General features: G+C 46.4%; 1 protein-coding gene across 1 annotated transcript; it reads right to left on the bottom strand.

The window, feature by feature from the left end:
- Window positions 1-960: 960 nt before the first annotated feature.
- Window positions 961-93,710, bottom strand: MOB3C (MOB kinase activator 3C). The gene is made up of 5 exons (XM_030206087.1): window positions 93,703-93,710; window positions 93,658-93,672; window positions 72,398-72,936; window positions 24,100-24,302; window positions 961-1,954 (listed from the first exon to the last, which is right to left on the bottom strand). Exons 3-5 carry the CDS (start codon window positions 72,813-72,815, stop codon window positions 1,925-1,927), a joined length of 651 nt encoding a protein of 216 aa, XP_030061947.1. The 5' UTR covers window positions 72,816-72,936; window positions 93,658-93,672; window positions 93,703-93,710; the 3' UTR covers window positions 961-1,924.
- Window positions 93,711-127,944: the final 34,234 nt, after the last annotated feature.

Here is a 127,944-nt window from a genome sequence, read left to right on the forward strand (position 1 = left end):
AGTCCCTGCTCGACAGAGCTTACAATTTAATTAGGAAAGACAAACAGGACAAATAAGAGATAAAGGAATTATTAAGGTGGGAATGATAAAATACGGGTACTGAACAAGTGAGTAATGGTTAGGAGTTAAAAGCAGACCAAAAAGGTGGACTTTTAGCCTAGATTTGAAGACGGCCAGAGACGGAGCTTGATGTACCGGCTCAGGAAGTCTATTCCAGGCATATGGTGCAGCAAGATACGTCTTGCCCCATCCTTGGCCACCTTTAAATCTAGACTGAAAGCCCACCTCTTTAACATTGCTTTTGACTCGTAACCACTTGTAACCACTCGCCTCCACCTACCCTCCTCTCTTCCTTCCCGTTCACATTAATTGATTTGATTTGCTTACTTTATTTTTTGTCTATTAGATTGTAAGCTCTTTGAGCAGGGACTGTCTTTCTTCTATGTTTGTGCAGCGCTGCGTACGCCTTGTAGCGCTACAGAAATGCTAAATAGTAGTAGTAGTAGTAGTAGAGTTAGCGGTGGAGGAGAAGGGTGCAGCTAAGAGAGATTTACCCAGTGAACAGAGTTCCCAGGGAGGAATGTAGGGAGAGATGAGAGTGGAGAGATACTGAGGAGCTGCAGAGCGAATGCACTTATAGGTCAATACGAGGAGTTTGTTTGTGGAGTGTTCTGGTGAGACTCGGTATATGTTGCCCCACTCCACCCCTGTGGTATCCTGGATCGGAATAGTGGGAATGTCTAAGTAGAAGCAGCTTTCTTTTGTCTTCTCATAAATAAATTAGAAATAAGGTCAGAGAATGTGGTAAAGGCGGTTAGCTTAGTGGAGTTTTAAAAAGATTTGGACGGCTTCCTAAAAAAAAAAAGTCCATAGACCATTATTAAAATGGACTTGGGGAAAATCCACTGCTCATTTCTAAGACAAGCAGCATAAAATGTATTTGTGACCTGGATTGGCCACTGTTGGAAACAGGATGCTGGGCTTGATGGACCTTTGGTCTGTCCCAGTATGGCAACACTTATGTAAGGAAGATCCCCGAGGTTCTATTTGTTTCTGGTGCCAACTAAATCGTTTAATTTCTTTATCATCACAGCTATTTAACAGGGATATGAGAATGGGGCTTCATTTGTTTCAGGGCACGATGATCCAGATCTGGTTTTAGCCCAAGCACACATCATTCTCTTTTCCTTTAGGAGAAATCAGAACTACAAGTCCCCAGCATTCAATGAGAGGCTACAGTCAGGAGTGGCTCAGCCCACCCTGAAAAAAAAAATGGAGCTAGCTGGCGACCCCTACTTCAACATGTCAGTGACTGAGACTCACAAGGATCAGCAGGGAACAACCAGAGGAAAAGAAATACACCAGCAGCCCAAGGGCGGGATTTATCACAGCTTCTTCAGAGGTGGGAGAGAGGAGCGGTTCATCTTGGAACTGGCTCTCATACTCCCCATCGGAATTTAACAAGTAAAAACGTCCTTGGATCAGAAGAGTTCTGTGTATCTGTCCAATGGAACTATGCACTTGGATCTTGGACGTTCAACAAAAATGTTAGAAATAAAGATGAAGAGCTTAACAAATAATAATTTATCCACATGATAGCTGCAGAAGTCCAGTCTCGAGAAGCAGGCACTCTTAGGTCAGTACAAAGATACACCACCTGTTCAGGTACAGATATGGCCCCAGACCTTATGAACCAGTAGTACGTCTTGTGTTGGAACACAACTGCGCCACTGAAGATGACAGAACAATGAGGTTCAGAGGGTGATCCAGTTTATCAATACCTCAGAAGAAACCACCCCGTGTTTAATCTTTCCAGTCAATTTCTCGGAATTCTGTTCAGCAGAGTGACTTTGGAGCTGGGGTGGTGACCGTCCAACGTCCCCCGTCTTTCAAGGTCTTCGACAGGAACCTCTTGGTGTGGGCATCAGTGGCAGATTTTTTCAGTCATCTCCCGCTGGAGGGGGGGGGGGGGGGGGAAGAAGAAGAGTACTGAAGTTAATTACAGAGCAGCTCAGCGAGATCTGCATTCACAAGGATATTGCCAAGGTCGACACTCGCAGCGGCAGGATGTCTGCCAACACAGTTCTCCCGAAATGGGGAGAGAAACTTGGCTCCTGTGTAGCAGGGTTTCTTTCTCTCTCAGGAAACAGCTGTCTGCAGTTCAAGGCCAAATGCAAAGACATGCAACTTGGAACTTATCTGCAGGCCTTGGAAGGGTTACTAAAATTATTTAGAACTACAACTTACTCCCTTTCCCCAGTGAACTTGGACCCACTTGCAAAACTACGTGAGATGTGTTCCAGCATGACTGCTGGACGGCGGCTTCGCAATCCTTTTAATGGAGGGGTCTGGGACCTTCCTTAGACTCCTCTAGGCCTTCCAGCAAAATTAAAACCCCTCACCACATTCGCAGACCACAAATGGTTTTCTTCCTTTTTAACTCTCCCCTATCTAGCCCAGCCTTGAGAGCAACAGACCTATAAGAGAGAGAGAAGGATCATGGTTATTTTCAGAACCACCCTCCCCCCATAATGAAAAAAAAAAACTTCATATAAACATAAATATTAATAATAAAAGGAAGAAAAATCCTCAGAAACCTATGGTGCAATTTTCTCCTCCTTTCTATTATTATTTATGGTTATGTGAAGTTTTTTTCATTTTTTGGGTTTTTTTTTTGTTTTGTTTTGTTACATTTGTACCCTGCGCTTTCCCACTCATGGCAGGCTCAATGCGGCTTACATGGGGCAATGGAGGGTTAAGTGACTTGCCCAGAGTCACACTAATGTGGCCGCGCAGGCTTCTGCTTCTGTGAGTCTGACGTCCTGCACGTACGTGCAGGACGTCAGACTCACAGAAACAGAAGCCTGCGCAGCCTTCTACATGGAATGTTGCTAGTGGAATAGCAACATTCCATGTAGAATCTCCAATAGTAGCAACATTCCATGTAGAATCTCCAATAGTATCTATTTTATTTTTGTTACATTTGTACCCTGCGCTTTCCCACTCATGGCAGGCTCAATGCGGCTTACATGGGGCAATGGAGGGTTAAGTGACTTGCCCAGAGTCACAAGGAGCTGCCTGTGCCGGGAATTGAACTCAGTTCCTCAGTTCCCCAGGACCAAAGTCCACCACCCTAACCACTAGGCCACTCCTTTACGTTTCTCATCAGTTTTTGGATATAAGGAGTACCTTCAAAGGCCAACACGTTTTCTCTTACAGGTACTACTATTTCACAATGGCTGGGATTAAACCCCCCCCCCCCCCCAAAAAAAAGGAGGGAGCAGAGGAGGCGGGGCACAGGGCGGAGGATGTCGGGAGGCGGGGCTGGGAAAGAGACAGGAAGGGAGGGGGGCCAGGGCAGCCTTAAAAGTTAGTTTGATTTTTATTTTGGTTTTGAAGTGGGGGGGGGGGGAAGCGGGGAGCAGCGGCGAATTTGGGCGGGGCGGGGGCAAGGCCATCCGTGAAGGACGCTCCTGATGAGCGCCTTTGTCCCCTCCCGATCCATGCAACCTGTTTGTTTGTTTTTTGGTAGTTTTGACATTTGTGGCATGCGCAGAGCAGCCAGCATAACACTTGGCTACTCTGCGCATGTGTTAGGGGCCGATTACAGACAGGGATTACACAGGTTTGATGCATTGTACTTTACAGTACCGCACCAAACAAGTGCTTTTTTTGGTGCATCCTTCGGTTTTTTTTTTAATTCATTAGGGACTTTAACGTTTTAAGTTTTTTAACATTTGGTTGATGCATCTGGCCCTAAGTCCCCAAAAAGGGAGGACACATGCCCCGCCCCACCCCCACCCCACCACACACCCACCCCACTTCACACCCCACCCTGCCCCTTTCATACACCTCATCACCCCCCCCCCCCCGTCACCCCCCTCCACTTACCTTACTACTGCCCTGGTGGTCTAGTGACCTCTTTGGGCAGGAAAGAGCCCCCTCTTTCCTGCCCGGAGCGCTGCCCTGCATGCATCCTTCTAAAATGGCCACCGAGAGTTGAAGTCTCGTGAGGTCACTTCAACTCTCGGCGGCCATTTTGAATCGGCGCTGAGATCAGCAACAGGAAGGAAGCATGCAGGGCAGTGCTCCAGGCAGGAAAGAGGGGGCTCTTTCCTGCCCCGAAGGCGGAAGAGGTCACTAGACCACCAGGGCAGTAGTAAGTAAGGGGAGGGGAGGCTAGCAATCTGCCCATCTACTACTACTATTACTACTACTATTTAACATTTCTAAAGCGCTACTAGGGTTACGCAGCGCTGTACAATTTAACATAGAAGGACAGTCCCTGCTCAAAGAGCTTACAATCTAATGGACAAATGTAAAGTCAGTCAAGTGGGGGCAGTCAAATTGGGGCAGTCTAGATTCCCTGAAAGGTACAAAGGTTAGGTGCCGAAAGCAATATTGAAGAGGTGGGCTTTGAGCAAGGATTTGAAGATGGGTAGGGAGGGGGCTTGGCGTAAGTGCTCAGGAAGTTTATTTCAGGCATAGGGTGAGGCGAGGCAGAATGGGCGGCGCCTGGAGTTGGCGGTGGTGGAGAAGGGTACTGAGAGGAGGGATTTGTCCTGTGACAGGTTATAGATGGTGCATCTATAGATGCACCATCACGTCATGGTACGTACTCTTATGGCAGTTGGTATTTTTTCAGGTCATTATACATTGAGCAACGCCTATATTTCCCTCATACACCCATCTCTTCTACAAATCCATGCTGGAAAGCATTTCCAAAAGTCATACCTGTGCCTGCTTTGCTTACTTGTTCTAACAGGACATTGGCACTGGGGGAGAGGTTGGGTCACTAAGACTAGTGACAATATACTGGACTCAAAGGTCATGCCCTCCCTTCCCCTCCTCACACAGCTGATAGGTGGAGGAAAAGGAGAGTGGGATCAGAGGCGGGGAACTGTCTGCTGCCTACTGGAACAACGCCAGTGTTAAGACCTGATCCCCACCAGCCTCCCTTCAACAAAATCAGCCAGTTGGCGATCCTACCTGAATGCCGAAAACGCCTGCAATGGTTATTAAAAAGAGTAAATCAGCAAGACAGCAAATGTGACCTGTCACAGATTAAGGCAGAAGGTTCATCAACTGATCAACAAACTTCCTCTGAAGCATATAACATGACAGCAATTAATAAGCAGCAGAACATAAAAAGAACATTAACTAGAGATATAATGTACAAAGTCGATCTTCTCAGCTAATTGCTTGCTGGAATAGGAGACGATAAGGATGCCAGGCAGAGATGGTTCATGTTCACTGAGCCGTAGGGCAGTGTGACCGGGGAGGACATACTGCTCACACTTGCCTGCTACCTAAATGCTCCCCAAGGCATCTTTCCTCCTTGATAAACTGCAGCAGACCATGGGGTAAGAGGAAGGGCAAGCCCCAAGTCTTAATCTTCATGGATTTGTTCTGCACAGGATATAGGAAACCTGTGCAGAAGGAATGGATCCTTAGAAGCTTAGTCGAGATCGGGTGGCAGAGCCGGTGGTGGGAGGCGGGGCTGGTGGTTGGGAAGCGGGGATAGCGCTGGGCAGACTTATACGGTCTGTGCCAGAGCCGGTGGTGGGAGGCGGGACTGGTGGTTGGGAGGCGGGGATAGCGCTGGGCAGACTTATACGGTCTGTGCCAGAGCTGGTGGTGGGAGGCAGGGGTAGTGCTGGGCAGACTTATACAGTCTGTGCCAGAGCTGGTGGTGGGAGGCAGGGGTAGTGCTGGGCAGACTTATACGGTCTGTGCCAGAGCCGGTGGTGGGAGGCAGGGATACTGCTAGGCAGACTTATACGTCTGTGCCAGAGCCGGTGGTGGGAGGTGGGGATAGTGCTGGGCAGACTTATACGGTCTGTGCCAGAGCCGGTGGTGGGAGGCGGGGATAGTGCTAGGCAGACTTATACGGTCTGTGCCAGAGCCGGTGGTGGGAGGCAGGGATAGTGCTAGGCAGACTTATACGGTCTGTGCCAGAGCCGGTGGTGGGAGGCGGGGCTGGTGGTTGGGAGGCGGGGATAGTGCTGGGCAGACTTATACGGTCTGTGCCAGAGCCGGTGGTGGGAGGCAGGGGTAGTGCTGGGCAGACTTATATGGTCTGTACCAGAGCCGGTGGTGGGAAGCGGGGCTGGTGGTTGGGAGGCGGGGATAGTGCTGGGCAGACTTATAAGGTCTGTGCCAGAGCCGGTGGTGGGAGGTAGGGATAGTGCTAGGCAGACTTATACGGTCTGTGCCAGAGCCGGTGGTGGGAGGTAGGGATAGTGCTAGGCAGACTTATACGGTCTGTGCCAAAGCCAGTGGTGGGAGACAGGGCTGGTGGTTGGGAGACGGGGATAGTGCTGGGCAGACTTATACAGTCTGTGCCAGAGCCGGTGGTGGGAGGCGGGACTGGTGGTTGGGAGGCGGGGATAGCGCTGGGCAGACTTATACGGTCTGTGCCAGAGCTGGTGGTGGGAGGCAGGGGTAGTGCTGGGCAAACTTATACTGTCTGTACCAGAGCCGGTGGTGGGAGGCGGGGCTGGTGGTTGGGAGTCGGGGATAGTGCTGGGCAGACTTCTATGGTCTGTGCCCTGAAGAGCACAGGTACAAATCAAAGTAGGGTATACACAAAAGTAGCACATATGAATTATCTTGTTGGACAGACTGGATGGACCGTGCAGGTCTTTTTCTGCCGTCATCTACTATGTTACTATGTCCTGTCACAGTTCTAGCCCTACTGCTCACTTTGTTGTTTCTTCAGCAGTGGAACTGGGGTTGAGCTTTTCATGCGTTGCCAAGTTGCTGCGGATCACAAAGAAAGCCCTGAAGGTGAAGCATAACTTCTTCTGCAGCCGCTGGCTGGAGCATGGGAGAATCCTCTTCTGCCTAGGGTCCATTTTCTATCTGCACAGGACACTTCTGTGCTGTCCAGCCTCTCTGTGATGGAAGTGGAGCCCCCACTGGAAACAGAGGAAAGGTGGAGTCTTATGGCACTCTGTGGACCAGGAAGAGGACTGTAATGTCCCTCGAAAGTTCACTGTTGAACCACTGATGGTGGATCTTAAAGCGGTGATGGCAATTTGGCCAGGGCAGTGGGCCAGTGAACTACAGAGTTTGTCCTTTTGGTGAACCTGCCTCACTGTTGGGACCAGGTTCAGGTGAGTGGGCTAACGTGCTAGTGATTCCACAAACAATTATTCTGGGTGCAGTTTCAAAACTGGAACAGACAAGTTGCACGAGAGCTGAGGTGGTGTGCAATTTGTTTCAGAAGACAGAATGCAAAATTGTCCAAGCTATGGGTTTAGAGGCACGCTCAGGGAACCTTTTGGGGGACTTGAGGGCAGGCGTCTGCCCTTCAAAATGCGAATAATGTGATTGTTAACAAAGAACCTTATTCTCCATCTTAAGACTGAATATTTGGAAGTTTGCGTTTCTCCTGTGTAATTATTTAAATGATTCTTACTGAAAAGTTCTTCAAAGGCCCAAAGCGGCCATTCTCCATTTCTGGTATATATTTTATTTACCATCTCCATCTTGAACTCAGAAACAAGTTCTACCAGAGGAAGGTTTACAGAAAGACCTGAATTTACTGAAAGAACTGAAGAGAAAGTCTTTAGATGCCACAACGTTGAGGAGAAGTCAGAGCTTAGCTGAGGCCTAAGACAGTGCAAGAAGAATTCAACGGGGCAGACTAGATGGCTCGTCTGTAGGGTTGAACATTTAGGACTAGATACCCCCCCCCCTTCAGATCTGTGCACCTCTTTATAGACCAGGGGCGTAGCCAGACTTCGGCGGGAGTGGGGTCCAAGGTGAGGGGGCACATTTTAGCCCCCACCGCCATTGCCGACCCCCCTGCCGCCACTGCCAACCCCCCACCATTGCTGACCCCCGCCGCCACCACCACCACTAACTTTGACACCCCCCCCCCGCCGCCGACCCTCTCGACCCCCCTCCCACCTCCGTTGCCTACCTTTGCTGGCGGAGGAACCCAACCCTTGCCAGCCGAGGTCCTCTTCTTCCCGCGAAACGGCTTCGTTCAGTTTCTGAGTGACGTCCTGCAGGACGTCACTCAGAAACTGAACAAAGCCGTTTCGTGGGAAGAAGAGGACCTTGGCTGGCGGGGGTTGGGGTCCCCCACCAGCAAAGGTAGACGGTGGGTTGATGGTGGGGGGGGGGGTCGAGAGGGACGGCGGCAGGGGGGTCTAGGGCCAAATCTACGGGGGCCCCTGTTATATAAACGCCCCTGTTATAGACTATGCCTAAAAGATGCGTAAGCAAATTCTAATTGCCAATAATTGCTTGCTATTATTAGTGCCGATTGGCTCATTATTCAATTAAGTTGCACGTACAAACTGAATGTGCATCCAAATTGGCGCACGCAACCCACAACGCCATATACATTACGAGTTAATGACGTAATTAACGAATTAAAATTTTAACTTGCATTAAAATAAATTAATGCAATGAAAGGCCCCATCCACACCCTGCCAAGCCCACTGTCTCCTCAGATCTACATCACCCTTCCGTCCCTGGCTCCCACTCCCCAACCATCCAGCCTTGTCCATCTCTCTCTCTCTCTTTCCTCCCCCTGTCTCCTCCGCACCATCCTTGCTCCCTCCTTTAGACCTGCTGCTTCATCGAGTCTACAAGGCGGTTGCAGGAGAAGCAGCAGCGGGAAAAGAAACGACGTCAGAGGGGGCAGGGAACTGGTGGAGCCAACAGCCGTGCGGCTGCTCCCCGCACCCCTTTGCAGCGTGCACCCAGAGCAGACTGACCCCACCGCCCTGTCCTGGTACACCACTGCTAAGCGGGCTGCTGCTGGCTCTGCCAGTTCCATCCCTCTGAAGCAATAGTTACATCAGAGGGATTTTAAAAGTCCCTCCCTCCCTTCGAATTTTAAAAGTCGGGGTTACGGCGGCAACAGCAGTGAAAAGCATGCAGGCTCGGAGCTTCAGCCCTTCCCTTCTCTCTCTCTCAGGAAAGGGCTGAAGCGCCAAGCCTGCATGCTTTTCACTGCTGCTGCCGCCGTAACCCTGACAAGATAAAATGACTTTTAAAATTCGGAGGGAGGGGGGCCCTGGAACTCGAGGGAAGGGGAGGGAGAGAGGGAGGGCCTGGAACTCAGAGAGAGGGGGACCTGGAACTCGAAGGGAGGGAGGGAGGGAGGGAAGGGGAGGGGGGCCTGGAACTCGAAAGGAGGGAGGGAGGAGGCCTGGAACTCAAAGGGAGGGGAGGGAGGGGAGCCTGGAACTCAAAGGAGGGGGGAATGCATCACCTGTAAAAAAAAAAAAAATTCAGCACCCCCAATCATTTTTGAAAAGTTGGCTCCTATGATGCTGGATGGTAGTGGAAGGAAGGAAGAGATGGGACGATGCTGGATTTGGTGTGGGTGGGGAGAGAAAAGGATCGGGCAATACTGGATGGTGGGGGGAAGAAAAGAAAGAGAGACCTAGGGGCGATGGTTGATGGTGAGGGGAAAAGAAAAAGAGATGTATTGCTTGGGAGGGAAAGAAAGACTGAAAGCACAAAGCTGTTCTTTGCTATGTGAAGCTATGCTTAGCAAAGGGGAGAACACTGGAATCTGGGAAGGCGGCAGGAGACACGTGTTAAAGTCAGGGAAAGGGAAGGAAAAGAGAGAGCGATGGGCCAATGCTGGATGGAGAGGGGAGAGAGAGACAGAGGAGCAATGTTGAATGGGGAAGAGAGTAGAAAATTTAGAGACAAAGATGCTGAGTGGTGAAGGGGAAAATGAGAAAGAGATGGGGCAATGCTGGATGGTAGAGGAGAGAGAGATAAAGTGATACTGTATGGTGAGGGGAAAAGAAAGAAAAGGGGCAATGCTGGAAGAGGAGGAGAGTGAGAGAGAGACAAAAGGGTTTTATTATGGAATATATGTACATTTTATCTTACTACTACTACTTATCATTTCTATAGCGCTACAAGGCATACGCAGCGCAATACACCATACATGAAAAGACAGTCCCTGCTCAAAGAGCTCACAATCTAAATATGGAATGTTGCTAGTGGAATAGCAACATTCCATGTAGAATCTCAAATAGTAGCAACAGAATCTCAAATAGTAGCAACATTCCATGTAGAATCTCAAATAGTAGCAACATTCCAGAATCTCAAATAGTAGCAACATTCCATGTTCCACTGCACTAACCACTAGGCTACTCCTCCACTAGCAATATTCTATGTAGAAGCCTGCCCTTGCAGATCAGCAACGCGGCCGAGCAGGCTTCTGTTTCTGTGAGTCTGATGTCCTGCACGTACGTGCAGGATGTCAGACTCACAGAAACAGAAGCCTGCGCGGCCACGTTGCTGATTTGCAAGGGCAGGCTTCTACATTACTACTACTTATCACTTCTATAGCGCTACAAGGCATATGCAGCGCTGTACACCATACACAAAAAGACAGTCCCTACTCAAAGAGCTTACAATCTAGATAAGACAGGCAGACAGACAGAACAATTAAGGGTAAGGGAATAAAGAGGTGAGGTTAAAGGACAGGGCAAGTGAATGGTGGTTAGGAGTCAAAAGCAGTGGTAAAGAGCTGGGCTTTAAGTCTGGACTTGAAAACGGCCAAAGACGGGGCAAGACGCACAGGCTCAGGAAGTCTATTCCAGGCGTGAGGTGCAGCAAGACAAAAGGAACGGAGTCTAGAATTAGCAGTAGAGGAGAAGGGAACGGATAAGAGAGATTTAACTACAGAACGGAGTATTCGAGGGGGAACGTAGGAGGAGACAAGAGTGGAGAGGTACTGGGGAGCGGCAGAGTGAATACACTTATAGGTCAATAAGAGAAGCTTGAACTGAATACAGAAACGGATAGGGAGCCAGTGAAGTGAATTAAGGAGGGGGCTAATGTGAGCATAGCGACTTTGGCGGAAAATGAGTCGCGCAGCAGAGTTTTGGACTGATTGAAGAGGAGAGAGATGGCTAAGAGGGAGGCCGGTGAGAAGTAGGTTACAATAATCAAGACGAGAGGTGATAAGAGTGTGGGCAAGGGTTCTGGTAGAGTGCTCAGAGACGAAGGGACGGATTTTGTTAATGTTATGGAGAAAGAAACGAATGGGCATGAATGGAAATTGCGGAGAGGTAGACTTAGGAGTTTATGTTTGAAGTTTATGTTTCAAAAACATACATAGTAACACACAATAAATGACGGCAGATAAAGACCCGTAAGGTCCATCCAGACTGCCCAACTAGGTGGCCAAAGCCATGCCTGCCACTCTGCACGGGCCCCAGTCATCCATACTTAAACACTGTCTCCATCATGCCAACCATATAGGCAGCCAAACATGATGCAGTCTTGGTTATAACCACACATCAACCCCCAGTATTGCAGACAGTACCAGTTAAGATGTCTTCCCCTTCCCCTGAACTTCACAGAACTCTTGCCGGCAGCACGTGACAATAAAATGATCTACAACACTGGAGTTAAAGAACCTCATTCGTCTTTTGCTATTTAAGGGACACCGACCATAGAAATTTGCCTGGCATCAGCCTTAGTTCCCCCATGCTGGATTTGGCTAATCTTCTTTCAGGCTCTGGCATTTGCTGGACACAGACCGTAGAAGTCTGTCCACCTTCGGCCTCAGTTCCCCACTACTCTTGCCTAACACCAAATCTCAACAGCCATGTTGTATTTCCACCCTCTTTCTATTTATACATCTCCTGTGTCTATCCCACAAATGTTTGAATTTGCTCATTATTTTTGACTCTACCACCTCCCTCTCCTGATGTTACTCCTAAGTCTACCTCTCCGCAACTTCCATTCATGTCCTCCAGTATAGTTCATAAAAGTTAATGACCTATGTGCTCAGTTTTGAGGGTTTGTTTTTCCTGAGTAAATGGTAACCTCACTATAAGAGTTTCGTGAACTGTGAGAGAAAAAGATCCATTTCTCCCCTAGTGTTTAATAGAGCACGGGCGTTTTTGCTCAAAAATTGAAACATTCTTTTGAGAAGCTCTATGATTGAGAAACTAGTCCACCCTTAGAGGCGTAATACACTTCGGTGGTGCCTCGCTTGGGTGACTTTATACTCTTGAGAACTTCCCTATGACCTATCAGATCTTTCAATTAGTAATTCAGAACCGTATTGGGTTAATCCTCTCACTATTTCATCTCCTTTATTGACTACACTCTGGTTTCTATACCATTTGTTACGATCTTTACCAGAGATCGATTTGGGAACATTTTGTTTCGTTAGTATTCTAGAAGGAGCAGGCTCTCACTATGCGGCATTGAGGAACCTAAAAGGAGGACCCAATTAAAGAACCACCTCCGTAATACATCTGTTTGCTGCTTTACTATCTAATATAATAATTCGCACCTCCAACGTTCTGAAGCTGACTCCGTGGCAGTGAAGCCGTGTAGTGTTTGTAGGGTTCGTAATCACCCCACCCTCGAGGGAACTCTGTATAGTTGCCAGGGAAACAAACGCGACATCAGAAGGAGAAGGGACCAACCACAGGCAATCGCACTCGCTCTCACTGCCCCGCCCTCAGAGGGAAGGGAAGGCTGCATATAATATTCACCCACCGGAAGTTCGTTCCCTCCCTCCAAGTTCCAGGGTCGTCGTTCATCCCCCCTCCCTCCCAGTTCCAGCATCCCCCCTCCCTCCCAATTCCAGGGTCCCCCCTCCCTCCCAATTCCATGGTCGTCGTCCCTCCCTCCCTCCCTTCCAGTTCCAGGCCCCCTCCCTCCGAATTTTAAAAGTGATCCTGACTTACCTCAAGCGGTAAAAAGCGTGCAGGCTCGGCACTTACTTCAGTTTTTCCGCCCTTCTCTGTCTCTCAGCTCTGGTCCTGCCCTTGCGGAAACAGGAAATGAAGGCAGGACCAGAGCTGAGAGACAGAGAAGGGAAAACTGAAGGAAGTGCCGAGCCTGCACGCTTTTTACAGCTGCTGCCAGCTGCCGTAACCCCGACGACGTAAGTCAGGATGACTTTTAAAATTCGGAGGGAGGGGGCCTGGAACTGGAAGGAAGGGAGGGAGGGAGGGACGACGACCATGGAACTCAGAAGGAGGGAGAGAGGGGGGGACCCTGGAAATGGGAGGGAGAGGGGGGGACGCTGGAACTTCCCTTAAAAACATTAATGGCAGAAGGTGATTACCTTGCTAGCGCCCGTTTCATTTCAATGAGAAAAGGCCTTTTTCTACTAGTGGCTTAATATTTTCAGCCTGCTTTATGTACCACTCGTATAGGGTTTCACATCTGAATTGCTATCAAGGGCTGCTTCAGTATGTTTGGCCCGTTCTAACAGGCTGAAAGAACAACTGATGCTAACGACACTGTTTCATAAGGCAATTCAATATCAGAAGATCTTTGGCTCTTTATTCCCTGTTCTTGGAGTTGCATTATGGAACTCTTTACCTATTGCCATCAGAACAGATAATAGCTACCTTAGGCTTTAACAGGCTAAAAACCTTTTATCTTCCCAAAGACTGTTTCATAACAATCCATTATGACTCCTATCATCTATCGTACTTTCCTATAATGTTCTTTTGTCTCATGCATACACTCTTAACAGTTTCTGCTTTTGTCGTGTCTAGAACGTAAACCGTACTGAACCCTAGCCAGGGGATCTAAGCGGTATGCCAGAATTGATTTGAATTGAATTGTGTCACTTGCTGCCCAGCTCACCTGCGGCAGTATTTCAGTGAGGTTTTTAATTAGTCATATACTAAAAAAAAGTGGAATATTAAATATATTCTAAACTAATTAGTAATTAGAAAGAAAGTCATTAGAAACATTGATACCAGTGTATGGGAAAGCGTCATCTGTGGACACAAAAAGCAATCTGCTCGTTCACCCTTGCTCATACCGTTTCAAAAGGCAAATGACGATAGAAAGTGGTGGAATGATGGGTATTTCACGTTTGATGTCCATAAGTGATGCCTTTCCATTTCTGTAAAGACTTTCTTACTAATTAGTTTAGAATTTTAATATTATACTGTACTTCGTTAGTGAGCTTTCTTTGCATTCTGTTTTTGTTGGTTTTGCTTATAATTAGAGAACAGGATGCTCGTTATGCAAATTAAACTGGCAATTTATGAATGTCTAGCCTCCCTCAGGGATTGCAATCTCACAGTACTAAAGGGAAGGGTTAATTGGGAGGGCACCGAATTACTCTCGCTTCAGGTTCCAGAGACAAACACACAACACCGGCGTATAAATTATTGCATATTTTCAACACCATTAAGGGAGCAATTCTGTAAAGTCCAAACTCAAAGCTCACCTCTTTACCACTGCTTTTGACTCCTAACTCACTTGCCCTGTCCTTTATCCTCGCCTCTTTATTCCCTTACCCTTAATTGTTCTGTCTGTTTACCTGTCTTATCTAGATTGTCTTTTGTGTATGATGTACAGTGCTGCGTATGCCTTGCAGCACTGTAGAAATGATAAGTAGTAGTAGTTAGTAGTAGTAAAGTGGAGGCTAACATTTACACACCAATTGAATATGTAAATGATTAGCACAGGGATGGGGCAACCTTGGTCCTCGAGGACCGCAACCCAGTCGGGTTTTCAGGATTTCCCCAATGAAAATGCATGAGATGTATTTGCATACAATGGAGGCAGGGCATGCAAAACAGATCTCATGTATATCCATTGGGGAAATCCTGAAAACCTGACTGGGTTGTGGTCCTCGAGGACCGAGATTGCCCACTCCAGGATACGCATGATGGCATGCATGTGCACATGTCGAACGTGCACCTAAGTTCTATTCTACAAGTTGCATGTGTAAGTGGAAGCTCCGCAAACGTCCCACCCATATGAACAATAGAAAATGTAGAAGGAAAATGTCCTCCACGAATGCAAATGAGCCAAAAGGCCAAAGAAGAAGTGTGACAGACCAATCTGCCGATTTTAAGCAGTACATTTTATTCTAGGCGATGGATTGAAGAACAGTGGAACAGGATCAAACCATCAGCAGTTTTATTGATAGTCAAGGAAAGGTGTGTTCGTCTTGTGACCCCTGATGCAGGCATTTGTTTAAGCCAAAACACAGCTGTGTCAGGTCTTGATTGAATGCTAGCAATAAAGGGAAAGGGAACTGGGACTTGATATACCGCCTTTCTGAGGTTTTTTGCAACTACATTCAAAGCTGTTTACATATATTCAGGTACTTATTTTGTACCAGGGGCAATGGAGGGTTAAGTGACTTGCCCAGAGTCACAAGGAGCTGCAGTGGGAATCGAACTCAGTTCCCCAGGATCAAAGTCCACTGCACTAACCACTAGGCTACTCCTCCACTCATTCAACCAATAAGAGCCAACCTCATCAGTGATGTCACAATGGCTTGATTGCCCGATACTTGGCTCACTTCTGATATTGTGATGTCATAAAGGGGGAAAGGGAACTGGGACTTGATATACCGCCTTTCTGAGGTTTTTTGCAACTACATTCAAAGCTGTTTACATATATTCAGGTACTTATTTTGTACCAGGGGCAATGGAGGGTTAAGTGACTTGCCCAGAGTCACAAGGAGCTGCAGTGGGAATCAAACCCAGTTCCCCAGAATCAGAGTCCGCTGCACTAACCACTAGGCTACTCCTCCACTAGCAACATTCCATATAGAAGCCTGCCCTTGCAGATCAGCAATGCGGCCGTGCAGGCTTCTGTTTCTGTGAGTCTGACGTCCTGCACGTATGTGCAGGACGTCAGACTCACAGAAACAGAAGCCTGCGCGACTGCACGGGCAGGCTTCTAAATGGAATGTTGCTAGTGGAATAGCAACATTAACATTCCATGTAGAATCTCAAATAGAGAAAGGGAACTGGGACTTGATATACCACCTTTCTGAGGTTTTTGCAACTACATTCAAAGCAGTTTACATACATTCAGGTACTTATTTTATACCAGGGCCAATGGAGGGTTAAGTGACTTGCCCAGAGTCACAAGGAGCTGCAGTGGGAATCGAACTCAGTCCCCCAGGATCAAAGTCCACTGCACTAACCACTAGGCTACTCCTCCACTCCAATAGAGTTTCCTGGTTCCCATATTCTACTTTTTGTGTGGACTCCACTTCTTTTTTTGATCTTGCCACCCATATGAACACCTCCTTTGTATTTACATACTATGGGAGAGATTCTAAATTTGGCGCCTTAAAAAAATTGGCGTATAAATCAATGCCATATTCTATAAGCAGCGCCTAGATTTAGGTGCGGTATATATAATATGAATAGGTAATATATCAGTGCCTATCTCAGACAGCCTAAAAATTCTTGGAGTTACAATTGACCGTCATCTCACACTGGAGAGCCAAGTGAAAGCCACAACAAAGAAAATGTTCCACTCAATGTGGAAGCTCAAACGAGTAAAACCATTTTCCCCCGAGGGAAATATTTCGTAACTAGACTACTGCACTGGAATCTACACGGGATGCAAAGAACAAATCCTAAAGAAACTCCAAACTGCTCAAAACACAGCAGCCAGGCTTATATTTGGAAAAACGAGATTCGAAAGCGCCAAACCCTTACGAGAAAAACTGCACTGGCTGCCAATCAAAGAACGCATTGCATTCAAAATCTGCACCATGGTTCATAAAATCATCTACGGAGATGCCCCGGGATACATGACGGACCTCATAGACCTACCAACCAGAAACGCTTCAAGATTAACACGAATATACCTAAATCTCCACCACCCAAGCTGCAAAGGACTCAAATACAAAACAACCTATTCATCCAGCTTTTCCTATGGAAATGCATTACCAAGCACTGTGAAAACAACGAACAACCACCTAAATTTCCGGAAATGACTAAAACCTGTTCAAAAAGGCATACCCTAACGATCCAACTTAAATGCCTTAACCCTGCAACACAACGAAACCAAAGCTCGTATTGGACATAACTTCTCTTCCCCCTTACGATTTCTTAACCTATCTGCAACACATGAACCGTACTCTACTACATCATCACTCTGTATTTGTTCATATCGATATTGGCGATCGCCTGTACGGTACTATGAAAGCCACATTGAGACTGCAAATAGGTGGGAAAATGTGGGATACAAATGTGACAAATAAATAAAATGTACGTGCCTCCGTTTATACCAACAAAAATGTGGCGTAAATCTCAGCACGTAGATTTAGACGCACTGGGCCATATTCTGCAACTATGTTTGCAAATTGCAGAATGCCCACGAGATGCCCATGCCCCCACCCATAACCACGTTTCTTTTTGCCAACGCGTGTTAGAACTTAGGCAAACTGCGTTACAGAATGCGCTTAGCGAGTTGTGTGCGTAAATTTTAATTATTGTCAATTAGTGCTCATTATTGCTTAAGAGCTGTTGCGCATTGTTATAGAATACACTTGGATTTTGGCGCCGATCTCTAGGCGCACTCTAAAGAATACGGGGGTATGCCACTTACGTTTACCATCACAGTATAGCGCTTAGTCACTCTGCTGCCACTTTTGCGCATTAAGTGTACACTTACCCATGAAAGTGACAGGATTCTTAACATTTACACCAGGGTGGGCAATCACAATCCTCAAGGGCCACAATCCAGTCTTATCTTTCCTTTCTGAGCACACTACCAGAACCCTCATCCATACTCATATCACCTCTCGCTTAGACTATTGCAACTTGCTTCTTACAGGTCTCCCACTTAGCCATCTCTCTCCTCTTCAATCTGTTCAAAATTCTGCTGCATGACTAATATTCCGCCAGTGTCGTTATGCTCATATTAGCCCTCTCCTCAAGTCACTTCACTGGCTTCCTATCCGTTTCTACATACAGTTCAAACTCCTCTTATTGACCTATAAGTGCATTCACTCTGCAGCTCCTCAGTACCTCTCCACTCTCATCTCTCCCTACATTTCTCCCCGGGAACTCTGTTCACTGGGTAAATCTCTCTTATCTGCACCCTTCTCCTCCACTGCTAACTCCAGACTCTGTTCCTTTTATCTTGCTGCACCATATGCCTGGAATAGACTTCCTGAGCCGGTACGTCAAGCTCCGTCTCTGACCATCTTTAAATCTAAGCCAAAAGCCCACCTTTTTGATGCTGCTTTTAACTCCTAACCCTTGTTCACTTGTTCAGAACCCTTATTTTATCATCCTCACTTTAATATTCCCTTATCTCTTGTTTGTCCTGTTTGTCTGTCCTAATTAGATTGTAAGCTCTGTGGAGCAGGGACTGTCTCTTCATGTTCAAGTGTACAGCGCTGCGTACATCTAGTAGCGCTATAGAAATGATGAGTAGTAGTAGTAGTCTTTGGGATTCTGGAATCTTGCTACTCTTTGGGATTCTGCAAGGAATCTTGCTACTCTTTGTCCTTATCCCTTATTTGTCCTGTTTGTCTGTCCTAATTAGATTGTAAGCTCAGTCGAGCAGGGACTGTGTCTTCATGTTCAAGTGTACAGCGCTGCTTACATCTAGTAGCACTATAGAAATTATAAGTACTACTACTACCTCTTAACATTTCTAAAGCGCTACTAGGGTTACGCAGCGCTGTACAATTTAACATAGAGGGACGGTCCCTGCTCAAGGAGCTTACAATCTAAGAGACAGGTGAACAGACAGTCCAATAGGGGCGGTCAAATTGGGGCAGTCTGGATTTAGTGAACGGTAAGAGTTAGGTGCCGAATGCAGCATTGAAGAGGTGGGTTTTAAGCAAAGACTTGAAGATGGGCAGGGAGGGGGCTTGGCGTAAGGGCTCAGGAAGGTTGTTCCAAGCATAGGGTGAGGCGAGGCAGAATGAGCGGAGCCTGGAGTTGGCGGTGTTGGAGAAGGGTACAGAGAGGAGGGATTTGTCCTGTGAACGGAGGTTTCGGGGGGGAACGTAAATGGAGATGAGGGTAGAAAGGTAGTGAGGGGCAGCAGACTGAGTGCATTTGTAGGTAAGAAGGAGAAGCTTGAATTGAATGCGGTATCTGATTGGAAGCCAGTGAAGTGACCTGAGGAGAGGGGTGATATGTTTAAATCGGTTTTGGCAGAATATGAGACGTGCCGCAGAGTTCTGAACAGATTGAAGGGGGGATAGTACTAGTCTTTGGGATTCTGGAATCTTGCTACTCTTTGGGATTCCGGAATCTTGCTACTTTTTGGGATTCTGCACAGAAGCTTGCTACTGTGGGATTCCGGAATCTTGCTACTCTTTGTCCTTATCCTTTGTCCTGTTTGTCTGTCCTAATTAGATTGTAAGCTCTGTCGAGCAGGGACTGTCTCTTCATGTTCAAGTGTACAGCGCTGCGTACGTCTAGTAGCGCTATAGAAATGATGAGTAGTAGTAGTAGTCTTTGGGATTCCGGAATCTTGCTATTCTTTGGGATTCTGCACAGAATCTTGCTACTGTGGGATTCCGGAATCTTGCTACTCTTTGTCCTTATCCCTTATTTGTCCTGTTTGTCTGTCCTAATTAGATTGTAAGCTCAGTCGAGAATGGACTGTCTCTTCATGTTCAAGTGTAGAGCGCTGCGTACATCTAGTAGCGCTATAGAAATGATGAGGAGTAGTAGTAGTTTTTGGGATTACGGAATCTTGCTACTCTTTGGGATTCTGCACAGAATCTTGCTACTGTGGGATTCCGGAATCTTGCTACTCTTTGGGATTCTGGAATCTTGCTACTCTTTGTCCTTATCCCTTACTTGTCCTGTTTGTCTGTCCTAATTAGATTGTAAGCTCAGTTGAACAGGGACTGTCTCTTCATGTTCAAGTGTACAGCGCTGCATACGTCTAGTAGCACTATAGAAATTATAAGTAGTAGTAGTAGTCTTTGGGATTCCGGAATCTTGCTATTCTTTGGGATTCTGCATGGAATCTTGCTACTCTTTGTCCTTATCCCTTGTACTGTTTGTCTGTCCTAATTAGATTGTAAGCTCTGTGGAGCAGGGACTGTCTCTTCATGTTCAAGTGTACAGCGCTGCGTACGTCTAGTAGCGCTATAGAAATGATGAATAGTAGTAGTAGTTTTCAAGACTCCCGCATTGAATATGCATGAGTTTAATTTGCATGTACTGCTTTCACTGGATACAACTAGGTTTCAGGCATATTCATTCTGGAAATCTTGAAACCTGACCGGGGTGTGGCACTCGAGATCCGTGGTTGCCCAACCCTGATTTACATGCTGAAGTGACAGGTAACTACAGGTGCCCCGTTACACAATTGCCCTCATCTACGGTAAATGGTGCTGAATATTCCTATAATGTGGGTCAGTGTCACCATCACCATCCATTTAATTTAGGCTGAGGGTCAGATTCTACATAAGGCGCCTAAAATATCTGCGTGGAAAACAATTCTGGCCAAGCATTTTCTATAAGCGGCACTTGGGCGCGGTATACAGAATACGCTTAGTTGATATCCTAGCGCCTAAATCTACGCGCCTTCATTTACACTAATGAAAACATGGCGTAAATCCCAGCGCGTAGATTTAGGCTCAGAGGGCCACATTCTATAACAACGCATGCAAAGTTTGGAACACTACTACTACTTGACATTTCTAAAGCGCTACTAGGGTTACGCAGCGCTGTACAATTTAACATAGAAGGCCAGACCCTGCTCAAAGGAGCTTACAATCTAAAAAGTTTGCAAAGTTTGGAACACCCAAGAAAAGCCCATTTCCCCGCCCACAACCATGCCCCTTTTAAACTGCGCACATTAGAATTCAGGCGCAGTATGTTACTGAATACACTTAGCAAGTTATGCATGTAAATTCTAATTACTACCAATTAGTGCTCATTATTTATTTAGCACATTTATACCCCACCTTTTCCCACATGTGCGCAGGCTCAAAGTGGCGTACAATGTACTGATAAGGCTATTGCCAGACCAGTGGTAATTCAAATACAAATAAATTAGAAGGGAGAGAAGGGACAGGGTAAAAAGAGATAAAGAGAAGGGGAAAAAAACGTGGATCCAGTTCTTGCCTATTTTCTCCATCCATGTGCAGTTTTTCTCCTCTTTTCCCTTTTCCTCATCTCCGTCAGAATGCAGCTCCTTCCTCTCTCTTCCCTCTCATCCATCCTTGTCCAGCATTTCTCCTCTCTCCTCCCCTCCATCCATGTTCATCTCACTTCCTCTCTTCCCTCTCATCCATCCTTGTCCAGCATTTCTCCTCTCTCTTCCCTCCCCTCCATCCATGTTCATCTCACTTCCTCTCTCTTCCCTCTCATCCATCCTTGTCCAGCATTTCTCCTCTCTCTTCCCTCCCCTCCATCCATGTTCATCTCACTTCCTCTCTCTTCCCTCTCATCCATCCTTGTCCAGCATTTCTCCTCTCTCTTCCCTCCCCTCCATCCTTGTCCAGCATTTCTCCTCTCTCTTCCCTCCCCTCCATCCATGTTCATCTCACTTCCTCTCTCTTCCCTCTCATCCATCCTTGTCCAGCATTTCTCCTCTCTCTTCCCTCCCCTCCATCCATGTTCATCTCACTTCCTCTCTCTTCCCTCTCATCCATCCTTGTCCAGCATTTCTCCTCTCTCTTCCCTCCCCTCCATCCATGTTCATCTCACTTCCTCTCTCTTCCCTCTCATCCATCCTTGTCCAGCATTTCTCCTCTCTCTTCCCTCCCCTCCATCCATGTTCATCTCACTTCCTCTCTCTTCCCTCTCATCCATCCTTGTCCACCATTTCTCCTCTCTCTTCCCTCCCCTCCATCCATGTTCATCTCACTTCCTCTCTCTTCCCTCTCATCCATCCTTGTCCAGCATTTCTCCTCTCTCTTCCCTCCCCTCCATCCATGTTCATCTCACTTCCTCTCTCTTCCCTCTCATCCATCCTTGTCCAGCATTTCTCCTCTCTCTTCCCTCCCCTCCATCCATGTTCATCTCACTTCCTCTCTCTTCCCTCCCCTCCATCCATGTTCATCTCACTTCCTCTCTCTTCCCTCTCATCCATCCTTGTCCAGCATTTCTCCTCTCTCTTCCCTCCCCTCCATCCATGTTCATCTCACTTCCTCTCTCTTCCCTCTCCTCCATCCTTGTCCAGCATTTCTCCTCTCTCTTCCCTCCCCTCCATCCATGTTCATCTCACTTCCTCTCTCTTCCCTCTCATCCATCCTTGTCCAGCATTTCTCCTCTCTCTTCCCTCCCCTCCATCCATGTTCATCTCACTTCCTCTCTCTTCCCTCTCATCCATCCTTGTCCAGCATTTCTCCTCTCTCTTCCCTCCCCTCCATCCATGTTCATCTCACTTCCTCTCTCTTCCCTCTCATCCATCCTTGTCCAGCATTTCTCCTCTCTCTTCCCTCCCCTCCATCCATGTTCATCTCACTTCCTCTCTCTTCCCTCCCCTCCATCCAACCATTATTGCTTGTTAAGTGCTGTTATTAACACTGATCAGCTTAAGCCAATTAAGTTACACGCATTGTTATGGAATACGCTTAGATTTTGGCGCAGAACCGTGGCGTGGTATACAGTGGCGTAGCTAGGTGCCCCCCCCCCAATTTCATCTGGGCCCCTGGTTTTGCTGGCGGGGGTCCTCACTGAAAGGAGCGTTCAGGACGTCAGGAGGAAGAGAGAGCAGGGCAGGGAACGTGGCTGCGCCGGAGACTGGTGCTGGATAAGGCTTCAGCTAGTGGGGGTTGGAGACCCCCACTAGCCAAGGTATTTGCTGTTGAGTGGTGCGGCAGGGCAGCGGGGGGAGCAGCGAGGCTGTGGGGGGAGTAGCGAGGCTGTGGGGGGAGTAGCGAGGCAGCAGGGGGAGCAGTGAGGCGGCAGGGGGGCAGACTAAAATGTGTCCCCCTCCACCTCGGGCTCTGGCCCTCTCCCACCGCAAGGTCCGGCTATGCCCCTGGTGCTATATAGAATCCAGCAGTAAGTGTATAAATTATCTATATAGCAGCTGAATATTACCATTATGCTGATCTCCCTCCGCTATAGAGACAGTGGCTAAAAATTCAGATAAGGAAGCCATAAGGTTTTAGCCACTGGTTGACGTACAACTTCCTTTAAAAACAGACATGGATCTTTTCTTTCCCTGACATAAACATAACCCGGGAATGCTTCCTTGCACACAACTTTGGAAACTTCTGCATACTGTTAACCCAGGTTAAAGAGACCCATTTGCAGCTGAGCCTTATTACCTATTTAAATGGCGTTCTTTCCCATCAGCAGGAAGAGGATTTAACAAAACCGAAGGCCAGTGGCTGCCTACACACATTCAGCTCCCATTCACACAGCGTGGGCAGGAGTCCCTAGCCATGGTTGCATTTTCCTGTTATTGTATCTTCAAGGCAACCAGGAGGAACTGGTTTTAAAAACTCTCCCTCCCCCTCTCTCCTCCTATTCAGTTTCTATAATATGCCCGACAATGTAGGTTTCATGTAGGAGGTGACCTTCATACCTACACCTCCTTTTTTGATTACACTAAAACTCTCCCACAAGTTCAACTGCGTCTGCAAACTGTCATTAACCCCCAAATTCTATATATGGTGCTCAAAATTATTCATGCAAATTTAGGCATGTGACCAATTTGTGCATGCAATTTAATGAGCCAATTAGCGCCAATAATTGGGCGCTAACAATCGATTATCGTTGTTAATTGGCAACAATTTGGATTTAAGCACGCATCTCGCTAGGCGCTATTCTATAAAGATGCAAGTGTAAATTCTTCAGCATGTAACTGAAAAGGGGGCGTGGCCACATGAGGGGTATGGGCAGGTCAGAGGCCTTCATTACCCTGTTATCTTAGCTTTCATATTTGGCTAATCCAATAATAATGAAGATAATGTCATGGCAAACTGTGTTCTCTGTCGCCATCTGCTGGTTAGGAAGCATAAACCCACATATCTCAACTGTCCTACCATTACTCAAGGAATGGAATGGGATGGGGCTACCCCCAACAACCACCATACTATGGGGCGTGGCCAGGATTTGGCCCCCCCCCCCCTTACCAGCCATGGCAGGCGACAGGTGCTGCCCAACACACAGTGGCCTCGGGCAAACCAGACCCTAGTCACGAGGACACTAAACCGGCTTGAGCTGAATTACAGAAAAAGTCACAGATATCAGTATATCAAATCTAAACATAAACAAAAATGCATCCCCCTGTCCACATGGCCTTGTAGTTCTACCTTTTCTAAGAAAAGCAACACTACATCTCCATGCGGGCAGTAGGGACAAACCTAGAATGGCTCAACAGTCCCAAATGAACTGCGGAATATACTGGCATCTCATATCTTCTTACCAAAGGCTCTAGCTCTCGGTGGCTGATGAGACTGAACTCTGTGATGAAATAATAGAAATGTTTGTAGCAGGTGTTCACATGAGCTTCAGCCCCCACATTGATGATACCATCAAAATGATGAATGTACACGTGAACGAAGACCCGGAAAAGCCTGGTGAGGATCTTCGTGCACACCTGTTGGAAGTTCTTAGGAAACGGGACTCCTGCAAAATAAAAGCCAAAATCAATTCCCACAATCTGAAAAATTGCTGGGCACCAGCCATGCAAGTCAGAAAGGTTAAAAGGTTGTCTAAGAGCAAGAGAAAACAACAGTTTCCGGGATGTTGTTCTCTACCTTGATTTCAAGGGGATGAATTCAAAACAACATATATTTATAACCTATTTCGTGAGTTCAATCAAGGAAACCCAGCTTAAGACTGTTTACAATGGTCTACCACAGTTGTTCATTCTCTAAATTTCTCACATGGCCTTCAAGAATGTTAATGAGTGGGAATAACCTGATTCATTGACCACTACTGCCAAGAGCCGAATATACTCTAAATGCAGCTGTAAACAGATATCTGGCAGAGAGACAAGTTACAAGCCTGAATCTAAAGCACCCAGTGCTTGATAAACCCACTTTATCTATTCTGCATGACAATCAAGCCTTGCAGCCTAGTCATACCCTTGAAAATCTCAAAGAAGGACATATTTTACAATACAATGAGCAAGACTGGATTTTTCTAAATGTGGGTGTTAGCAGCAGAACAAAACTATCAAACATATAAACGGGAAGTGACCGACTCACCTGCAAATGCGCAGTACAGACTTCCCTCTCTGTCCCGCCCTCGCGTCAAGACGTCATGACGTCAGAGGGCAGAACAGAGAGGGAAACGGAGTCGGACTGTCGGCCGCCGCTCCCGCCCCCCTCCGTATCGGGCCCCCTGCACTGACCTGACAGCGCCTCTCACCTCCATGTGGAAGCGCTGCAGGCAGCAGCAGAGCGATCTGCTGCTGCCTGTAGCGCTTTCACACGGAGGTGAGAGGCGCTGTCAGGTCAGTGCAGGGGGCCCGGCACGGAGGGAGGAGGGAGGGAGCGGCGGTGAGGAGGGTAGCTGGACATGGGGGGAGGGCAGGGGGGAGAGGGCTTGGTGGCTGGACATGGTGTGAGAGCAGGGCAGAGAGAAGGGTTGCTGGACATGGGGCGAGGGGGGAGGCCAAGGGAAAGAGGAGGGTTGCTGGATATGGGGGGGGGGGGAGGATCGGTGGACGGGGTGAGGCCAGGGGAGAGAGGAGGGCTGCAATACTAGCCCGTTTTTACGGGCTTAACGGCTAGTTAATTTACATAACAAGTAACGATAATCATAAGAAAATCAAATTTTTAACAATTCATCTAAAAGAAGGCATGTTTTTGTTATGAGAGGTCATTATTTGGTATTGCACAATGAGTGTTGCAAAATGACAGAAACATGCAATTTTCATAAGAAAAGTCACTCAGGAAGCCATCAAGGGAGCACAAGCCTTTGTACTTCATTCCATAAATGAACGCCATGGTTAGAGTCATAAGTACTTAAGTATTGCCATACTGGGAAAGACAAAAGGTCCATTGAGCCCAGCATCCTGTTACCAACAGTGGCCAATCCAGGTCACAAATACCCAGCAAGATCGATCTGCTGCTGCCTGCAGCGCTTTCACACGGAGGTGAGAGGCGCTGTCAGGTCAGTGCAGGGCGCCCGGCACGGAGGGGGGGAGGGAGCGGCGGCGAGGAGGGTTGCTGGAAATCTCGCCCGTTTTAACGGGCTCAACGGCTAGTAAAATAAATAAATAAAGTTTGTATGCAGTGTTATAGAATACGCCTGAACTGCGCCTAAATTACATGTGGACATTTACACCAGTTTTTATTTGGCACAAATAAGTACATAAGTATTGCCATAAAGACCAAAGGTCCATCAAGCCCAGCATCCTGTTTCCAACAGTGGCCAATCCAGGTCACAAATACCTGGCAAGATCCCAACCACAAAACATTTTATACTGCTTATCCCAGAAATAGTGGGGTTTCCCCAAGTCCATTTAATAATGGTATATGGACTTTTCCTTTAGGAAGCCATCCAAACCTTTTTTAAAGTCCGCTAAGCTACCCGCCTTTACCACAGTCTCTGGCAAATGGCCGTGACTAAATTTAGTCGCAGGAATGGCAGCTAAGCGTATTCTATAAACTGCATCTAACTTTACGCAGAGTTTACAGAATATCGCTAAGTGCATTTTTTTCGGCATCGATTTTTTTCGGCATTATATAGAGAGTTTGATCCTTAATGTGCAGGATAAAGACTTAGCAAGAACACTAAAAATAGCTGATACATACATAGTAACATAGTAGATGACAGCAGAAAAAGACCTGCATGGTCCATCCAGTCTGCCCAACAAGATAAACTCATATGTGTATACCTGACCTTGATTTGTACCTGCCTTTTTCAGGGCACAGACCGTACAAGTCTGCCCAGTAGTATTTCTCGCCTCCCAACCACCAGTCCCACCTCCCATCACTGGCTCTGGCACAGACCGTATAAGTCTGCCCTCCACTATCCTCGCCTCCCAACCACCAACCCCTCTTCCCTACTGATTTAGCAAAAGTAAAAATTTGTATAATACAGGACATGCATACTTGCTAAAAATGATCATACATGCATATGCGAAATATCCAACTAAAGCAACAATGAGTTTATTAGCCACCCTCACCCTATTCCCTAGACAGCACTAAATTAACTGAAGTCTTTGGCCCGATAAATTTAACATAATTTTGGCACCTAGTACTAAGCACTTAAAAAGAAAGGGGAAGTGGATGTTGATGACTGAATAAAAAAATACTTAACCATAAAAAGAAGGGGAAAGATTGTGCCATCAGGGCATCCTCACTGGAAAGCCCTGGTTCCAGGTAGTAAACTGGATTCTGGGTTCCCGATTCTTCCATCCAAACAATAAGCAGAAACGGTCTCCTTAGCACCCAGACTTATATAGGAGTGGAGGAGTGGCCTAGTGTTTAGAGCACCGGTCTTGCGATCCAGAGGTGGCCGGTTCAAATCCCACTGCTGCTCCTTGTGATCTTGGGCAAGTCACTTAACCCTCCATTGCCTCGGGTACAAACTTAGATTGTGAGCCCTCCTGGGACAGAGAAATATCCAGTGTACCTGAATGTAACTCACCTTGAGCTACTACTGAAAAGGTGTGAGCAAAATCTAAATAAATATATGGAATGTTGCTACTATTGAAGATTCTACATGGAATGTTGCCAGTTTTTGAGATTCTGGAATGTTGCTACTATTGGAGATTCTACATGGAATGTTGCTAGTGGAGGAGTGGCCTAGTGGTTAGAGCACCGGTCTTGCGATCCAGAGGTGGCCGGTTCAAATCCCACTGCTGCTCCTTGTGATCTTGGGCAAGTCACTTAACCCTCCATTGCCTCAAGTACAAACTTAGATTGTGAGCCCTCCTGAGACAGAGAAATATCCAGAGTCCCTGAATGTAACTCACCTTGAGATTCTACTGAAAAAGGTGTGAGCAAAATCTAAATAAATAATAAATATGCCTTCTGAGATCCCCTTCCCTTCTTCTCCCCAAAATGGGCATCGGGCGCCTCACTCACCCAAAGTTTCCTCCCCAAGGGGGACCCCAAAGGCTCTCCCCGACAGGAGGGAATCCATACACCTGCTGGCACTGCTGTAAAATTCAAAATGAAGCCCTTCACAGCCTGTCATGCCAATACATGATGAAAGGAGGCATGTCAAAGGCCATTTGTGCTTGTTGGGGGTGGAAGGAAAGATGGGGACCTCTGGAAGCTACTTGTGGTTCTGAGCAGCAGGTTAAGTGGCCCTGAATACCCCAAACTTGGGTATTCAGAGGGAGAGATGAAGAACTGTCTTCTTCATATCGCTCAACCCTTGCATTTAGCTGGTTAATGAAGGAGTTAATGCAGAGAATATATCCTTTAAAAGCTAATCGGCTCTGCTTAGCACAACCCTTTTCATGTTTGGGTGCTCTGCATCTTATTAGGACACTAATACGAAATATCAAAATGCCAGTCCCCTAAGAGAAAAATTACATTGGCTTCCAATGAGAGAACACATTGCGTTCAAGGTCTGCACTCTGTTCATAAGATCATACACAGTGAAGCTCCGGGATATATGTCAGGCCTTCCAACCAGGAATTCTACTAAATTATCACGTACGTTCCTGAATCTCCACTACCCCAACTGCAAAGGACTAAAATATAAATCAACAAATGCATCCAGTTTCTCTTATATAAGCACGCAAATACGGAATGAATTACCAAAATCAATAAAAACAACACACGACATAAATAATTTCCGAAAATGACTGAAAACTAACTTATTCAATAAGGCATACCACAAAGATCCATCCTAAATAGCAGTCGAGCGGGTCATTGGCAGGGGGGGACCTGTGCCAAATCTACAGGGGCCAGGCCCCCGTGGCCCAATGTAGCTACGCCCCTGCACCACACTAGTGTATGCCCCCTCACCTCGGGCTCTGGACCCCCCTCCCGCCAAAGTCTGGCTACGCCCCTGGTGTGGTGCTGAATAAAAGTTGCTTTTATTGATCCCTGGCTGTAAAGATCTTTTTTGTCCACCCCTACTTCCTGGTTTGCTGTTTGGATTATACATAGGTTTTGTTTCATGTAAAACTGTACCACACTTTAGTAAAAAAAAAAAAAGAGGCCTCATTCCTTGCAGCTTTCTGTGATTACGTCCTTTTAACTGATAACAGATTGGTCATACCTACTCCTTCGGCACCTAACCTATTCAGGAAATCTAGACTGCCCCAATTTGATTGCCCCTATTTGACTGACAGTACATTTGTCCTTTAGATTGTAAGCTCCTTGAGCAGGGACCGTCCTTCTATGTTAAACTGTACAGCGCTGCGTAACCCTAGTAGCGCTTTAGAAATGTTAAGTAGTAGTAGTAAAGCCAGATAGGAATCAACTTGAAATTCAGCTTTTTACCTTTTGGCAACAGCTTTGTGGAACTCACTTCCCCAACCAGTCCAGTTGGAAGTGTCCCACACCCTTTTTCACACTGCACTAAAAAACGTATTTTTTCCAGCTAGCACTCTGCACCATCTGACCCTGAGTGTTTAACCATTTTTAGTGAACCTGTACGGCGAGAAATACAGAGATCTATAGTTAATATGTTCATTTAGTTCGTCTGTCAGGAATTTGATCACGTTACTTTTACTTTGAATGAATGGTTTATTTGATTGTGTTATGTTTTATGTATCTTGTATGAATGTGTATGGATGACATCTGTCCTGTGATTTTATGGCGTTCTTTCATAATTGTAAACCGTTCTGACTTGCATGGCAAATTAAGATACGGTATAGGAAATGTAATAAACGATAAACTATTAAAATGACCCCCTCACCAGTTAATCCTGCTATAAAACACTTGGACTTGATCTTCCAAGTCCTGTTTTCTCTGCATTTCATATCTTCTGTCTTGGCTAGACTGTAAGCTCATGGGACAGGGACTGTCTGTACAGCACTGTGATTAATGTTTATTTTTCTGCTTCATTCTCTAAAAATTACTGCATACAACTACGACAAGACTCCCTCAGCATTAAATACTGAGATCCTCTCACCAACTGAGCTGGCAGACAGGTCCTGAACACGCTCGTGTCTCATCAGAATATTACCACATACATTGTCAGTCTCTAAGTAATGATTCCGGAGCAGGAAAATCACACATGACTCTGAGGATTAACCATCGTTATTATGAGACGGGGGCCTGAACTCAAGAGTTCTCCAGTTTCACGAATGTAAAGACTTCGGCAGCTGTTCCAGGATGGATGAACTTGTGCTCTGTGACCTCCCCCTTTCTGCAAACTATATTTCAGAGCAACCAGCAGCTTCCGTTAAGAGCATGACAGATGATGGACAACACAGGTGGTGTTTAAAGTGAGAGGCTTGAAGTCTGACAGTGAGTAACATGCAAAGAGTATTAATTAGCAGCAGAGTCATCGCATTTCGCAGATCTGCCTCGTGGCTATCAAACTGCTTTGTCAGAAAGCCCACGGTTCCTCTTTGTTTTAGTTTAAGGAAGAGTTGGGCCCAGATGCATCAACCATACGTAAAAAAAAATCTAAAACATTAAAGTCCTTAACGAATTTGAAAAAACGAAGCATGCAGCAAAAAAACAAGTCGCACATGTTCGGAGAGGTATTGAAAAGTACAATGTATCAAAGATTTGTAATCCCCGTCGGTAATCGGCCCCTAAAGCATGTGCAGAGCAGCCAAGCGTTATGCTGGCTGCTCTGCGCATGTGCAAACGTCCAAAACAGCAACAACAAAAAAAACACGTGGCTCCCCGCTTCCCTGTGCCTAAAATAAAAAATGAAACAAACATAAAAAGGATCGGGAGGGGGCAAAGGCGCGCATCAGGAGCATCCTGTATGGACGGCCTTGCCCCTCCCCCGCCCGAGGTTGCCGCTGCTCCCCGCTTCTCCCTGCATATGAAATAAAAGCTCAATACAAATCAAAACTTTTGCAGCGCCGGGCCCCCCTCCCTTCCTGTCTCTCTTCTTTCTCACAACACTGCTCCGCCTCTGTGCCCCACCCCCCTGAGTTCATCGCCGCCGCACCCCCCTTCCACCGACCCCCCCCCCCGCCTTAATGGCCGGTGCAGCGCCTCTCACCTGTGTGTGAAGGCGCTGCACGGGTTGGAACAGATGATCGTCCATCGCTTCTGCCTCCACCGACGTCTCTCTCCTTCTTCCTGTGCCAGCCCACCTCTGACGTAAGCTACCTACGTAGTTAACTTACGTCAGAGGTGGGCGGGCACAGGAGCAGTGTTGTGAGAAAGAAGAAGAGAGACAGGAAGGGAGGGGGGCCCGGCGCTGCAAAAGTTTTGTATTGAGCTTTTATTTCATATGCAGGGAGAAGCAGGGAGCAGCGGCAACTTCAGGCGGGGGGCGGGGGGGGGCAAGGCCATCCATACAGGACGCTGCTGATGAGCGCCTTTGCCCCCTCCCGATCCTTTTTTAATTTTAGTTTCGTTTTTTATTTTAGGCACAGGGAAGCGGGGAGCCACTTTTCTTTTTAAACATGCCAGCAATTTTGTTTTTCATGGTGCAGGGGGCAGCGGGGAGATGACAGCTCAGGCCTTAACGACAGGTCTGAGCTCACGTTAAATTTCTGACGGTAAGTGATTCGTTGCTATCGTCGGTATGGTTAGTGCATTCCGAATTGTCAACATTTCAATGGTAGTTTCTCGTTTGCATTCCGGTTTCGTCAGCTGCTAGCTTCGTCGGAAAATGGCCTTTGATGCATGCTACGGTTGAAAATTTCTTCGTTAAGGGTCAGTAAAGGGTCTTTAAAAGGGTCGTTAAGGTTTAGTGCATCTGGGCCTTGGTGTCTAAAGCAGTGTTTTTTCAAGACAGTCCTAGAGTACCACAATAACTACAGATGAGATGGATTTGCAAGGATGTACCCTATAACTGACAAGAGATGCACTGCCCTAGAACACCTGTTCTTAACCTTTTTTGGTTCCCACACCCCTTTAACGATTAATGAAACCCTTGCACTCTCTTCCTAAACCACATGTCCACTAGTGACTACTAAAACGTTCAAAATAGGGTAGGGTTTAATAAATCGCTAGAATATAAATAATTAAATAAATCCCATTGATTGAGGATAGGCACAAACCTGAGATGTACACCTCAAAGATATCCTAAGTTGTTGATTTATTTTGAATTATTTAATGTGATAAGAAGGAAAAAGGCCTCAAAGAGCTCAAGGATACTTTATATCTAAAGAGCTGACTGGATCGGTAAGATCCTCTCTTCATCTTCGGCCATAAAAAAAACCCTTCAAATTGGGGTAATATCTGCCTCTCTTCATTCAAGAGCTCTTTAGATTATAAAGTATCCATGAGCTCTTTGGGGCCTTTTTCCTCCTTATCACATGAAATAATTAAAAATAAATCAACAACTTAGGATATCTTCAAGGTGTACATCTCAGGTTTGTGCCTATCCTCTATCGATGGGATTTATTTAATTATTTATAGACTAGTGACTACTGACAGATACATTAACAGTGCTAACTGCTAACAGGTTGCTGAAATTAATAGTACCAAAAAAATCACAATGCTACATAAATTGTACATAATACTGTACATAATGTTGTTGAATAATGTACAGTGGGGGAAATAAGTATTTGATCCCTTGCTGATTTTGTAAGTTTGCCCACTGACAAAGACATGAGCAGCCCATAATTGAAGGGTAGGTTATTGGTAACAGTGAGAGATAGCACATCACAAATTAAATCCGGAAAATCACATTGTGGAAAGTATATGAATTTATTTGCATTCTGCAGAGGGAAATAAGTATTTGATCCCCCACCAACCAGTAAGAGATCTGGCCCCTACAGACCAGGTAGATGCTCCAAATCAACTCGTTACCTGCATGACAGACAGCTGTCGGCAATGGTCACCTGTATGAAAGACACCTGTCCACAGACTCAGTGAATCAGTCAGACTCTAACCTCTACAAAATGGCCAAGAGCAAGGAGCTGTCTAAGGATGTCAGGGACAAGATCATACACCTGCACAAGGCTGGAATGGGCTACAAAACCATCAGTAAGACGCTGGGCGAGAAGGAGACAACTGTTGGTGCCATAGTAAGAAAATGGAAGAAGTACAAAATGACTGTCAATCGACAAAGATCTGGGGCTCCACGCAAAATCTCACCTCGTGGGGTATCCTTGATCATGAGGAAGGTTAGAAATCAGCCTACAACTACAAGGGGGGAACTTGTCAATGATCTCAAGGCAGCTGGGACCACTGTCACCACGAAAACCATTGGTAACACATTACGACATAACGGATTGCAATCCTGCAGTGCCCGCAAGGTCCCCCTGCTCCGGAAGGCACATGTGACGGCCCGTCTGAAGTTTGCCAGTGAACACCTGGATGATGCCGAGAGTGATTGGGAGAAGGTGCTGTGGTCAGATGAGACAAAAATTGAGCTCTTTGGCATGAACTCAACTCGCCGTGTTTGGAGGAAGAGAAATGCTGCCTATGACCCAAAGAACACCGTCCCCACTGTCAAGCATGGAGGTGGAAATGTTATGTTTTGGGGGTGTTTCTCTGCTAAGGGCACAGGACTACTTCACCGCATCAATGGGAGAATGGATGGGGCCATGTACCGTACAATTCTGAGTGACAACCTCCTTCCCTCCGCCAGGGCCTTAAAAATGGGTCGTGGCTGGGTCTTCCAGCACGACAATGACCCAAAACATACAGCCAAGGCAACAAAGGAGTGGCTCAGGAAGAAGCACATTAGGGTCATGGAGTGGCCTAGCCAGTCACCAGACCTTAATCCCATTGAAAACTTATGGAGGGAGCTGAAGCTGCGAGTTGCCAAGCGACAGCCCAGAACTCTTAATGATTTAGAGATGATCTGCAAAGAGGAGTGGACCAAAATTCCTCCTGACATGTGTGCAAACCTCATCATCAACTACAGAAGACGTCTGACCGCTGTGCTTGCCAACAAGGGTTTTGCCACCAAGTATTAGGTCTTGTTTGCCAGAGGGATTAAATACTTATTTCCCTCTGCAGAATGCAAATAAATTCATATACTTTCCACAATGTGATTTTCCGGATTTAATTTGTGATGTGCTATCTCTCACTGTTACCAATAACCTACCCTTCAATTATGGGCTGCTCATGTCTTTGTCAGTGGGCAAACTTACAAAATCAGCAAGGGATCAAATACTTATTTCCCCCACTGTACCTGTGTGAATACGAAGTGAAGTTTTCAGCATGAGGAAGTTACTTGGGCAAATTCCTTTGAAAACTGTCCTAATGACGGCCTACACTCTGTCTAGAAAGTTTCAACAAATTGCCTCAGATTTCAAAGACTCTTCTCCACACCTTGTCTGACCTCTTCCCACACCCCTTGGGAGTGTAGGCACCTTATTCAAAAAGTCGAAATACGAATGAGCTACTCCACTACTCGAAACACTACATTGGCTGCCAACCAAGGCAAGACCTACTGTTCAAAGCTAGTAGCCTCATTTTCAAGATACTATTCGGAATGGCACCTGAATACATGCAAGACATGCTTGAACTATCTCCAAGAAATGCAAGCCTGGAAACCGGAAGTTATCTTTTCCACCTACCCAACTGCAGAAACATAACTTAAAAAACCATCTACACAGCAAGATTTAACTACCTGGGTTCCAAATGGTGGAACTCAGTACCAAAGGCTACAAGAAGCATCACCAACTACCTTCAGTTCAGAAAAGAACTGAAAACCGACCTCTTCAAAAAATTCTATAGCTGACCACGTAAGCTACAGACAACCTTTTTACGGCCTAAATGTGGAACACGACTGAAATTTTATCTAACTTTTGTAATTTCACCCAACTGTAAATTGTAAGCTACTTGGAACAGAAACTACCGTATTTTTCGGACTATAAGACGCACTTTTTTCCCCCAAAATTTGGGAGGAAAATGGGGGGTGCGTCTTATAGTCTGAAGGTAGCGTTTTTTGACCTCCGTTCCGTACTTACAGGATTCCATGTTCCCTGGTGGTCTAGTGACGTCGGGGCAGGAAAGAGCCCCCTCTTTCCTGCCCATCACGCTGCTCTCCGTGCTTCTCAATGCTTTCCGACGGTCTCGGCGAGATTCAAAATGGCCGCCGAGCATTGAGAAGCACGGAGAGCAGCGCGATGGGCAGGAAAGAGGGGGCTCTTTCCTGCCCCGACGTCACTAGACCACCAGGGAACACGGAATCCTGCAAGTACGGGACGGAGGTCCAAAACCCGGACAAGACGCACCGGAGCACCTAGGTTTTAGAGGAGGGAAAGAGGAAAATTTTTTTTTTCCTATTTCCCTCCTCTAAAACCTAGGTGCGTCTTATGGTCCGGTGCGTCTTATAGTCCGAAAAATACGGTAGTTTTTGGATAACAATGGGATGGATGCATAAATAAATAGGTCAGAACACTCAACTAAGACTCAGCAAAGTTCCTGGGATGCAAATTCAAATCTCCATTGAATCTTGGTGTGTCACGATCGTGCCCATGTTTCAGGCTCTCAGTCATCTCGCCCCCTGGTGGCCAGACCTAGTGGCTGCATTGGATTGTCTGTGTGCTGTTTCCCGTTCCAGACTTCAGCCCTGTCCAGTCCGGATCTTCCGGCCTGCCAGACTTGCTTAGCTTGTTTGAGCCTGCACAGCACCTGTAGCTGCCTGGTGATTGCTGCAGCTGTATCTCAGCTGCTGCTGGGCTTATTAGCCATTTGGAAACTCTCTGCTTGGCCTTTGCATCGCCTAAGGCCCTGGTTTGTTGGTGCTTGTTGCACTTCTGCCTAGCTTGGTTTTTATTCTAGTTCCTTGTCTGATGCTAGTTAGTCTGTGTGTAGTTTAGCTTAGGGTTATTGTTTGTTTCCTAGACTTCTTCCTTGTCTGTCTTTTGTGTTTAGTTTCTGTTTGTCTGTGTTTCTTGCTCAGTGGCTGCTTGGCAGTTTTCAGTTCTGTCTCGTGTTTGTCAGCGTTTGTTCCCTGTTTTAGTGGCTGCTTGCAGCTTCCAGTTCCTACCCTGTCCTGTAAGTCCTGTCGGCCGCCTGCAGCCAAGGGCTGAACTCCTGGGGAAGGGCGGCTAGTGCAGGTGAAGTCTTGCTGTTCCTATCTGAGTTCTGCCTTGTTCCTGGTGTGGGGTGGTTTTGCCTGCCACTGCCGCTCCTCGGCAGTGGCCCAAGGGCTCACTAACCTAGTTCCTGCTTTGGAAACGTGACATGGTGTGAATTTCTGTAGGACCATTTTTCTTCCCTGGGCCTCGGGTCTCTCTCAATGACTCAGTATCCCCTACATATATAGTACGTATATCGCTTTTAATGTAACCACAGAAAGGCAGTATATCAAATCTCATCCCCTTTCTCTAATATTAATAATAAATCTGTCTTTTTTCATACAATCTAGACATCAGAAATACAAAGTTATTTACCCCCAGAAGTGACTGTATGAAACTGTAAAATGCATCCCATTATTCTTTATGTAATATATACAAGCTTTACATACTATAGATTGCTTAAAGTCTTTAGTCTTACTGTTCCATAAGTGAAAGCATGGAAAAAAAAACCTGTATAAATCTCCAATTATGATTATCATGAGTAACACTTGGATGAGAAAACACCTCTTCTTTCCCCATCATCAATTACACACCTGTCTGCTACTTCCTAGTATGAAAAACCAAGGTCACAGCATGAGCTCATTTGCAGTCATAATTAGAACTCCTGGAGGCTACCCACGTGATGCATAAAACCGGATTTCAGTCTCAGCATGGAAATGGGATTTTGGGAGAGGAGATTCTTTCAAACTGAGTTTAAGGTGCACACCTTCTAATCAAAAGTTCAAATAAAGTCAAAATAACATATGAAAAAAAAAAAAAGGTAGGTGAAACACAATGGTTCTGAATAAGAAAGAAAAAAGGTAACATTGAAACTTATCTGTTAATTCCTTTACTTGGGTCCTGCCAGACCAGGCCAGACAAGTGGGTTATAGCCCCTTGCCAGCAAATGGACCATTCCTACCCCTACAAAAAATATCTCTCTAATAACCTGAAGCAGCAAGGAGACCATTTGGCTAAGAAGTGAGTTCATCTTTTCAGAAAATTTTAAAATAAGAATGATTGAATATTTTGACACCCAACAAACAGGACTTAAGGATCTGGGTTTTCTAACCCATTATAAACCATAAAGCTGTATTTCTCTGTTTATCACCCTCCTCTCACCTACCAACACCCATCCTGTTAGAATATCAATGAAATGCTTTGATGTCCCCATGCACACCCCCACCCTCCCACTCTGTCAGACTGTCAAAGTAATGCTTTGATGTTTCTCTTATATATACTATCTGCTACCACATTTGCTTATTTCCGATTTGACGAAGAAGGGCGACCTTCGAAAGCTAATCAAGAAATGTATTAAGTTATGTCCAATAAAAAAGGTATCATCTTATTTTCTTTTCCATGTTTTATTTTGTTTGATTTCTATTGATAACCAGACAATTTTAAAAACAAATGAGACACCCCCTACAGAGGAAGAAGGATGTCCTCCATCCAAGTTTGTAAGGCTCTCCTGGGAAAAACCAGAAGATCCTTTCTGACCATAATAACCATGCCCTGTCCCAGCTAGATCACTTTGAAAAGGTGGGGGGGGGGGGGGGGGGGGGGGCATTGCATCTGAGAAGAGAAATCAGGATAATCTCTAGTTTAAGGAGTAACAGCTCCCCCTTCCCACCAGCATCTGCAGCTTACAGAAGGTCTGCTAGGTTATCTCATTTTTCTCTTTCCCAAGCAACTTTAGCAAGAATGGCTTCCCAGTGAAAAGACTGCCATGTAGAGAAGACGACAGAGCAGTGGAGGAAGCGTGGGGGTAAAAGCAAAGGGGGTAAAAGCAGGATCTGACCCTCCCGATTCAGCCTGCTGCTCTCTGCCTCTGCTCAACCAAAGAGTTGACATATGCAAAAGTCCTGGGAGACCACTTATCAGCACCTGGTGCACGAGAGGCAGGTGAAAGCTGAACCCTGAGGGGGCACATGCCAGTCTCTGCCTTACCAGAGGCAACCAAAGAAGTCAAACCCTGGAAGCCTGTTGAACTAGAGGCCGGAGCCTGGAGCCCTAGGCGCATATTTACAGCACATACCCTACAGGGGGCAGCCGAATGCTGAACCATGGGAGCCTGTTCAACTGGAGACTTAAGCTCCAGCAACCAGCAACTGCTCTACCATAGGCAGCCAGAGCTGCCTAACTGTATACTTGAGCCCTGGGAACAAGCTTATCAGTGCTGTTCTACAAGAAGCAACTGAAGGCCAAACCCTTGCAGACTGATCAACCTAAACTTTGAAGCCCTGCAAGCATACTTGCTTGTCCCTGTTCAACCAAGCCAGTCAACAGCCAAATCTTGGGAGCCTATTCAATTGAAGGCTAGAGCCCTGGAAGCACATTGACAGGTACCTCCTCTACTAAAGCAACAGAAGGCCTAGTTCTTTGCTCCTGCTCAACCATAATCCAGACTCTGGAATTATATTTATCAGTACCTGCTGTACTAGGAGAATCAGCCTAAAGACTATTGCCTTGGGATCCTGTTCTAAAACCAGGTCTTAGACTGTTGCCCTGGGAACTGGAGATTTTGCTATACAAGGGGAGTCAGCCCTCAAACTGTTGCCTCAGGAGCTTGCTCAAGTAGGGAAATCAGCCCTCAGACCATTGTCTGGAACCTAGAATCCTGTTCTACCAAGGGAATCAGCCCTCAGACTTTTGCTCAGGAGCTGAATATGAATCTTGCTCCACCAGAGGAGGATGGCCCATAGACCACTGCCCTATAACCCAGCAATCTTACTGCACTAGACCATATGTCTGCACCATCTGCTGGAGACAGAAAAAAACAGAAGGGAACACTGGCCTCTATAAGAAAACTGAAGTCAGCTCTGAACTTTTTTTTTTTTTGTCTGTCTCCATCTGCTGGCAGGGAGATATAACCTATTTTTGTCTGGACTGATCTGGCATGGACAATAAGGAATTAGAAATAAAACCATGAGAAAAGACAGAATTAGGGAACAAACATATACATACATGTGTGTGCATGGAGTGTGTATTTTGCTTCATTTATCCTTGAGTTACCTACTATTACTGAAGAATCTATTTTCTCTTCCAAGGGAGAGATATCTCTAACGTGCTTAAATTCTCTTTGCTGCTTTATGATTTAAATAGTGTAGTATATTTTGCTGTCTTTTCACTGAAAAGCAATTTAGCACTGCTAAGGTACTAATTAATCAAAGCTGTATTCGCACTCTGTACCTGTGAGGGGAAAAACAATCAATCAATTAGGGCCTTAAATGTGTTTTTAACTTCTTCCCTGCTCCACCTTGCACTTCTGCAGGAGAGAGATAAAGCCATAATCCACTGTTTACGAAAGTGTAGACCACAGAGGAGAAAGGCACACAAATGCAGCCCTGGGTTATTTTCTATGTTCAAGTTCCCAATGACTTCGGCAGTCCCTTCCTTTCCCCACTTCTCACCTTTTAGACAAGTCTTGGCAGATACCAGCAAGAGATCACTTGCCCACATGCTGGTCAGACATTTAAGTGAAGCTCTATATTTATTTATTTGGATTTTGCTCACACCTTTTTCAGTAGTAGCTCAAGGTGAGTTACACTCAGGTACTCTGGATATTTCTCTGTCCCAGGAGGGCTCACAATCTAAGTTTGTACCTGAGGCAACGGAGGGTTAAGTGACACTTGCCCAAGATCACAAGAAGCAGCAGTGGGATTTGAACTGGCCACCTCTGGATTTCAAGACTGGTGCTCTAACCACTAGGCCACTCCTCCACTCCTATATAAGTCTAATATATTCACAGACACATGGGCTAATTTTATGAAGCTTGCTCCATGTGTTAAGCCTGTTCTACATATGGAAATGGCCTTTTATAAATTTGTTCAACCACATGCACGTGGAAGAAACAGCATGGAAAGCGTGCACCTATATTTAATGTGATCTGTGACCAGGTATTCCCAAGGTCTAATTTGGGTGAAACGGAAGTGGAGTTGCACAAAGCACAAACGACATGGAACCATTCACAACTTCTTCGGAGCAGGTGTGAAATTTGCACTTCTGCATTCCAGCGCTATTGAGGCTAAATTTGGGAACCTGTTCAACATGGCCACCTATGTTGCCTTTATTAAATACCCACAATGAATATTCACGAGAGAGCTCTGCAGTACTGCCTCCACGGCATGCAAATATATCTCATGAATATTCATTGTGGATATCCTGAAAACCTGACTGGTCCTGGGGTGCCTCCAGGACCAGGTTTGGGAACCACTGAAATAGACATTTATTTATTCATTACATTTGTACCCTGCGCTTTCCCGTTCATCGCAGGCTCTATGCGGCTTATATAGCAACAAGAGAAGACAATCGGTAGTATCAAAATCAACAAAGGAGGTATGTGATAGGACAAATGAACAAGGAGTAAATGGGATAGAAGAGGTATGAGAGAAGGATAGAGATAGGTAAGGAGGTGGAGCGATAAAGGAGAAGTTGAGGAACAGCATGGAGGGTAAGAAGGTTGGTAGGAGATATTATCTGAGTCATTGTTGTTAATGATTAGATGAACCGGAAAATAGATGGGTTGCTTATGTTTGCTTATGATAGGTCAAGTCGTACATAATGACAGATAAGGATCACTATAATCTCGCAGACCTTACTTCTTTCTTCGACTATAAACCTGCTTTGCCACCACTGAGCATCCTCTGAGCTTCTTCCAAGCTTTCTTGAATTTTGTTGCTATTTTTAACTCAAGCATTCATCGCGCTTCCTGCCACGAAACACTTCCTTCCATTTCTCCTTAGTCTTCCCCGTTGAACCTAATGTCATGACCCCCGGCTCTCCACTGGAAACTGACGTTTCCGCATTATTTGTGCCTTTGAGGTATCTGAAGGTGTTCGTCATATTTTCCCTTTTCTCCTTCCTTACAGGGTATGTATATTGGGGCTGATATTCAAAACATTTGGGCGGTTAACTTTAAGACCTATCTAGGCAAGTCATTGATTTTGAATGTCCCACCCCACAAACTCACTGTCCGGTCTGATCAGAAGAAGCAATGTCCTGTAGCATCGCCAGTGGCTTCACTCAACTTTAACTAGTTTTGTTTTGTGGAGTACTGGCGTTATCAAGGCCTTAATCTGTACCATTTTGCTAGTCCTCCCCTGTGTAGACTTTCAGAGATGCAGTCTCCAGAAATGGCAGAAACACGTAAAATATGTCTTGTATTCTGTTTAGTAACACTGCTTTATATTATGTAACCCCTTGCCAATCTGGGGACCCTCCCAGCAGCTACTTTTCGGCTGTGTGGCAAATCAGTGACACAACATCAGGGAAACAACCAGGGGCGTAGCCAGACAGCCAATCTTGGGTGGGCCTGAGCCGAAAATGGATGGGCACGGAATCCAGCCCCTTCTGGCCCCCCTCAACTCTGCTCTCCCCCCTACCCTCAAACACAAAATATTAAATACCCGAGTTGGTGCAGATTCTCAAACTGCACCAGCTGAAGATTTCCTCCTCCCAGGGCAGCCAGTGCTCTTCCAAACAGCAGAAGCAAGACGCCGCTACCAGGTCTCCGTACATGCTCAGTGCTTCCGCCTGGTGAAAACTGAGCATGTGCAGAGGGGCTGGTGTGTGGCAGAGCACTGGCTGCCTAACAAGGAGGAAATCTTTAGCTGGTGGGGTTTGAGGATTCCCACCAGCCACACATCAAGAGAGCCGCAATTTTGGGTGGGCCTGGGTGCAAATTGAGGCCCACCTGTAGCTACGCCACTGGAAACAACATTGAGACTTACAGGTTAAATTTTTGGGAATTTAAGGTTCTAAGTCAGGACGAGTAAAACTCGGAGGCCATTGGCACCAACATCCACTCTCTCCATACCTTCTCCCCTTCCCAATAAATAGGATCAGGCCAGGTTTTGTGCCGAACCAAGGATTTACTAAGCATCTCAAAGGGTTGTGGAATAAATTCAAATAATAACCGAGTAGAAAAGATGTCACAGCCTCTTCTATCATTCTTCAACTCTACCATACAAGGGGGGGGGGGGGACCCGTCCTCTCGTCCCTTTTTCTCAAAATACCTTCTAGAGATGGTCCGAACTCAGATGCGGTTGTAGGTGCAGTTCCTTCTGGTTGCCTTGCCCGCCTTACCTAAGTCGGCAAGATAATGAGCGGAGTAGAGCGGACAGATGTGAAGCGTTTGTTTACATTTTCAAACAACAACAAAACCAGGGGACACAAGATGAAGCTAGAATATGGTAGATTTAAAACAAATAGGAAGTTTTTCTTTACTCAGCGTGTAGTTGGACTCTGGAACTTGTTGCCGGAAAATGTGGTGGCAGCGGCTGGCCTTACGGAGTTTAAGGGGGGTTTGGACAGATTCCTGAGGGAAAAGTCCATTGAACATTATTAATTTGGGGGGGGGGGGGGGGGGGGTTGCCGGGTTCATGAAGCCTGGATTGGCCACTGTCGGAGACAGGATGCTGGGCTTGATGGACCCTTGGTCTTTTCCCAGTATGGCGGTATGTACTTATCCCGCTGTGTTCTCTCCTCCTCTTCGAGTATCAGTGGTTCTCTGCTCTTCTTTCATGTTTCAGAAGACGCTTGCTTTCTTTCTTACCCAGGGGACATCTGCCGTGTCCTCCCCTTCTTTCCCAGAATCAGCGTCTCTCTGGTGCGCTCTAGAGTTCCACAGATGCTTTCTTTCTTTCTTTCTTACACAGGGGACATACACTGTGGCCTCTCCTTTTTCTAGATCAGTGGTTTCCTTTGCTCTTTAGGGTTCCAGCGATGCTTTGCTTTCTTTCTTACCCAGAGACTGGAGATCTCAGTTCAGATTCCAGTGGACTAATGGCACACTCAGAGGCAGCCTCATTCTCAGTGTGAACCCCTACCCCAGGGGAAGCCTGCTTTGATGGGAGCAGCTGTATTGCTTGATGGATGGATAAATAGATGGTCTCGTCATTTCCCTATGCTATCCATTTTGAAACTTCTTATCCCGGGCACATTCTTGGACTCCGTGTGAATGCCATGGTATGATGAAATGCTGCTCGTCACTACAGAATAAAAGCTCTGGTTTCCTATTTAAGCAGATGTTATTCAGCTTTACACATCTATCATTGCTGATTTCTTCCTTAAACTGCCTGGCAGGGCCTATTACATAAGTAATGCCACACTGGGAAAAGACCAAGGGTCCATCGAGCCCAGCATCCTGTCCACGACAGCGGCCAATCCAGGCCAAGGGCACCTGGCAAGCTTCCCAAACGTACAAACATTCTATACATGTTATTCCTGGAATTGTGGATTTTTCCCAAGTCCATTTAGTAGTGGTTTATGGACTTGTCCTTTAGGAAACCGTCTAAACCCTTTTTAAACTCTGCTAAGCTAACCGCCTTCACCACTTTCTCCGGCAACGAATTCCAGAATTTAATTACGCGTTGGGTGAAGAAAACTTTTCTCCGATTTGTTTTAAATTTACTACACTGTAGTTTAATCGCATGCCCCCTAGTACTAGTATTTTTGGAAAGCGTGAACAGACGCTTTACATCCACCTGTTCCACTCCACTCATTATTTTATATACCTCTATCATGTCTCCCCTCAGCCATCTCTTCTCCAAGCTGAAAAGCTGTAGCCTCCTTAGTCTTTCTTCATAGGGAAGTCGTCCCATCCCCGCTATCATTTTAGTCGCCCTTCGCTGCACCTTTTCCAATTCCACTATATCTTTCTTGAGATGCGGCGACCAGAATTGAACACAATACTCAAGGTGCGGTTGCACCATGGAGCGATACAACGGTATTATAACATCCTCACACCTGTTTTCCATACCTTTCCTAATAATACCCAACATTCTATTCGCTTTCCGAGCCGCAGCAGCACACTGAGCAGAAGGTTTCAGTGTATTATCGACAACGACACCCAGATCCCTTTCTTGGTCCGTAACTTCTAGCGTGGAACCTTGCATGACGTAGCTATAATTCGGGTTCTTTTTTCCCACATGCATCACCTTGCACTTGCTCACATTAAACGTCTGGATACTGAGGCTGAAATGTAATTTTCTTAATATCATCATGACTAAGGGGAAGATACATTGTTTTACCGTCTTCTAATCTCAAGACCTGTAAACAATGTTGCGGACTCTGGGATCTCTATGAACAGTATTTATGAGATATCCTTCCACGCATTGAACCTAGGAACTGAATTAGCTTATTTTGCTCTTTCGAAAACCAGACTACGTTGTGACTTTCAAGGACAAACACTGTCCATTTCTACTTGACATCAACTCTAAGACAGAGGCTTGAAAGAAAGTTTCTTTTTGCAGGTTACAAATGATCACTATTCATGAATGGTTATTGAATGTGTTTCCAGAAGAATGCGCTTTGTGATCCCAATGTATTAATATTATCGCTTATAGAGAACTACGAGGCATACACAGCACTTTACAGACAGACGTACTAGTCAGTCCCTGCTGCTTGAAACTTATCATATCATCAGACAGATGGACAAGAAACACAGACAATGCACACGAAGTTTGATAATTTAAAAAGATATAAGTGGTTGGCTCCAATGCCAATTGCATAGGTCTTATTAAAACTATATATATATATATATATATATATATATATATATAATATTAAGGCCAATTATACACAATTTTATGCATAAAACTTGCAGCCATGAGTTGTATATACAGAAGTTGTGAATTAACCAGGAAGTATGGTTAGAGGCAGGCTACAGGCCAGCCGAAAAGTTACATGGAGAGCAAAAATCAGCAGCAAAAATTTAGCCTAAAAGCAGATGTACTTATGCCTTAAATCAGTGATACAGTCTCCATGTTATATTGGGGAGGGCACTGTCCCAGTGCCCCATGGCACTTTTCCCACCACATTTGTACATAAGGAGTGCAGGTGCAGTTTGGAGCTCAGGAAAAGGAGAATACATGGAGCGGTTTCCGTGAGGGTGGGACACAGGGAGGGAAGGCCAGAAGAGAGGCGATCTGTGACTGCTGCTTCGAATGCAGGGGGCCCGGAGCCGAGGAGGAAGGCAGGTGAGACCAGGAACTGCAGCACCGGCGGCCTGACCCCGGAGCCGGGCCCCCCTTGGAGGCCCAGGGAATTTTGCCCCCTCTGCCTCCCCCCTCTCAACAGCCCTGACACTGAGGCCCTGGACGCCTGGAAGCAGGGACCCTCTCCCCCCACCCCCAGCCCTATAGTAGAAAGTGCTGAGATGGAGTCGCCTGCTTGCTAATGGACAAATTCAAGGTACTGGAAAGGCAGCTGGGAGAAGCCCCCTAAAGAGCCAGGCTGTGTAATGAGAGCTGGGCTGCCAGTCAGTCACTAATGACAGGGGCAGACTGCTGAAGAAAAGTGGTTTGGAATATTGAAAGTGTAATTAGGCAAGCCTTGTGGAAAACAGTGCAAGGTTCAAAGACTTTGAATACTGAATTCTATTTGTTGAAACTGAGATTGGTGTTTCTATTGTTTGCTGGATTTGTCGGAGCACTGGCTGAAATAAAAGCAGAAAACCTGGACCGGATCACTTTGTGGCCTTGACTTGGAACAGGTGGGGGAACTACAAGGCCGGGGGATCCTTTTACAAAGAGGTGGTAGGGCTACTGTGTGTGTAGCTCGCGCCACATCAACACTACCGCCGGGGGTAGCATGGCCACCTGGCAGTAATTTCGAAATTGACGCGCAGTGTTTCCCGTGGTAGAAAATACTTTTCTATTTTCTACCACTGGGGGTGTTCTCGGTGGTAATTAGCAGCGTGCGCTGCTTGAGTACTGCCTTTGCTGCGCATGAGCCCTTACCGCTAGGCAGTGGCATAGCTACGTGGGGCCACAGGGGCCTGAGCCCCCATAAATTTGGCCTTGGACCCCCCTGATGATGACCCTCTCGACCCCCCTCCTGCCTCCAACCCTGCCCCGCTGCCGCCGTCGGCTACCTTTGCTGGCGGGGGACCCCAACCCCTGCCAGCCGAGGTCCTCCTCTTCCAGCGCAAGGCTTTGTTCTGTTTCTGTGAGTCTGATGTCAGACTCAAAGAAACAAAATGAAGCCTTGCAGATCAGCCAGCGGCCGTGTTGTACGTGGACGTCAGACTCACAGAAACAGAACAAAGCCTTGCGCCAGAAGAGGACCTCGGCTGGCGGGGGTTGGGGTCCCCCGCCAGCAAAGGTAGGCGGCGGTGGGGGTGGGTTGGCGGTGGGAGGGGGGTCAAGAGGGTCGGCGGTGGGGGGGGGGTCAAAGTTGGTGGTGGCTGCGGCAGCGGGGGGGGGGGCAAAAATGTGCCCCCTCACCTCAGGCTCTGGATCCCCCTCCCGCCGAAGTAAATAGCCTCACGCTACTTTTAACTTTAGCACACGGCCATTTACTGCCACATTAAAAAAAAGCCTTTTTTTCCCAGCCGTGGTAAAAATGGCCCAGCACACACCCAAAACACACACCCACACTACCACATGCAACTTTTTACCGCAGCTTAGTAAAAGGACCTCAGGGAACGGTGTACAGCAGCCCAGAGAGCTAGAGGAGTACAGGACCCAGGGTCAGTGATGTTCCTGGGTCGGCTGCCACCAGGGCCGGATCGCCGATGTGCACCCCCCCCCCCCGGCGCAATGACACCCCCCTCCCCCAGGAAGTAACCTGTTCCGGGGCAGAGGGAGCAGGGAAACAGCAGAGTCGAGAGCCGCGCGGCTGCTCTCTGCACCCTTCCAGCGGCGTGCACCCGGGGCGGACCGCCCCACCGCCCCACCCTTGCTACGCCGCTGCCCAGGGTTATCACAGTGTAAATGTACATTCAGTGGCACTAATTAAACCTACAGTACCACTGAATACATTGGGCTAAGGTAAAGCATCAGCGCCTGTGCTTTATTTTACCCAGCAAACTTTGTTGCAGAATATCAAGCCCAAAGGTCTTTAAGTTAAACGAGTGGAGCCAAATACAAGGAGTGAGCTGCGGTTACAGGGCCAGGACTGTGCAAGAAATCCAACTGGAAACCAACATAATGTATCCAATTGGGTTAATCAGTAGGAAAACAATAATTTGCTCTATGGATTATCTATAGAAGAAAAGAACAATGGGGTGGGTGATAGAAGGGGTAGGGTGGGAGGGTCTCTAAGTCAAATATGGAGTGGAGGAGTGGCCTAGTGGTTAGGGTGGTGGACTTTGGTCCTGGGGAACTGAGTTTGATTCCCACTTCAGGCACAGGCAGCTCCTTGTGACTCTGGGCAAGTCACTTAACCCTCCATTGCCCCATGTAAGCCGCATTGAGCCTGCCATGAGTGGGAAAGCGCAGGGTACAAATGTAACAAAAATAAAATAGATACTATTGGAGATTCTACATGGAATGTTGCTTCTATTGGACATTCTACATGGAATGTTGTTACTATTGGACATTCTACATGGAATGTTGCTATTCCACTAGCAACATTCCATGTAGAAGGCTGTGCAGGCTTCTGTTTCTGTGAGTCTGACGTCCTGCACGTACGTGCAGGACGTCAGACTCACAGAAGCAGAAGCCTGTGCGGCCACATTGGTGATCTGCAAGGGCCAACTTCTACATGGAATGTTGCTAGTGGAATAGCAACATTCCATGTAGAATCTCAAATAGTAGCAACAGTGAGGAGTGGCCTAGTGGTTAGGGTGGTGGACTTTGGTCCTGAGGAACTGAGTTGATTCCCACTTCAGGCACAGGCAGCTCCTTGTGACTCTGGGCAAGTCACTTAACCCTCCATTGCCCCATGTAAGCCGCATTGAGCCTGCCATGAGTGGGAAAGCACAGGGTACAAATGTAACAAAAATAAAGTAGATACTATTGGAGATTCTACATGGAATGTTGCTACTATTGGACATTCTACATGGAATGTTGCTATTCCACTAGCAACATTCCATGTAGAAGGCTGTGCAGGCTTCTGTTTCTGTGAGTCTGACGTCCTGCACGTACGTGCAGGACGTCAGACTCACAGAAGCAGAAGCCTGCGCGGCCATATTGGTGATCTACAAGGGCCGACTTCTACATGGAATGTTGCTAGTGGAATAGGAACATTCCATGTAGAATCTCAAATAGTAGCAACAGTGGAGGAGTGGCCTAGTGGTTAGGGTGGTGGACTTTGGTCCTGGGGAACTGAGGAACTGAGTTCGATTCCCACTTCAGGCACAGGCAGCTCCTTGTGACTCTGGGCAAGTCACTTAACCCTCCATTGCCCCATGTAAGCCGCATTGAGCCTGCCATGAGTGGGAAAGCGCAGGGTACAAATGTAACAAAAATAAAATAGATACTATTGGAGATTCTACATGGAATGTTGCTACTATTGGAGATTCTACATGGAATGTTGCTAGTGGAATAGCAACATTCCATGTAGAATCTCAAATAGTAGCAACAGTGGAGGAGTGGCCTAGTGGTTAGGATGGTGGACTCTGGTCCTGGGGAACTGAGTTCGATTCCCACTTCAGGCACAGGCAGCTCCTTGTGACTCTGGGCAAGTCACTTAACCCTCCATTGCCCCATGTAAGCCGCATTGAGCCTGCCATGAGTGGGAAAGCGCAGGGTACAAATGTAACAAAAATAAAATAGATACTATTGGAGATTCTACATGGAATGTTGCTACTATTGGAGGTTCTACATGGAATGTTGCTACTATTGGAGATTCTACATGGAATGTTGCTATTCCACTAGCAATATTCCATGTAGAAGGCTGCACAGGCTTCTGTTTCTGCGAGTCTGACGTTCTGCACGTACGTGTAGGACGTCAGACTCACAGAAGCCTGCGCGGCCACATTGGTGATCTGCAAGGGCCGACTGCTAGTGGAATAGCAACATTCCATGTAGAATCTCAAATAGTAGCAACAGTGGAGGAGTGGCCTAGTGGTTAGGGTGGTGGACTTTGGTCCTGGGGAACTGAGGAACTGAGTTCGATTCCCGGCACAGGCAGCTCCTTGTGACTCTGGGCAAGTCACTTAACCCTCCATTGCCCCATGTAAGCTGCATTGAGCCTGTCATGAGTGAGAAAGCACGAGGTACAAATGTAACAAAAAAAAAAATGTCACCAGCAATGTTTTCTTTACTGATTCCTGATACCAAAATTAGAATTTAAACAAGGAACACTGGAGGAATGGCAACACATTTATTTCTTCCCTGCTGTAGCCATATTTGTAATCTTCTACTATTGCATTAATAACTGAGACAAAAGTCCGAAATGAGGAGGGGATGCAGCCTAGAAGGAAAACCCTGCATAGTTGCAAATGAGGGCTCATGATACCCACAGCCTAGATCCAACTGAGCTGAACTTCCAAAAGGAGCAGGAGGAAAAAGCCAACCAAAAAATAAATCAAAAAATTTAAAAGATGAAAAATAGAGGCGAGTAAAATATGGAAACCGACAGAGGAAAACTGGAGACAAGAAGGACAGTTCGATAGCAACAACTGAAAATGCATACATTATTCCAGAAATCTAAAAAATGCCGAGACGATGTACAAAAGGCCCACTGCTCCCTACGGACCACTGAAATAACTCAAAAGCATGAACAGAGCATGAGAAGCAAGGAAAAGAAATTCTACAGCTAGAGATCATGACATGAGGTTTAAAAAGGAAAGACTGAAGCAATACACACGAAAGGGCGAGGGAAGCATGAAATGATGTGGTGGATTGAAAAACAAAAATCTTAAAAAGCCTGGGACATTCACAAAGGATCCTTAGTAGCAGGAAAGCACGTTATCAAGTGGGGTCTGTGGTGCTGCACAGAGAAAACAGCTAGATCATCAGATGGTCCTGGAGAGCTTTATCCACCGTCACATTTCAGGCTCCGTTTCATACAATTCTTCACACTGGGCCTGGACTTTGCAAACAATTTTCACCGTGCTCTTCTGGTGGGAAGGAAGGATCTTTCCTAAATCAGGCCCAGTCTGTTGCACACAGGGCTTTTTTTGAGGGGGGGGTACTTGGGGGTACTGAGTACCGGCACCTTTCCCATTGGCTGCTAAAATTGATCCATGGTCCCCAAGTTTTAATGAAAGAGCTCAGGCTCTACACACCAATTCTGCCTTGTCATAGATTATGTGACTGGTTGCAGGGGGCCTGGCTATTGTGGGGTGGGTTCCTCAGTGATCACCTCACCCCTGAAGGGTGGCCTTAGCATTTGAGTACCGGCACCTCTTTTGCTAGAACAAACGCACTGGATAAAGTGACCCACGTGTGGGTGATCAGGCCATTGTGACATCACTGATGAGGTTGGCTGTTAGCCATTGGTGGAATGAGGCATTATGACATCACATTATCAAAAGTGAGCCAAGTATAGAATAATCAAGCTAATTACAAGTTAACAGTAAAATAACATGTCTTAACAATAGCTCATGTTGATAAGCCCCCTAAATGAAAGAAAAAAGAGAAATCACTGCTACATGTGATAAAAGCAGGGCTTTTTTTGAGGGGGTACTTGGGGGTACTGAGTACCGGCATCTTTTCCATTATCTGCTAAAATTGACCCATGGACCCCAAGTTTTAATGAAAGAGCTCAGGCTCAAGACACCAATTCTGCCTTGTCATAAGGTTCTGTGACTGGTTGCAGGGGGCCTGGCTATTGTGGGGAGGGTCCCTCAGTGATCACCCCACCCTTGAAGGGTGGCCTGGCATTTGAGCACCGGCACCTTCTTTGCTAGAAAAGATGCACTGGTTGCACATCACTCTATGAGATGTAGCCCTTCAAATTTCACAGGTGTCGTGGCTCTTTAACCCTGATCCGTGTTCTCTACCTCTTGGTCTTGGTTGCGTTGCTAAGCGAACGGCAGCCCTGCTTCCATATCAGAAGGAAACCTTCTTTTTAAAGATATCAAAAGACCGAAACAGCCTAGCAACCACCAAGATAAATCATTTAGAGCTGCCATTCACAGCTCTCTCTCTCTCTGTCTCCTTGAGGTTCAATGAACCAACACAATAGTAAGAGAGATTGGGAAAAAAGCTGTCAGTGGAACACAATGCCAGTCTCAATGCCAGAGTGCTGTGAAAACTGTCCAGGATCGTGGCTGCTTAACAAACTCGAAGGGTTTATTTTCTATAAAATCTACAAAACAACAACTTGCTCATTGCTTTTTTCCGCTCCTCTGCTCTCTGCTTGCTCCCCACTCTCCTTTCTTTTCTATGGTCAAACTTGCCAGGGTTGCGGTTAAGCCGCCGAATTGGGCGGCTTTTCGGAAACGGCTGCAGGGAATTCTCTAATCGCGTGGGTTGCGGGGATTTGGGCGGGTTTTCGAGCGGCCGCGGTGCGGGATTGGCTGGGTTTTCGCGGCCGCCGATTGGCCGGTTTTCCTGCTGCCGGGGCTTCTATTGGTCCAATTTGATCCAATAGAAGCCTTTCAGGGGCGGGGTTCGGTGACGCGGGGGTTGGCTGCGGGCGGTTTTTGGGCAGGTTTATGGCTGGTTTTGGGCTGGGAAAATTTTTCCCAGCTGGCAACCTTGTCTATGGTAATATTTTATATTTCTCAGCTATCTCTTACACGGGTATTTATATTTCATTTTTCTCTCTTTCTCTGATCTGCCTTTTTAAACAGGGTGATATGATACAGATGTTCAAATATTTGAAAGGTATAAATCCGCAAACAAACCTTTTCCGGAGAAGTGAAGGCGGTAGAACAAGAGGACATGAAATGAGATTGAAGGGGGGCAGACTCAAGAAAAATGTCAGGAAGTATTTTTTCACGGAGAGAGTGGTGGATGCTTGGAATGCCCTCCCGCGGGAGGTGGTGGAGATGAAAACGGTAACGGAATTCAAACATGCGTGGGATAAACATAAAGGAATCCTGTTCGGAAGGGAGGGATCCTCAGAAGCTTAGCTGAGATTGGATGGTGGAGCCGGTGGGGGGAGGCGGGGCTGGTGGTTGGGGGGTGGGCCTTGTTCTGGGCAGACTTCTACGGTCTGTGCCCTGAAAATGGCAGAAACAAATCAAGGTCAGGTATACACATAAAGTAGCACATATGAGTTTAAACTGTCGGGCAGACTAGATGGACCATGCAGGTCTTTTTCTGCCGTCATCTACTATGTTACTATGTTATCTCTCACTAGATTTCATTCCTCCCCCCACCAGCCTATTCACCTTTCAATCTTCCATTTCCTACTCCTTTCTTAGTCCTCCCAATCCCCACGTCTCATTCCTTCCCCAACCTCCCATTCCCCTATCTTTGACCCACTTTCTAGCGACTCATTCCATCCCCTCCCCAGCCCCATGTACGATCCTCCGCCTCTCATTACCCAGTTCCTTCCCCGTCACTCATCCGCTCTCCAAGTTCCATTTTTACCCTGCTTTCCAGGCCCCCCCCCCCCCCCCGTTCTGACTTTTATCTCTCATTTCTACCCTCTATCACCACCTTCAAAGACCTGTCCCTTCTTTTGTGTCTTGCCTCCCAACCTCTCCCTGAGCACTACAGGTCCTTCAAATCCTCCCTCCCTCCCTACATTTTTCTGCACTACCTCACTGCCCTACTCAAACCAGAATTTTAAAAACACACAGCTGTATTAAAATAAAATAAAGCACAGCAGATGTTTAAAGTGCACAACCCAGTATAAAGTGCTGTGATAAAAAAGAAAGGAGAAACAGGGGTGATATGATACAGACGTTCAAATATTTGAAAAGTATTAATCCGCAAACGAACCTTTTCCGGAGGTGCGAAGGCGGTAGAACGAGAGGACATGAAATGAGATTGAAGGGGGGCAGACTCAAGAAAAATGTCAGGAAGTATTTTTTCACGGAGAGAGTGGTGGATGCTTGGAATGCCCTCCCGCGGGAGGTGGTGGAAATGAAAACGGTAACGGAATTCAAACATGCGTGGGATAAGCATAAAGGAATCCTGTTCAGAAGGAATGGATCCTAAGGAGCTTAGCCGAGATTGGGTGGCAGAGCCAGCCGGTGGTGGGAAGCGAGGATAGTGCTGGGCAGACTTATACGGTCTGTGCCAGAGCTGGTGGTGGGAGGCGGGGCTGGTGGTAGGGAGGAGGGGCTGGTGGTTGGGAGGCGGGGATAGTGCTGGGCAGACTTATACGGTCTGTGCCCTGAAGAGCACAGGTACAAATCAAAGTAGGGTATACACAAAAAGTAGCACATATGAGTTTATCTTGTTGGGCAGACTGGATGGACCATGCAGGTCTTTTTCTGCCGTCATTTACTATGTTACTATGTGATAAAAAGCTGGAACAAATTGCACAATTGTTGAATGGTTAACTCAGATTTCTCTTCCCAACAGTTCTAACTAATCTTCAAATCAGTGATTGATTTGAAGTGTGTACATCACAATTACCCATTAAACTTTTGAAACTTCAAAAAGGCCACTTGAGACCAAGAATATTTATCAGATAAGTATTCCCTTCTAAAATTAATCCTTCAAGCTTTTGTCTTTTACCCTTTTGTAACTGAAATTTCCTTTAAAAGGCTTATCCTCTGTGGTTCAATTTTAACTATCAGGTTTCAGATGAACCAGGATGTAGCAGGACTACAGACCCTTCCCCAGGTAAGTGTTTGGACTCTTCCCCAGCAATAGCCAAGTCTGGCTCACCAATCTATTACATTTCTTTGAAGGGGTGAACAAACGTGGATAAAAGCGAGCCGGTTGATATTGTGTATCTGGATTTTCAAAAGGCGTTTGACAAAGTACCTCATGACAGACTCCAGAAGAAATTGGAGAGTCATGGGATAGGAGGTAATGTCCTATATATGGTTAAAGGATAGAAAACAGAGTGTAGGGTTAAACGGTCAGTATACTCAATGGAGAAGGGTCGATAGTGGTGTTCCCCAGGGGTCTGTGCTGAGGCTCAGAGGACAAAACGGCAGCGCTATCCCTCCTCCTCACAAGCTGGCCCCATGACTGCTCTCATTCCAGAACTCACGGCCGCGGTAGCTGTGGTGTTGGACTCCAGATTCACACAACTCTCGGAGCAGATCACCAGTATTACACAGCTGACCTCGGAATTAACGCGCCGCACTGGGGAGCTGGAGTGTCACATCTCAGAGGTGGAGAATATAAGGCAGGCATATGTGGTGGACCTCTCCCACTTGGAGGCTTTAGTGGAGGCCCAACAGATGAAGCTGGAGGACTTGGAAAATCGGGCCCGCTGCAACAACCCAATATTTGTGGGGTTCCCCAAATCCCTGTCAGATTCCTCCATTCTATCTACTCTGGAAACATGGCTAGTTTCGCACTTCCCAAAGGCAGGGGAATCGCCGATTCCCCAGTTGAATCGCCAATTCAACTGGAGCGGGCCCACCAGGTAGGGCTGAACAGATCAGACGCCACAAAACCAGGTATAGTGGTGGTGAAATTCCACTGCTCCGCCCAGAAAACTGCGGTTCTTCGGATCTACAAATCCCGCAAAGCGGAGGTAACCTTTGAAGGCAAACCCATCAGCATCTTCCAGGATTACTCCGCTGCTCTGTTGATGAAACACAGGAAATTCTCGTGAGTATGCACCACGCTGACAGCCAAGCAGTTCAGGTTTTCTCTACAATACCCGGCGACCCTTCGAGTTTTACACGCAGGGCAGAAGCACTCACTCCAAGCTCCTGAGAAGGCCCCTGACTGGTTAAACACTTTGCCTGTTTCCTGAGCCATTCTCAAAGTGGGGACATGGCGATCTACACTTTGAGCCAAGGTGGCATGTGGACTCTTACATTTATCTACTTCCTCTGCCTCACGGTAGAGAAATGGGTGCTTCTTCTTTGCCTGGATGAGAGGGGTCAGGGCTGGGAAGTGTGGATGGAAGCATGAAGTCACACCGGGGATTGCGAGTTGTGGGGGGGGGGGGGGGGGGGGAGAGTACGTACGGACGAGTGTATGTGGTGCTACAGTGCACAAGGTTTGGACAGAGTACCCACGTGTACTATTTGGGGCGAGATTTGTCATTGCTTAGTTGGCCTTTGGTGGGGAGGGGCTCCTCATGCATATACATGACTAGATGCCTTTCCTGGACTTCTGAGGGAGAGGCAATTGCTGTTACTAAGGGTTGAGGGAGGGGGGTGGGGTGGGGGGGTAAGGGCAAGGTGGTGGGTTCAAGGGGTTTGTACCGTTGGTTATTGTTATGATCTTGTGCTTGTTCTCTCCACTCCTGGGTAAAGATTTATGGGAACACAGGACGTGCTTTGCAATTTCAGTCTCTGAGGGGGGATACCTGAGTGGGCTCTGCAGGGTGAGGCTGGGCGCCCAGGAGCCATGGTGCGGTTTTCTTTCTAGTGTGACCAGAGTATGGTCAATTGATCATGGCTGATCTGGGGGTGCCTGCATCACCTCCTGGAACTTATCGGGGATAAGTTCCATAATTAAGCGGTTCCACGATTAAGCATACTAAAATATTATCTGTACTGAAACAACAAAGTTTCTATTGCATGTCTACAAGAGATCAAGTTTTCTGACACAGAACACGCCAAGTTTCGCCTACAATGGGTGGGTGACTGCTTTTTCTCTTCCTCTGGGAGCAAACGGGGAGGCGTGGCAGTGCTGATTCGCAGGGGGCTGCCATGCCAGATTAAACTGATGGCCAAGGATACCTCATGCCTACGTATTACTGCGTTTGAATTTCTTGGTATATAGTCCGAATGGCTCGGATTCCCGATTTTTTTCTCAGGTCATGCAATTGAGTCAGGCTGGGCCCTTCTTCTGTCCATGTAGTATTCATGGCTTTATGTGTGCCAGCATGGCACCTTATAAGGATATGATGACGACCATCTTTTCACTTGTCTATGCTGTATTCATGTTTTACATGCAGAAGGTGAAGCTTGCAAAGAACTCTGTTGAAGAATGACACAAGAAAAGAACTTTCAAAAATGTTAAAATCTTAATATCTCAGAACTAAAAAAACAACAACTCAGAATTAAAGAAGTCGTCATGATTGTGTTAACTGCCATCTACATTACTGAGAGGAATACAGTGCACTCCATTTAAGTGCATGTCGGATAAGCGTATGCTCTGTTTAACTGTATGCCGTACTTCGGTCCCGTTTTTGGCACCATCAATTTCTATGGGGACAAACTTCAGTTTAACGCACCACTGATAAGTGCAAGATTCACTTATATGCATGGTTCAAGACCGCTCCTCTGCATGAAAGACTCCGCATAAATGCGCGCATGGAATATGGAAGCCAATTGGCGCATGACAACCAACGAGATTTCAAATTTACTGTCTCTTTAACTGCCACAGGCAGAATAAGTGAAAGAATGTTGTTAGGACGTACACCAGGGTCATCGTCGCAGCGGAACTGCAAGACTAACACTGGCTGAACGAATAGAAGTTCTTAAAAAATTAGAAAACAAAGTCAAGCATATATTGCTAAAGAATATGGTGTCAATCCCAGTCAATTTTCACGTGTCTTGAAGCAGAAAGACCAGCAAAACAATACAAATCCACAACGGAAACGAAAACGGGTGGGAAAAGCTGAGGAGGTAGAAGATGCTCTTCTTCGGTGGTTTTCTCGAGTCAGGAGCAGACAGTTTCCTGTCAGTGGTCCACTGCTTAAGGAGAAAGCTGCTTATGGCGTGAAAGTCTTGGACTAACTGAATTCAAAGCCACTGTTGAATGGTTGGAAAGATGGAAGGAGAGGAACAGCATAAAATTCAAGAAACAGCATGGTGAGAAACAAGACGTTGATGACTTTGGTGCTGAAAATTGGGTTGTTTCAGTTCTTCCTACCATCTTGAAGGAGTTTGCACCTCGTGACATTTTCAGTGCTGACGAAAATGGTCTCTACTGGCGAGCGATTCCTGATGGAACACTTGCAATCAAACATGCTGAAACTACTGGAGGTAAAATGTCGAAGGACCGACTGACAATCCTCCTTTGCTGTAATATTGTTGCAAACGCGTCAGATGAAGAGGTTATTGACATCTCAGCCGGTGTTACTGAAGAGGAGTTCCATCGCTACATAGCTGTTGATTACGATCTACAAACAGCTGAAGACAGCACTGATGTTGAGATATGCGCCTACACGCAGGCAACAACGGCTGATGAAGGAACAGATGAAGAAATGAGCAGCAAGGCACATGTTGACGAAATTTAACAACCTCCTCTTGTCACTTTTGCAAGAGCGCTGGAGAGTCAACATCATGTGGGCCTATCTGGAGGCCACTGGATGTCAGTGCTATAACAGTTTTTACCATCTGGCAGACGTAGTCTATGGAACTCACAGACCCAAGAGTGTACAGAGGACTATAACTGATTACTTCAAGCCAGCCTAATGTCAGTTAACTGAGACTGTATACTGTACGTATAATAATAAACAGTACTGTACATATGTTTATCAGATGTCAAGCTTCTTTGGGTCACAACGGTTAAGTGCACGCTCTGGTTAACTGCATGCATTTTTCCCTTCTCCACTACTGCCAACTCCAGACTTCGCGCCTTCTGTCTCGCTGCACCCTACGCCTGGAATAAACTTCCTGAGCCCCTACGTCTTGCCCCATCCTTGGCCACCTTTAAATCTAGACTGAAAGCCCACCTCTTTAACATTGCTTTTGACTCGTAACCACTTGTAACCACTCGCCTCCACCTACCCTCCTCTCCTCCTTCCTGTACACATTAATTGATTCGATTTGCTTACTTTATTTTTTGTCTATTAGATTGTAAGCTCTTTGAGCAGGGACTGTCTTTCTTCTATGTTTGTGCAGCGCTGCGTACGCCTTGTAGCGCTATAGAAAAGCTAAATAGTAGTAGTAGTAGTAGTCTTTGGTCCCAGACCCTTGCACTTAAGCAGATTGCACTGTATATCAGCTCTCAAAAGCAGGTAGTACTTACAACCTGGATTGGTCATTGTGGGAAACAGGATTCTGGGCTAGAGGGAGCCTTCATCTGATCCAGTAGGGCAACTCTTACATTCTTAAATACACGTTTCTATGAAAAGTAATTTCTGCACCCCCTCGCTCACTTCATAACCTTCTTGTCATCCGGCACTAGACCTAAATATGCACCTCCAAGACTGCTTTGTTCTACTAATAGAGACAAACTTGCATTGCCACCCCATCACTAATCCGTCTTGACTGCGCCCAGGCCTCAGAATTCAGCTACATTGGACCCAAACTCTGGAACACACTTTCACCACACCTCCACCTCGAATCCTCGTTCCCCAAGTACAAAGTTGCTCTAAAAACTTATCTTTTTAAAATCAAGCTTTCCCTAAAGCCAAACCCTTATTCTACCTTCCCGCTTCTCCATCTTCTTTTCCTCTCATCTCTCTGTTTTTATTTTGTAAATCGCATAAAAACCAGCAATGATTTTTGCGGTGTATCAAGAAAGCATGAATAAATCCATAAAATAAGGTGGCGCCATCTTTGAGGGGATATGATCAGCGCATTCTAAAATCCAAAGGGTAGCGAGAATGCAAGGAAGTTCTAGAATAAGAGGTCATAGTATGAAGATGAGAGACCGTAATAGAAAGACATAATTACTTCACGGAGAGGTTGGTGGACGCGTGGAACAACCTCCAGCGGAAGGTGGTGGAGACCAAAGCAACAACGGAATTCAAGAAAGCCTGAGTTACACACAGTGGTGAAGTGAGGGATACGAGCAGACTGTCAAGCGGGGTCTACGGTATTGCAGGAGGTTGGAAAACTGGCCAGACTGGATGGAGTTGGAGGACTTCATTTGTCATCTCATTCTCTCTTCTGGTTTTATGATCTAAGCTTCTGCAGAGCCAGCATAAGCAAAGCACACTGCACAAAGAATCTCCCTGTGGCAATAGAACGCTATATACTGTAAGCTGCTTCAGACAATTTCTTCCAGCATGAGAAAAAAAAAGGCTGCAAGCCAAGTATCTCTAGATATTCAAAGTTGGAGAATTCTGCAAGAGAACTTTCTGTGCAAAACAGCTGCTCAAAGGCAACCTCCAGCCCCGGACCCAGAATCCAGTTCTGCTGGATTTATTTATTTATTACATTTGTATCCCGCTCTTTCCCACATACAGCAGGTCCAGTGCGGCTTACATAGTAAAAGAAAGCATCTTACATGGTAAAGAATACAGTAAAAAGAAGGAAATGTGGGAACAGTATTATAAATTGTGATGATCATAACGACTTACATTATGAAAGGCATTACGAAGGACATGTGAAAAGAACGTAATGAACTAGAATAGGGAAGGTAGACAAGGATATGATAGGTGGAAGGGAAGGAGAATGGGAGGGAAATGGTAAAGGATGGAAGGAAGGATTGAGTATAAGGGATTAGTGAAAAAGGTCAAATGTAACATTGGGGTCAAAGTGAGCGTCGATATCTTAGCAGCACTGCCAGTTTTCTCTTATAAACCCTCTGCAAAGTTCTCATCCACAGGTTGCACAGCTGTATCAGCTCCGAAATCTTCACCCCTAAGGCTTCGAGCAAGCATGACGGAGACTACAGTGTACTTCCAGCAAAATTAATTCAGTAAATCAAAACCTACTGCATCTTCCTGAACTCTCTGCCAAATGGCTCAGCTGATTCGTTTTTAGGAACAAACACATTTACTTCATTTATTAGTATAGGTTTTCCTCTTTTTCTAATACGCGGAATATATTTGTCCTGTACTTCTACTAGGATGGTGTTTTTGAACAGCATCCACGCCTGATTCAAGTTTTTGACCCTTTCAGCCGCTCCCCTTCAGTCTTTTTTTCACCGTTCTCCTCATTTTATCGTAGTCTCCTTTTCAAAAGTTAAACGCTAGTGTATTTGATTTCCTGAGTTCACCTACTTCGTAGCCAATATCAAAACTGATCATATTATGATCACTGTTATCAAGCGGCCCTCGCACCAGATCATGAGCTCCGCTAACGATTAAGTCTAGTACTTTCCCTTCTCTTGTCGGCTCCTGAACCAGCTGTTCCATGAAGCCGTCCTTGATTTCGTCAAGAAATTTCACCTCCCTTGCGTGTACCGATGTTTCATTAACCCGGCCTACATCCGGATAATGGAAGTCACCCATTAATATTACATTGCCCTTTTTATTCGCTTCCCTAATTTCCCTTGTCATTGCTGCGCCCGTCTGCTCGTCTTGGCCAGGGCACGGGATTTCAGCCAATGGCGTTCGGCAGAGCGGGCACAGGAACGTAGGCAGCGGATTCTAGAGGTCAGCCAAGGCTGGGGTTTGGTACGTTTTATAGAACGGGGAATGGGAGGAGCGAGAGTATCCAGAGCAGAGGAGAGAATAGTATTAGAGGAAGAGACGGCCTCATTGACAGACTTGGATATCATAGTGGTAGAGAAGAGGTTTGAAACACTGGAGGACATTGAGGCATATTTTCAAAGCACTTTGGGAGGCTAAGTTCCATAGGTTTCTATGGAACTTTGGGAGGCTAAGTGCTTTGAAAATGAGCCTCAGAGTAGAAGGGTCAATAGCCTGAAGATTCCTAAATGTGTTGGTTAAGATGGGACGGGACTGGGGAGGAGTGTGTTTAAGTGTGAAAGTTATCAGATGATGGTCAGAGTTTAAGGTATGATGTGATACTACATACGTATACTTTACATTCTATAATGCATCCTTGGTGTATTTTTTATTCATGAAAAGGACGCATTCTTCTGTTTGCCATTAGCTGTTGTTACGCCTTCCTACAGCTTCATAAACACGTAAAGCTATCTTTATCTGCTGACTTAGGGGAAGATGCACCAACAAATCGTTAGAGCCCTTCCCTTACCAATTCCCTTAAGGAATCGGTAAGGGAAGGGCATGCATCAAGGAACAGGAATGCAAATGAGCTGCTCATTGTAGCTTTATTTATTGCATTTGTATCCCACCTTTTCCCACCTATTTGCAGGCTCAAAGTGGCTTACAGAGTGTGGTTATGACATAGTCATTTCATGATAACAAGTACAATTATTACTGTTTAAAGATTAGGTAAGGGAGAATAGACTCACTTGCATTCTCTATTCCATCGGTAAACAGTCGCCCGTGGAACATGCGCAGAGCAGCCAAGCGTTATGCTGGCTGCTCTGCGCATGCCAAGAACGTCCTTTATGGACATGCTTCACTTTAAAAAAACAAAAAACTTTAAAAACCTGTACCTCGGACAGCAAGAGAGGGCTAAGCAGTTCCCCTTTCACAGGCTCCCTCCCTCAGTGTGTGATCGGGATCCAAGAAGAAGGCACAGCTCCCTTCCTCCAGGTCTATCTCAGCCAATCACAGCGCATTTAGCTCAGCTAAACGCGGTGTGATTGGCTCAGGGACTTCCAGGTCTCAGCTCAGGCGACCCTCAGGGGGAGGAATGCTGGCTTCGGCCTAAACCCTGGTAAGCCTTTCCTCAGCTGAGAGGTGCCCACCTCTACCACCGGCTGCCTTTCAGGTGCTGTGGAGGACTTGCAGCTCATCTGCATATCCTTACAGCCTTCTCCGGGGTGACACCCAGGTCCACCCCGATCCACTCAGGGCCTCCGCCCTTTTCTCTTTGTCTCTAATCTTTTTCCAGTTGCTAAAGTACCTTAATCATTTATGGCCCCTTTTCACATTCTCTTCCTAGCTCTGTCCCTTCCTAATCTTTTCCCTCACCCCCTACCTCTCTCCGCTACAGGAACTCACGTCCCATCCATTGACTTTATTACCTCACCTTCTCTCCTACCCTCTTCCTCCCTCTTGGCTTTTAATCTCCGTCTCTTTCTTCCCTCCATTTTGCCTTCCCCATTCCACCTAAATACCTCTCGCCTTCGACGCCTTCGTGGCCACACCTCTCCTACTCTCCTCCGCTCTCTTTTACTCCTTCTCTTACTCTCAGCTGGTGACATCAATCCCAATCCTGGCCCTCCTCACCAACTATTATCCAAACTCTACAGATCTCACCGTGACCTCTCTAACCTCATCTCTATTCCTCTACTCCCCTCCTCTTCTCTGCCCTTCTCTTGCGCCCTATGGAATGCCCGCTCTATCTGTAACAAACTCCCCTATATCCAGGACCTCTTTATCTCGCGTCACCTCCATCTGCTCGCCATAACAGAAACCTGGCTCTGCCCTGATGACTCTGCTTCAGTCGCAGCCCTGTGCCACGGCGGTTATCTATTTTCACATACTCCTCGCCCTGCTGGCCGTGGGGGCGGTGTTGGACTACTTCTCTCTCCCTCCTCCAGATTTCAACCCCTTCTTCCACCTCAATCTCACTGTTTTTCCTCCTTTGAAGTCCACTCTATCCGCCTTTTCTCTCCTCTGTCTCTTCGAATAGCGGTCATTTATCGTCCCCCTGATAAGTCCCTTTCATCCTTTCTCAGTGACTGACGCCTGGCTTGCCTTCTTCCATGATCCTTCCTCCCCCTCTCTCATCCTTGGTGACTTTAATATTCCTGCTAATGATCCTTCCAACTCTTATATTTCCAAGTTACTCGCTTTAACGTCGTCCTTTAATCTCCAACTATGCTCCACCTCCCCCACTCATCAAAATGGTCACTGTCTTGATCTCATCTTCTCCTCCAACTGTTCACCTTCTAGTTTCCTTGCCTCTGATCTTCCCCTCTCTGATCACCATCTTGTAACTTTCACACTTAAATCTCCTCCCTCCCAGTCCCGTCCTATCCTATCTAATTTATCTAGGAATCTTCACGATATTGACCCTTCATCTCTATCCTCCCATGTTTCAAACCTCCTCTCTACTGTGGCACCATCCACGTCTGTCAACGAGGCTGTTTCTTCTTACAACCATACTCTATCCTCTGCCTTAGACACTCTTGCACCTTTGATGACCCGCCCTGTAAGGCGTACAAAACCCCAACCTTGGCTGAATTCTAATATCCGCTACCTACGTTCCTGTACCCGCTCCGCCGAACGCCTCTGGCGGAAATCTCGGGCCCTTGCTGATTTCTTACACTTTAAGTTCATGCTGACCTCCTTCCAATCTGCTCTTTTACGCGCCAAACAGGATTATTATATCCAACTGACCAACTCTCTTGGCTCTAATCCTCGACTTCTCTTCACCACATTGAACTCTCTCCTCAAGGTGCCCCCTCCCCCAACTCCCCCTTCATTATCTCCTCAGACCCTTGCTGAATTCTTTCACAACAAGGTTCAAAAGATAAACCTTGCTTTCTCTACCTCACCAGCTCTCCCTCCACTAGTCCGTTCCCCTCTCTCTCCTTCCCCTCATTCCCTTTCCTCCTTTCCTGAAGTTACTATTGAGGAAACTACACTTCTCCTTTCTTCCTCAAAATGTACCACCTGTTCCTCTGATCCCATTCCCACCCACCTTCTTAATGCCATCTCTCCTACTCTTATTCCTTTTATCTGTCACATTCTCAACCTCTCACTTTCCACTGCAACTGTCCCTGCTGCCTTTAAACATGCTGTGGTCACACCTCTCCTTAAGAAGCCTTCACTTGACCCTACTTGTCCCTCTAATTACCGACCCATCTCCCTCCTTCCTTTTCTCTCCAAATTACTTGAGCGTGCTGTTCACCACCGCTGCCTTGATTTTCTCTCCTCACATGCTATGCTTGACCCATTACAATCTGGTTTTCGCCCTCTCCACTCAACCGAAACTGCGCTTACTAAAGTCTCCAATGACCTATTACTGGCTAAATCCAGAGGTCAATATTCCATCCTCATTCTTCTTGATCTTTCCGCTGCTTTTGACACTGTCGATCACAACATACTTCTCGATACCCTGTCCTCACTTGGATTCCAGGGCTCTGTCCTTTCCTGGTTCTCTTCCTACCTCTCCCTCCGCACCTTTAGTGTTCACTCTGGTGGATCCTCTTCTACTTCTATCCCTCTGCCTGTCGGCGTACCTCAGGGTTCTGTTCTTGGTCCCCTCCTCTTTTCTATCTACACTTCTTCCCTTGGTTCATTAATCTCATCCCATGGCTTTTCCTACCATCTCTATGCTGATGACTCCCAAATCTACCTTTCTACCCCTGATATCTCACCTTGCATCCAAACCAAAGTTTCAGCGTGCTTGTCTGACATTGCTGCCTGGATGTCTCAACGCCACCTGAAATTAAATATGACCAAAACCGAGCTTCTCATTTTCCCCCCCAAACCCACCTCCCCGCTCCCCCCGTTTTCTATTTCTGTCGATGGCTCTCTCATTCTCCCTGTCTCCTCAGCTCGAAACCTTGGGGTCATCTTTGACTCTTCTCTCTCCTTCTCTGCTCATATCCAGCAGACCGCCAAGACCTGTCGTTTCTTTCTTTACAACATCCGTAAAATCCGCCCCTTTCTTTCCGAGCACTCTACCAAAACCCTCATCCACACCCTTGTCACCTCTCGTTTAGACTACTGCAATCTGCTTCTTGCTGGCCTCCCACTTAGTCACCTCTCCCCTCTCCAGTCGGTTCAAAACTCTGCTGCCCGTCTCATCTTCCGCCAGGGTCGCTTTACTCATACTACCCCTCTCCTCAAGACCCTTCACTGGCTCCCTATCCGTTTTCGCATCCTGTTCAAACTTCTTCTACTAACCTATAAATGTATTCACTCTGCTGCTCCCCAGTATCTCTCCACACTCGTCCTTCCCTACACCCCTTCCCGTGCACTCCGCTCCATGGATAAATCCTTCTTATCTGTTCCCTTCTCCACTACTGCCAACTCCAGACTTCGCGCCTTCTGTCTCGCTGCACCCTACGCCTGGAATAAACTTCCTGAGCCCCTACGTCTTGCCCCATCCTTGGCCACCTTTAAATCTAGACTGAAAACCCACCTTTTTAACATTGCTTTTGACTCGTAACCACTTGTAACCACTCGCCTCCACCTACCCTCCTCTCTTCCTTCCCATTCACATTAATTGATTTGATTTGCTTACTTTATTTATTTTTTGTCTATTAGATTGTAAGCTCTTTGAGCAGGGACCGTCTTTCTTCTATGTTTGTACAGCGCTGCGTATGCCTTGTAGCGCTATAGAAATGCTAAATAGTAGTAGTAAATAGTAGTAGTAGTAGCTGAATGAAGCACTGCCAAAAAAGATGTTTTTATTATTGCAAGGGGGGGGGGGAATGACGGCCAAAATGGTTCAATTTGCTCTGCAGCTCCATCTGACCCTGGGCAGGTCACTTAACCGTCCGTTGCCCCAGATACAACAGTAGTACAATGTACTACTTAAGATTGCAAGCCCCAGTACCTGTAAAAGTGGTATATAAATGCTTGAATGAATTTTTGTAAGAGGTGAATCAGATTTGTACCAGACTATGGGTACAATCTACCATACTACAAGCCCTGTATCTACTAGAGCTGAACCAGTCTCAGTCTCAGCTCACAGCTGATAATGTACACAAACTGCCAGCCTTTGATAAGAGAAAAAAAAAATGAGCTGGGTTTAGAGCCCTGGTGAGAAATGACTCTGAGAACAGTCACATGTACAGACAAGACCCCTTATCAGTATCCACCAGCTTTGCTTTCTGAGGCTTACTACTTCCCCCGCCTGCTGGTCGAGATGGAGCAATCCTGGGACTGCAAGTCTCTTTCACAGGTCAGGTCTGGTTAGCAGGGGTGTAGCCAGACGACAGATTTTGGGTGGGCCTGGGCAAGAAGTGGGTGGGCACCAAGTGTTCTCCCTCCCACCCCCCCCCCCCCCCGCCACGAAAAAAATCTCTCAGCTTCTTTCCACCTTGGCAGTCTGCAGCAGGCTTACGCTGAAAACTGAGCATGTGCAGGTGCCAGTATCATGGAGAGTAGCGTTTTCGTTACCTCAGGGGAAAGTCTTCAGCTGGCGGAGCTTGGGATCCCCACCAGCTACTGCTAAACATGTGCTACTGATGGGTGGGCCTGAGCCCTAAATGGGTAGGGCCCTGGCCCACCCAGGCCCACCTGTGGCTACGCCACTGCTGGTTAGGGTAAGTAGGGCAGAGCCATCTTCTTCCCAGGTGCTGACTGCAGGACACCTGCTGTAGTACCAACTCCTCCACCTTCCACAGTATAAAGACAGGGTCAAAGGACAAAGCATTAGTGCAGCTTTAACCTGCTTTTACTGTGGACTTTACTGGCCAAGCAACGCTCAAATGGTTTCAGTGCGGGTATTAACTTGCGATGAAAACATTACTACAGAATGCATTAAAATGCATGTTAAATGCAATCATTTGGTATTCCACAGCCATGCTGGGAAAAAAAAAAGCAAACCTTTGTAACACGCATTGTGCGTGGAAAGCTTTATCAGGACAGCGTAAAAGTGTTGGATGAGAGCAGCGTTGGTCCAAAAGCACCACTTTTCTCCCTCCAACCCAACTACCCTAACCTGGACTGCTTGGTGCACTGGCTCTGACCCTATGCCTACACACTCTCGTGCCCAGCATAACAATGCCCCCCCTTCTCCTGACCTGACCCAACACCCTTCCTTCCTCTAATATTTAAAAAAAAAAAAACTGACCTTATGGTCTAGTCTCCGGTCCCCCTACAAACCCAACCCCCCCTTCCCATTATATTAAAAATAATGCCCTGGTGGTCTAGTAGCCCCTCAACTCCCCTCCCCCCTCATAAATTCCTAGGTAGTCTTGTAATCCCTTCCCTTCCCCCCCCCAAGTCCCCCCCAAAATCCCTGATAGTCTAGTGGCATCTCCACCCAGCCTAGTGCCCCTAACCTAGTACCTCAGACAACGCAGGAGTGAAGCCCGCCCACGGGCTGGGGCCTACCATATGAGAGGCATCCCACTATACTACAAGGCCTTTTTTTGAAGAGGGGGAATAACTAGACAACCAGTGAATTTGTGGTGGGGGATGAGAGAGAAGGAGGGGCCTCTAGACCACCAGGTAATTTTTGTTTTATATCAGGGGAATGGAGGGTTGGGTCGGAAGGGGGACTGGGTGACCAGGGGGCATTATATCACCAGGGTGTTTTTTTTTTTTAAATATTAGGAGGAGGGGTTGGGTATGTGGGGGCAGGGTGGGTGCCGCTAGGCACCTGGGATATTTTTGTTGTGGGGGGGGGGGGGAAGAGGTGTCAGGTTGGTGATAAGGGGTTGATGTATGCTGCAGCATGCATGTGTATTTTTTTGTTTTGTTTATGTCAACTTTCCTATCAGTGCCTGAGCCAATCACTGCTCAGGCACTAATAGGAAAAGTGACATTTTATTATTTTATTTATTCATTCATTAATTCGGAGCACCTGGTATACCGCAAGGGGGCCATCCATGGCGTCTATGCTGTTAACAATGATAAAAAAAACTAGTCAAGGGAAGGGGAGGAAGGAGGGATTAGGAGGGAATGAGAGTAAGGACAAGAAAAGAATGAGATACATGGAGAGGGAAGTCTAAAGGCTTTGCAGAAGAGGTGAGTTTTACTTAATAGAAACATAGAAACACTAGTAAAAAAGCCCCGTTTCTGATGCAAATGAAACGGGGGCTAGCAAGGTTTTCTTCAGAGTGTGCATGTGGGAGTGTGTGTCCCTGCCCTCTCTCTCTCCCTCCCCCTCCCCCCTCCGAGTCCAGTCCTTCAGTGTTAAGTTTCCTGCTGTTCTGTGTTTTTGTTACAGAGAGAGTGAAGGCATCTCTCTCCCCTCCCCCTTTGAGGGATTTCGTGCTGTGCTGTTTTCCTTCACTCATGGGGAAACCGGATATCTCTGGCGCTTCACACTTCCGGCTGGAGGCTTCATAGAACGTTGGTCTTGCCTTTTATATATATAGATGATGGCAGATAAGGGCCAAATGGCCCATCCAGTCTGCCCATCCTCGGTAACCCCTAACTCCTCCTTTTCCTAAGAGATCCCACATGCCTGTCCAACACTTTCTTAAATTCCGACACAGTCCTCGTCTCCACGACCTCTGCCAAGAAGCCATTCCACGCATCCACCACCCTTTCAGTGAAAGAGGTTTCTCCTAAACCTATTTCCTCTTAACTTCATCGTGTGCCCCTTTCATTCCAGAGTTTTCCTTCATTTGAAAAAGGCTCACCTCCTGTATATTGACGCCACTGAGGTATTTAAAGGTCTCGATCATATCCCCTTCTCTCTCGCCTCTCTTCCAGCGTATACATGTTGAGGTCCCTAAGCCTGTCCCTATATGTTTTATGACGGAGACCTCTTACTAATTTTGTAGCTGCCCTCTGGACCGACTCCATCCTATTTATATCTTTCCATAGGTGCGATCTCCAGAATTGCACACAGAACTCTAAATAGGGCCTCACCAGAGACTTATACAAGGGCACTATCACCTCTTTTTTTCCTTCTGGTCATCCATCTCCTTATGCACCCAAACATCTTTCTGGCTTTGACCGTCACCTTTTCTGTTAGGCCACCTTAAGGTCATCGGACACAATCACACAAGCAGACTGTGGAGTACCGCAAGGATCGCCGCTATCACCGATCCTATTCAACTTAATGATGACCCCACTTGCCAAGCCCTTATCCAACCATGGCCTTAACCCTTTCATATATGCAGACGATGTCACAATATACATTCCTTACAAAACCAAACTGACAGAAATCACCAACGAAATCAAGCTCGGCCTGAACATCATGGATTCATGGGCAAATGCATTTCAACTAAAACTCATTGTCTCATCCTCTCATCCCAACACAGCGCGGACATCCCCACAAGTATCAACACCCCAGATCACACCCTTCCTATCTCAGACAGCTTGAAAATCCTCGGCGTTACAATGGACCGCAACTTAACATTAGAGAGCCAAGTGGCATCCACAACAAAGAAAATGTTCCACTCAATGTGGAAACTCAAACGCGTGAAGCAATTCTTCCCGAGGGAAACATTTCGCAACCTGATACAATCAATGGTACTAAGCCACTTAGATTACTGCAATGGAATTTCTGCGGGATGTAAAGAACAAACCTAAAAGAAATTTCAGACCGCTCAAAACACGGCAGCTAAGCTTATATTTGGTAAAACGCGATTTGAAAGTACAAGCTGCAAAGGACTTAAATACAAAACAATTTACGCATCTAGTTTTTCCTACATAAGCACACAACTGTGGAACGCATTACCAAAAGCCTTGAAAATGATGTACGACCACCTAAACTTCGGGAAATCACTAAAAACCAACCTGTTTAGAAAGGCATACCCTACCGATCCAACTTAAATACCTGATCTCTGCAACACAATCAAACTAAAGCACGTAATGGACATAACACAACTCTTCCGTTCTCCGATTCCCTAATGTGGCTGTGCCACATGAACTTGATCTTACCACAACATCACCCTGTATTTGTTCACACCGGAGCCTGCAAAGGCCTCTCCGGTACTATGTAAGCCATATTGAGCCTACAAATAGGTGGGAAAATGTGTGATACAAATGTAACAAATAAATAAAAATAAAAATACTGTACCATTTCCTTGGATTCTTGTACCAAAGTGCATGACCGTGCATTTCTTAGCGTTAAATCTTAGTTGCCAATTATTGGACCATTCTTCAAGCTTTGCTAGATCCTTCTTCATACCATCCACACCCTCTGAGGTGTCCACCCTATTACAAAGTTTGGTATCATCTGCAAAAAACAAACCTTACCAGACAATCCTTCTGCAATATCACTGACGGCCCGAGGACTGAACCCTGCGGTACACCACTGATAACAGCCCTTTCCTCAGAGCAAGCTCCAATTACCATTACCCTCTGTCTCCGTCCAATTAACCAGTTTTTAGCCCAGTCAGTCACTTTAGGTCCCAAACCGAGGGCACTCAGTTTATTTATCAGTCACCTGTGTGGGACCGGGTCAAAGGCTTTGCTAAAATCCAAGTACACCACATCTAGTGCCCTTCCCACATCCAACTGTTTGGTCACCCGGTCAAAGAAATCAATCAGATTCGTCTGACGCGACCTGCCTCTAGTGAAGCCATTCTGCCTCAGGTCCTGCAGTCCGTTTGATTCGAGAAACCTCTCGATCCTCTGCTTTAGAAGCGTTTCCATTAGTTTACTCACCACCGAGGTCAGACTGACAGGTCTGTAATTCCAAACCTCCTCTCTACTTCCGTTCTTGTGCAAAGGGACCACATCTGCTCTTCTCCAGTCCTCCGGAACCACTCCGGACTCTAAGGAAGCACTGAAGAGGTCTGACAGCGGTGCCATCAAAACATCTCGGAGTTCTTTGAGTATCCTCAGATGTATCCCATCAGGCCCCATCACTTTGTCTACTTTTAGTATAGCCAGCTCCTCCCAAACAGAGTCTTCTAAAAGTTGGTCCCCACACATCCATCCCCATTAGCGTTTGCTTTCTGAGGTCCTACCCCTAGCCTTTCATCTGTGAACACAGAACAGAAATAATTGTTAAGCACTTCAGCTTTATCCTTATCAGCTTCTACGCATTCCTCCCCCTCAGCTTTGAGTCTCACAACGCTATTATGGCACTTCCTTCTGTCATTTATATATCTGAAAAATGTCTTGTCCCCCAATTTTACCGTATTGGTTATCCTTTCTTCCATTTGCCTCTTTGCATTCTCTTAGCTTTTCCAGGTATTTTTGCCTGTCCTCCTCTTTCTGAGTTTTCTTGTAACGTATGAAAGCTAACCATCTTTCCCTTACCTTTTCAGCTACTATGTTCGAGAACGTCTTGCACTTCTGCAGTGAAGGTTCACGTCTGATGGAGGGTGGGAAATTATTCCACAGTTTGAGGCCAAGATAGCTGAAGGTTGTCTCCCTTGAGATGGTGAGACACAGAGAGGAGGGTGAGAGGACGGCAAGAAGACTGGAGTTGGAAGAGCGAAAAGAGCGGGATGGCACGTATGGAATGAGGTTATTGACGTAGGCTGCAGCAGAGGGGGAAAGGCCTTTGAATACAAGGACGAGGATCAGAAGAGGACTCACATGATCAAAATGTTGAGTGCGATGGAGAAGTTTCACTGCAATTGATTGGATGAGTTGGAGACATTTGAGAGAATGAAGTGGAAGACCAGCATAGAGTGAGCTGCAGTAGTCTAAGTGAGTGATGACCAAGACCAGAAGAGTATGAATCAGGCAAGGAGCCAAAAGGAGCAGACAGAATGGATGCGGTGCATTGTAAAGAAAGCAGAGCAAACAACTGCATCAATTGAAGACTTGAAAGTCAATGTTTTGTGTCGGTAAATGGAAGTGATTGACCATTGATTGAGGGGTAGGAAGGGATGGGAGCACAAGGATGGGTTCACATTTGGTGAAGTTGAGAAGCAATAAGTAGATTGTCCTTCAACCAGACGCTGACATGATTAAGGCAAGAGACAAGAGAGCTAGAAGCGATAGGATCTGAGAAATTTAGCGCTGAGCTGCAGATACCACAATTTTAGCATGGCATTAATTTGCATATTCATTAGTTTGAGCGTGCTGTGGCAATTTTGTAGCACTAATTCTGCAGTAGAGTGAAGACTCTACCATGAACCTTTGAGCTTTGGCCTCACAGTACGGTATCCTAGTAGAACAGTCTAGAAGGCATCAATTTCCCCTAAGTAATAAGGCCCTATCCGTCCTCCCTTTCGTGCTCAAAATCAAGAGAAAGCTGGTTTGGAATCTCTAGAGGCTGCAAATATCCATCTGTTATATTCTGATGGTATTGAACAGAAGCTGAAGATTTAAAAAAAAAGACTCAGCTGATTGTGATCTTCAGCCTCATCACTTCCAGGTGCCACGTCATGAAACAGCGCAGTCAGGCCATAACTAGTTATGTGTGTCCAATGCAGCCAAAATTGTGCCACTACTTATGCCTGGGGTTGGTAGCATGGAATCTTGCTACTCTTTGGGATTCCGGAATCTTGCTACTCTTTGGGATTCCGGAATCTTGCTACTCTTTGGGATTCCGGAATCTTGCTACTCTTTGCTACACTTATGACCTGGATTGGCCACTGTTTGAAGCAGGATACTGGTCTTGATGGACCATCAGTCTGACCCAGTACGGCTATTCTTATGTTCTTAACTGGGCAGGGGTATCTCCTATCCAGTTTAATTGCTTTGAATGTTGACCCCTAGAATTATATCTTTCTGTTTCATGTGTTCCAAGTAAACGTCGAAGATACGATTATGTTACTAGCCAAGACGTCTTAAGCAGAGACGTTAAACCTACTGCCACTCTTTCATGCTTAAAATATGAGATTTATACTAAATGGATTTTGGAAATTCCTCACTTAGCATATGAATCCTAAGAAAACTTTTCATTCTTGTAACTTGAATCTTTCATACTTTTCTTAGATGCCTGGTATTCCCTTAAAAATCCATTAACATACAATGAATCGGGAAGGAGTGAGAGTGACAGAGAAAAACCATGCTCACTGGTGACATCTAATAGGTTTTCAGGAACAACTGTTGCAGGGCATGCTTCCTGCATGGCCCACAGTGGAAAGTCTCACTGCTCTCCCACCCCTTAAGGCAGCAGGGCCAGTCCTACGCTGGGTTTTTCATCCTTTAATAAACTATGCAAATATTTATGGAAATAAGGCACCACAGTGAGTCTCTGCACATGTCCCCCACGGGTCGCCACTAGAAGGCAGTACAAATGTGCAGTGGCGTAGGAAGGGGGGGCGGTCCGCCCCGGGTGCACGTCGCTGGGGGGGGGGGGTGTCGTCTCCGTTGGTTCCTTGCTCCCTCTGCCCAGAACAGGTTACTTCCTGTTCCGGGGCAGAGAGAGCAAGGAACCAACGGAGCCGACGCAGCTCCCAGCGACGTGGGCTCGGGTGCAGATCGGCCCTCCCGCCCGCCCCTCGCTGCCAAAGTAAGGTAAAATGCGCTCCGAGGGGGGGAGGGTGCGCGGCAGCGACCCACCCCGGGTGCCAGCTGCCCCCGCTATGGCACTGCAAATGTGTCAGAGGGAGGAGGGAAGGAGGCAGAAGGTGCAAGTGAAGCAAGCGATCTGATTGGCTGAAATGCCAGAACTCTGATGGCAAAGACACACAGGATATTTATGAGCTCCGCTAAGCACTGACCTGTTCTGGTGGGAAAGATGTCCTCATTATTAATAAGGGTCTCAATCCAGTCCATCAGCATGTTCATATATTGTGGGGCAGATAGCTTGGTGGGCTTCTTGTATTTTTTGTCATCCTGCCACCGATATTCATATTTCAAGCCGCCAGACATCACCGGGCAGCTCCTCTCTGTGCAAAACTCCGACATGGTGCCATAAATGAGGTTGATCCTGTTGAAGAAGTCGACCAAGTGTACAGCGATCCAGTCGTTGATGTTCTCCCCAGGGGGCAGCTGGACCACGGTCCTCAGATCCAGGCCAGATTTGAGAGACGCCTGGGCTTTTTTGTACAGCTCAAAGCGCTGTGTCCCTGGCTCAAACTTCTTCCGAGGACGAAATGTTTTATCTTTGTTGAAGACCTGCTTCAAGCAGAGAGCCATTCCTAGGCCAGGAAAGCCAGAATGAGCGCGTAGACGGTCTCCGCTGGTAACGTCTTCAGAGGTGGAGGAAGTTCCCCTTGGGCCAAGGCGGCTGCGTAACCAAAGGAGACTTAAATAATCTCTAAAACAGAAAACGATAAAATGCAAGATTTTAATTAAGAAGGTGTGGCAGATGATGCCTGCCAGGCTTAAAATTAATTTTGGAAAAATAAAACAAGAATAAAATATACAGCTTTTTTTACTAAGGGGCTCATTTTCAAAGCACTTAGATTTACAACAGGGCCGCCGAAAGATATAGCCAAGCCCGGGGCATAACCGGACCACCGCAAGCACCCCCTTCCCACACACCCACACACTCGCGAAGACCCCCCACACTCGCACCGCCGCTCCTGCCCACCCCCTTTCCTTTCTATCTTTCCTCCAAGGGGGGGGCCCGGGCCCAGCGCCAGCAAGCTGATTCCTTCGTGCCTGCTCTCACGGTCTGTCCTCTCCTGCTCCTGTCCGTGCCAGGACCCGGATGATTAAATTAACACGATATTGCGCTAATGCAATCATCTGGGGCCTGGGTGGCACACAGAAGCAGAGGAGGACAAACCCAGAAGCAGGCAGCAAGAAAAAGCCTGCCGGCACCGGGCCCGGGCCCAGCCCCCCCTCCCTTGGAGGCCAGGCCCGGGGAATTTTGCCCTCTGCTCCCCTCCCTCTTAGCAGCCCTGACTTACAAAGTTCAATGTAACTTTCTAAGTCTAAGTGCTTTGAAAATATGCCTTCACGTATCTTAATAGCTATTTACGTCCCCATGACTAAACTCTGCATATAATGTGTACAGCGCTGTGTAGGTCTAATAAAACTATAGATTAGTAGTAGTAGTATGGCGTGAGATTTGTGAACCAACAGCATTATGGGTAATACAAATTATACCGTTTAACTTATGCAAAATTATGTATATATCTATAATGAGCTAATAACAATTACAAGTTTTGTTTTCTTCTTGAGAAGAAACTGATCAAAGATTTACTAATGAAATTGAGAGACTTAAAATGGTACTCTTAAATAAACCAGTGTTACAACTTCTATCCTATACTGGTTTTTCAGTCCTACAGTGCATGGTAAAGTCATTAGTAGGTCTAGGTAATGCCTTACTGAAGCCAAATACCATTCATGAAACACGAACCAGTACAAACAGTGTACGGGGACAAAGGGAAAACCGCACGCCTGTGTACAGATCCCAGCTAGTGCTTTCATCATGCCAGTTCACAATCACAACCTCCCTCTTACTAAACAGGCTTCTTTGAGCTCCTGTTACTGGCTGCATTTTTTTTCGGACAGGTCAAGCTATCCTGGTTTAACCTCGCTGCATGCATGAACACAGGTCTGATTTTCTTAGTGGCACAGGACTACGTTTCCCAGCATGCAGTGGGGGTAAAACCAAGGCTGGATCAACCTATTTATTTATTCATACGAGTATTCCACAATTATCCAAAAACGAGTTTCGGTTCATATGTCGTTTACATTTAACAGAAAAATAAAGCCAAGTTATGTCCCAACAAGGCCTCAGAATAGAGACATGTACGCATCACAAAATAGAGATAGTTAAAAAGATCGGAGTAAAGCCTTGACTGGTTTTCGTTTCCCTCCTGCTCTCTGAGTCACGGTAGGATTTTTTAAATCAGGGGTTGGTGCCGCATCCCCAAGGAAAGGTCAAATGGGGTGCAGAGAAGGGTCTTGAAATCTGAGGCAATTTGTTGAAAATATTAATTGAAAGCGCAATAACAACATCTTTTAAAATGTTAAATAATTATTTTTTTTGTGCCAACATAGGAACTACTGAAGGCTAATCTAACTTTACAAAATCAAAATATTAACTGGGAGCATTTTTGGTGTAAGGTCACAGCCCACACAATGTCTAATCCTTATATTTTGTATTACACAGAGCTCTTTGGACTCCACTTAATAAATGGAAAGCGGGAATCGCCCATTCAAATCTTTATTGACATTGTGATAAACACACTGGTGTTTGTAGGAATGACTAAACCTTTGGTTCTCAAAGCCACAGTGGTGGAGCAGGTCTAGGTGAGGAGCGAGGGGACGGGAAGGGAGGGTTCCAGAATCCTAGGCTGGTAGGAACTAAGGCTGCACCTCTGGCCCATGGTTGTCCCTTCCAGGTGGAGGTGACCTGCTCTTAGCTACCATTCACAGGCCAGGTAGAAGCTGTGTGGCTCATAGTCTGCTTAATTTGACTTAGTGTTGTTGTTTTTTTTTTTCTAGAAAGGTGCCAGTCCTCAGATCTGCCCTTACCCCTTATATATCTACTTTTATGTTTAGGGAAGGGAACTGGGACTTGATATACTGCCTTTCTGAGGTTTTTGCCTCTACATTCAAAGCAGTTTACATATATTCAGGTACTTATTTTGTACCAGGGGCAATGGAGGATTAAGTGACTTGCCCAGAGTCACAAGGAGCTGCAGTGGGAATGGAACTCAGTTCCCCAGGATCAAAGTCCACTGCACTAACCACTAGGCTACTCCTCCACTCATTCCACCAATAAAAGCCAACCTCATCAGTGATGTCACAATGGCTTCATTGCCTGATACGTGGCTCACTTCTGATATTGTGATGTCATAAGGGAAAGGGAACTAGGACTTGATATACTGCCTTTCTGAGGTTTTTGCAACTACATTCAAAGCGGTTTACATATATTCAGGTACTTATTTTGTACCAGGGGCAATGGAGGGTTAAGTGACTTGCCCAGAGTCACAAGGAGCTGCAGTGGGAATGGAACTCAGTTCCCCAGGATCAAAGTCCACTGCACTAACCACTAGGCTACTCCTCCACTCATTCCACCAATAAGAGCCAACCTCATCAGTGATGTCACAATGGCTTGATTGCCCGATACTTGGCTCACTTCTGATATTGTGATGTCATAAAGGAAAGGGGGAAAGGGGTTTTTGCAACTACATTCAAAGCAGTTTACATATATTCAGGTACTTATTTTGTACCAGGGGCAATGGAGGGTTAAGTGACTTGCCCAGAGTCACAAGGAGCTGCAGTGGGAATGGAACTCAGTTCCCCAGGATCAAAGTCCACTGCACTAACCACTAGGCTACTCCTCCACTCATTCCACCAATAAGAGCCAACCTCATCAGTGATGTCACAATGGCTTGATTGCCCGATACTTGGCTCACTTCTGATATTGTGATGTCATAAGGGAAAGGGGGAAAGGGAAATGGGACTTGATATACCGCCTTTCTGAGGTTTTTGCAACTACATTCAAAGCAGTTTACATATATTCAGGTACTTATTTTGTACCAGGGGCAATGGAGGGTTAAGTGACTTGCCCAGACTCACAAGGAGCTGCAGTGGGAATCAAACTCAGTTCCCCAGGATCAAAGTCCACTGCACTAACCACTAGGCTACTCCTCCACTCCACTCTCTTCTTATTTATTTTTTTAGTATGTTAGCCGCCCAGATGTATTTGGCAATGGGCTGGGTAGAAAACTCACAATAAACTTAAATGTTTCTGCACTAATCAGCACATCTGGCATTACTGCGCACTAACTTATCAGCGCAGGATAAGCGCATGAGACTCTCCTGCCTGGTTAAATCCCTTTGAATCAGGGGCGTAGCTACGTGGGGCCACGGGGGTCTGGGCCCCCATAGATTTGGTCCTGACAACCCTCTCCACCCCCCCTCCCGCCGCCAACCCTCCCCCGCCGTCGCCATGGGCTACCTTTGCTGGCGGGGGACCCCAAACCCCGCCAGCCGAGGTCCTCTTGCTTCCCGTGTAAGGCTTCGTTCTGTTTCTGACGTCCCGCACGTTATATGTGCAGGACATCAGAAACAGAACGAAGCCTTGCGCAGGAAGCAAGAGGACCTCGGTGGCGAGGATTGGGGTCCCTCGCCAGCAAAGGTAGGCGACAATGGTGGCGGCAGGGGAGGGTTGGCAGCGGGAGGGGGGCTCGAGATGGTCGTCAGCAGGGGAGACAAAGTTGGTGGCGGCGGAGCGGGGAGGGGTCAGCAATGGCGGGGGGCGGCAATGGGGGGGGCGGCACCAGGGGCGGGGACTAAAATGTGCCCCCTGATCTGGGCTCTGGACCCCCCTCCCACCAAAGTCTGGCTACGCCCCTGCGGCTGGGGTAAGGATATGACTGAGATAATGTGTGTCATTCTCAAATGCGTCCAAGGTACACACAGACCCCCCTCCCCCCCCCAATAGTCAGCGATATATAACTGGTCAAAATGGCTGCTAAGCATTTAAATAGCGTTTTAACTGGCTATCCGCCGATATTCAGTGAGGGATAACCGGCTATCCCCCGCTGAATATCCCCGGTTAATGACTAGCAAATAGCCAGTTATATCAGCCGATATAACCGGCTATCCGTCAATTTTTAAAACCGGTTTAGTGGCCATATCTGGCTGTGTGAAAAGATGGAATATCTTTGGCCGGTTTAAAGATAACCAGTCTGAATGCCAACTTAGCTGGTTATCTTTACACTGGCCAAAAATAAAGCAGGTATTCAATGCCAGTCACTGGAAACAGCCCACGGTCTGAATATCAGACCCGGAGGAACTGAGGGGCTGACACTGAAAGCTAGCAGAAATGGCAGTGCACAGTTGGCACGAAACTTATGCATAAGTTTCTGGATTCACGATGCAGAAAAGGGTTTTGTGTAGAAACTAACCTTGAACTAAACCTCACAACAGACACTAGTACACAGCATATTAAAATCAAGGGAGGAGGATGGGATTTGATATATTGCCTTTCTGTGGTTACATATTACATACTGTACAGGTACTTATGTTTTCTGTCCCTAGTGGCATGCCTGGCTTAACCTATGGAGCAGGTGAAGCTCTGGCCCAGGGCACCAAATGCCTGTAATGTCACTGGACCTATAGGTTAAGCTGACCCAGAGCTTACCTGGCATCGTTGCGTGTTCAAGGAAAAAAAGAAGAGCGGTCAACCCCCTTCCTCTTTCTGTCTCCGGCCACCTTCCCGTCTACCTTTAAAGGCAATTGTCCCCTCCCAAACACAGACAGCATTTCACCTCACACTACCCGCATCAGCCCCGGCATCTTCCTTCTGCCCCTCTTTTGACATCACTTCCTGTTTCCACAGGGGTGACAGAGGGAAGATGCATGGGGCTGAGGTGGGTAGTGTTAGGTGAAACACTACATAGTAACATAGTAGATGACAGCAGTATTGTAGTAGTAGAAAAAGACCTGAACGGTCCATCCACTCTGCCCAAGAAATGTGCCACTTTTTTGTATATACCTTACCTTGATTTGTACCTGTCTTTTTCAGGGCACAGACCATACAAGTCTGCCCAGCACTATCCCCGCCTCCCAACCACCAGCCCCCGCCTCCCACTACCGGCTCTGTTAAGCTCCTTAGGATCCATTCCTTCTGAACAGGATTCCTTTATGTTTATCCCACGCATGTTTGAATTCCGTTACCGTTTTCATCTCCACCACCTCCCACGGGAGGGCATTCCAAGCATCCACCACTCTCTCCGTGAAAAAATACTTCCTGACATCTTTTTTGAGTCTGCCCCCCTTCAATCTCATTTCATGTCCTCTCATTCTACCGCCTTCCCATCTCCAGAAAAGATTCGTTTGCGGATTAATACCTTTCAAATATTTGAACGTCTGTATCATATCACCCCTGTTTCTCCTTTCCTCCAGGGTATACATGTTCAGGTCAGCAAGTCTCTCCTCATACGTCTTGTAATGCAAATCCCATACCATTCTCGTAGCTTTTCTTTGCACCGCTTCGATTCTTTTTACATCCTTAGCAAGATACGGCCTCCAAAACTGAACACAATACTCCAGATGGGGCCTCACCAACGACTTATACAGGGGCATCAACACCTCCTTTCTTCTGCTGGTCACACCTCTCTCTATACAGCCCAACAACCTTCTAGATACAGCCACCACCTTGTCACACTGTTTTGTCGCCTTCAAATCCTCAGACACTATCACCCCAAGATCCCTCTCCTCATCCATACATATCAGACTCTCGCTGCCTAACACATACGTCTCCCGTGGATTTCTATTCCCTAAGTGCATCACTTTGCATTTCTTGGGCATTGAATTTTAATTGCCAAACCTTAGATCATTCTTCTAGCTTCTTCAGATCCTTTTGGGGGAGCATGCTAATGGGAGGGCACCACAGTCCCTCGATCCAGCCTTGATGTTCGGCTGCCTATATGGTTGGCATTGGTGGAGACCTGACTACCAGTGTAGTCAGAATGACAGGCATGGCTCTGGCCACCCTGATGGACCGTGCATTTACTATATTGTGGGCTCAAATTCTAACTTTTTTTTTTCTACCTGGGGCAATGGAGGGTTAAGTGACTTGTCCAGGGTCACAAGGAGCTAAAGTGGGAATTCAACCTGGTTCTCAGGCCAGACCTCCACTATTAACTATTCTGCCCAGATGCAGAGAAGTAGGGAGAAGTCTTTTAAGGTGAGCACAACCCTAAAAATTGAACATCGGGTCTGAGGAGGTGTAGAAGGTTTAGCTCCTTCTGTAGTAGCATCTGTGAGGATTTAATGACAGTTTCTCCTTTTTTGCTATGAGCGTAACAGTACCCGCAACTTTTAAGACCAAACAGGAGGTGATGGTTCCGTGCACAGGTCCGAGCATTCTTGCACATGCGCAGATGTGTGCTGATGCTTTCACTTTATTCAGGATGGGTGGTGTGGACATGTGCAGGGCTGCTGAGAGGGGGGAGGGCAGGGGGGACAAAATTCCCCGGGCCCGGGCCTCCAAGGGGGGCCCAGCGTCACAGTCCCACCCACCCTTCGTCGTTGACCGTCTACCACCGGGCCGGGCCCCCTGCATTGAAATCACAGCACCTCTCACCTCCACGTGAAAGCGCTGCAGGCAGCAGCAGATCGCCTCCCTTCGGGCCTCCTTCCCTCCCTGTGTCCCGCCCTCGTCTGACGTAACTTCTGTGAGGGCGGGACACAGGGAGGGAAGGAGGCCCGAAGGGAGGCGATCTGCTGCTGCCTGCAGCGCTTTCACACAGAGGTGAGAGGCGCTGTGATTTCAATGCGGGGGGCCCGCCCCGGTGGCGGGTGGAGAGCAGCAGCGGTGACCTGGGGGGGGGGGGCAGGGCGGCGGGGGCAGCCTTGCCCTGGGCCTGGCCCAGTCTCTCGGCTGCCCTGGACATCTGCAAATGTCCAGTGCACCCACCCTTAGTGCACAGGTCCTGTGTACTTCACTTTTGCATGTGATTAGCTTACTGTATCAGTGAGCAAAACATCGGCATTATGTTTGCATTAGACACCCTGCACTCAGCCATCAGTGCCCAGCTCCAACACAACCATCCTAAAAACGTAAATAGATGCTGGTCCAATACTCGGAATCACGAAGATTTGCCTGTCTCCTTTGCCCATTACAGGAACTAGTAACAGAAGCCATCTGTAGGAAGGAACCAGCCTTTGAGTCACTACAAACTGCTCTTCTGCTCCCGCTGGGGTTGTTGTTGTAAAAGAGGAAACGCTATCCTCCTGTCTCAGGAAGGGGGGAGGGTTCCTGTCTGACATATACACAGTACAACTACAGCCTGCGTATTCACCCCACTCGTTCTGATTTCAATCCCTTCTATTTTATGAAGATGTTTGGATCAAAGAAGCCAGAACCCTCCCCCCCATCCCCCATTATACTAAAAGAGGGCACTTGCTGGAAACGGACATTGTTGAAGGACACATGGCAGTTTCGGGGGACGGGGAAGAAGGGGGGACATCCTCAGACTTGCGGATTTTGGTCAGCAGTTGCGGAAGTACACTTTGCTAGAAACGTATATCAGCTTGTGCTACCCTGTACCGGATTGGATCAGAGGTTGCCCAAAACTGTTTTGAATGCTCTGCGGCTGGCACAAAACTTGGCAGCGAGACCGGCTGCCAGAGTTCGATGCTGGAACCACATTGCACCTGCTTGGATATCTTTGCAACAGCTGTGGACAGAAGTTGAATTTTGTTGTATTTCTTTCTTTCTTTGTTAATTACATTTGTATCCCACATTTTCCCACCTATTTTTTTTTTTGTTACATTTGTACCCCACGCTTTCCCACTCATGGCAGGCTCAATGCAGCTTACATATTGTATACAGGTACTTATTTGTACCTGGGGCAATGGAGGGTTAAGTGACTTGCCCAGAGTCACAAGGAGCTGCCTGTGCCTGAAGTGGGAATCGAACTCAGTTCCTCAGTTCCCCAGGTCCAAAGTCCACCACCCTAACCACTAGGCCACTCCTCCACTGTTGCTACTATTTGAGATTCTACATGGAATGTTGCTATTCCACTAGCAACATTCCATGTAGAAGTCGGCCCTTGCAGATCACCAATGTGGCCGCGCAGGCTTCTGCTTCTGCGAGTCTGACGTCCTGCACGTACGTGCAGGACGTCAGACTTACAGAAACAGAAGCCTGTGCAGCCTTCTACATGGAATGTTGCTAGTGGAATAGCAACATTCCATGTAGAATCTCCAGTAGCAGCAACGTTCCATGTAGAATCTCCAATAGTAGCAACATTCCATGTAGAATCTCCAATAGTATCTATTTTATTTTTGTTACATTTGTACCCTGCGCTTTCCCACTCATGGCAGGCTCAATGCGGCTTACATGGGGCAATGGAGGGTTAAGTGACTTGCCCAGAGTCACAAGGAGCTGCCTGTGCCTGAAGTGGGAATCGAACTCAGTTCCTCAGTTCCCCAGGACCAAAGTCCACCACCCTAACCACTAGGCCACTCCTCCACTTTGTAGACTCAATGTGGTTTACATAGTACCGGAGAGGCGTTTGCAGACTCCGGTGTGAACAAATACAAAGTGAGATTTCCAGCTGAATACGCCACCCTCCAGCACTGCATTTACCACTTCTGCATCTCAGTCCCAACATATCACAATCTGCATGATATTCCTTACAGGCTAACTGGAAATAGGACTTCTGCAGTGTACAGCTTCCAGTAAGGGAAAGTATCTCGGCCATGGCCTCCTTTTCTTGGGGGGGGGGGGGGGGGGGGGGACTTTTCTCCAACTCAAGCCAAGCCAGGGTATTAAGCTTTCAAGTGCAGGCACCTAAGTATTTTTCCCTTTTCATTCAACCTTCCTACCCCGACATACTTAGTACAGTCACGGCATGAATCCACCACTAGGGGCAGTATTCCACTCTTAAGCACTTTTTACTCAGATTTTACACTAGCTTTCGCAGAGAAAGCGTGTGTCTGCTTTCACTTTGAAACTTGCTGTTGGGTACAAGATTCCTGTGGATATTTGCACTTGTTTTTTGCGTTCATACTTTTTGTTGTAGAAAATAACACACATGGAGATGAAATTTTTCTAACCCCTCTTACTACTACTACTACTATTTAGCATTTCTATAGCGCTACAAGGTATACGCAGCGCTGCACAAACATAGAAGAAAGACAGTCCCTGCTCAAAGAGCTTACAATCTAATACTCTCTTTCATATCTATATGTTCTATCTTCGCTTATACCCTGCGCTGTCTATTAAAATGTTTTATTACACATTGTGTAAGTAGTATACTATGCCGTACTTTATACTGTTATTTGAATATTTTTACTGCTGTAATTGTCTATTGCTTATGCTCGACTTATTCTTGCTGTACTCCGCCTTGAGTGAATTCCTTCGAAAAGGCGAGCAAACAAATCCTAGTAAATACATCCTATATAATAAAGCTCACCTCCAATGTTCTGAGGCTGCCTGGTGGCTTCCGGTGGTGGTGTCCTTCATGGAGTAGATCATGACGTCAGGGAGAGGGGAGGAGCCACGAGTGTCCACTGTGGAGGTGGAGTAAGGAAACATCAGGGAGAGGGGAGGAGGCGTGAGTGTCCAATGTCGAGTAGGGAAACGTCAGGGAGAGGGGAGGAGCTGCGAGTGTCCAATGTGGAGGGGGAGGAGTAGGGAACTCCTCCCCCTGCCTAGGAATCACACCAGACTGCCTGAACCTCCCGAACCACATGCGCACACTAAACGCCCTCCAAAACCCCCCGCCGCCCTCCCTCTGCTCTCCAACTCCTGATTTGCACTGTCGGAGAGGGAGGGCGGCGAGACGGCAAGCGAGATGCTGCGCCGACTGTCCAATGTCAAGGAGGCCGGTGAGGGATCACAGCGACGGTCGCGGTCCACTCGCAAGAGGGGGGAGGGAAAGACCAGCGGGTCCGACTGCAGCGCATCTCTCATCCCCGTTCACTCACAACAAAGCAACCAAACCTAGCAGATGCTGCAGGATGTCTAATAGACAGGAATGGAAGACAGCACAGCAAGTCTAGGGTAAGCAAGGAAGCACATTGGTTAATCTCTGTTTCCACTCCCCTACGCAGCCCTCACTGGCATACACTCAAAAACAAGGAAACCTAGGAGCTGCTGCTGCTGCACATTGTCCTTTTAAAATTCTTGATAGACAGTGCCTTAAAACGTCAAGGACAAAAGGAGGGGGGAGACAGACAGACCCTGCAACTGGGAGGGGGGAAACAGGGAGGAGGACCCTGCAACGGGGAAACAGGGAGGAAGGAAGGAAGGGAGGGAGGCAGAGGAGGGGACCCTGCAACTGGGAGACAGACCTGGGGGAGTGATGACCCTGGAACTGGGAGGGAGGGTGGACCCTGGCACATACTCACATTCTTACACACATAAATGCACCCAGTCTCACTCTCTCTCTGTCACACACACACACTCGCACATTCACTCTCTCACACACGCTCTCTCAAACATACACACTCCCAGGAAAACCTTGCTAGCGCCCGTTTCCTTTAAAACAGAAACGGGCCTTTTTTACTAGTAAATGCATAAAATGCAATGTACGTCTGTCTTGTGGAAGGAGGATCTTTTTCGCCCATTATTTACCCACATAAACATCAGTGAGAATTGTCCTCCCATAAGACCCCCTTCTGCACCCTCGACTGACCTAAAGGCTAAATCCATGTCCCACTGCATAACCTGAGCTAGCAGGACAACCCAAGACCCCTCACCTGCAAACACCTAACAAGCACGTTCCTGGCTTGCCTCAGCGTAGTACCAATCGTTTTTCAGTCATTGTTTTGTTATCTCACTAGTATCGCCTTATCAAACAAGCTTAGGAAATGCTAGGGTAATTAGTAACTCCAATTCCATACATTTGTGCACAAAAAGTTAGAACTCACTCACAGCCTGCAGGCTACCAGATCTGACCTGACCCAGAGGATAATCTCGAAAATTCGCTGCAGCTCAAGTCACTTTTCTGCCAATACAGAATGAACTGTTGGGCTCGGACTGGAGGTATGAACAGGTCTCCCAATGCAAGAGGCTGATTCCTCCCTGCCTTCATACAAACCAGAGTCACTCAGTCCTTTCCACTGCTTTCATGGCCCTAAAACAGCTCAGTGGGAAGTTTGCCAGGCCAGGTCTCCACCTCACTGAAGACCATCTCCACAACTGAACACCCAGACAGGCTAAGGCTATAAAGAAGCCTGGAATGAGATCTCCCCCTCAGCCCTGACTACATCCTCCAAACAACACGAATGAGATGAAGCACGTGAAAATTCAGAATACCTATTCATACATCATACATGTCCTTCTTTGCCACTGGATTATAAATCAAGGACAAGGCAGCCTGAGGCTTCATGGTTACCTGTCTGGAAAGCCCTGCCCTTTCCCATGGTACAATACCCAGAATCAAACCTCCCAGTACTCCTTGTGGTACATTCGGCAACTAAGCATCAGTGGTTTGTCAAGATTCAGAGCAGTGACTCATTTCCTGATGTCTCAAAAGCCCCAGGCTTACAAATAAATAGAGGTTAGATTGTGGGTCATTAATTTCACACATCTTAAATACTAGAATGGTGAAAGTTTTTATAGACACTTAAACAAAATCAAGGGAGATGGCCATTGGCTGGAAGCCAACCTGGCTACACTCCTGATAATCTGGGAGGTAGAGGAGGGGGGAGAAGAAGAAGGGAAGCAGATAGGACCATAACTGCTGGGTTTGGGTTCAACCAGTAGTTCATCAAGCCCAGCCTCCTGTTCATGGGGGCAGCCAACCCATATCACTTGGAAGTCCCTGGCGGATCCTAACAGGGAGATTCATTCCTTCCTACTCACTCTCGGAAGCCTGTCTTGCAAAATTTACTGCAGTGGCACTGCAGAAACTTCAATCCAATCTGAAATCTATCAACTCTGTTAGACGTCACAACATCATAGTTACAAATTCCATAGCTACGCTGAAAATCAACTTCAATAAAGTAGTTCTTCCTCTCATTGGTTCTAGAGCAAGTCGCTCCATGGAATAATAGCTTATGAGCCCTAGGTTGATATTCAGCTCGCAGTGGTGATTGGTACTCGTGATACTGCCTCTAGGGGTCATGGCAGTCATTTTATGGCTGGACTCGCAATGGAGAGAAGTGAGTGGGCATCACTCCTGCCCGTAGGACCCCCACTGGACCACCACGGACTTTGATGTAGGCCCAGGGGGGCCTACACTTCCCTGAACAGCCAGAACACAGTAACTGTTGAGAATCTACTATAATAAAACTCACCCTCAACGTTCTGAGGACACTGACGTCAGTGAAGACAAGCCCTGACTTCCTTCAAAAAGGTTCGAAGGTTCGTGGTGGTGAAGCCACCAAAATCGCTCCGGGCCCCGCCCTCGAGGGCGGAGCAATGGCAGAACAACGAAGGGGTTGGCAGGGAGGGAGGCGGGGGTCGGAAATCGCTCCGGGCCCCGCCCTCGCGTCAAACGTCATGACGTTCGAGGCGGAGCAATGGCACAACAACGAAGGGGTTGGCCAGGGAGGAAGGGGTTGGGGTGTTGGCAACGAAAACCTTGCTAGCGCCCGTTTCATTTGCTCAGAAACGGGCCTCTTTTACTAGTGTAAATATAAGACAAGTAAAAAAAAACTGATTTCTTTGAATAAATCCCCATGATGTAATTCTTGACCAAAACTAATACGGTGCTGTGTTCTGGCTTAACATATCTCCCATTTTTCAAGAGATACTGTGTTTTTTTTTTACTTTTCCTACAGGCTTGAAGAAGCATCCAAATGTTAAATGGCTTCCATATTAATCAATACACAGTAACTACAGGCCATCTGGCTAGTTAGAGAAGTCTTGACAAAATCTGAGTTACTGTGTTCTGGCTTTTCAGGGCAGTACAGGGGTGGGGGAGGGGCCTTGGGAGGGCTCAAGGCAGGACCATTTTTCCTCAGGGGAAGGGAGGGAGATCAGGATAGGGGGGAAATAGGGAAGGCCCAATGCCACTACCACTAATTAACCAAGTACCACCAATACTCAAACCGGTACCCAGTTATTTTGGCGGCTAAAGTTAAGAGAACTTTATTTGCTATTCTAACTTTAGCTACTTACTTAACCAATTAGTGGTTTGAATATGGCCACTAACTTGTTAAGCCCTGGCTTCTCCTAGACCCTGCCCAAGTTCTGCCCACAGACCTCCCCGGCACCTACTCAGACAGTGCAGGGCGGTCTGTGGTGATATTCCAGTTAAAGCGCTTAGGCAGCCACAGTGGATTTAAACGGACAGGAGCCTCTCCTGTCTGGTTAAATCTTTTTGAATATCAGGTGGCTAACCTTTTTAGCATGATCTGATGAGCCACTCACCTAATCGATATTGAGCATAACTAAAATCTCCCATTATTGCAGTGTTTACACTTTTAGCAGCCTGCCTAGTTTCTCTTAAGTATTTCATGGTCTGTTTCAACATGCTGCCCAGGTGGATGGTACTAACCCCCCACTGCTATACTCCTCCCCCGTCACACTTAGAATTTGTATCCACAGAGATAAGAGTGTGGTTTGTTTCCTGCAGAATGTATCTCCTTCTTGACTCTTGCCAGCCTTTACAAAGACTGTCACCCAAGCACCGGCTCCATCTGCTCTTTCGTTTCGACACATTTTGCACTCTGGTGTCCCCCATATCCATTGGTTCTCCTTTCTCCAGCAGATCTCCGAGATGCTTTTCATGTCAACAACTTCATCCAAGTTTCCAAGTTTATTTAATATTCGCTACCCCGCCCTATGAAAGCATTCACAACCCACTAATTATTAGGTGTCGATTCACGTAATTTAGAGACACCCATGTTTCTCTGATCTTAACTTACAACAAATTCTGCCTCAGTTTTTTCACATCCACGATCAGGGTACTCTAATTTCCCTATTTTAACATTATCCTTCAAAGATACCTCATTCCAAGGACTACTACTACTACTATTTAACATTTCTAAAGCGCTACCAGGGTTACGCAGCGCTGTACAATCTAACAAAGAAGGACAGTCCCTGCTCAAATGAGCTTACAATCTAAAGGACAAAAAAGTGCAGTTAATCAAATTGGGGGCAGTCTAGATTTCCTGGATAGAGGTACAATGGTTAGGTGCCGAAAGCGACATTGAAGAGGTGGGCTTTGAGCAAGGATTTGAAGATGGGCAGGGAGGGGGCTTGGCGTATGGGCTCAGGGAGTTTCTTCCAAGCATAGGGTGAGGCGAGGCAGAAAGGGTGGAGCCTGGAGTTGGCGGTGGTGGAGAACGGTACTGAGAGGAGGGATTTGTCCTGTGAGCAGAGGTTACGGGTAGGAGCGTAAGGGGAGATGAGGGTAGAGAGGTAATGAGGGGCTGCAGATGGAGTGCATTTGTAGGTTAGTAGGAGAAGCTTGAACTGTATGCGGTACCTGATCGGAAGCCAGTGAAGTGACTTGAGGAGAGGGGCGATATGAGCAAATCGGTCCAGGCGGAATATAAGACGTGCAGCAGAGTTCTGAACGGATTGAAGGGGGGATAGATGGTTAAGTGGGAGGCCAGTGAGGAGTAGGTTGCAGTAGTCAAGGCGAGAGGTGATGAGAGAGTGGATGAGAGTTCAGGTGGTGTGCTCGGAAAGGAAGGGGCGAATTTTGCTGATGTTATAGAGAAAGAAGCGACAGGTCTTGGCTGTCTGCTGGATATGGGCAGAGAAGGAGAGGGAGGAGTCGAAGAGGACTCTGAGGTTGTGGGCAGATGAGACGGGGAGGATGAGGGTGTTGTCGACTGAAATAGAGAGTGGAGGGAGAGGAGAAGTGGGTTTGGGTGGAAAGACAATGAGCTGGGTCTTGGCCAAGTTCAGTTTCAGGTGGCGGTTGGACATCCGGGCAGCAATGTCGGATAAGCAGGCTGATACTCTCGGACTCTCGGCTTTTCCCTATGATCCAGTCTAAAGCTTGCTATCTCTCCTTTTGAGCTATTAGGGTCAGTAGCTAAGTTGCATTCTGTTAAGTTGGAGCCCATCCCATTGGTCTAGCTTTCACTTTCCCTGAAAAGTTCCTCAGTCCCTAATGAACCTTAAGCCATCCTTGTTGCAACATCCTCTCATCCACACATTGAGACACTGGAGCTCAGTTTGCCTCTGGGACCCTGCATGTGGAACTGGGAACGTTTCCAAGAATGCTGCCTCCGAAGCTCTGGATTTTTGTTTCTTATACGGAAGCCTGAACTTAGCCTCTGGAACCCTGTTTCTGAACCATCCTCCATCACTGGTACCACATATACCATGGCAGCTAGTTCCTCCCCAGCACTCACCAAAATCCTATCTAGGTGACATGAGAGGTCGGCTACCTTTGCACCGGATAAGCAATGCTCACGGCCATCAGCTACTGTTTTATCTACATGCCGTGGTAGCCCATCAAGAACCGCAGCCAAGTATGCACCGCTGACAGCTGAAAAATATCCTTAGCAGCAGCAGTGTCGGAAGGGGTCAGAGAACAAGAGAGTGTAGGCCAAATGGTCCCTATCTGCCAACATCTTCGCTGGGCTTATGTTGCATTTGACTGATGGCTTTAGAACTTAATTCCCTTATCCAAACACAAGCCTTTGAGAAACAAATCTTAACAGGCAGAACAAAATGACGCACTCTTTGCATTACGTTGCATAATTTACTTTTAATAGCAGCGCTGCCTCCTCCAGAAGGGTCTACATTCCTAAATAAATCGCCAAACTTCCTGCTCTGTGGTCATCTTTGAGATGGGAGCATAGAGACGGGTCAGGCTTTTAGTCCCATCCTGAAGTCCCTTTATCTGGAGGGCAGGAGGAATCCTGAAAGCACGCTTTGCGCTTCCGGAACGCTGCAGCTGTTGCCGAAGCTCTGCGAAAGCGCTTTAACGATAGAGGGTTCTATTAATTTATCAAAGGAAGGCCGAAGTCTGACCTCTCCACAGCTGGCTGTGAGTGACAGTGAGAGTGGCTACAAGCAGAGCTGCCAGGGGTAACCGTGGCAGATTTTCTTTTATCTTTCAATTAGTCACCTTACTTTCTAACTCTTCTTACTCTCTTACCTATCTATATGTTCCATCTTTGCTTTATCCTTCATTATCAATTAAAATGTTCTATTACATGTTGTGTTGACATTGTAAGTATTTATTTTTGTTACGTTTGTACCCTGCGCTTTCCCACTCATGGCAGGCTCAATGCGGCTTACATGGGGCAATGGAGGGTTAAGTGACTTGCCCAGAGTCACAAGGAGCTGCCTGTGCCTGAAGTGGGAATTGAACTCAGTTCCTCAGGATCAAAGTCCACTAGGCCACTCCTCCACTGTTGCTACTATTTGAGATTCTACATGGAATGTTGCTAGTGGAATAGCAACATTCCATGTAGAATCTCCAATAGTAGCAACATTCCATGTAGAATCTCCAATAGTATCTATTTTATTTTTGTTACATTTGTACCCTGCGCTTTCCCACTCATGGCAGGCTCAATGCGGCTTACATGGGGCAATGGAGGGTTAAGTGACTTGCCCAGAGTCACAAGGAGCTGCCTGTGCCTGAAGTGGGAATTGAACTCAGTTCCTCAGGATCAAAGTCCACTAGGCCACTCCTCCACTGTTGCTACTATTTGAGATTCTACATGGAATGTTGCTAGTGGAATAGCAACATTCCATGTAGAATCTCCAATAGTAGCAACATTCCATGTAGAATCTCCAATAGTATCTATTTTATTTTTGTTACATTTGTACCCTGCGCTTTCCCACTCATGGCAGGCTCAATGCGGCTTACATGGGGCAATGGAGGGTTATGTGACTTGCCCAGAGTCACAAGGAGCTGCCTGTGCCTGAAGTGGGAATCGAACTCAGTTCCACAGTTCCCCAGGACCAAAGTCCACCACCCTAACCACTAGGCCACTCCTCCACTGTTGCTACTATTTGAGATTCTACATGGAATGTTACTATTCCACTAGTAGAAGTCGGCCCTTGCAGATCACCAATGCGGCCGCGCAGGCTTCTACATGGAATGTTGCTAGTGGAATAGCAACATTCCACGTAAAATCTCCAATAGTAGCAACATTCCATGTAGAATCTCCAATAGTATCTATTTTATTTTTGTTACATTTGTACCCTGCACTTTCCCCACACATGGCAGGCTCAATGCAGCTTACATGGGGCAATGGAGGGTTAAGTGACTTGCCCAGAGTCACAAGGAGCTGCCTGTGCCTGAAGTGGGAATTGAACTCAGTTCCTCAGTTCCCCAGGACCAAAGTCCACCACCCTAACCACTAGGCCACTCCTCCACTATGCCATACTTTTTAATGTTATTTGAAAATTTTTACTGCTGTAATTGCTCATGCTTGATCTATTCTTACTGTACACTGCCTTGAGTAAATTCCTTCAAAAAGGCGGTAAATATATCCTAATAAATAAATAAAATATTAGCGCCATAGAAATTATTAATACTGATAGAGGTACAGGCAGAGTCCTAAAGCAACTGCGAGAAGGTCCCTTTGATGTGTGGTGCACTCTGATCCTAAATCCAGGCCTTTACACAACAAGAGTAATTTTATAACAGGGCACCTGGTATAAGAAGGCAAAGTGGGCACCAAGCAGGTGTAAATATCTACTCATGGACTGTGTAAGTACTTATGTAGATTGTAAAACACACTACTTACACATAAGTACATAAGTATTGCCATACTGGGAAAGACCAAAGGTCCATCGAGCCCGGCATCCTGTTTCCAACAGTGGCCAATCCAGGTCACAAATACCTGGCAAGATCCCCAAAAAGTACAAAACATTCTATACCGCTTATCCCGGAAATGGTGGATTTCCCCCAAGTCCATTTAATAACGGGGTCTATGGACTTTTCCTTTAGGAAGCCGTCCAAACCTTTTTAAAACTCCGCTAAGCTAACCGCCTTGACTACATTCTCTGGCAACGAATTCCAGAGTTTAATTACACGTTGAGTGAAGAAAATGTTTCTCCGATTCGTTTTAAATTTACTACATTGTAGCTTCATCGCATGCCCCCTAGTCCTAGTATTTTTGGAAAGCGTAAACAGACGCTTCACTTGTATTTGTAAACTCCGCCCCCTATATGCACGCACTGGCAAAATATGCACCATCATGTCATGGCACCTACTTTATGCACGTATGTCAATCAACATTTTACATGTACAAATCTATATATATAAAAGGCAACCCCAACGTTCTATGAAGCCTCCAGCCGGAAGTGTGAAGCGCCAGAGATATCCGGTTTCCCCATGAGTGAAGGAAAACAGCACAGCAGGAAATCCCTCTCTGTAACAGTGAAGGACTCAGAGGAGGGAGGGGAGAGAGACGCCCTAACTCTCTGGGTAATACAAACACAGCACAGCAGGAAAGTTAACACTGAAGGACTGGACTCGGAGGGGGGAGGGAGAGAGGGCAGGGACACTCCCACATGCACACTCTGAAGAAAACCTTGCTAGCCCCCGTTTCATTTGCATCAGAAACGGGGCTTTTTTACTAGTTGGTTTATAAACTGTAAACTGCTGCTTTTCAGCATAGATACTTTGTAATTGCTACTTTTCAAAGAAACAAGGTACATCAGGGCCAGCCCAACCATTAGGCCAAACAAGGAAGCCACCCTGGGCAGTGGCTTCTGAGAAGCAGCAAAAGTGAAAGAAAAACAATAGATTCTGGCCCACATTCTTTTTCCCTGCAGGAAAAGTGGTACAAAACTAAAACAAAAGTTTAATACAAAAGCATGATGTCCAGTTATGCATCTTTACAGGATCCCTAGGAGGCGGGTTTAATAATGAAAACCTCAGGGGTGGGGGGAGGGGAGCAGCGTGAATAAGGCTGAAGGTTTGTCCAGGGCACAGACACGCTTTCATCACATGCTTTCCCTTTAGAAAGTTGGTGCATTGTACAGTGGGGGCCAAATGTGACCGTGCAAATAATTCAAACTATTCAGAATTGGTTCCAATATATTTAATATTATTCACTACTGGGGTATAAATAGTCCTCTGGGTTTTCTATTTTTTACCTAAATATAAACCAGTAAACCCTTAGTATAATGTGTATAAATTATATATTGAATGCAGTGCAATGTTAAATAGCACAAACTCTCCAAACAATCCTTTTTTTATATAATTTTTCTTTTGAATTCAAATAGTGTATATTAAGATAGGATGTTCTGCATTCATATAGGGATCGCTTTTGAGTTACACGTGGTATTTTCATTTTTGTTTTTAGAATGGTGTTCCCCTGAAGACGCTACAGTGGATGGCAACTGGGAACTGGTTTAAAAACTCCACTTTGATTTATTTCATTGCACGTTTTTAAAGTGACTGGGACTACTTCTAGACATAGTGGAGTGGAGGAGTGGCCTAGTGGTTAGGGTGGTGGACTTTGGTCCTGGGGAACTGAGGAACTGAGTTCCATTCCCACTTCAGGCACAGGCAGTCTGAGTATGTGCAGGACGTCAGACTCACAGAAACAGAAGCCTGCGCGGCCACATTGCTGATCTGCAAGGGCCGACGTCTACATGGAATGTTGCTAGTGGGACTCTGGGCAAGTCACTTAACCCTCCATTGCCCCATGTAAGCCGCATTGAGCCTGCCATGAGTGGGAAAGCGCCAGGTACAAATGTAACAAAAAAAAAAAAAATAGTTGAGCCAACTTGTCAAGTGCTAAGATAAGTGGTTTATTCTACGAGTTTGTAAACAGCATATAAAAGATATTGATTTCATCTTAAAAAGACATAATATAACATCTAGGATAGGCAGGTGGTGGAGTGCAATGATGTACTAAAGAAGAAAAACACTCTAAAAGACTGCCAGTCAGTCTAGAGGTGTTTTTTCTAGTCACTGAGCACTATTTAAATGCAAAAGAAAAATTATAAAAAAAAGATTGTTTGGAGAGTTTGTGCTATTTAACATTGCACTGCATTCAATATATAATTTATACACATAATACTAAGGGTTTACTGGTTTATAATTAGGTCCAATATATTTAAACCAAAGACTCTCCAACATAACGGGGGGGGGGGGGGGGGAGCAGAAGGCCAGCACAACAAGCAAGGGGTGACCGAGAAGACAGTGATCTATGACCTATACACACAGCCATCACGTTACAATTTAAGCATTTTAAGCGCTGGCAGAGAGTCAGACTCCAAAATGAAATAATGTAGCCGGCAAGGAAAAGAATAATCTGCTGCCTCAGCAGCAAATTCATCACTCGAAAGTGTGTAAAAAAAAAACAAAACATTTTTTAAAGAGGAGGCAGGAAGCCCCTGACTTCCTAAAGCAGTTCTTTCACCTTAACAATGGAGTCTACTAGTGAGTCGACTTCCTACAACTGGACACATTTAAACGTTCAATGTTTTTTTTTTTAACTTGAAAATTTTGTGGGGGGGTTTTCTACTTCAGTGGCACCAGAGAACAGAAACTGAACCCTGTTACTTTCAATGAAGTCTAAATACATGTTCATTTCTTTTTCATTTGGATTTCATTCATATATTACTTAGGCAACACATCATCACAAACGTATAAATTATTATCGAGCCAAGAAAGTTTCCTGACCCCCGACAGCGCCAGGACAAACACAATGAAAAGTTGCCACTTACGTGTCTGATTCGAGGCTACAGTTCGGAGCTGCTGAGGTACCGCACGCTGCAGTCTCTCTAACCGCTGGATGGATCACATGATCATCTTGCTGTCTCTTTGCCTGCTATTAACACCCTTGCTGTCTCTCTTGTCGATCGATCACATGCTGCTGTCTTTAACCACTGGATCGAGCCGAGTGTAATACTGCAGGGCACAGAGAAAGAGAGGAGGATCGGCTCTCCTCTCTCCCTCCCTCTCTCTCTCGCTGTCTCTGCTAGCTCCAGCCTGTGCTGTGAACCCGCGATCCGTGTCCGGGCTTTTCCTTTTTTCTTCGTGATGTCACATCCTGATTTTGTCTATATTCAGCAGCAGCTGAGCTGTCTCTCTCTGTGATGCCCCCACTGTGCCTGCGGCTGTCTCTCACTCACACACATTCACCTCCTCCCCTCTCTCTCTCATACAGTGCACACACTGTCGTACGCAGTTCACACAAAGTACCACATAATCATACACACTCTCCTCCTAACCTGTCTCTCACGTTCACACATCATCCTCTCACACGCTCAGGCACACGTTCACCTCCTGCCCTTCCTCTCACAAACACACACTCATATGCTCACATACATCATAGGCTGATCACAGAGTCACACACACTCACCTGCCCCGTCTCGCACAATTGTATATATATATTTATTTATTATTTAGATTTTGTTCACACCTTTTTCAGTAGAAGCTCAAGGTGAGTTACTTTCAGCTACACAATATCATGCATGCGCACAGCACTCACACACCAGAGCTCTTCGTATACTCAGTCAACACTGTCTCACACACATATACACTCACCTCCTCCTTTCTCTCTGCCAATCATACACAGACATTCACTTGCCCATCTCTCTCATTCATATCCAAACACAGCACATCCTGCCTTAGGTCACACATACACACAAGTACATGTACATAAGTACAAAGGTCCATCAAGCCCTGCATCCTGTTTCCAACAGTGGCCAATCTAGGTCACAAATACCTGGCAAGATCCCAAAAATGTGCAAAACATTCTATACCGCTTATCCCAGAAATAGTGGATTTTCCCCAAGTCCATTTAATAATGGTCTATGGACTTTTCCTTTAGGAAGCCGTCTAAACCTTTTTTGAACTCTGCTAGGCTAACCGCCTTTACCACATTCTCTGGCAATGAATTCCAGAGTTTAGTTACACGTTGAGCTATTCTCTCTGTCTCACACACAACACTCAGATTCTATTGTCTCTCTCACAAACACTCTCACACGTTTTATTTATTTATTTATTTATTTGTAGCATTTCTACCCCGCTCTTTCCCGCTCGATAGCAGGTTCAGTGCGGCTTACAAGTGTGGTACAGAGTATCACAGGGATAGTGCAAAGTATGGTACAAAGTATCACGGAGATAATACAAGTATGGTACAATGTATCACAGAGATAGCAGTTATATAGGATGGGACAATAGTAAGAGATGTGAGGAAAGGATAGGAGTATGGGTACTGGTGCTGTGGGTTAGGTTTGAGAGTTAAGTTGGGTTGATTGGGTAGGCTTGTTTGAAGAGGTAAGTCTTCAGCAGCTTTCGGAAGGGTAGGTGTTCATTTGTTTTTCGGATATGTCTAGGTAAGGCGTTCCAGAGTTGGCTGCCTATAACTGAGAAGTTTGATGAGTAGTAACTTGTCTCTCTCACACAAACAGTGTTACAGGCTGACCATTCTTCTTTTTTGGATCGAGTCTTTATCAAGTCTTATCCAGAGACTTCTATATCCGTCAGTGATCTTATGTACAGACCCCTGATGTAGGCTTTAAGACGAAACACAGTGCTGTGTCGGGTCCAGTGGTGTAGCTACATGGGGCCATGGGGGCCTAGGCCCCCCAAAATTTCCTGTGGGCCCCTGGGTTTGCTGGCAGGGGTCCCCAACCCCCACCAGCTGAAGTGTTGTCCAGCGCCAGTCTCCGGCGCCGCCGCGTTGCCTGCCCTGCTCTGTCTTCCCCTCACATCTGGCAAGCTCTTTTTAGTGAAACTGAGCATGCTCAAGTTCACTAAAAGGAGCGTGCAGGACATGAGGGGAAGACAGAGCAGGGCAGGCAATGCGGTGGCGCCAGAGACCGGCGCTGGACAACACCGGCTGGCAGGGGTTGAGGACCCCCGCCAGCCAAGGTATTTGCTGTGGCAGTGAGTGGGAAGCGGCAGGGCAGCGGGAGAGGGGGCAGACCAAAATTTGCCCCCCACCACACCTTGGGCGGTGGCCCCCTCCCACCGTGAGGTCTGGCTACGCCCCTGGTCAGGTCCTGAAGAATAAAGGTTTTTTTTTATTTGATTCCTAATCCTTCTGTTTTGTAAGGGAGAGCCTTGCTGAACACACCCACTCCTTTGCTGGTACTTGCTGACGTAGTGGAATAACGGTCCTCTGCTCTCGCTCTGTCCTTACACAAACAGCTCTCACGTCTTTGCATCGTTGCTCTTATAAACACACGCCTCCACATACATATATAGCACTCATACAGTTACAGTTTATTCAAAACTTGACCACTAAAACAAGGGGCCCTTTTAGTAAGCCGTGTAGGTGCCTACGTGCGCCCAACGGGCGTTAATTTTGAGTTACCACCCGGCTACCGCATGGCCCTTGCGGTAATTTCACTTTTGACGTGCATCCGCCAGGTGCGCAGGAAAATATTTGTATTTTCTGGCGCGTGGGTGGTAATCGGGCGGTAATTGTCATTCTACGCTTGTAGACCATTACCGCCCGGTTACCGTGTGATACCTTATTGGTAGGTCAATGGCTGGCAGTAAGGTCTCAGACCCGAAATGGATTTTCATTTTGCCGCCCGTCCGTTTTCGGCAAATATTTTAAAATGGCATTTTTTTTACAGGTGCGCTGAAAAATGATTCTGCGTGCGCCCAAAACACGCGTCTACACTACCGCAGGCCATTTTTCAGCACGCCTCTGTAAAGGGGACCCCAGGTTTGGCCTAAGCGGTTTACAGGTTAAAGTTAAATAAAACAGAACACATCAGAAATTAACACCATAATAGACAGGACAGAACCAATCATTAAAAAAATAAAAATAAAGACACCAAGGGCCCTGTTTACTAAACAGCATTGTAGGTGCGTTAACGTTTTTAATGTGCGTTAACCATGTACATGCCTACAAGGTTAGTGAGCGCTAAGTGTAGGCGCGCTAAAAAGACTAACGCGCATTATCATTTATTCATTTATTAGACCGTCACTTATTACAAAGTAAATCAGAACAGTTAACAATATAAAATAACATAAAATAACACTAAAAACAGTAGATAAACATACTCTGAAATCCATTTGTGACAGGAAAGCACTACAAAAAAATCAACACACGTACAGATTTCACAAACTGTGGGCTTTTTTTATTTTTTTTCCTTTTAGTTTGTTTTACTTTTCCTATATTTTGGTTTTAGGTGATTATTTCAAGTGACTCTCGAAAGAGATATGTTTTTAAAGCTTTACGAAAATGAGTATAAGAGTCCTCAAGTCTGAGTTCTTTAGGAAGACAGTTCCAAAGAGACAGAGCTAGAAAAAAGAATGCCAATGTTCGCATTGATTCTCATCTAGCTTTGGATGGAGATGGAATTACAAGTCTATTATCTGTCAATGATAATATTAGTAAACAGAGCCCTAAGGAAGGGAAGAGGTCAGAAGGAAAAATGTCACAAGTCGAACATGCCTGGATCCCCAATTGCAAGCCTTAATTTACTAGCCAGAAGTTCCAAAGGTCAAACAACATTTTAAAAAATGAGTTTTTAACAGTTGCTTAAATTTTGTGAACGAATATTCAACTCTAATATTAGGCGGCAGGTCATTCCATGACTTTGGAGCCAGGAAGAAAAAAAGCTAAGGTGTGTGTAGATTCATAATGGGCAAAATAAGGTGATGTGAGATTAGGAGTAGAAGGAACCACCAGAGAAGAAAGATACAATGGATAACCGTCATGAAGAGCCTTATGCATGACACATAGAATTTTGAAGATCAGACGATATTAAAGAGGGAGCCAGTGAAGTTTGGCCAACAGGGGTGTAACTTGATCGTATTTACGGACTTTGCATAACTGTCTAACTGCAGAGTTTTGAAGAGTCTGAAGACGGCGTCAAAGAGATGTGGAAGGCGTATTTTCAAAGCACTTAGGCTTACAAAGTCACGTGGTAACCTATGGAAGTTTGTAAGTCTAAGTGCTCGAAAGCGTTAGATTTAATGTAGCTCCGAATGGATCTTAATTTCATGAGAATAAAGAAACCAGTTTTAACTATTTGGGATATCTGGGGAGCAGGTGTTAAGCCAGAATCGAGAAAAATACCTAAATAATTAAAAGATGTGACAGTCGATTTTGGTCTATGAAAAACAAAAAGAGTTTTTGAAGGATTTAAGCAGTGGCATAGCCAGGGGGGTGCCAGGGGTGCGGCCGCTCCCCCAAACGGAGTTCTGCCAGCTCCGGCGCCTATTTTTTTCTCAATGTGTTGCATTGAAAATGTGCGCCAGCACCGGCGGAAGTCCGCTCTCGCGCTGCTCTCGCTCCCCCCGCGCCATCAACCTGGCTCCGCTTCTGGATTTAAGGACCAGTTCAGTAAGAGCATCAAGGCAGGACTGAAGGGCTGTAAGATCAGGGGTGATATGCTAAGTTGGATAAATCAGTAAAATATTGTCCACATAAATTAAGAATCGAATATTATGGTGCTGTATTAATGTTGCCAGTGGGCTTAGGTAAACATTGAAAAGTAGTGGAGATAAAATGGAACCTTGGGGGATGCTGCAGGTTTAAAAATGTAGTCACTCTTCTGCTCCCCAGTATCTCTCCACACTCGTCCTCCCCTACACCCCTTCCCGTGCACTCCGCTCCATGGATAAATCCTTCTTATCTGTTCCCCTCTCCACTACTGCCAACTCCAGACTTCGCGCCTTCTGTCTCGCTGCACCCTACGCCTGGAATAAACTTCCTGAGCCCCTAGGTCTTGCCCCATCCTTGGCCACCTTTAAATCTAGACTGAAAGCCCACCTCTTTAACATTGCTTTTGACTCTTAACCACTTGTAACCACTCGCCCCCCCCACCTACCCTCCTCTCCTCTTACCTCTACACATTAATTGATTTGTTTGCTTTATTTTTTTGTCTACTAGTTTGTAAGCTCTTTGAGCAGGGACTGTCTTTCTTCTATGTTTGTGCAGCGCTGCGTACGCTTTGTAGCGCTATAGAAATGCTAAATAGTAGTAGTAGTAGTAGTAGTCTGGACGGCTTCCTAAAGGAAAAGTCCATAGAACATTATTAAATTGACTTGGGGAAAATCCACTGCTTATTTCCGTAATAAGCAGCATAAAATGTATTGAACTTTTTCGGGATCTTGCCAGGTATTTGTGACCTGGATTTGCCACTGTTGGAAACAGGATGCTGAGCTTGATGGACTTGTCTGTCTCAATATGGCAATACTTATGTATTTAAGTGACCAGGCTTCAGATTTAGATAGGGGACTTAGGATTGTAAATGTACGATTGGAAAGGTATGACGTAAACCAGTCTAATTCCCAGTTTCTTGAAGGCGTGAAAGGAGAGTGGAATGACTAAATCAAATGCGGCGGAAAGATCTAGCGAGACGACCAGGGCTATTCCACCCTGGTCTAGAATAGCATGTAATTCACTTAATAAAGCTGTGACTGTGGTTTTTGTACTATGAGATGAACGAAAACCTGTCTGCCGGGGATGAAGAGTATCTGTCCTCACACACGTTTTGCCCCCTCTCATACACACACACACACATTTTCTCATGCACTCACTCACTGACCTTCTGTTCTCCCTTACACATACCCACTTCTACACCTATTCACACACTCATACTCAGCAATTTCTCTCTCACACACATGCCCTCACCTGCCTTCTTACACAACACTGATTCACACATGTGCACATACACAGTGCCCTCTTTCTTATTCTGTCACACACAAACATACACACGCAGTGCTGCTGCGGCTAAGAAAGCAAATAGAATGTTAGGTATTATTAGGAAAGGAATGGAAAACTAAAATGAGGACGTTATAATGCCTTTGTATCGCTCCATGGTGTGACCGCAACTCGAATATTGTGTTTAATTCTGGTCGCCGCATCTCAAAAAAGATATAGTGGAATTAGAAAAGGTGCAGAGAAGGGCGACGAAAATGATAAAGGGGATGGGACGACTTCGCTATGAGGAAAGGCTGAAGCGGCTAGGGACCTTCAGCTTGGAGAAAAGGCGGTTGAGGGGAGATATGATAGAGGTCTATAAAATAATGAGTGGAGTGGAACAGGTAGACATGAAGCGTCTGTTTACGCTTTCCAAAAATACTGGGATTAGGGGGCATGCGATGAAGCTACAATGTAGTTAATTTAAAACAAATCAGAGAAAATGTTTCTCCACTCAACGTGTAATTAAACTCTGGAATTCGTTGCCAGAGACAGAGGCGTATCTGCGTGGGGCCACGGTGGCCTGGGCCCCCACATATTTCACCCTGGACCCCCCTGCCGCCGTCACCTATCTTTGCTGGCGGGGGACCCCAACCCCCGCCAGCCGAGGTCCACTTCCTCCTGCCGCTGCCTTTAAAAATATTCCTTCGGCTGGCGGGAGATTCCAACCCCCCCCCAACCGCCGCCAGCCGAGCCGAGGTGGTCTTTTAAAGTTCCTTTTCGTCCTCCAGAGTCCATGCTGTTCAAAGCTGCTCCTTTCGGAGTCTGACGTCGCTGCACGTTGTACGTGCGGGAGACGTCCTGCATGTACAACGTGCAACGTCAGACTCCAAAAGGAGCAGCTTTGAACAGCACGGACTTTGGAGGATGAAAAAGAACTTTAAAAGACCTCAGTTTGGCTGGCGGGGGTTGGGGTCTCCCGCCAGCCGAAGGAATATTTTTAAAGGCAGCGGCAGGAGGAAGCGGACCTCGGCTGGCAGGGGTTGGGGTCCCCCGCCAACAAAGGTAGGTGACGATGACGACGGCAGCAGTGGCCGGGGGGGCTATAATGTGCCCCCTCACTCTGGCCTTGGCCCCCCCTACCGCTGCATTTCAGATACGCCTCTGGCCAGAGAATGTGGAAAAAGGCGGTTAGCTTAGCGGAGTTTTTAAAAAGGTTTGGACGGCTTCCTAAAGGAAAAGTCCATAGACCATTATTAAATGGACTTGGGGAAAATCCACTTTTTTCTGGGATAAGCAGTATAAAATGTTTTGTACGTTTTTGGGATCTTGCTAGGTATTTGTGACCTGGATTGGCCACTGTTAGAAACAGGATGCTGGGTTTGATGGACCTTTGGTCTGTCCCAGTATGGCAATACTTATGTACATCCTGCCCTCTCTTATACACTCACTCATTCATCTTTTGCCCTTCCTCACACACTCACACTCAAACTCAACACTTTCTCAGACTCTTACACACTGTGAGGAGGTTATGGAATTCTGCCTTCACCCTTAAGAACAGACCCTTAGACGGCCTGAGCCATCTTAAGCGAACTAGTCCTGCTGGGAGGAAGTGAGCCGGGATGAGGGGTGGAGGAGCCTAAAACCAGGAAATGTATAAGACAGGGCTTACCTAAGGTTAAGGAGGCCCAAGGGGGGAAGATTTGACTCCTCCGCTGTAACCTGTTGAAGCTCCTATTCCAGTATCCTGACCTGGCTGAGTTAAGCCATTGTTGCTGATGGCTGAATCTTGCAAATGTTGTTTTGAGGCCTGGACCTCGGAGGAAACCCAAGAACTTATAGGCCGTGTTTGGGGTGTGGTAACCCGCGGCAGTCACAGACTGTGTTCGGCCTGCCACTGGAGGCCTGCTTAATAGTGTGTTCTGAACTGCAGAGGATTTTCCTGCCCTGTGTCTCACTCCTCTGAAGGAACAGGCTCAAGGATTCCTTTGAATAAATATTTTTGTGTTCATCCCTTTTGTCAGGCAGTGTTATTTCTCCAGCCTATTCCCTACCCTCCCTCGGGGGGGTGTCACACACACATACATGCACTCATCTCCTCCATGCTCCGATACACAAGTAACAACTACACACACCACCTCCCACATCCTGTTCTCTCTCATAAAGACATCCTTTCATTATCTCACTACCACATACACAGCACTCACATCCTTCCCTCTCTCAGACACATCTTAAATTCTCTCTCTTTCTTCCTCTTTCTTTATATCTCTCACACTCAAATACACACACACCCTACATATACTGATAAGTATAAGTATTGCTATACTGGGACAGACCAAAGGTCCATCAAGCCCAGCATCCTGTTTCCAACAGTGGCCAATCCAGGTCACAAGTACCTGGCAGAAAAACAAAGAATAGCAACATTCCTTGTAGAACCCCAAAGAGTAGCAAGATTCTAGAATTCTAAAGAATAACAAGATTCCATGCAGAATTTCAAAGTGCAGCAATATTCCCTGTAGAACCCCAAAGAGGAGCAAGATTCCATTCAGAATTCCAAGTACATAAGTATTGCCATACTGGGACAGACCAAAGGTCCATCAAGCCCAGCATCCTGTTTCCAACAGTAGCCAATCCAGGTTACAAGTACCTGGCAAGATCCCAAAACAGTACAATACATTTTATGCTGCTTATCTTAAGAAATAAGTCCATTTTAATAATGGCTCATGGACTTTTCTTTTAGGAAGCTATCCAAACCTTTTTAAAACCCCACTAAGCTAACTGCCTTCACTACATTCTCTGGCAATGAATTCCAGAGTTTAATTACACATATTGTGAAGAAATATTTTCTCCAATTCGTTTTAAGTTTACTACTTTGTAGCTTCATTGCGAGCCCCCTAGTCCTAGTATTTCTGGAAAGAGTAAACAAGCGATTCACGTCTACCCATTCCACTCTACTCATTATTTTATAGACCTCTATCATATCTCCCCTCAGCCATCTTTTCTCCAAGCTGAAGACCCCTAGCCACTTTAGCCTTTCCTCATAGGGAAGTTGTCCCATCCCCTTTATCATTTTCATCGCCCTTCTCTGCACCTTTTCTAATTCCACTATATCTTTTTTGAGATGCGGCGACCAGAATTGAACACAATATTCGAGGTGCGGTCACACCATGGAGCGATACAAAGGCATTATAACATCCTCATTTTTGTTTTCCATTCCTTTCCTAATAATACCCAGCATTCTATTTGCTTTCTTAGCTGCTGCAGCACACTGAACAGAAGGTTTCAACATATCATCAATGACGACACCTAGATCCCTTTCTTGGACTCCTAACGTGGAACCTTGCATTACGTAGCTATAATTCAGGTTCCTGTTTCCTACATGCATCACTTTGCACTTGCTCACATTAAATGTCATCTGCCATTTAGATGCCTGGAGGGGCATAATCGAACAGAAACGCCTATCTCCATGGGCGTTTATCTCCGAGAACGGGTCCGTGAAGGGGCGGGGCGGATCGTATTTTTTAAAAGAAAAAGACACCCATGTTTTATTCGTCAAGGTGTGAGCTGGGCGTTTTTGCTTTTCAGCGATAATGGAAAATGAAATCGCCCAGCTCAAAAACGAATAAATCCAAGACATTTATTCGTGGGAGGGGCCAGGATTCATAGTGCACTGGTCCCCCTCACATGGCAGGACACCAACCGGGCACTCTAGGGGGCACTTTTACAAAACCAAAAAAACAGGTAAAAGAGCTCCCAGGTGCATAGCACCCTTCCCTTGGGTGTTGAGCCCCCCAAATCCCCCTCAAAACCCACTGCCCACAAGTCTACACCATTACTATAGCCCTAAGAGGTGAAGGGGGGCACCTACATGTGGGTACAGTGGGTTTGGGGGGGTTGGACGACTAGTAGCATTAAGCAGCACAATTGTAACAGGTAGGGGGGGGATGGGCCTGGGTCCACCTGCCTGACGTCCACTGCACCCCCTAACAACTGCTCCAGGGACCTGCATACTGCTGCTTGGGAGGAGGGTATGACATTTGAGGGTGAAAGTAAAAAGTTGTGAAACATCATTTGTTGTGGTGGGAGGGGGTTAGTGACCACTGGGGGAGTCAGGGGAGGTCATCCCCGACTCCCTCTGGGGGTCATCTGGTCATTTAGGGCACTTTTGGGGGCCTTATTCGTCAAAAAACAGGGTCCAGGAAAAGTGCCCTAAATTCTAGCTCAAAACTGTTCCATTATCGGCGAAGGGCGCCCATCTCTGTTCGCCCGATAACCACGCCCCAGTTCCGCCTTCACCACGCCTCCGACACGCCCCCATCAACTTTGTCCGCACCCGCGACGGAGTGCAGTTGAAAGCGTCCAAAGTTCGGCTTTCGATTATACCGCTTTATTTGTTTTTGTGAGAAGAACGCCCATCTCCCGATTTAGGTCGGAACTTGGGCGTTATTCTCGTTCGATTATAAGCTGGCTAGTCTCCTAGTCTCGTAAGGTCCTCTTGTAATTTTTCACAATCCTCTTGTGATTTAACGACTTTGAATAACTTTGTGTCATCAGCAAATTTAATTACCTCACTAGTTACTCCCATCTCTAGATCATTTATAAATATGTTTAAAAGCAGCAGTCCCAGCACAGACCCCTGGGGAACCCCACTATCTACCCTTCTCCGTTGAGAATACTGACCATTTAACCCTACTCTCTGTTTTCTATCTTTTAACCAGTTTTTAATCCACAGTAGAACACTACCTCCTATCCCATGACTCTCCAATTTCCTCTGGAGTCTTTCATGAGGTACTTTGTCAAACGCCTTCTGAAAATCCAGATACACAATATCAACCGGCTCACCTTTATCCACATATTTGTTCACCCCTTCAAAGAAATGTAGTAGATTGGTGAGGCAAGATTTCCCTTCACTAAATCCATGTTGACTTTGTCTCATTAATCCATGCTTTTGAATATGCTCTGTAATTTTCTTCTTTATAATAGCCTCTACCATTTTGCCCCGCACCGACAATAGGCTCACCGGTCTATAATTTCCCGGATCTCCTCTGGAACTTTTTTTTTAAAAATCAGCATTACATTGGCCACCCTCCAATCTTCTGGTACAATGCTCGATTTTAAAGATAAATTACATATTACTAACAATAGTTCCGCCAGTTCATTTTTCAATTCTATCAGTACTCTGGGATGGATACCATCCGGTCCAGGAGATTTGCTACTCTTCAATTTGTCAAATTGCCCCATTACATCCTCCAGGTTTATGGAGATTTCATTCAGTGTTTCTGACTCGTCAGCTTGGAATACCATTTCTAGCACCAGTATCTCTCCTGTCTTCCTCGGTGAAGATCGAAGCAAAGAATTAATTTAATCTCTCCGCTACGGCTTTGTCTTCCCTGATCGCCCCTTTTACCCCTCGGTCATCTAGCGGTCCAACCGATTCTTTTGCCAGCTTCCCACTTTTAATATACCTAAAAAAAGGTTTACTCTATGTTTTTGCCTCCAACGCAATCTTTTTTTTCAAAGTCCCTCTTAGCCTTCCTTATCAGCGCTTTGCATTTGACTTGACATTCCTTATGCTGTTTCTTATTATTTTCAGTCGGTTCCTTCTTCCATTTGCTGAAGGATTTTCTTTTAGCTCTAATAGTTTCCTTCACCTCACTTTTTAACCATGCCGGCTGTCGTTTGGTCTACCTTCCTACTTTTTTAATACGTGGAATATATTTGGCCTGGGCTTCCAGGATTGTATTTTTGAACAGCATCCACGCCTGATGTAAATTTTTGACCCTCGCAGCCGCTCCTTTAAGTTGGTTTTTTTTTTACCGTTCTTCTCATTTTATCATGGTCTCCTTTTTGAAAGTTAAACGCTAACATTGGATTTCCTGCGTATACTTACTCCAAAGTCAATATCAAATCTGATCATATTATGATCACTGTTATCAAGCGGCCCCAGCACCATTACCTCCCACATCAGATCATGTACTCCACTAAGGACTAGGTCTAGAATTTTTCCTTCTCTTGTCTGCTGCTGTACCAGCTGCTCCATAAGGCAGTCCTTGATTTTGGCAAGGAATTTTACCTCCCTAGCATGCCCTGATGTTACATTTACCCTGTAACTGTGTGCGTAAATTCTGGGAACACCCCTGGAATTGTAATGCTTTTCTAGGGCCTGGTGTAATATTTGCAGTGCTGCCTTTTCATAGGTAGGATTGTTGCTGTTTGAGTTCTGGAAGTAAGTACTGTTTGATATAGAAAACTTGCCAGATAGGTTCTCGATGACTGTTTTGCACTGGTAATGAAAGGAGTCTGTCTATCTGATACTAAAGTATCAGCAGAATGTTTTTCATTTTTTTTATAGGGTGAGTAACAAGTTGGACAGCCTAGTTTACTCAGTTATCCCCGTCAATCATTTTGGAGACTATCTTCAACCACTGTGGTATAGATTCTTTTAATGTATGATCCCCTGGTTTCTGTACGGGTTGCCCAAATTTGGGCAGGGATCCCAGATCTGCGCGTAAACTAATTAGCTGATTAATTACTATTAATAATTGGTGGTATCAAGCCGTAAATTGGAAGTGATTAGGAGTTACCTGCGGATTTGCCCTACGCCCTATTCTATAACATGTGAGCCTAAATTTTATCGTATGCCACTCAAAAGGGGGAGGGACACGGGCGGGTCTGGGGTGTTCCCAGAAATTAGGCACATGTTATAAAATGCTGTTAACAAAATTGTAAGTTTTATGTTAAACTCTACCTGCTGTACACTGCCTCGGGTTAATCTCTTCATAAAAACGGTTAATAAATCCCAATTAAAAAAAAAAAAACTTTTACACACAAAAATTATTTTCTAAAAATTACCCCCAACTTGTAACTGTAGCCACAAAGTTATTACAGTGACACCACTCAGCTGCAGATGGGGAGCAACTTCCCTGCAGTGATAACAGTAGAAACACGTCCACTCGTGTAATCCAACAGGCGCCACCTTCCCGCAGAGATATCAGTAGAGACACATCCACTCATGTAGACCCACGGGCACCACCTTCCTGCAGAGATACCAGTAGAGACACATCCACTCATGTAGACCCACGGGCACCACCTTCCTGCAGAGATACCAGTAGAGACACATCCACTCATGTAGACCCACAGGCACCACCTTCCTGCAGAGATATCAGTAGAGACACATCCACTCATGTAGACCCACAGACACCACCTTCCTGCAGAGATACCAGTAGAGACACATCCACTCATGTAGACCCACAGGCACCACCTTCCTGCAGAGATATCAATAGAGACACATCCACTCATGTAGGACCCACAGGCACCACCTTCCTGCAGAGATACCAGTAGAGACACATCCACTCATGTAGACCCACAGGCACCACCTTCCTGCAGAGATATCAATAGAGACACATCCACTCATGTAGGACCCACAGGCACCACCTTCCTGCAGAGATACCAGTAGAGACACATCCACTCATGTAGACCCACAGGCACCACCTTCCTGCAGAGATATCAGTAGAGACACATCCACTCATGTAGACCCACAGGCACCACCTTCCTGCAGAGATACCAGTAGAGACACATCCACTCATGTAGACCCACAGGCACCACCTTCCTGCAGAGATACCAGTAGAGACACATCCACTCATGTAGACCCACAGGCACCACCTTCCTGCAGAGATATCAATAGAGACACATCCACTCATGTAGGACCCACAGGCACCACCTTCCTGCAGAGATACCAGTAGAGACACATCCACTCATGTAGACCCACAGGCACCACCTTCCTGCAGAGATACCAGTAGAGACACATCCACTCATGTAGACCCACAGGCACCACCTTCCTGCAGAGATATCAATAGAGACACATCCACTCATGTAGGACCCACAGGCACCACCTTCCTGCAGAGATATCAGTAGAGACACATCCACTCATGTAGACCCACAGGCACCACCTTCCTGCAGAGATATCAGTAGAGACACATCCACTCATGTAGACCCACAGGCACCACCTTCCTGCAGAGATACCAGTAGAGACACATCCACTCATGTAGACCCACAGGCACCACCTTCCTGCAGAGATATCAGTAGAGACACATCCACTCATGTAGGACCCACAGGTGCCACCTTCCCACAGAGATATCAGTAGAGACACATCCACTCATGTAGACCCACAGGCACCACCTTCCTGCAGAGATACCAGTAGAGACACATCCACTCATGTAGACCCACAGGCACCATCTTCCTGCAGAGATATCAGTAGAGACACGCCCACTCATGGGGTACCACATGCACCTATTACCAGCTCCACATAAAATAATACACTGAGCTTCTGCTGAAGGGAGACATGATAGAGGTACAGTGGTGGAAATAAGTATTTGATCCCTTGCTGATTTTGTAAGTTTGCCCACTGACAAAGACATGAGCAGCCCATAATTGAAGGGTAGGTTATTGGTAACAGTGAGAGATAGCACATCACAAATTAAATCCGGAAAATCACATTGTGGAAAGTATATGAATTTATTTGCATTCTGCAGAGGGAAATAAGTATTTGATCCCCCACCAACCAGTAAGAGATCTGGCCCCTACAGACCAGGTAGATGCTCCAAATCAACTCGTTACCTGCATGACAGACAGCTGTCGGCAATGGTCACCTGTATGAAAGACACCTGTCCACAGACTCAGTGAATCAGTCAGACTCTAACCTCTACAAAATGGCCAAGAGCAAGGAGCTGTCTAAGGATGTCAGGGACAAGATCATACACCTGCACAAGGCTGGAATGGGCTACAAAACCATCAGTAAGACGCTGGGCGAGAAGGAGACAACTGTTGGTGCCATAGTAAGAAAATGGAAGAAGTACAAAATGACTGTCAATCGACAAAGATCTGGGGCTCCACGCAAAATCTCACCTCGTGGGGTATCCTTGATCATGAGGAAGGTTAGAAATCAGCCTACAACTACAAGGGGGGAACTTGTCAATGATCTCAAGGCAGCTGGGACCACTGTCACCACGAAAACCATTGGTAACACATTACGACATAACGGATTGCAATCCTGCAGTGCCCGCAAGGTCCCCCTGCTCCGGAAGGCACATGTGACGGCCCGTCTGAAGTTTGCCAGTGAACACCTGGATGATGCCGAGAGTGATTGGGAGAAGGTGCTGTGGTCAGATGAGACAAAAATTGTGCTCTTTGGCATGAACTCAACTCGCCGTGTTTGGAGGAAGAGAAATGCTGCCTATGACCCAAAGAACACCGTCCCCACTGTCAAGCATGGAGGTGGAAATGTTATGTTTTGGGGGTGTTTCTCTGCTAAGGGCACAGGACTACTTCACCGCATCAATGGGAGAATGGATGGGGCCATGTACCGTACAATTCTGAGTGACAACCTCCTTCCCTCCGCCAGGGCCTTAAAAATGGGTCGTGGCTGGGTCTTCCAGCACGACAATGACCCAAAACATACAGCCAAGGCAACAAAGGAGTGGCTCAGGAAGAAGCACATTAGGGTCATGGAGTGGCCTAGCCAGTCACCAGACCTTAATCCCATTGAAAACTTATGGAGGGAGCTGAAGCTGCGAGTTGCCAAGCGACAGCCCAGAACTCTTAATGATTTAGAGATGATCTGCAAAGAGGAGTGGACCAAAATTCCTCCTGACATGTGTGCAAACCTCATCATCAACTACAGAAGACGTCTGACCGCTGTGCTTGCCAACAAGGGTTTTGCCACCAAGTATTAGGTCTTGTTTGCCAGAGGGATTAAATACTTATTTCCCTCTGCAGAATGCAAATAAATTCATATACTTTCCACAATGTGATTTTCCGGATTTAATTTGTGATGTGCTATCTCTCACTGTTACCAATAACCTACCCTTCAATTATGGGCTGCTCATGTCTTTGTCAGTGGGCAAACTTACAAAATCAGCAAGGGATCAAATACTTATTTCCACCACTGTATATAAAATAATGAGTGGAGTGGAACAGCTGGATGTGAAGCGTCTGTTCACGCTTTCCAAAAATACTAGGACTAGGGGGCATGCGATGAAACTACAGTGTAGTAAATTTAAAACAAATCGGAGAAAATCTTTCTTCACCCAATGCATAATTAAACTGTGGAATTCGTTGCCGGAGAACGTGGTGAAGGCGGTTAGCTTGGCAGAGTTTAAAAAGGGGTTAGACAGTTTCCTAAAGGACAAGTCCATAAACCGCTACTAAATGGACTTGGGAAAAATCCACAATTCCAGGAATAACACGTATAGAATGTTTGTACGTTTGGGAAGCTCGCCAGGTGCCCTTGGCCTGGATTGGCCGCTGCCGTGGACAGGATGCTGGGCTCGACGGACCCTTGGTCTTTTCCCAGTGTGGCATTACTTATGTACTTATGTCCTCTACTTGGCTCACTTTTATTACATAGAGCAGTGATTTAACCTATTGTGATGTCATAATGGCTCATTCCACCAATAAGAGCCAACCTCATTAGTGATGTCACAATGGCTTGATTGTATAGAATGTTTGTACGTTTGGGAAGCTTGCCAGGTGCCCTTGGCCTGGATTGGCCGCTGTCGTGGACAGGATGCTGGGCTCGATGGACCCTTGGTCTTTTCCCAGTGTGGCATTACTTATGTACTTATGTGCTCGTTTATCCTGCAGCTTCTATGACAGAAGTTCAACTTGTCCTAAAATTCCTTCCTTACTGCAGTGTTTGTCCTTCCAGATTACAGCCGTTCCATTCCAATGTACTCTTGCAGCTTAAGCAGATCCTGGCTGCAGTGCTTCATGCAAGGGCACACGCCGCCGCAAACTGGCTTCTGCTAATTGAGTGAAAGCAATCCCCCAAAAGTAATCAAAACAGCACATCTATTAATTAGTTACTTGTGTGAAAGATGAAAACAGGCTCTTGCAAAAATAAATCATGTCTCAATTAGAGGACATATCAGTGAAATGTGGCCTGTGTTTGACAGACAGTAATAAGGGAGGAAGATCACCCCTGAAGTCATGGGAAACAGAAGCCGTTGGGTTTCAGTAGCTTTTTGCCATGGATTAAAGTGTTTTTGACATGTTGGTCCCAAGAAGTATAAGATAACGTTGCAACTGCAATAATATCTTTCATTAGACCAGGGGTTATCAATAGAAATCAAACAAAATAAAACATGGAAAAGAAAATAAGATGATACCTTTTTTATTGGACATAACTTAATACATTTCTTGATTAGCTTTCGAAGGTTGCCCTTCTTCCTCAGATCGGAAATAAGCAAATGTGCTAGCTGACAGTGTATATAAGTGAAAACATTCAAGCATTACTATGACAGTAAAATAGATACCATTGGAGATTCTACATGGAATGTTGCTACTATTGGAGATTCTACATGGAATGTTGCTATTCCACAAGCAACATTCCATGTAGAAGGCTGCGCAGGCTTCTGTTTCTGTGAGTCTGACGTCCTGCACGTACGTGCAGGACGTCAGACTCACAGAAGCAGAAGCCTGCGCGGCCACATTGGTGATCTACAAGGGCCGACTTCTACATGGAATGTTGCTAGTAGAATAGCAACATTCCATGTAGAATCTATAGAAATCAAACAAAATAAAACATGGAAAAGAAAATAAGATGATACCTTTTATATTGGACATAACTTAATACATTTCTTGATTAGCTTTCGAAGGTCGCCCTTCTTCCTCAGATGGGAAATAAGCAAATGTGCTAGCTGACAGTGTATATAAGTGAAAACATTCAAGCATTACTATGACAGTCTGACAGGGTGGGAGGAGGGGGGTGGGTAGGAAGTATGACACAATTAGACCAGGGGAAAAGGACATAGATAGACACGGTTGGAGCTGACTTTTTGAGGTCTTGAAAGTCCCGTTTGCAGCTGCCTCAGCAGACAAATTCTGTCTCTGTTTTGAGAGTGGCAGAGACAGCTGAAGAAGGCCCGAGAATGCAGGATCAATAACATTGCAGTTCAGTGGCATACCAAGGCGGGGGCGGTGGGGGCGGTCCGCCCCGGGTGCACGCCGCTGGGGGGGTGCCGCGTGCCTGTCGGCTCTTTGTTTTCATGCTCCCTCTGCCCCGGAACAGGTTACTTCCTGTTCCGGGGCAGAGGGAGCATGAAAACGAAGAGCCGACAGGCGCGCGGCACCCCCCCCCCCCCCCAGTCTCGTGCACCCATGGGGGGTTCTTTCGCCGGGGGGGGGGGATTGCGCTGTTCCGGGGGGCGGGGTGCATCGGCGATCCGCCCCGGGTGTCAGCGCCCCTAGGAACGCCACTGTTGCAGTTTACTTTCTTTTTGAATGGTGTCATGGCCTCTGGAGTACTTTGTGTCTTTCATTCCAAGGGACCTGGGCTCTAACTAGCTAAGGGGTCCTTTTACTAAGGTGTGCCGAAAAATGGCCTGCGCTGGTGTAGACGCCTGTATTGGATGCGCACAGGTCCATTTCATCCACCTGCCAACCAGAAACACCACAAAATCTGCACGATCATACCTAAACCTCCACTACCCAAGCAGCAAAGGACTCAAATACAAATCCACCTAAGCAACAAGCTTTTCCTACCTAAGCGCACAACTATGGAACGCATTACCAAAAGCAGTAAAAACTCCGCTCGACCACCTAAATTTTCGGAAAGCACTAAAGACAGTCCTGTTCAGAAGAGCATACCCCACCGACCCAACATAAAAATACCTGGCCACATGCAACACAATGTAACCAAAGACCGTAACGGACTTTATCTGACTCTTCTTCCCCCTTTCCTTCTCTAACTTCCCCCCAACCGTACTTACCTCATTCTACTACAGTATCACTTTGTATTCATTCATACCATGTATTTGTTCAGACCGTAATCGGCTAACGCCGTTAACGGTACTATGTAAGCCACATTGAGCCTGCAAAAGGTGGGAAAATGTGGAATACAAATGTAACAAATAATTTTTCAGCGCACCTGCAAAAATGGCCTCTTTTTTTTTTGCTGAAAATGGATGTACGTCGAAATTAAAATTGGCTCACGTCCATTTTTGGTCTGAGACCTTACCGACACCCATTGACCTAGTGGTAAAATTTCACGCGTTAACTGGGCGGTAATGGTCTACACGCGTACAATGCCGATTACCAGCCAGTTAGTGCCGTGCACCGGAAAGTTTTTGGCATGCTTACTGGATGCACATAAAAAATGAAATTACCGCGTGGTGGTCAGGTGGTAGTTCAAAATTGACGCGTGTAAGACGTGCATACACGCCTACGTGGCTCAGTAAAAGGGCCGCTAAATAATAATGCAGAGAATGAGATGTGGGTCATTGCTGGCGAAGACACTGTCCCGACTTCACCTCTGCTTGTCCCCCAAATACAAATCTAATACACTCCTTACCATAATAACAAAAACAGCAAGCACAAAATATAAATAATCAAAATACAAAAATCAATATAACAATACAATTATCATCAAATGCATCAAACTAATTAGATAACCCGCCTGACTCTCCCACAATAAAGGTAGCCCAGTGGTACTACTGCCAACTCCAGACTTCACTCCTTCTGTCTCGCTGCACCCTACGCCTGAAATAAACTTGCTGAGCCCCTACGTCTTGCCCCATCCTTGATCATCTTTAAATCTAGATTGAAAGCCCACCTCTTTAACATTGCTTTTGTCTTGTAACCACTTGTAACCTCTTGCTTCTACCTACCCTCCTCTCCTCTTTCCTCTACACATTAATTGATTTGCTTGCTTTATTATCTTTTGTCTATTAGATTGTAAGCTCTTTGAGCAGGGACTGTCTTTCTTCTATGTTTGTGCAGCGCTGCGTACACTTTGTAGCGCTATAGTCACTTAACCCTCCATTGCCCCATGTAAGCCGCATTGAGCCTGCCATGAGTGGGAAAGCGCAGGGTACAAATGTAACAAAAATAAAATAGATACTATTGGAGATTCTACATGGAATGTTGCTACTATTGGAGATTCTACGTGGAATGTTGCAATTCCACTAGCAACATTCCATGTAGAAGGCTGCGCAGGCTCCTGTTTCTGTGAGTCTGACATCCTGCATGTGCAGGACGTCAGACTCACAGAAGCAGAAGCCTGCGCGGCCACATTGGTGATCTGCAAGGGCCGACTTCTTCATGGAATGTTGCTAGTGGAATAGCAACATTCCATGTAGAATCTCCAATAGTAGCAACAGTGGAGGAGTGGCCTAGTGGTTAGGGTGGTGGACTTTGGTCCTGAGGAACTGAGTTCGATTCCCACTTCAGGCACAGGCAGCTCCTTGTGACTCTGGGCAAGTCACTTAACCCTCCATTGCCCCATGTAAGCCACATTGAGCCTGCCAAGTCACTTAACCCTCCATTGCCCCATGTAAGCCACATTGAGCCTTCCATGAGTGGGAAAGCGCAGGGTACAAATGTAACAAAAATAAAATAGATACTATTGGAGATTCTACATGGAATGTTGCTACTATTGGAGATTATACATGGAATGTTGCTATTCCACTAGTACATTCCATGTAGAAGGCTGCGCAGCCACATTGGTTTGGTGCTAGTGGAATTCCATGTAGAATCTCAAATAGTAGCAACAGTGGAGGAGTGGCCTAGTGGTTAGGGTGGTGGACTTTGGTCCTGGGGAACTGAGTTCGATTCCCACCTCAGACACAGGCAGCTCCTTGTGACTCTGGGCAAGTCACTTAACCCTCCATTGCCCCATGTAAGCCGCATTGAGCCTGCCATGAGTGGGAAAGCACGGGGTACAAATGTAAAAAAAATAAAAATAAATATTTGTCTAAACCAAAACTCATGAGCCCATGTAGAGATTCTATGAGAATAATTAGATTGTAAGCTCTGTGGAGCAGGGACTGTCTCTTCATGTTCAAGTGTACAGCGCTGCGTACGTCTAGTAGCACTATAGATATGATAAGTACTAGTAGTAGTAATAATTAGGAATATCAGCTTGAGACAGCGATCATCTGACATGAGTGCCAAAGGACAACAGGTAGAGAACATTTTCAGCAATCACAGATTGGTGATATATTTACATCTGGAAGCATTGTAAAGAACGGAAACAGCTGGACTGGGATTAATATTGGAAACATTTCATCCTGGACAAGTTTATTTTCAAAGTCTCAAGGAAATACTCTTGACATGTGTAAAGCATTTGAATTGATGGACACACCAGTATAAAGCTAAATATCTGTACTGTGCATATTAAAGGTTGCTGTATGTTAAAAAGATGTGGATATGAATAATGGATAATTTTGCTTTATATGTCATTTAAGAGATATTCTAATTAAGAACAATATTTTGTAAAACATTAGATTGCAAATACAGTATTATTGCTATAAATATTGATGAACCAAAGGGAGTCTCTATAGGTGAGTTTTGGTTTAGACGAGAAATGTTATGCCACCCTCTGTACCGTCCCTGACCTGCCCACTTTTTCTGGGGCCAGTCAGAGGCAATATTCAGCGGTACTGCCCGCTTTAGTTCCATTGAATTTGGGGGATTAGGCAGCAACAGGTGATTTAAGTGGGGCAGGAGCCTCTTCTACCTGGGTAAATCGCTGGCGATATCAGCCGGTTAGTTTTATATTCAAATTGCTATAGGTCTTCTTTTTTTTTTTTAGGTGGGGGGGGGGAGGGTTCAGGTAAGGATGTTGTATTTGTGTTTACCTACATTTCCAGAAGCCCCTATGTGCCAAAACACGGCTCATGTTGGGGTTTTTTTCCTATATGTACCATTGATGAATAAACGTTTTGGAACATCAAAAACTGAACGCCCTTGGTATTTGTCATCTTTGGACCTGTGGATTTGGTGACTTCCACCCTTTTTTGGCTTGTATTTGTGAGAAACAGCACATCATCTAGAAGATGAAGGCGGTTAGCTTGGCAGAGTTTAAAAAGGGGTTAGACGGTTTCCTAAAGGACAAGTCCATAATTCCAGGAATAACATGTATAAAATATTTGTACGTTTGGGAAGCTCGCCAGGTGCCCTTGGCCTGGATTGGCCGCTGTCGTGGACAGGATGCTGGGCTCGATGGACCCTTGGTCTTTTCCCAGTGTGGCATTACTTATGTACTGTGCGACGTCTCTTGACAGTTAAATCCTGAGATGTCGTCGACCTGCTGAGCATTTGGGAAGGGATTCCAGGGCTAGACTGAAGAAAGGGGGCAGCTGGGGACACCCCTGTCTTGCTCTCTGTTGCACTGGAAAGTGATTAGATTGCATCCCATTTGTCAGCTTTGGAATTTTTCTAAAGTATGAACTCATTTGCAAATCCATATTGTTTTAGAACTGTGAGATCCAATGGGATTCCTTGTCCACCCGGCTCAGACCCAGAATTCAATGCTCCTTAGCTGAAGGTATCATGTTAAACATTCTCCCTTTCAGATCATTGTGTCAGTATCACCCGTCCTAGTCTGAAACGCAATATCTTTGCCAAGATTTTTACATCAGCAGTAATTAAAAGCTTGCTGATCTGTATCTTTTCTGTCCATTAGCCTGCTAAGTCTCAGATTGTTAATCAGTTCAACTAACATTTGAGCAGGGTTGCCAGGTGGAAAATTTTTTTCCCACCCAATCCAGCCTAAAAACAGCCCAAAACCCGCCCAAACTCAAACCCCGCCCCTGACACCCCCACCCCCGCGTCATCACCCCGCCCCCGCTGTCATCAACCCCGCCCCCGCCATCATCGGCCCCGCCTCCCCCGTCACCGGCCCTGCCTCTCTCGTCATCGGTCCCGCCTCCCCCGTCATCAGCCCCGCCCAGAACGTCAGTAACCCCGCCCAAAACGTCACTAACCCCGCCCCCCGCGGCCGAAAAAACCGCCGGAAAACCGCCCAAAATAAAAAAAAAAGCCCAAAAAACCGCAACCCGCCGCGGGCAAAAATTTCCCGCGGCGGGTCGCGAAAAACCGCCCAATTGGGCGGTAAAACCGCCCACCTGAGTGGATATGTTTTGACAAAACCAATAAAAGTCCAGTTGAAACCCATGAGGCCTTGGCCTTTTGTGCAGAGAGAATGAGTGTGCAACGCTTCTCCTAGATCGCCAGTTCATCATCTGTTGTAACTGGCACCCACCACAGCCCTTTTAAAAGTGTGCTCCTATTTCCCTGACAGACCTTTCCAAGTCGTGGAGAGGGGGGGAGGGGGCTGAATATAATGCCCCAAGGCTTCTGTAAATTTATCTATGAAGGGAGATGCTCACATCATCTTGAATTCCTCAGATTCAAAGCTTCTCAACCCTCTGCTGGAGGCAGACCGCAATGAGCATGCATGAGATAGATGTGCATGCAACAGGTATTCCAGTCTATGCAGATTTCTCTCATGCATATTCATTGTGGTAATCCTGAAAATCTGACTGCCTAGGTGTGCCTTTTAGTGAGGCCTGACGAGCGCTGGTCTAATTGCTGTACTGCAGACTTGTCTCCGTATGGATCAAGCAAGCAGGGCACTGGATTTACTGCTGTGTTCATACTGCTTCTGTTTACTAAAACAGATTGATTTTTCATTCTGTGCTACTTATAGAGTTATCAGCTTTCCCCTGGCTAAGGTTAATTCTCAATAAGTGTTATTGAAACAATCTAATTTGTGTTTTATTTCCATGTTCTGGATTCTTTTAGTTACCTCAGCTTACCAGAGCTTCCTCTCTCGTTTTTAAGTGTCTGGCGCATGTGATAACTTGAACCTGCATAACCGCTTTTAGTGTTTCCTGTCAAAGCACTGGATCTCACCAATATAGAAAGCAATATTCTGTAAACTCTCCTATTTCATCTGTGCTTCCTGTGTAAATTCTGCAGCTTTAAGATGTTTAAAGGGTTATGTGGCCATTAAAAAAAAAAAGTCACTACTTGCCCCAGCATGCCTAACTGTGAAGGGCAAAGTTTGGGCAGCCAGAAAAAATATATGTGTATTTGTCTGCTCCAAGGCTCTCAGGTCATTTTGACCTGCAATTTTGAGGCGTGAACCAGAGGATGTGGTAACAGCGGTTAGCATATCTGGGTTTTAAAAAGGTTTGGACAAATTCCTGGAGGAAAAGTCCATAGTCTGCTGTTGAGACAGACATGGGAAGCAACTGCTTGCCCTGGGATTGGTAGCATGGAATGTTGGAACTCTGAGATTCTGCATGGAATCTTGTCACTCTTTAGGATTCCGGAATCTTGCTATTCTTTGGGCTTCTACATGGAATGTTGCCACGGTTTCGGTTTCTGGCAGGTACTTCTGACCTGGCTTGGCCACTGTTTGGAAAACAGGATACTGGGCTAGATGGACCATTGTTCTGACCCAGTATGGCTACTCTTATGTTTTTATGAGGGCAATTGTGCTTACCTCTCTGGCATTTAAAACCACCTCAAAGATTCCCAAAATTGGAGTTTTCAGTTCTGGTACCTGGGTAATTATCCAGGCATATTAGATCAGACTTACAGCTGTCCTAACTTGTCCAGATAGCCATCCGTATCATTAGTAGCCTGATAACTTCCAGCAGCTGGTCTGTGGACCCGAATACTCAATGCATCAGATATAGAAAACCCCAATGCATCTGGCAGTGTTTAAAAAAAAAAAACACTAACCACCAAGGGATAAGATCACCCCGTGAGCTCCAGCTATTCCGGTAGTTACTGTGTCCAAACTGCCGTCATCTTCTTTGCGTCTTCCTTTTCTAGCTGGCCAACTATGTAGGCACTGTTTTACCAACTCTGACTTTCCAGGGCTTCTTGATGGTCATCTTAAGCTTTGTATTTTCTTTCTAAAGGAGAAGGAAGGTTGGGGAACACGGCCCTGTGCTGTCACCTCAGCTACATCCTGGCCTTTTTTTAGGGGATACTCGGAGGTGCTAAAATTGGCCCACGGATGTCAAGTATTAATGAAAGAACCAAGGCTTGGCATTGTCTTGGCATAGACTCTGTGGCCAGTTGCAGGGGGTATGGCTACTATGTGGACAGGTCCCTGGTTGGTCACCTCAGGAAAAAGGAGGTGATGGATGGTGCCCTTGTATAAGTCTCTGGTGATGCCCCATTTAGAGTTCTGTGTGCAATTCTGGAGACCACACCTACAGAAAGATATAAACAGGATGGAGTCGGTCCAGAGGGCGGCTACAAAATTGGTAAGAGGTCTCCGCATAAAGTGTGTAGGGACAGACTTGTAAATCTCAAAATGCATACACTGGAAGAGAGGTGGGAGAGAGGGGATATGATAGAGACGTTTAAATACCTCAATGTCATCAATGTACAGGAGGTGAGCCTTTTTCAAATGAAGGAAAATTCTGGAATGAAGGGGCATATGATGAAGTTAAGAGGAAATAGGTTTAGGAGAAATCTAAGAAAATACTCTTTCACTGAAAGGGTGGTGGATGCGTGTAATGGCTTCTTGGCGGAGGTCGTGGAGACGAGGACTGTGTCGGAATTTAAGAAAGTGTGGGACAAGCACGTGGGATCCCTTTAGGAAAAGGAAGAGTTAGTGGTTACCGAGGATGGGCAGACTGGATAGGCCATTTGACCCTTATCTGCCGTCATGTTCTCTGTTTCTAGTATTTTGGGGGGGAATTCTTTGTACGACAACTAAAGTTGCACACACAAATTTGGCAGTGCATCCAAATTACACGTGCAACTTAATTGATTAAGAATCGGCAGCGATAATAAGCAGTTATCAGCTCTAAGTAGAATTTATATGTGCAACTTTCAAACATAAAGGAATCCTGTTCAGAAGGAATGGATCCTCAGAAGCTTAGCGGACATTGAGGCTTATTTTCAAAGCACTTAGCCTCCCAAAGTTCCATAGAAACCTATGGAACTTAGCCTCCCAAAGTGCTTTGAAAATATGCCTCATCGGGTGGCAGCACCGGTGGTGGGAGGTGGGGCTAGTGGTTGGGAGGTGGGGGCTAGTGCTAGGCAGACTTCTACGGCCTGTGCCTTGAAAATGGCAGATACAAATCAAGGTCAGGTATACATATAAAGTAACACATATGAGTTTATTTTGTTGGGCAGACTGGATGGACCGTGCAGGTCTTTTTCTGTTGTCACTTACTATATTACCATATTGTGTAAACTGATGCACGTAAATTCTAAAGCGTGGCTCTCAAAAGGGGGCGTGGCCATGGGAGGGGCTTGGGCAGCCCATAGGCATTCATAAAAATGACATGCAGTGTCATAGAATATACCCAATCAACACCTAAGTTAGGCGTGGGCATGTATATCAGGTTTTAGTCGGCGTAAATCGCTGTGCCTAAATTTTATCACGGGAACAGGCATAGGCATATTCTAGAAACCACACCTAACTCTAGGCGAGGTTTACAGAATTGCGCTGAGCGTGTTTTTTTTCAGTGCCATGTATAGAATTCCTCCATTTATGCTCACATCTCTCTGTGCTCAATTCAATAGCCATGTCAAGTACTGTCTGTCACCAAGTCTTTGTGTACTTTTGTGTTTTTTGAGTTTATGAATTTGGAAGGCATTTGTTTTCTTTTGTTCCCGTGTCTCTGATACCACTCTGAATAGCTTTCAACTCTATGATCTTACTAGCGGGCAGTAAACTAGCCAGACAACAAATTTTGAGTAGGCCTAAGGGCAGAATGGCTGGGCATGAAATGTCCTTTCCACCACTCTGCCCCTTCCCCTGGTCTTCATCCCCTCCCTGCCCCCAGCACCCCCTAACTCACAGTATAAATACTGGGCCTGAGCTGGTGGGGATACCCAAGTACTGACAGCTGAAGACCTCCTCCAATCCTCCGAAACTGCCCAGTGACCAGAACGTCGTGGCACTGAGCTGTGCAGTTGGCTCAGTAGCAGCTTTTCTGACTCTGAGCCACCACCTAGCATGCTCACTATAATAGTAGGAATGCAAGTAAATCACGGTTAACTCTGTAATTAATGCATTAATGATTAATCGCGATTAAAACAATCATGATTTACGCAAAATTCATCGTGGTGCACAGACTCCTGTCCAGTGGCGTAGCCACAGGTGGGCCTGGGTGGGCCAGGGCCCACCCACGTAGGGCTCAGGCCCATTCAACAGTAGCACATGGTAATGAAAATGCCGCTCTCCACAATACTGGCACCTTCGCATGCTCAGTTTTCAGCGCATGCCTGCTGCAGACTACCAAGGTGGAGACTGGAGAGAAGCATTTTCCCACCAGCTGAGATATTTTTCTGATGTGGGGGTGGGGGAGAGAACATTTGGTGCCCACCCACTTCTTGCCTAGGCCCACCCAAAGTCTGCTGTCTGGCTACGCCCCTGCTCCTGTCTCCTCCAAACATCTCTTCTGCTCTCTTTGAAGCCCATCCCCTGTTTTCGGTGCAATTCGGCATCTTTTCCTCCACCCACGATTCAACATTACCCCTGCACAATCTACCTTACAGGTGGCCTGTTGGTCGATGGCAGAGGCAGTGTTACACATACGCTGCCTGCAGGCTGGTCCGAAGCTTTCCCTCTGAACCGTCCCACCCATGCATAAAGATGAAGTGATGTCAGAGGAGATGGGATGGGCCAGAGGGAGGGAGATTATCAGACCTATAGGGAAAAGATGGGGGACGGGATTTGATGTGGATGGGACATTTTCGATAATGACATCTAAATGCAACTTTGGATGTTTTCCTGAAAACGTCCAAAAATCAAGTAGTGAAAACGACCATTTTCAAACCAGAAAAAAACGTCTATCTTTTTTTATTTGAAAACGACCATTTCCTAGATGCTGTTGTGCTTAGTACATCTATCTTTTTGGACCATTAAAAAAAAAACACGTCCTAGTGAAAAACGCACAAAATCAAGCCATTGGGACGTAGAAGGAGCCAGCTTTCCTAGTAGACTGGCCACATAGGCATCTCAGCAGAGCAGTGGGACACCCTAGGGGAACATAAAAGGTCCCAGGTACATATCTCACCATTACCCCCTTATATTGTACGGTGAGCCCTACAAAACCCATGAAAAACTTACTGTACCCAACTATACACCACTACAATAGCCCTTATGGCTACAGGTGTCACCTATATGTGAGTACAGTAGGTTTTTTTTTTTTTTTTGGGGGGGGGGGGTTGTGGGGATGACACTTTCCACCAAAAGTGTAATAGTTAGAGTGGATTATGGGTCTGGGTCACTTTCTCTACAGTGTACTACTACTACTACTACATATCATTTCTATAGCGCTACAAGGCATACGCAGCGCTGTACACCATACACAAAAAAGACAGTCCCTACTCAAAGAGCTCACAATCTAAATATGGAATGTTGCTAGTGGAATAGCAACATTCCATGTAGAATCTCAAATAGCAGCAACAGAATCTCAAATAGTAGCAACATTCCAGAATCTCAAATAGTAACAACATTCCATGTTCCACTGCACTAACCACTAGGCTACTCCTCCACTAGCAACGTTCTATGTAGAAGCCTGCCCTTGCAGATCAGCAACGTTGCTGATTTGCAAGGGCAGGCTTCTACATTACTACTACTTATCACTTCTATAGCGCTACAAGGCATACGCAGCACTGTACACCAAACACAAAAAGACAGTCCCTGCTCAAAGAGCTTACAATCTAGATAAGACAGGTAAACAGACAGAACAATAAGGGGTAAGGGAATAAAGAAGTGAGGATAAAAGGACAGGGCAAGTGAGGGTTAGGAGTCAAAAGCAGTGGTAAAGAGGTGGGCTTTAAGTTTGGACTTGAAAATGGCCAAAGACGGGGCTAGACGTACAGGCTCGGGAAATCTATTCCAGGCGTGAGGTGCAGCGAGATAAAAGGAACGGAGCCTGGAATTAGCAGTAGAGGAGAAGGGGACAGATAAGAGAGATTTATCTACAGAACGAAGTACCCGAGGGGGGACCTAGGGAAAGACAAGAGTGGAGAGGTACCGGGGAGCGGCAGAGGGAATGCACTTATAGGTCAATAAGAGAAGTGTGAATTGAATGCGGAAACGGATAGGGAGCCAGTGAAGTGACTTAAGGTGAGGGCTAAAGTGAGCATAGCGACTTTGGCAGAAAATGAGTCGTGCAGCAGAGTTTTGGACTGATTGAAGAGGAGAGAGATGGCTAAGAGGGAGGCCGGTGAGAAGCAGGTTACCATAATCAAGACGAGAGGTGATAAGAGTATGGATAAGGGTTCTGGTAGAGTGCTCAGAAATGAAGGGAAGGATTTTGCTGGTGTTATAGAGAAAGAAACGACAGTGTACTGCACCCATCACTAGACTATTCCAGGAACCTGTTTGCTGCTCTAATAGGACTGGCCATGACATAGAGGCTGGTATGTGCTGTTTCATTTACATCTTTGTGGGGTGGGAGGGGGTCAGTGACCACTGAAGGAGTGAGGAGGTGTCATTCCTCTATTCTTGCTGTGGTCATCTGGTCATATAGGGCATTTTTTTGTGGCATATTTGTTAATAAAACAGGTCTAGACAAAAACGTCCAACTTACAGCCCTGGATGTTTTTGTTTTGTTCTGTTATTGCAGAAAAATGCCCAAATCCTGCCCTTAACAAGCCTCTGACACCCCCCCCCCCCCCCTTGTGATTTGAATGCACTTCTGATGGACTTCATAGAAAAACATCTAAAAATTGGTTTCAAAAATACCAATTTGGGAGAAAAACGTTCAAATGCAGATTTATGTCACTTTTTGGATGGTTTTCTCTTTTGAAAATGAGCCCCATAGCCTTTCTGTGGTTGCAATCAAAGCGGTTTGCATATTATATTCAGGTAGTTATTTTGTACTCGGGGCAATGGAGAGTTAAGGGACTTGCCCTGAGCCGCAGTGGGACTTGAAACTGCAAAAACTCCCAAACGTTCTGCAATTTACAGCTCAGGCTTACTACTACTACTTAACATTTCTAGAGCGCTACTAGGGTTACGCAGCGCTGTACAAAATAAACAAAGAAGGACGGTCCCTGCTCAAATGAGCTTACAATCTAAAAAATGAAATGTCAAGTTGGGCAATGGAGAGTTAAGGGACTTGCCCTGAGCCGCAGTGGGACTTGAGACTGCAAAAACTCCCAAACTTTCTGCAATTTACAGCTCAGGCTTACAGAGCTTGAGCAGCGGGGCTCAGGAAGTTTGGGTTGGTCCCGTGGTTTCCAGCCTTGCGAGACTCCTCAGCTTCCTGCACTGTGCGACTCAAGCTTGAACAGAGCCGGAGTCACAGCGGGGAAGCCCGAATTGTGCGGGGGGGGGAGGGGGGAGAGTCGATGCAGTTGAAGCCAGCTGGGGTGGGCCAGATAGCAGCACTTGGTGGCCGAGTTCTGGCCTGCAGGTCACAGGCTGGACAAGCCTGGCCTAGGGCAAGGAAACCCGAACTCAGTCCTCAAGGGCTGCAATCCTTCCAGGTTTACATAATTTCCAAAATGTCATAAAGCGTATGGGGACAGACATAAAGACCTCAATATGTATATTCTGGAAGAAAGGCGGGAGAGAGGGGATATGATAGAGACATTTAAATACCTCCAAGGCATTAATATACAGGAGGTGAGCCTTTTTTAAATGAAGGATATCAATAGAAATCAAACAAAATAAAACATGGAAAAGAAAATAAGATGATACCTTTTTTATTGGACATAACTTAATACATTTCTTGATTAGCTTTTGAAGGTCGCCCTTCTTCCTCAGATCGGAAATAAGCAAATGTGCTAGCTGACAGTGTATATAAGTGAAGACATTCAAGCATTACTATGATAGTCTGACAGGGTGGGAGGATGGGGGTGGGTCGGAGGTATGCATGGGGACATCAAAGCATATCATTGATATTCTAACAGGGTGGGTGTGGATAGGTGAGGGGAGGGTGATCAACAGAGACATCCAGCTTTATGGTTTATAATGGGCTAGGAACCCCAGATCCTTGTTAAGTCCTTTCTGTTGGGTGTTAAAATATTCAATCATTCTGACATCTAAGGTCTTACGTTCTTGTATGGTTTTAAAGTTACTTTGATGTCCCCATGCATACCTCCGACCCACCCCTACCCTCCCACCCTGTCAGACTGTCATAGTAATGCTTGAATGTTTTCACTTATATACACTGTCAGCTAGCACATTTGCTTATTTCCGATCTGAGGAAGAAGGGCAACCTTCGAAAGCTAATCAAGAAATGTATTAAGTTATGTCCAATAAAAAAGGTATCATCTTATTTTCTTTTCCATGTTTTCTTTTGTTTGATTTCTATTGATAACCTTAAGAGTGGACTAACACGGCTACCACACTCCTCTACTTAAATGAAGGAAAACTCTGTAATGAGAGGGCATAGGACAAAGTTAAGAGGTTATAGGCTCAGGAGTAATCTAAGGAAACATCTTTCATGGAAAGGGTGGTGGATGCTGGAATGGCCTTCCAGTGGAGGTGCTGGAGAGAAGGACTGTGTCTGAATTTAAGAAAGTATGGGACTAATTTCTCACTACCCATTCTAACCATTTTCAGAGCTTGCAGGGATATTTTCCTGCTTTTGCTGCCACCTAGTGCTGGGCACTAAGTAAGACCCATAAAACTCTAAAACAATCAAACCACTTGCATCTCACCTGCAAAATATCATGGTTCAACTGACTTCAACACAGTTTACACATAATAGACAGAACTGAACTCTTATCACTTGACTAAATAACCTCATTGCTATTAATGAACAAGCACTAACACTTTAATTCCTAATGTCAAAAATGATTCCTCTATAATTGATGACCTAACATATGTTATAATCTGATCTATTACTCAGGAACCTATATGCAATACCATAATGTATTATTCTTTAGCATGTATGTACGCACCTCAACGCAATACCATTTGTAATTCTGTTAACCGGAAATGGCAATCGTCATTACGGCAAATGTAAGCCACATTGAGCCTGCAAATTGGTGGGAAAATATGGGATACAAATGCTACAAATAAATAAATAAATAAATAAATAAATAAATAAAAACCCCACCCCCCCTGCTTCTTACCTAACTCACTCCCCCACCATTCAGGTTTACAGGATATTCACAATGAATATATATGAGATACATTTAAGGGTTACATGTAAAAATGGTTGTTCCTTTTTTTCTTCTTCTTCTGTAAGTTGTATTTGCTATTTGAAATTCATTTCATTGATTTTGTAAATCGATGCACACCGACAAGGCTGCAGGAGTAGGAGGGAGCTAGCAGGACCTAAAGCTGCAGGGTAAAAGGGAAGGGAAATGGTATTTGATATAACATCTTTCTGAGTTTTTGTTTTGCAACTACATTCAAAGTGGTTACATATATTCAGGTACTTATTTTGTACCGGGGGCAATGGAGGGTTAAGTGACTTACCCAGAGTCACAAGGAGCTACGGTAGGAATTGAACCCAGTTCCCCAGGATCAAAGTCCACTGCACTAACCACTAGGCTACTCCTCCACACCACAGGTCAGATCCAGTGGAGGGAGGAGAAGCTACTGGGTGAGGAAGAGGAGCCACGGTGTGGCCAGGAAGGGAGCCCCATCACTAAGATCAAGAGAGAAGCCACTGGGTGAGGTCAGGAGGAGGAGCCACGGTGTGGCCAGGAAGGGAGCCCCATCACTAAGATCAAGAGAGAAGCCACTGGGTGAGGTCAGGAGGAAGAGCCACGGTGTGGCCAGGAAGGGAGCCCCATCACTAAGATCAAGAGAGAAGCCACTGGGTGAGGTCAGGAGGAGGAGCCACAGTGTGGCCAAGAAGTGAGCCCCATCACTAAGATCAAGAGAGAAGCCACTGGGTGAGGTCAGGAGGAGGAGCCACGGTGTGGCCAGGAAGGGAGCCCCATCACTAAGATCAAGAGAGAAGCCACTGGGTGAGGTGAGGAGGAGGAGCCACGGTGTGGCCAGGAAGGGAGACCCATCACTAAGATCAAGAGAGAAGCCACTAGGTGAGGTCAGGAGGAGGAGCCACAGTGTGGCCAAGAAGTGAGCCCCATCACTAAGATCATGAGAGAAGCCACTGGGTGAGGTCAGGAGGAGGAGCCACGGTGTGGCCAGGAAGGGAGCCCTGTCACTGAAGATCAGGAGGGGCAGAGGCTGGAGTGTGTACTAAGAGCACACTTGAACACTTTTCTGCTTCACCCCCATTTAGAGCAGCAGCAAGATTCCTCCACCCCCATACACACACACTGATCAGATCCCTCCCACTCTGATCCTGGCTGCTAGTGAAGGCTGAGCGGATGCTTCCTGAAGCCTTCAGTCAACTTAGTGACAGGAGAGGAGGGAGGGAGAGAAAGAGAATAAGCATTGGGGGATGGAAAGGAGAAAGGAAGAGAGCAAGGGATATGGAAGGAGGGAGAAGGAAAGAAGGGGGAAGAGGCAGTAGTGTAGTTAGTGGTCACTCCCCCAAACGGACTGGTGCCCATTTTTTACTCAATGTGTTGCATTTAAAATGTGCGTTGGCGCCGGTGGAAGTCCACTCTCGCTCCTCCCCCACCTTCAACCTGGCTCCGCTTCTGGGAAGAGGATTGGAAAGTGTGCCCCCACAGGAATGCCAATGGGGTGGGGTGGGGTGGGGGAAATTCCTCCTCCAAGGGGGTCCCAGCGCCGGGACCTCTCGCTCCTGTTCCTGAGGGGACCCAGGTGATTCTGTCCTGACAGGAGCAGGAGAGAGAAAACTCCGGCGCTGGGCCCCCCCCCAGGGCCGTGCCAACACGGTAAGCGGGGTAAGCATCGCAGGGGGGCGCCTGCCTTCAAGGGCGCCGCGCTTACCCCGCTTACTGTGTTAGCAGTAGACTCCCGACGAAATCTGCCGCCGCTGCTGTTGAGCAGGGGCAGGAACAAGATCTACGCTGATCCACTGCTGCTGCCGCCAGCGCCGCTTCTTTCCACAGCCAGCATAAGAAGAAAAAGAAGTGCGGGGTCGCAGCAGCCTTCAGACATGCCCCCTGACGTCAATTTCCCAGAGGACCGGCAGAGCCGACAGCGCATGTCTGAAGGCTGCTGCGGCCCCGCACTTCTTTTTCTTCTTATGTCAGCGGCAGTGCCTTCCTCTGCCAGGTATGGCGGCTTCCCCTCTCCCCAAGGGGAAAAGTTGAGGTGGGGTGACCTGGGATCTCCCCCCACTCCCTGCAAGGAGGTGGCAGGCGGATGATGAGGCAGCAGCTTCTTCCTACAGAAATCGGCTCAGGATCTCGCACCCCGCCGGACTTCCCGGGGGAGGGAGGGGTAAAGAGGGCGATCTGCACCCCCCAGCCCTGCTCCCTACCGACCGCAGCTCCAATAATTCGGATCGTGGCTGTGCCGCAGGCAGCACCTGTCCGCGCTGGGAGCTGGATCCGGGCCAGCTGGGTCCGTGCGTGCGCAGGTTGCTGCCAGCTCCGCTTTTCCAGGAATCGGATTCGGGAGGGGGAGGGGGGAAGCAGGACAGACTCGCAAACGGAGAGGTAAAACTGGCAAGAGATCCAGCCCCTCTTGCAGCTAGACACACCTCCAGGCAGGGGTCCTACACTCCCCGGTTCCGAGAGGGAGGGGAGGAGGAGAGCTATGCTGCCCTTCTGCCTTCTC

This window comes from Microcaecilia unicolor, chromosome 6, assembly GCF_901765095.1.
Source record: "Microcaecilia unicolor chromosome 6, aMicUni1.1, whole genome shotgun sequence".
Classification (NCBI taxonomy): domain Eukaryota; kingdom Metazoa; phylum Chordata; class Amphibia; order Gymnophiona; family Siphonopidae; genus Microcaecilia; species Microcaecilia unicolor.

Excerpts from the sequence above, each read along its gene's own strand:
- MOB3C (XM_030206087.1), bottom strand. The coding sequence starts at position 72,815 with ATGGCTCTCTGCTTGAAGCAGGTCTTCAACAAAGATAAAACATTTCGT. Across the intron at positions 24,303-72,397 it reads CATCTTTCCCACCAGAACAG|GAGTCCCGTTTCCTAAGAAC; the intron begins GTCAGTGCTTAG and ends TTTATTTTGCAG. Across the intron at positions 1,955-24,099 it reads ACCGAGAGCTAGAGCCTTTG|CGGGAGATGACTGAAAAAAT; the intron begins GTAAGAAGATAT and ends CCCCCCCTCCAG.